This window comes from Embiotoca jacksoni, unplaced genomic scaffold (genome assembly GCF_022577435.1).
Source record: "Embiotoca jacksoni isolate LCO1_2020_lvr unplaced genomic scaffold, fEmbJac1.0.p SCAF_10, whole genome shotgun sequence".
Lineage (NCBI taxonomy): Eukaryota > Metazoa > Chordata > Actinopteri > Embiotocidae > Embiotoca > Embiotoca jacksoni.
In genome coordinates this window covers 17,080,954-17,216,547 of record NW_027185230.1, presented here as the reverse complement: position 1 = coordinate 17,216,547, position 135,594 = coordinate 17,080,954, and the positions used below count along the sequence as shown (strand labels likewise).

The 135,594-nt window shown below is 41.8% G+C and overlaps 2 protein-coding genes across 8 annotated transcripts in view; one reads left to right on the top strand and one right to left on the bottom strand.

The window, feature by feature from the left end:
• The first annotated feature begins 39,253 nt into the window (after positions 1-39,253).
• ctif (CBP80/20-dependent translation initiation factor) lies at positions 39,254-91,693 on the top strand. 7 transcript variants are annotated; one of them, XM_069170792.1, is made up of 16 exons: positions 39,254-39,470; positions 40,056-40,169; positions 42,458-42,499; positions 49,617-49,854; positions 50,313-50,384; positions 51,908-52,030; positions 52,383-52,456; positions 54,188-54,292; positions 54,506-54,584; positions 68,106-68,182; positions 73,114-73,194; positions 78,076-78,688; positions 79,721-80,020; positions 82,685-82,840; positions 87,234-87,287; positions 88,558-91,693. In XM_069170792.1, the coding sequence occupies exons 3-16, from the start codon at positions 42,495-42,497 to the stop codon at positions 88,777-88,779; spliced, it is 2,199 nt and encodes a 732-aa protein (XP_069026893.1). In that variant the 5' UTR covers positions 39,254-39,470; positions 40,056-40,169; positions 42,458-42,494; the 3' UTR covers positions 88,780-91,693. The 7 variants fall into 7 exon arrangements, with proteins under 7 accessions (XP_069026893.1, XP_069026903.1, XP_069026932.1 ...); XM_069170802.1 differs by lacking the exon at positions 40,056-40,169; XM_069170821.1 differs by lacking the exons at positions 39,254-39,470; positions 40,056-40,169 and adding an exon at positions 40,178-40,618.
• A 34,473-nt stretch (positions 91,694-126,166) lies between these two features.
• smad7 (SMAD family member 7) overlaps positions 126,167-135,594 on the bottom strand; it is a 17,853-nt gene continuing 8,425 nt past the window's right edge. The window contains exon 4 of the mRNA XM_069170770.1: positions 126,167-127,076. Coding sequence (XP_069026871.1) covers positions 126,538-127,076 — 539 coding nt within the window. The 3' untranslated portion in view covers positions 126,167-126,537. The remainder of the gene's footprint in view (positions 127,077-135,594) is intronic.

The window sequence follows — 135,594 nt, the reverse complement described above, 5'->3', positions numbered from 1 at the left end:
CCACCTGTGCTTAGGGGAGGGGAGTGACACACACTAACACTCACAGGCCAACCCTAAAAACCTGCTTGCGAGCCTTGGACTGGGTGCTATGAGAATAGACAGAGCTGAGCCTCGGGGCTAAGACTCGAGGACAGAGAGGATGGAGGGCTGAAGGACTCCTGGTAGGCCTGACCAGGTCCTGGAGCTTTGGAGCCAGCTGGGGCAAAGGCCAAGCCCAGAGCAAGGGTCAGAAAAGTGAAGCAGTCAGACTGGAGGTGGTAATAATAAAACAGCCAAGCTGAGGCTGATGTGCAGCTGGACGACTGAGCTGAGGTTTCAAACAGGGTGAAGAGTGGTTGCAGCATATTGCAGGGTTGAAGCAGTGGGCGGGTCTTTGTCTGAGCCAAACAGGAGCTCGAGGGGTTCATATCAGGTATCAAATAAAGACATATCATGGGAGAAATGAGGGGAGTTGAAAGGTTTTGTGATAAGAGAGTCAGTGGCAGTATCTGAGTGTGTTTGGGTGTGTGCTTCAGTGTACCAGCTCGTACCTGGCAGGAAGTAGGAACCATTGTGCTGCTCTGAAGCCCGTAATGCGGCATAATGGGAATGTAACAAAAGGGTGTAATCAGGGATGTAAATGCTGCTGAAAGTGTATCATTGCACATGATACAGGAGCAAAAGACATCACAGTGCCTCATGATTCTCAAACAACATCCAGAGAAAGGGTGTGATTTTGTGACGTTAAGGCAATGAAGCAATATATAGTGGAATGAAAAACACTTTAAAATTGTCATTTTGAAATTTTACTTTGAAAATTCATGCTTTAGCAAAACAAGAACTTTTTCAAACAATCTATAATTTATATTTTTATAACAATCTCATCAGATGAAGTTACAAATCTGCAGCTTTATGGAGCTTCATAGTGAGTTTCAGCTCATTGTTCAGCTGTCTGGCTCACAGCTTTACTGTTTTGGTTCCCTCTCACTGTTGTCATTGTTTCCAGCTGTAGCAGGCAGATGTTTTCCATGAGAAAATTGTAAAACTTACTGTGCTCTACCTTTTCAGCACTAAATAGGAGACAGACACAGTAAGCAACTAGCTGACCAACACTGTGGAGCATTTAGGAGCTTAAGAGTCAGGTTCTTCTCTCAGTAATTAGTAGAGACCGAGATGAAGATAAAAGATAATGATAATGTTGCTGCGCCACCGCCGGATGTGTAAATTAGAAACTGTTTGCTGACATGTTTGTCATTAAACCATAAAAAGTGTGATGATTTGTAAGTGGTGCGTTTACAAATTATTTCTGCTGTCGCTAAACAAACGATCTGGAGATAAATGAATATTAAATTCACTGTTGTCGCCCAATTATCATTATTAAGAGTCCTGGAGAGTCGGTGCTGTCACCAGAATACATCGTGTGGAAGGCAGGAAAGCATATTGGACAGGTTGTTAATTCATCATCGTGAACATCGGCAGAACATCTCTCACGTACAATCATCAGTCATTTAGGCCCTGATCCGTCGGTTTCTTAACCGGGAGGATGTCTTACAGGGTCACGATATGATCAACATATTAAAACAGAACCAGACTAAAGGCGCTTTCAGAGAGCGAACAGTTGCCACCTACATTATTTTCAGGGTATGCATAGCAACAGAGGTGCCACTAAGGTGAGAAGGAGAGAACACAGACGGTTCTGTGCCACTGACGTCTAAGTTCACGATGGTTCAACTCTTTTATGATGCCATGAGGGCTCGCTGCGTGACCATGGCAACCACAGTTTCAGAGACCAAACGGTAACGGGAGCTGATTTTGCAGGTATTTACGTTACCTGAATGAAAAACATCTTTACACGAGCAACTACAGCTAGAATCCAAAGCCTGAACAATAACTAACATTTATAATACTTAATAGCTCAACTTTTCATACTATCATATTGATAAACATCTCCCCTATTTTAGGATACTGTTCAGTTGTGTAATCTGCGCTCTGCTATCACCAGCACAGCTCAAAGCTCATTTCAGTATGCTAACATGTTCACAGTGACAATGCTAATTTTCTGATGTTCACCATGGGAACAGTGATCAACATGCTGATATTTACTATTTAGTAATGTCAGTAACACCTGCAGTAGAAAACTCAAAGATAAACAAAAATATAAAGTACAAATGACATTTTGCAGCCCGCAAAAACTCACAGAATTTGTGCCAAATTAGAGGAAATTCCCTCGAGGCGTCCCCGAGATATCACGTGAAGAAGAATGAGATAAACTACCTCGGGCATTTTTATGCATAAAAATGTTGGCCGCCACTGTCATAAACTTCGTGAGCTGTATGTTGGAGGATAGCCACACAATCATGGGGAGAAAATTACGACTTCCTGCAGTAAGAAACAGGTGCAAGATCACACATTTGTTTCCGTAATTGCAATTCAATGAGTTGTGAAGGTGCTTATGCTTTCTATCCAAGATGTTGCACAAACACAGGAGGGCAAGCCGTTTTTGCAGGTACTCAAAACATTGACTTTATTGTAACCGTTTAGTTTCAGGAAGTTTAATTGCAAGTTTCCAAAGCAATGAGTGGCCAGATTCGGGTTTGAACCAGCTACATTTAGGCCTGAGCACATACCAGTGAGAGTTAGGATTACAATAGCTGAGCCCTCTTTTCTGGTTTTGCCTTTTGCAGGATCTTAGAGCACAGCATTCATTTCCAAACGTCCACACCCAGCAGAGGTTTGATCATTTTATGTCCTGTCCTGTGCACTGTCTTGTCCTGGAATTTGCTTTCCTTTGTGGCTTAAAAAAAATGGCTTGAGCAGATTTGCTCAGTAAGAATATTGCTTGAACAGAGTCACACACAGCTACAATAAGGCAGAGAGGGAAGTGTAACACAGGCAGCATTTTTCAGTCTATGCAGCTGAAGTTTGTAGTTTTTTCAGTTGAAACCTGAACAGTCCATGAAAAAGACGCTGTTAAAACAAACGTTCAGTTCTCACCTCTGAGAACTCTCATTCTCTCTCTTGAGATTTCAAACCATAAACACACACTCCAAAACTGAGATTATCTTAATGAAATATACTTTCATTATGAACAGGCTGAAAGGGCAAAGCCTCCTTGAGTGCAACGGAGTAAAAATGTATTGTAGAATCAGTGGACAGTGGTTTTTTAGATGAGTTTCAATTGCATACAAAGTGAGCGGTATAATAAGATTACACCTGAATTCTCTCTCTGCTCAAGTTGCACCCATATCAGTGAACACAAAAACATGTGTAACTGTGTGGCTGATGTTGATCAAGCAATGTAACTTGGAATAAGTACTTATGAAAGTTATTGCTTCTACGTGCTCTGTGTGCAAAACAGTCTCTGACCTTTTAATTGCACCTCGTATTCAGCACATAAATGCTGAAGGTAGCGTCGATCTTTTCATCGAACTCTTGGTGAGAATCCGAACAAGTAAAAAGGGGAATTTCTAAAGCCAATTTTTAAAGAGTGATTAAACCACAGTCATACAGTCTTCCTTAGATGTCAACTGTACAGTCACTATTTTTTATAATGCATTTTTTGGGGGGAGGCTGATTGGCAGCTTCTACTTTGAGCTATTATTAATGCATATAGATATATACTTTATATTATTATAGCATTATATTTTTACATTAAGAACCCAAAATAATAATCTGTTCGAGCTCTATAAAGGCCCACACAAATACATTCAAAGAAACAAACATACAAACAGAAACCAAAATCTTAAGCTTCTCTTAGCTGCTACGAGGGGTGGTTTCACATTCATTAGCATAAATCCGTTGGCAAGGTTTAGCGCCCTGTTAATTACTGGGGCTTCTGCGAAACTTAAGCAGGAGGAGACACATCAAGGGCAGCGCAGCAGAGCAATAGAAGACTTCTGAGAATTTAGATTTTCTCGCCAAATAAAAAGTGAATAATCTTCTACAAATTCTGTTTTTCTATAAATAAGTCTTGTCTATGGCATGTATAAGTATCACCTCCAAAGCTCCAACACGGATTCAAATCAGGACTTTTAATTATGTCTATGTGATTCTGCTAACCTGCTGTGTTTTATGGACATGACGTTGGGGGTACAAGACTTCCCCTTTTGAACACAACAAAGACAAAGGCTTACAGTGCACAAAACAACAACTCGAAGTTACACCCACAGGCTGCTGTTGCTTTCATGCTGCCACCTGTGGAGTGGGTGTCACCATCCCATCCACCAAATCTGTCAGATAGACCTGTTTCTGCTTACAGGCCATGTTCTGGGTGATGGAATCTGTTTCATGAAAAGCATTTGCTGTGTTGTGAGTTTTGTTTTTTAATTTATTTACTTTATACTGTAGGCTCCTTTCTCCCCACGCTATTAAAAGAAACGTAAATTAAGTTATATGCACAATCTGTGGCGATGATTAAGTGCAGTGCTAAGTTAGAGTCATTATCATCTAAAGGGCAGAACAATGACAAAGAAACATGTTATACTCTTAATGTGTTAAACAGAAGAAGATAGATGAATTGTGTAAATGTCTTTCTCTAGTTCTTTGAATAAAGTTATCTCCTTCTCTTGAATTTAAATAATAAGTTAAAAGTTTAAATCAGACACAGTCTTTTTAAGAAAATTCAGCAGAGCTGTGCAGAGATCAGCTGGAAGTCCTAACAGTATGAATGCAGTCCTGAATATGTCACTGAGGCTGAAATTGTGTTGTTTTATTGATAAAGACTCTGAATTACTTTGGAAAATATTAAAACGTGTAACACCAACTAAAAACCATCAAATCAGCTGAGACATACTGATTACCACAAGAACAACAAAAAAAAATGACCAATTTAAACCCAAAAAATGATTTCCCCATGCGATGACAAAGGTCTCTCCTCTAGTATGTGTTCGTTGTCCTTCGTTCTTCTGTCTGTTACATGACAAACATTCAGCATCCTCTTGCTGTAAAGAAACAAAAAAATTGGTCCATCAAGCAAACTAGAGGCAGGAACACGGGTTAGAGGTGTGTAGGTGTGTGGAGGAGGCGTCGGTTTGCAACAACATCACCAACATTTTCGGCAGGACTCTCCGCTTCCAAAGGTGCAAACATATATGACCTGACGCCTGAAATACAAACATCTACCACCTCTTTGTCCTCCCCCACCTCCGCTCTGGGTTCCTATCATTGTTTAGTCCCTCTCTGGGTTATGGTTGGGCCTACGTAACAGTAAGCCCCACTGTAAGTAGCCTACTTGTCATTCTTTGCCCTAAAAATAGAAATATTGTTTGGCGTCACTTTCAATCAGTCTATACTTATATTGACTTAATATCAGGTTTAATTCTGTCAGTCAGGTTTTTAAAAAGTTCCTATAATCCTGTTAACAGCCTAATCAGAGGTTGGTGTGGTAGCTGCAGTACCAAGAACCCGTTAAGAAATTAAAATAAATAATCCTTCGAAAGCCAGCGATTGAAAGGTGCTGGTTGAAAGGGAGCTTCACAGGGAGGTATCGCTCAGAAACTGGCTCAAGTGATGTCACTTGAGTCGGCGTGTGTTGTGTCTGAAGTTTTAAAATAAAAACAAAAAAAGACAAATCTGGTGTTTTATATTAGAAAGCCAGACCTCGATAGTCTGAGTCGCCTTGACTCTGCTGGAGGCCAGAGACTCGAGGCTATTAACATAACACCTGAATCTCCAACTGATCTGTCAGCGGTCCAGTTGCATTGTGGGTAATGTACTCGTCAGGTTTTGACAAGGAAGAAGAATGCATGCAATAAAAACCTGTGTTTTCTGTAGCATTAATTTTTTTCCCTTTTATTTGCGTTTGTTGGACTTTTAGGTGGAAATCGTGCGTAACGTGGCTCAACAAGGATGCGGCCCTAAAGATGACAGAGAAGGTAAGAAACTTCCATTTTTCTTTGTAATAGAAAAAACTGCTGTGGTGCTGGTGTCTTAAAATGGTTTCCACTGTTTGAATCGTGAGGCCTTGTGCCTTCAAATGATGAATGATTTGTCAAATTTGATTCCCAGTGGATCGATGCCATTTAAGATAGAGCAGCAGAAGCTTCGCTGGGGGCGGGGAACGCTAAGAGCTGAAACTGTCCATTGTGACACTGACAATGTTGAGTCAGTTCGATACTAAATCAGCGGATTAATCTTCTAAAGGTCTGACAAATGCAAGGTAGTGTTTATAACATTGTGCAAGATGTTTTTAATTTTGATGGACCGACTGCTCTGCTCCTCACGATGTGTGTTATTAAAGTCAGAAATAGCCGGTGTATATGCTTCATGGATGATCACAAATTGTGTTCAAGTCTAACCCATCAGCGTCTCTTGAATATTTACATTGGGAGGATAAAAGAAGAGCAGCTGAATTTTTGTTCTGTGAGATTTGCATATAGTCTTAAACTTGTGGGTATGAGACGAGTGTAAGCTCATGACTTCACTGTTGCTCCCATGTACTGACCTCAGACCAGTGTTTACAACACGAGCTAGTCTTAACTGAGCTCTGTTAGCATGAGCTGCTGATGCTGTTTGAAAGCAATACTCTAACAGAAGTCAAGTTTTAAAAAGTGCGGCTTTGGATGTTTTACCTCACCTAGATTTCTCACTGTAGCTCAAATGGAGTCATGAGGAGTGCGATTACCTTCCCGAACAGAGTTTCCACTGAACAATATAAAATACATTATGAATAAACATCAAAGTTCCTGTACTGCACTTCTCAACGTGCTTGCTCATACAAAACTAAAATAGAAAATAGTCAGAAAATGACAGAAAATAATTCTTTAATTGATCAATAACGTGTGTCGTGCGTGGTCTTTTCAATCATTCAGATACCCTCGGTTGACAGCCCTTGTCATGTGCTTAGTCCCAACAATCAAATGCTCACTTATGAATGTAAACACACAATAAACAGACACACCTAAAGGTGTGTTAGTGTTCGTGACAAGAAGGAATTAGCTGAGGCATATAGGTTGGTGTGGGGGCCAACACACAACTATTCATCAGCCAAAAGAAGACAACCTTCCCATGAATGCAGTTATAAAAAGGCCACTATTACCATCGTGAAACCAGTTTAACATGCTTTACCAAACCAGAAATGGGGACGAGGCCAAGATTACCTGAAAGAAAGAGGTGAAGACACAGACTGGGAACGGCGAAGATGAGAGATGAGACTCAAGAGCTCAAACAGTCTTAACAGAGCTTATTATGACCTGATTTATTTGAGCCAACGGAAAGTTGCCGAATATTTTCTTCATCTTTGTATTAAAAGATAAAAAAAAAAAAAAAAATCATAAATAGAGAATAAGTGTTAATGAATAAATCCTCCACATGCTGCGTGCCTCCTTAAAACTTAGCTGTGCTTTCTTTGGCAATGTGTTCTCCGCTCAATAGCACGTCTCAAACCTTTGAATTTCAAGTATTCACATTCCCTGACCTCGAGGGAGATTAGCTACAATTGAGGGGGATGCTCTCACTCAGGGTGCTCACTATGTGTTTGAGCAAATTTCATCTGGAACCTGTTCCTGAATGTATCTGCTGTTTGCTGTCAACCTCCCAGTGGCCGTGGACATCATGGAAATTACAGAGTGCTTTACTACCCGCACAGGTCGTCTGCAAAACCATGTTTGCATCCTGTATGAGAAGTATCAGGAAGAAATAACAGCCAGACAAAAACGAGTCCATCACATTGGTCCTTCAGAAATTCTTCTTCGTCATCTTGCAGCCCAGCGACTGAAAGGGGTTGGCCTTCGCTATATCTTTGGTACAGATTATCATCTGTCCTAAAAAACAAACAAACCTGAGAGTACTCTGGCAGCCGTGCACACAGTAATTACACATATCAGACATACAGACGTACTGCATCTCACCACAAAACAGGTCAATGTTCCCTGCAGGTTTATTTCAGTAAGGAAGGTGTTTAGTTACAGAAAAATTTGGATTCATCCTCATCTCAGTTTAGGAATGTCTTTATTTAAAGTAGCTGGACACGGGTCAAACAAACAGTCTACAGCTGAGTGGTGCTATAGCAACATGTTAACATGCATTTAGCAGTTAGTTGTTTGTGTTACTCTTCCTCCATTCGTTTATGTGTGAGGCTGATGGGAATATGATGATGAACTTTATTGATGAACTTAAATTTGGACCTCACAATGGTGTCAGATGAAAAATGAAAAGGAATCACCAAAGTAATTGAAATTCATCCTGAGCGAGGCATGAACATCTGCACCAAACTGCATGGTAATCCAAACAATAGCTTTTGTAACACTTTAACCAAACCAGCGATATCAGCCTCACGGTGGCTACATGGAAAGTCAGGGGATCTCAACAGTCATTTGGATGTTTCATCTGGGAACCATGAATGTCAAATATCACGGCAATCCATCCAAAAGTTGTTGAGATATTTCCATGTGGACCAAACTGGTGGACTGCCTAACAAACATGAAACCGGGCCGCTAGCACGGTGTGGCTAAAAATACATAAAAAAAATTTATCAAATGTGTTTAATCACCTGCAAAAAGTCCCTGAATGCCTCAAAGTACCATCAGCAGATTTTTGCCAAAGTTCCTTTCTGCCAGCTTAATATTTTCAATTTTGGTATTTTTAGATTTCTTTTTCTGCTTGTTTAAATGATCAAACGTGAACGACAAAGGAGACGAGAGGAAGAAGAGCTCATGTGAACCAGTCTTGCAGCTGTAGGGGTGTAACGCTGCTGCTGCTTTTGTGAGAACTGTCGGCACTGCCCATCTCTCACCCCCCCTCCCCCCACCTCCTCCATCCATCCCGCCTCCCGCCTCCACCCGTCTTTGACCGTATCCCTTCCTACCTCTCCCTCCCCCTCTTTCTCCGTCTCTCCATCCCCTCCCTCTCTTCCAGCCGGCCCCACCACAAAGCCCCACCCACAGCATGAGAGGACGGGGAGTAGGAATATGATCTAACTGCACTCCCGGAGATATTACCTCAGCAGCCACCCCCACCCCTTACACACACATGCGCACGCAAACACAAACTCCCACCTTCCCCTCTGTCATACCCATACCCATCCACCTCCACCTCCACCCCAACACCCCCTCCCCCACCCCCTCACAGCGCTTCCTCCCCTCGCTCCCCCTGATCTCCTCCTCATCCTCCACTCCCTACAACGCTGCTGCCAGGCCGAAATGTTTTTCTTAGCCCCTCCTACACAGTTTTCACACAGATTCCCTCTCCCTCAACATACAGCAACATCCCACACACCCTGGGCCCAGCTGACCCACTGAGAGAGGAGGTGGGAGAGCTTCGGTTGGGCAATAACGGCATCGCTGAGGGACAGGCACTGTGACTATTTTGCTAACAAAGGCGACAGCAGAAAATGCGATCAAGAGTCCACGTTTGAGAGCTTTACTTTCAATGATTTAAAAAATAAAATAAAAAAAAATGTCAAAATGTCTTTTCCAGGTTTTGGTCCTTCAGCTGGCCCATATTTTTGCCCTGCTTATTGCATGCTGATGTTTGTAGCTCTCTCGTTTAAGAACATGATGATGTGGGGTTGACAGGATGTGGTATAGGATTCATTCCTCTCCACACACAGAGGCAGCTTTAAAGGTTAGGGTGTCTGTTATCAGCAGGTCTACCTGCCATCAGTCTGTTGTGGTTTTCTCAGCAGGGCCCTTAAACAGAAACAGCATCCATCTGTGGCTCTCAGCAGATTCGCTCCCCTGGTGTCGAATCTCCTGAACAACTCCTGAGAATGACAATGAGAGAGAAAGTTGAGTCACAACTCTGCTCTCTTCCTTTTGTCTCATAAAATGATCAGGTTAGTGAGTATTTAGGAGTCTCACAAACCTCGCAACGTTTTTAACCTCAGTTCAGTTTTTTTTAGTCAAATGTAGGTTAACACAAGGTCAACGGTACAATCAAATGTGTGGAACAGTTAAAAAAAAAAAAAAAAGAAGTCAGTTCAGCCGTAAGAGCACTATTCATATTAAACACTGAATAAAGATGAGAATGAAATCTGCCATGATATGCATTTATGAAAAAGTGGAAGTGTATGTAAAATCAAAAGTGGCGAGTGTATGGAAGAGTATTGCTCAGCGGCAGTCGTGGTTGACCTGACCGGAGAGCAGACAGACACTATTAGAGGCTAGCTGGTGAACATGTGGAGCATTTAGCAGCTAAAGAGGCAGATATTTACTTCAGCAGTAACAAAGAGGACCAAAAAAATGGAGTTTAAACAGAGTGAATGTTGAACATTTGCCAGGTGACCAGAAACATCTCCCTAAATTGAATAATAAAGTGGCTCTGGAATCCAGTTATTACAGGTTTAAGCAAAGCGGGGCTTTGAGCTAAACACTAATGTGCTCCCAGTCACGATGTTTTGCTGGTAGTGTTACTTATGAAGGTTACCATCTTAGTTTTGCATTTTAGCATGCTAACATTTGCTAATTAGCAATTGTTTTGTTAAAAAAAAGAGAAGTGACAACGAAATGAAACAACCTCTTTAGGATTGTTTTGTCTTTTCTTCTCAAATTAAATGCCGTAAACAGCATCTTAAAATATCAGATATCACATAAAGAATCACATTAAGTTCTCTTTTTTTTTTCCAACTCTCAAAAGCGTGCAGCAATGTTGAAGTGTAATGAAATTAAAACATATTGTTGAATACTTTTCATATTATTGCAGCATGCTGGTTCATTATAGGTCAGATTCCAACTCATGGCTGTCTAATTAAACCGCTGCCCCCAAACCCAAGCCAAGAATGGCCACATTAAAAATGTTTTATTTATACTAAAAATGTGAATGTTTTGCTCTCCAAACGAAGGCGCATGGTGATGACCTCCAGTCCTCAGAGCAGCCAATTTGGGCAGATGATTTTATCAATAATTTTTTTAACTAGACATTATAAAGGCTATTTATGAATTTTCTGCATTTCACAAAGCTGTCTCTCATATTGTCTGGAATATTGAAATTTTTCCAAACATTTTTGGTAGTTATGATTGGTTGTTCCAATATAGCCACACATTCTTTTCTTCAGCTAAAATACTCTAAATGTATATGTTAGACCAACTTTAGGTCACAAAGGAATGAAGCAAAAACAGAGAAACCAAGACAGGAAGTGAAAGACAGATACAGCGCTCCCTAATGATAACTTGTTTACTGTTTTCCACATTGAGTCAGTCACACAATATAAAAGTATATTCAGTGAACGATAATAATCCCCCTCGTCTATCAATATCCACATAATCATTATGGCCAGCGGAGAGGAGAGGGCGCTGGTCAGTGGAGGATTGTGGGTTTTGCAGTTCAGAACAGCCAAAATAGCAAAGCCTATGGTGGGGCATGTGACTACAGCGACCGGCGAAGCTCGAGAGTGTCCTGGCAGAGTCGATGAAACCACACGCTGACACAAATGACTGGCCTTGATGCCTTTCATCTCAACAGGGAATCAGAGGCCCTTGTCAGAAACAAGCAGGCAGTTACAGGCCACAAAAGCACAAGTTATGGGTGTCAAGCCGCGCGAGCAAGAGGGAAAAACACACACTGCTGAAAGGACAGGAAATGTTGTATTTAAACATCTTCATGGAAGTTTGATTGAGGAAGATACTCGACTTTTATTGGCCAATCTTACGGGAGTGCTTTTATTTTTACTGTTATTCGATATGCTGAGAAGGAAAGTTAGTTTGTGTCTCGCTTAGAGTTAAACAAGAAGATTAATGCCACTCTTGCGAAACCTGAAGTTGCTTAAAGTATTAAAAACAAAAGTACTCAATGCAGAAAAATCAGCCTCTTGAGTGTCACACATAAAACTATATATTTGTATACAGCACTGAGGCTTTAATGTTTATTTAGAACTACTATTGTGATTGATGCTAACTAACTACTTTATATACGATTTAATCTGCATCATATTCTACAATCTTATCATATGATCATACGCAAAATCCTAATCTGTAAAGTCACTGATAACTTTGTCAAATAATTGTTCAAATAAATGAATGCAAAGTAAAAGGGATATTTCTCTGAAATGTGGTGAGGTAAAAGAACAACATGAAGTTCAGTACTTGAGTAAATGTACTGTGTTACATCCGAGCGCTGCCAGCAAATCACTGACCCCGATCAAGAAATATTCCCGCTCTTATACCTCAAATAACTTGTAGCTTTTTCCTACTTAACACTTCACACTGCATACCTGCAGGTGTTTGTGCTTCTGTGCATGAACATGTGCTTTTGCATGTGCATGCTGCCTTGTGCTGGAGCCCCCTCACTGGGTGGTAACAGGGCTGAGGTAACAACACACGTTCCTTTTTTTTTTTTTTTGATAATATATATAGCTGGAAGTAAAAAGCTCTCATAACTGCTGTGGTTTTTAGTGTTGCCAGGTCAACCTGCCCACTCTACACTCAACAGCTCTGGGATGGGATGGGTTGAGCAGGGGAAGAGGTGAGAGAGGAGAAGTGGGAACGATAGAAAGAAATTTTGGGGAGCGAGAACGACGGCAGGCAGGTGGATCGAGGTAGAGTAGGATACTAAGAGGGAGGAAGGGTTGAGGGGAAGAGGAAAGGGCTGCGATAACGTAAGAGGAGAAATGAAAGGTTGAAAGACACGCTGGCAAAAAGAATAAAAGCAAAAGAGTCGACAGTTAATGCATTAGGGAGATAACAATGATGAAGATGAGACAGAGGATGATGAGGGCAGAGGTGAGCTGGGTGAGCAGCGGCATTTTTAGCTCCATATTGGCTCCTTTTGCTCTTTAACCCCGGCACTCCACCCTGCACTGTAACTGTCAGACGGTGCTGTCCCGGCATACCCTCCATCCACTCATTTTTACATGAGATAAAGTGTGTGCCTGTGTGCAATCGTTCGTGCATGTCGCTGCTTTGTGCGTGTGTGTGTGTTTGCGCTGCCCTGGCCTGCCAGCTGCCAGTGTGTAGCACTCAATCCAGCAAAGGCGAAGCCTAATTACAGACGCACGGCTACAGATTTAGCCGGCATGCTAACCATAACGGAGGAGGCAGCAGGGAGGGGATCGCTTGGAAAAGTCACGGCTGGACGGGAGCTTCACAAGAGCGGACCACAGGGACAAGGGAGGGGGGTACTCTATTTCAGGATCTGCTGCTCTCATTATTTATCATAGTAGAAGTCTCGGCAAGAAGAGGCAACCTACAATTGACTGCACGCATCGGCACAAATAGGCAGAAGCTGAGCAAATCCCCCGCCTCAAACACGCCCTCCCACCCGAGTCACGTATCCCGTCGTCTTAAAACTGCGTCCAAAGCGTCAAACAAAACGCGATGGTATTTCCCCCGTTCTTATTCACCAATATTGGCCCAACTTATAACGCACCCGTCTCCAACCATGTAACACCCAGAACGCACACTAGTCATTACAGGGATGGATTCCTCTCGCGTCTGGCATATACTAATCCACACAGAAAGTTTTCCAGGTTGTCAAGCCGAAACTCTGCATGCAAGTGTGTGTATGTGCTGGTGAGCATGTATACATGTGAATGACTGTGTGTGCGTGCGTGTAAATGTGTGTGTGTGTGTGTGTGTGTGTGTGTGTGTGTGTGTGTGTGTGTGTGTGTGTGTGTGTATGTATATGTGTGACGGACAGTTTGTGAGACCAGGGAGGGTTGGCAGTTAAACTCTGAGCTCACCCACGACTCTACCACTTCCACCCACAGTGTCCTCTATACAGCTGCTCTCACTGAGCCAAACTCACACTTCATCCTCATCCCTCTCTCTTTTTCTCTCTGTGTTTCTCTCCCTCTCTCCCTCTCTCCCTCCCTCATCCATCCATCCATCCAGCCATCCATCCATCCATCTCTTCTTTATTTACTCCCTTCTCTATATCTGATCTCTCCTCCTCCTTCTGTCTTTCTGTTTCTCAGTTCTTACCTTCTACCCACCTCTTTCACTGTGTTCATTTTTATGCAATCTCTTATGGCAAGGCTCGCACTTACTATTTCAAACTTTTGGACCTTGATGCAGCCTGTACCCATATAAGCTCTCAGCGTGGGAAACATTAATTCACATACGACGAAAGCATCCACTCCAAGGTCTACTTATCGCCACTTAAACTTGTCAGCTTTATTTGACCTGAAGGGTGAGCGCGGCCGCAAAACGGAGTTGAAAAGAGTGAAGGTTGGCTTCACCTCTAAAGAAAGAGGTGCACACATACTGTGTCTGTAAATGTATGGCCTCATTCACATTCAGAATCCACCATCTTAGTATAATTTGTTGAGGACGAGAACTCTTCACGAAATTCATATTTAGCGTCCACTTTTGTTTTAACACTGCTTGTGTTCATTCAGCTACTGTATAAATAATCCATCGGCCATTTGTATGAAAAGATGACTCAGTGATGAAAAAGAAAAAGTCATCCACAAGAACGGAGGATTTGACTCACACAACAACAGCTCAAACAAACGCAGTGTTTGTCCTCTGTTTATCAGGGATTAGTTATCACGATCAGTCTTTCATTGACAAAAAAAACAACAACCTTTGAGTTACATATATTTTTCTGAGACTCCCCCGAACTCGGCCTGCTGACGCACCTTCAGCACTTCCCCGTCATCTTTATAATAAATGTCCACAAAGAAGCGGCGGTCCTCCTGAGGCTGCCAAACAAAATTGACAAAATTGGCTCTTTTTTGGATATGGCAAGAACAATTGTGGTGATGGTGGTGGTAGCCAATTTTGTTGTGTGCCCTTAAAGCAATTTTCATCATTTAAAAATAGGCTGCGCTCCCCTTCAACCTGCACGGACAAGCACACACACACACACACACACACACAGAAATGCAGACACTGAGGCAGAGTTTAATGTTTACATGACGACTAATGGGTTTGTGCTTTGTACCCGGTGAACTGGAAAATTCGGTGTAATTATTAAACTGCATGAGGGTTTGGAACATCCAAAATGAGAATGGAAATGCCTTTTAGACTTTTTGCTGTTTTATGAAAATAAATACAAAATTGTATTCTCCATCAAATGTCAAAAGAAAAAAAAGGCTGTTTTGAGCAAGAAAGCAGTTCTGCAGTTTACATATTAACCGGCTGTCGCACCAAAGCATGTGATACGCAGCATACGGTCAGTGTCACGTTTTGTCCCGTTTAAGCGTGAAAAACCTTGTGGTTAGGTAAAGAAAAATAAACCCACTTGATTTGGATTAGGCACCATAACTCCTTGGTTAGGGAACCAAAGAAATCTATGTGGCTTCACACAGACTGTTACTCTGGTCTCCTGGATGAAAGTCCTGGGTTTGATCCATCCAACCTTCCCTCTCACACTTGAGCACTTTTGTACTTCCTCAAAATAAAACACTGACGAGGTCTCTTCAGTGTACTGATGGGTGTATTATTACTATCCATAAATTTGGCCACCAATGGGCAAATTAAATGTTTTGCTGATTTTTTTTGCAGGAAAAAGTAGAGAATAACACCTGTGCAACCAACACAAGTAAACTAAACGAGCCCTTCTTCAACTGTTGTGCATGGCTACTTGTGCATGTGCAAACGTTTTAGCACCCAGCTACCTGTAACATCTCTGAACTGCATCACTGTCCTGGCTTACTGGGACACTTCCTCATTATTTTTATTAATACCATAAATGCTGAATCTGCTGTGGCAAGTCAAAATGTTCGCGGTGAAAAAGGTCCGTACATACAGACATGCGATCACAGTTTGCGGCACGTAATCTTCATGCCACTGCAGAAATGCTTTTAAGTAAATTGTTCACCTCACGATTACCGCACACCACACGTCTTGCAGTAACTCAGAGAAATGAGTCCAGTGAGCTGCAAGGAGCAAAATATGAAAGTGGGTTGAACTGGTGCCCACAAAGACATGCACACACACATCTGCATTGCTTTGTCTCTGCACCCCACTGCAACGTATTGCTTTTAGTATGTGTATATACGATAAGTTGCAGATGATGAAGATAAGTCTTAACCCCAAACCTCACCTTAAAAAGCACTGCCTACCAGTGGTTTGAGCTCTCCCATGTCAATGGTGCAGAATGGGAAATCAGGAGTGGGTGGGTGTGTGACCTGATGACCTACCAACAACTCGCTCAGGGCCCAGCGGCACACCATCAACATCTCCCTGCACTCAGCTCAATCGATCGCCCTCATTTTCACATGTACAGAAAGAAAACCAACTGTTTTACAGTTGTGTTGCAAGACGTCTGTGAACTGGGGGAGGTGGAAAGGAAACTGCATCGCAGATGGTTGTTGTGTTTCTTGAACGCTCAACAGTTTACTCACCTTCTGGGCTTGTTATCAGTTTTACATGGTAGTTTTATGAGAGAGGACATGAACTTATGGCTTGTTAGAGTATATTGTATTTAACCTTATGGTTAACGTAATTGATGGCGTCTGAAAAGAACATTTCTGCATTTAGATTGTGCAGTATTTTCTCTCTTTACCTGGGGGGCTTCATGAGATAATTCAGTTTTAACAGATGATTTTTCTCGAGGTTTGTGTACGTTGCCCACACATGATCCAAATCGAACACTTCATGAAATCAAAGTTAGTTATGATAGTTTAGTTTTATGACTATTTCACAGGTCTAGGTCATCAGTAAGCATCATCAAACTTCTGGCACAACTTACTGATCTTTATTTTTATTGTATCTAAATGTGAGTTGAAATAGCAGAATAAATACAGTAAAAGTAATGATTGTGCTCTGACAAAGTAGAGCAAAGTAAAACCTCAACTGTGCATCAATGCTATGAAGCCCTCAGAGGTTGTAGCCACAGGATGTCTCTTTTACTGTTCAATGTCAGAAGGAACTGATTCGTCTCCCAGCATGCAACAGGTAAGAGGCAGGAACACACCATGGACAGGTTATTAGTCCAAAATGTTGGACTGAGATTCCCGAAGACGTCAGCCCACGATCACAGACGTCATGCCCTGACAGTCAGGTAGCTCAGCAGATGGCACTGGTATTTCACTCTTGCTAATCACAAAACTCGCACTCAGTGGGGGGGCTCAATGTTTACAGGGATCAACCAACAACCAGAGCAACAGAGTTCAAGAAGCTTCAGTGGTGTAAATTTGTCGCTGAGCGAGGCCTTTGACTGTATCTGGAACATGGAAACATTAAAAGCAAAGAAATTATTTCACCTAAGCTTGAATACTGCAGGTTATAACAGTCTGTTTGGACAATAACTAGGTCACACTGATATGTACACCCATAGGTGGTTGGGCACCGACATGTCACCTACGACTGATAGCGGACTCGTGACACTCAGCAGATGTCAAATTTTTCACCTCTTCTAAAACTCATGCTTAAGACAAAAAAATCCATTATAGTGTGAGTTTTGTCAAATATTAACCTACAAGGGAAAATGGCTTTGTCATTGAAATTGAAATTCATTTTAATTACCGTACAATTAATTTGTATGTAATTAGATTTAAAAAAATTAAAATGGTCAGAATCTGGATGTAGAGTGACAAAGTACCTGCGTTGATCTGCTAAATATAGTTATCATTTTGATATTAAAACCTGGTAATTTACTTAATTATGACTGTGTGAGACACATGTACATTTAATATTGTTAATCAAAAAAAGTGATTTCTTCCCCACACTGTTGAAAAAGCATGAACTGAACAATGACCTGGGAACGGCTTCAAACTTTGTAGAAGAAGTCTCCAAGTTAAATCAATACTTTCCCTACAGAAAGTGAGGTTAGAACTCGTTCATATCGGGTATCAGAATCTTGAATAACACACTGAGGAAGCGAGGAGGTGGCGAGGATCTTTTCATGACTGCGATCTCTTCTGATAATGTTGTTATATCAGGGAGCTGAACGGCACATGCGCGGAATTGCAGGAGATGAATGAGAGGTGAATCTGTTCTTTGATTTCCTGATACAGTACTTCTTTGGATCATTGTGCAAGATAAAAGAACAGAGTTACGTATTTTCGGAGTATCTCTGGTTTCAAGATATTTTTAACTGCACATTTGTTGAATTAGTTTTAGCTTTGGAAATATTCTCAGTTTGTCCTTTAGATCAAGTATCTGCAGTGAATATGAAAGTGTCCATGTAAATAGTCTCTGAGGCACTCAAAGGCTGAGAATTTTCTGGGAACTCATGAGAATCCCAATTATTTTTGGTGAGGCAGTCCCCCCCCCCTCCTCCCCCAAAAAAAGCAATCTTTTTTCAGTCGTGTCCCAACAAACATACTCTGTAACAAAGCCCTTTAGAGACTGTACAAATAATGACATATTCGTGTTAACCCTCGTGTTGTCCTTGGGTCAAAATGACCCGCAGCTGTGTTCAACCAAGTTCCATTTTATTTTCATATTTTTTTGGGATCATTGGTGACAAGGAGGCTGTGAGGGTTTCTTTAAAGAATGATGACCAATGAGCCCAAAAAATATAAAAAATATAGAAATAAAATAGAACTTGGTTAAACACAGCTGCGGGTCATTTTGACCCGAGGACAACACGAGGGTTAAGTGATACACATGAAGAGGAGTTTAAGGTGGATGGATCAGTCAGCAAAACAATTAAACCAAATTGTTATTAATGTCACTGTAGTGATGATTTATCCGCCCATGCATCCATACCCGCTTCATCCTGTATCCTGGGGAAATACGTCCACTGTCCAGGCAATCTACACAGTACCTTCAAAATAAAAGTATTAACAATAACTCAAATTAACTCACGTAATAATACAGTCAAACAAGCCATTTTCTTCCCACAAAAAAAAGCAACAAAATGAAAAAATAAAGGTTTGATTTTGAAACACTTCAAATATAACAAACAGCTCTACCAGTCACTAAAAATGCAAAGGTCCCCTAACCTCATCAGAGTGGTCATTTTCACTCAAACCACACTGGTTCCCTAAACCTGACGAAGTCCTTTTTGTGCCTATACCTAGCCAAACCTCAACCATAACACTGCCACGTCATAAAATGAATTTATTTTTCAGCAGTGAGCTGAGACAGACGATTGCCCCTTTTCTCAAACCACTGAAATAATACACCAGTATTGCTGCATACAAAATGGCTAATAACATCGCAAGGTCAGCACTTTAAAAAGATGTTCAGACTTACTTAACTCTTACTGTGCACTTTAAGGGAGTTCTACTTCAATAGAAAAATTTTCATTTTACTATACATTATTACTTAAAGATTTAGTAAATCAGTTACAGAAATGATCAATAGAATCGTTTATGTTCAGTTTTGCTCTTCAAATAAAATGTATCCATGGATAGAAATTACTGGAATCCCGGGAAAAGAGTGAGATGTTCCCAATAATTATTGATTTAACTGATTGGAAAACACTCAGCCCCATTTGGACCTGGAAATTAAGAGGAAAAAAGCAGAAGTGCGGGAACAAGAAAATGAGTTAGTGCTGCATTAGATCTGTGACTCCTGAAAAGTAAAACCCTTCGTAACGCACAAAGATGATGGTCGGAGCATAATGTGAGAGAAGCATTGGATGGCTGTCGTGTTTGTGCTTGTATAAGGAGAATGAAGAGGACAAAGGAAGGAAGGAAGGAAGGAAGGAAGGAAGGAAGAAGGGAGCATCATGGGAAAGGGCCGTGGCCCCATGTGCAGCAGAGGGTTCTTCTTTGTCTTGTGGTGTAATGTCGGGGCTGAATAATGAAGCAGCCATGAGAATACAAGTGAATGGGTAAACTGAGGTTGGCATGCACAACTGTTATAATATAGTCAATGTCATATTTACCATAGCAACGTAGGTTGCTCTGTTTACTGTTGCTATGCATGAATTATGGGGATGTATTAAGATTCAAAACACTGTGCTGAATGACAAGTGGTTGCATCTTCAGGACAGACACATCTTTCACAGTAGACGGGGTGGTGCATGTTTATTTACTACATTTACTAATTACTGTAGCTATGTGTAATTTTTAATTTCTTGTACTTCACTTGAGTATTTTCATTTCATGCTACATTACAGTTCTGCTGCGTTGCATCTCAGAGGGAAGTATTGCCCCTTGTACTTTATACTTTCGGCATCAACGACCTGAACACTCACCGCAGTGGAGGAGTCATCCTCAGCCGTGAGCGTCAAGGGTTTTGAAGGTCGTCATATCAATATAACTCAAAATTTGATTTGCTGTTTCAAAAAAAAATTCAGTGTCAAAGTGAACGAAGAACGCTCACCGTTGAGGAGTGAGCACGCTCCCGATGCAATAATTTATTAACAACAAGCAATGTGCTCAAAACATCACTGATGTTTCGGTGTTGATAAATGAATTGCAGTGTGCCTAGTTTACTTCCCGATCATTAATTAAATGGCTCAATGTCACACTCTGTGACCAGACTACTAAACCAGATGATTAGGTGGAAAGGCTTTTGAATTGTTACCCCTGTTATGTGTAATTAAATTTTAATTCATTTGTAGCTGACCCGAGTGCCTTTTAAATTTTATGGCTACGATTGGCTATGGCATCATGATGCGCTCCAACCTTTCTGTACATACATCTTAGCGGTGAACTCAAATCCTCTGTGCCGCCGGTCACTGGTCCTGTGTTGAGTGGTGCCAACAAGCCCTAATCAGCTTACTTCCTTGGGCATCAGTCTCTGGCCAACGGCACAAAAGGCCACGCTGGGACCACCAAGCTCTTTCCTGGGACTCTCACTACCCTATTAAATTTCACAAACACCAACACACACACAAACGCATGCTCACACACACACATACATACAACTAGATTTTGTATTTCTTTTTCTTTCTTTTTTTTGGATGGATTACCTCTTTGTCCAAGAATCGTAGAACGCGCCTTTAATTACATTTATTTTGAAGCAATTTCAACAACCTAATCGGATTAGTGATAAAAAAAATAAATAAATAAAAAAGTCTTTATATTCTGGCTGCTTTAGACCAACTTTGAAAAAAGACAAAAGCTGTGGAAGGTTATTGGCTGAGTCAAGAAATATAACTGAATTACTAAATTAAACTTGTTCACCTCCACACAGCTGGCTCATCGCTACAAGAAGCGGCCATGAATGTCTGATTGCCTGTTTCGGAAAGTTAGACACATTGTCCTCGGAGAAAAGATGTTTACATTTGACTGTGAGCAGTTTTTATTTTATTTTTGACCTTCTCATGAGCGTGATCCAGAGAAAAAGATTTTCCAATTTGAGGGATTTGGTGGTGGCTGTATCCAGGACCTAAAAAGACACAGAAACCCAGCGTTCATTATTCTCAGACGGCTCATAAGATTACTGGAACGTTTCGATGAACGAGAGGCCTCCTCACCTCCTCCTCTTTGTTGGTAATGAGACCACCAAGTGCGTCTTCGCCTCACCCGAACTTTAACAAGAGTTGTGACGAGATTATTGTTGCACAAACAATGAAAGAAAAAATGGGTGATTGCAGAGAAAAGGTCTGACAGGTACTGTAGGTTCGAAACCTGCACAAGCTGTCACAGCTTTCATCAGGAAGCTCAATAACCGCACCAGCAGGTTCTGATGTTTTCGTAAAACTAAGATTGTTCTTCTTCCTTTTGCGAGAAGATCAGTAGAAAACCCAGTGTGAGCTCAGCTATCTGTCGTGTTTTTGTAGATAGATGGAACAGGGCTAAAGTTTCTGGGTTAGTGTTGTGGGTGGGTGTTATCAGGCTGAGGTGGGCCTTTACACAGTCGCACACTGATGGCAAAGATGAGACGTGCACGTATACGATGACCTGTTTAGATTAGAAACGCTCTGGCTGCATTGGGACTTTATATGTAGGGAGACTTTTTCCTTTTTTCTTGATTCCAGTATTGCTTAATTTCCTACTTGTGCATTTGTGTTTTTGTATTTTTAGTGTTTATTTTTGACTTGTGTAGTTTGTGTATTTGTAATTCTGTTTTTTTTTTTTTTTACTGACCACTACATTAGTGCTCAATTTCTAGTTTTTGCATAACAGCAGTGGTGATGAAATTGTACAATAATTAACATTATGTTTGCTACTTTTCTGGAAGTACAGTTGAAATGTATTTAGATAAATAGATAGATAGATAGTTACTTTATTAATCCCCAAGGGGAAACTTTTTTACTACAGCAGCATTTATAGATACAGGAAATAAATAAAATAACAGTAAAAAATATTAAATATAAAAATGCACAGTATATACAATAAAATAAAATAGAATAGAATAGAATAATTAAATTAAAACTAACTGAACAATAGTGCAAAGTTTTTTTTTATATATATTTAAACAACCAAGAAAAACAGACAACAGGCAACGGTGTTATTTGGATCAAATTGTGCTCGTGACGTTCTCTAGTCATAAATGCTCCACAGAGAGTCTCCATCTTTCAAATGTCAAACACTACAAAAGGGAAACCACCCGTACGCCTAAAGATTACAAGCTGTCTCCACAAATGTGTCCAAAAATCTATTTTATTGCGAAAAGCAGCAGCATCACGGTAGAAGAAGAGACTTTAGAATTCAGCTCTGCAAAGAGTAATTGATTAAAAACGTCGAAATATGTTTGATGGCATTTCACTGGTTGCCATGGTTCATGAAACTGAGATTTAATCAAGGTTATTGCCATGGTGACACCAAAGCGTTCCCCCTTTGTGTCCAGGATGTGACTTCACAGCAGGCAGCTGATATGCGAGTGTGGATGTGAGTCTTCGTACAGGTGCAGCAGCCACTGCTCTCTCGCACTCTCACCCAGTTTCTCTTTTGCGGTTTCCATGTCCTCATCCCTCCACCCAATCATCCAACCCTTCCTCTTCCAAAAGCCCTTCCTGCCCGCCTGAGAAGCAGAGGCACGGCCTGGTGGCGTTGACCTCACCCTGAGACCCCCAGGAGACACTGTTCAATACTGTTTTCAGCTGTCTCACAGTCCAGCCAGTTATCCCTGCTCCGACTAAAATAGCATCGGCTACTCAGCCTCACATCCTCTGTCTGTTAGCACTCACACATGCCCCGACCACTGTCCCTGTCATTGTTTTATAGTGTGACGGGCTGTGGAGTGTTAACGGTATAGCACAGGCTTTATGACTATTCAGTAAAAGAGAGACACGTGATGGCTTTGACAATGATGCTCGTGATAATCGTTTTTTATTTTTTTATTTCCATGATCAAATTTAAGTCACGAGTAAAGAATGAGCAGTTAAACTGTTGAATTAAGACCTCAGATCTTTTAAGTACCAATGCTTTTATTTTACGTAACCGAAGCCGTATGAGAAGCTGACAGGGGAAACGTCTCTTTGGTTGAACTTGCAAGAGATTACGAGATAAAGGTGCTCGAAACAACTAGTTTAGTATTTACCGGTGTGATGTATTCATATTATTTTTCTGAAATCTAGTATCGGTCTGTATTTTCCTCTGAAATGTAGCAAAGTAGCTTAAAGTAGTGTAAGATGAGATTTATTTTTTGTGGGTGTTCTGTTTCTTAAAATCAGGAACTGCTTGATGGGGTCCACTGTAACTGGAGCGTTAATGTTGACTGGGTAGCGTGATGTAAGGTAATGAGGTCATGTATTGTCATGTGTTGTTGTTTTTGAGGACAGAAATTAAAAGAAGTAGTGTGACGGAGAAGAAGCTGTCCCCGGGCTTTTCTTAACCCAAAGCTCAAAAGTAAGTTGTCTCATAAAACAGTTCTATCTATTGTTAACGCTGCACAGTTACCACCATTACATGGCAAACAATGGAAATACTCGAGTAATGTCCAAGAACTGCACTTCATTACAGGATCTTAGAAAATGTACTTCTCTACAGTTTGGGGAATGATGCCAGTGGTGAAATGTGTGCAAATGTCTCACATGTTTAGCACTGACACAATTGAATGAGGTCACCTCTAAGTTCAGCTGCTCCATCGCCGCTGGACTGAGTTTGACATAAGCTGAGAGGAAGAGGATGATGTTATGAAGTGACAAGGGAACAGAACAGGGAGGAGTTGGCCAAAGAGGTGTGTTTGGACAAAATGATGCAATAAAGGGTCTGGAGCAAGATTTTTTGAGCTGTCATGATAGAACAACATCGCCCAAGGTTGGTCAGGTCGAGCTGGTACCCTCAATTAAACAAGAAAAAAGCTCTATGATTGGAAAATTATTCATCCTTCAGTCATTGACACACCTGATGTCCCTACAGGCAGCAGGAAATATTTGATATAATTATCCAAGAGAAAAACGAAAGGAGGAAGGCGATAAACTTCTTTGGCTAAGAGAAGTAAAGCCTACGCAGCCTTGTCAGGTGGTTTATAGGCACATGTTTGATTCGCAACCTTCATTTCAACTGATCATCTCGAGATGAGTATCCATTGCACATCTTGCTCCATGAGGCCGTTGTGTGGAAGCTACAGTACAGTTGTGAGAGTTAATTGTGCACAAGGGAGTAAAGTAGAGACAGTTTTCAGATCATTTCTCTTTTTTTTTTTCTGTAAAAATACTGAAATATTACAAGTTAAAGTCCTGCATTCAATCCTACGTAAATAAAAGGAAATCATTTTGATCCGCAATTTGTACTTAGAGTATCAAATTAAAAGTACTTGTTTTGCTCAGGTGGTTTTACTACATAATTAGTTTGCTAATGATACATCAATACATGAGCATCTTATTGTTATAGCTGGTCAAATAACTGTAAAGTTAGGTCGTTTAATCAAAATTATTGCTGGGCGGTTCAAGTGTATTTGGAGCAAATATTGCTATATTTACCTCTGAAATGTAGGATGAAATGTCTTCACAGGGCATCTAGACGTATCAATAGGTTGTTTTTTTACAGCAAACAAAACAAAACCGTAGAAGTTGGAAAGAACAAAGAGAGCAGCACAAGACAAAGAAAAAACACCACCTATGGAAACTTCATGAATGATCGTGTTAAGGTGTCCTTTCTCTTTTGTAAACAGAACCCTGTATTACACACATATGTTAAAGGTGAAAGATCATGTCAGGTCTGCTTTTATAAAAACAAATGAGCCCCATCTTGTTTTCACTTGTAATGGGGTGTGTCTGATTAATTAATGAACTTTTAATCAGACGGGAAATTATAAACATAATTTTGCTACAGTTTAGAAAGAGAAACTCCCTTTACAGTGACTGATTGGATGATTGGATGATTGACTGACGTACCGTCTCACACACCTCACATGGTGAGATATGGCAAACACACAACTCGACAGGCCTAATGAAAAATGCAGAAGGGAAATTTTGCTGCAGTTAGTGGCTCCCCTAAATCATTCACTGTGAGCCCCGCACCCTAAAACCCTCCTAAAATCAATTGAGCTAAAACTGTTTATGCATTCACTCCATATGCTCAGTGCCACACTGCGTTCTGCAATGCAAATAGGGGTGCTGGTAATGAAGCTTATACAGTCTGAAAAGGCCAATTACTCTAGTATATGGTGGCTGGGACAAGAGTGTGCTTGGGCTCCCTCCAGGCTAAAGACAGAACCTAGTAAACACCTCATCAGCTGATGAGACACACACACACACATACAGTCCTGTAGATCCTCATGACTATTGTGAAATACACAAAATCACACACTCCGATAAATGGCATGCGTACACTTATGCGTAGGCATGCATAAAAGCACATGTAGATGCTTGTATGTGAACAAAAATGTCAAAAATGCATCTGAGCGGTATAAAAAAGTGCACATGCATAGATCAGCATTGACATACTGTATTTTAATGACAAAAAAAATAATCCAACTATCTGCATATTCGTAATAGTAACCTTGCCAGTGGATGAGTTGGAGGAGAGAAAAGGGGAGAGGTGGAGAAAGACACGAGCTGAAGATCCCTTTTCTTTAAATCTTCTATTATTTTAAATGTTTGCAGTTCATTAGTCGCATGGCTGTCTGCAGATGAGGACTCGCTGCATCTTGTTTTATGCACAGTAAAAACATATTTTTGTTGCTTTTGTTTTCAATACACAACTCAGGACAAAAGAAAGTCTAGAGCTGAGAAAATTAAAGCTTAGCGGAGATGAGATGAGAACAAATGGAGGAGGTAGGAATAGGGGCAGACGGGAAAGGAGAAAACAGGAGCGACGTGCAGCGGGAGGCCACTCGTGTCACCAGTTGCAGAGGGTCATTGTGGGGGAGGTGAAAATTAAAGCACGCAGGCGGCGTCTTGCACCTCGGCCCGGGCTGAACCCCCCTCCCTCGCCCTCGCTGGTGTCGGCGGTATGTGTGTGTGCGTGTAGGACGGGTTGTGGGGGCAGTGATGGGTGAGGGAAGTCTCAGGGGCGCGGAAATGCACAGGTGAGTCACAGGTGTAGCCGCCGTCGTACACACTGCATATTTCAGGAGTATCATCACGGGGCGGAGGGCCAGCTGAGCGTGGGGCGCGCCACGTGCCTCCCTACTCGTCAGACAAATTATTCTGATGTCTCATTGTGTTGAGCAGGGAGGGAGGACTGGAAGAGGTGAGACCTGTTGGTTGTGTTGAGACACAAGTGAGCAAAAGAAATTAATGAAAAACATGTGAGTGCTTAACCCTACTGGTGGAGCTAGATCATGGACCAAGAGAACATTTGACCTCTTCTGAAAAGTGAAAGCATCATCAAAGTTGTTACAACTCAACCTGAGAGCCACTGAATCAAATTCATCTCTGAACCGGAAATACCGGTCCAAAAGTTTGTCACCAATCCATTCAGAGTTGTGATATTTTACTGGATAAGTTGAAAGTTTTTTTTGATGGACTCGTGGTCTTACATTAAAAGTCTGGAGGTCACAGTGTCATTAGGATTCCTCCCCATGAATGTCTATATAATGCCATGAGAATCCATCAGGTAGCTTTTAAGACAGTTGTTATTTTATTTACTATATTATCAACAAATTATCCAACATGAAAACCATAAAAGTCGTTTGTCGCTACCGTCTGAATACGACCGTAGGAGCGTAAAAACGACTTGGATAGGGTTACGGAGAGATTTCCGTTTGGGTAACGTTTTGGCCTATTTGGCGCCACCTCTGGCGATTAGCAATAATTGCAGCTGTGTTTTTTGGACTACACGGTGAAAAACATAGTTTTGTACATAATAACATACAATCAACTTGAAAAACTTGAAAAAACAAGTTTTTGCATGCAAACAGGTAGAACTGCAGCCCAAAAGCATGCTGATGTTTTTTGGATTACATACTGCTAGCTTAAAGGAATACATGCTTTAGTATAATGTCTATGCTATGTTTTATATATATATATAAATATATATAGGCTGTATATCATCTGGAAAAAAAATATGGTCTGTGAAATGTGTCCACAGCGATGTATGAAATGTGTATAAAGTTTTTATTTTTGGTATGCACTTTTGCTGCACAAGTAAAAATGATGTGATGCCACAGTGACATCCTTCCTGGAAAATGTGTTTTAGAGATAACTCCAGTACTTCATCAAAATGAGTCAGCAAATTGCTCAATCAGATTATCTAGAAGCTAATGTGTTCATGGAAATGTACTTGTTCACATCAAATAGGAAAAGCTGTGGCTGATTTATAGCTGAAATTATGTCAATGATGTGAGAAACTAGAAGTGTTACATGTTCATGTGCTGCAATTGTCACTGAGAAAGTTTCTCTCTGCACTCCGACTGTGTGTGTTTGTCTCCATGTGTGTGTGTTTGTTTCATTCACATCCTATCTTGACCTATGTGACTCAGCACTGGTTTATGCGGTCACATAATCGGGATGCCCCAGTACATGAACCGTAATCATCTTCCTTTCCAACTCTCAACATTAAAGACTGCTTGTTTTTTTCGACCATGTAATAATAGGGAAGTTCCAATTCATGCCTTACAACGGCTTGTAACTTTGTACAAATCACATGCCCATCAAAAAGCTGCCACTTCCCTGTTGGTGTTTATTATTTTTCAGTTTTCACCAAAATCGTAGGAATTTAAAAGAGGCGAAACGGAGCTCCAAAAGATTTTCCATAGATGTGAGTTGTTGTTGTTGATATCGAGAATAGGTGAAAGTGAGACGTAGCGAGAGGAAGAACGGGATGGAAGAAAGAAACAGATAGAAACAGAGACAGTGAAGGTCAGTGTCGTAGACAGAAGGAGTGACAGGAGACCAATCTCTGAGAAACTCTCCAAATAAAGCAGGAAATGCGAGGAGGGAGTAATCTCTGCCTCACCAGAGGAGAGGAGGAGAGAGGAGAGGAGGGTGGGGAGAGCTTGGACCTCACTGCACACACACACACACACACACACACACACACACACACACACACACACACACAGATGCACACAGATGCACACACACACACACACACACACACACACACACACACACACACACACACACACACACACAGATGCACACACACACAGATGCGTTTCCATGCAAACAACTTGGCCATGCCGGGCGGTTAGGTGGGAGGATGTAAGGGAGAGGGCTACACCCTTATGCGAAGCTTTGTTGTGTGACACATAGACAGCCCACCCTAGCATTCCCACCCCTATATTTGGCCTTGAATACAATTGCAGGTTTGAGAGTGACAAATCGGACCGGGGCAGGGAGGCAAACTCAGCTGAGGACAAGGGCAAAATTACACAAGTAGAAGGGGAAGCCGCTGCAGTGGAGGGGTTGTTTTGCAACAGTATTAAAGATAAGAATGATTTTGTGCTGCACAAAAGTGCAAACTCATTTGAAGACATTTGTAAAGCTTCCAAGACGGTCATGAATTTAACGTCCTTCATGTGTGGACGCTGTTATTAGGTGCAAATAAGAGAGTTTTTCTTGTCTGGAGTTTGATTGTTTTCTTTTGCTGTTTGTTCTTTTAACCTGCCTTCCCTGTATGCTGGGAAACAGACTGCAGTGACTCCAAAATATAAGTAACAAGAAATAAAAGGAAGAAGGACGCAGATCAAATTAAGTTTATTTAATGCATTTTCGTAGTTTTCAAAATAAAATATTTTAATCCTATAAATTCTGTTGTTCTTGAAAACCCGCCTACACAAAATTTCAGTTATGTATTTATTTGCTTATTATGAAAGACTTCCTTTGCTTCCATCCTCTATTCTCTACCTTAAAGTATCTCATCCTACTTCCATTTTTCAAAGATGAATTTGATTCTGAAATAAAGTTTCAGCAGCAAGGTCACACGTAGAGAGCAAAGTTTATAGACGTCACAGTGAGACAATGGGTGAGTTTTTCCATTTTTATTAAAAACAAAACTGTTCATGTTAAATACGATAGTTTATCTCCTATTGGGATACAAATGTGACCCTAAAGTGACGTTAAGAAAACACAAATGTAAAAAACAACATTGAAGGGGAAAAAAAAGTGTGTTTAAACTGAAGAATTTTCTGTGTAGCAGCCATGTCTGCCTGTGCAATGTTTTTTGTGTATTTTTCTGCCATTGTGTGACTTGTTTCATTAGTGTATGTACACATGTGTGTACTGTAAGTTTGTGCTTGTGCTGTATGACTGCGTTTGTAATTATGTGTGTATGTGTGTGCCTGTGTGTGTGCCTGTGTGTGTTTGTGATTCTGTGCCTGTGTGTGTTTGTGATTCTGTGCCTGTGTGTGTTTGTGATTCTGTGCCTGTATGTGTGTGTTAGGGTAATTACACAGTAGTGGACTGGTGGTGGGACAGTAAATCAACTGCAGAATGACTTGGATTGGGCCGCTCTGCCGGCAGCACTCCTCATCCTAACCGGTCATCAGGGAGGGATATACTCTTAGAATAAATACGGTGTGTCTGCAGTGTAAGGTTGTGTGTGTGTGTGTGTGTGTGTGTGTGTGTGTGTGTGTGTGTGTGTGTGTGTGTGTGTGTGTGTGTGTGTGTGTGTGTTGGGGCGTATGCATGCATGCATGTCTATATACATCTGTCCACACGTTGAATTTTCTCTATGTTTCTGTCCACATGCATGCACATGTTTTGTCAGTGCGAAGCGGTGTGTTCGTGTGTGCGCCACGCAGTATGTGTATATGTGCACAATGCAGTATGGGCGTGTCCGGGCACAAGTGCATTTGCACACGCACAAATGTTGGTGGTGTGTCAGCAGAGTTCCTCACCCAAACAGGTCATGAAAAAGGGACTCTTGACTGCTGCCTTTTTCACCACAGCAGCTACTCAGCCTGCAGCCGCACGGTTAGCTGCTATTAAAAACACTCTCCACAAACCCAGAGTCAAAGAAATATTTCAGTGCGTCACTCACAATCTAAAAGCATTTCTAAAATTTTATGAGATAGCCCTGCCAAAAGAAAAGGATTGGTTAGTTTTGGTTTTGGTTGTCCAGGTTTTGAGATACGTGTCCAGAAGTGGAAAATTGGTTCAGATCCGCCACTTAATTACTTAAAAGCAGCAATACCAAAGTAAATAATTATTACAAGTAAAAATTCTCCATTGGTTATTGTAAACTGTTAAAAAGTGGTTAAATATCATCAGCAAACTATATTTTCCTGTAAACCGCCCCCATCAGGCAATCGTGGCTCTGTTTTGGTTCGGGTATGTTTGGCTGCCAATGGCAAAGGCATTTTTTTGCGGATTTCACTGCTGACATGAACAACAGGCAATAGAAGATTTAAGGAAGTCCCTAACTGCTTATTTGATTCCACAAACTGTATAATATGATATCCATGGGCAGCTTGATGGCATAATAACGCCGTAAGATTCATTTCATAATAATGTGTCTTTACAAGAAGGTAGTTTTAATGAAACTACCTTTACAGTGTGTTAGATGTCATTTTTTTATGAATGCTGTTCGTACATTAAAAAGTTTGTGATCTTATCTAGACCTGATGACTGTTTGTATGTGTGTGTGTGTGTGTGTGTGTGTGTGTGTGTGTGTGTGTGTGTGTGTGTGTGTGTGTGTGTGTGTGTGTGTAATCGTGATGGTGTTGAAACTGCAACTTCTGCCAACACACAGAACGTGACTGACTACAAAAATCTGAAATTTGAAACGTGGACATGTTCCAACATGAATCACAACACACACACACACACACACACACACACACACACACACACACACACACACACACACACACACACACACACACACGCACACACGCACACACACAGACTGCCCAGATTATTGGAACCAACGATCATTGGCAATAATCACTCATCAGCTCGCTTGCACGTTGTGTCAGTGTATATGTCCCTCTTCTCTTACGACGCATGCATGTGAATCTTGGACGTACTTCGCTGTGTCTTTCCACATTGCGTGTCTTTCTGTACGGTTTGTTCATGATGAAAAGAAACCCTCTCCTCGTTTCTGCTGCACACACGACCCATAAAGCACCGAGCCTTACTGCATGGGGGTGGTTCGCCGGAGCCACTGCTACACACACACAACACAACTTTGTACTCTTGATCATGTCACATCTTTTAGCGGTGCAACCCCCAACTGCCCCTCACCAGCTTTTTGTTTTGAGCTTGGTTTTCTACTCACCATCAAAGACAAAGACAGAGACAGTGTTAATGTCAGAAACTACCAAAAATGAATGAAAGTCCAAAATTCTGAAGTTGTTCCTGAGAAAAGGACACACAACTCTGTGAAACTCAGAAAGTTTGACAGTTTATGTCTTTGGTCGCTGAGCCCAAAGGAGCCAGCTAACGGGGGCAATATGGACTCTTTACTTCATTAATAATCAAAGATTACAATGTTGGAAGGTAGCATTAGCTAAGCATTAGCTGATTTCAACTGTTAGGTATTGCTAATTTTAGTTAATAATCTCTTAATTATAACTTTAGTGAACTACTTCAACCAAGTATCCATTATGTTCAGCTAATCGAAGCATTTATTCACTCTTTGACCATTTTTATATTGATAATTTTTGCATTCCTTTTTGCTGTCTATTTCTGCTACTTACTTTTAATTTACTGTTACCTTTTCCACTAAAGCTTGTTTGAGCCCTTGGGTGTATTTCTTTAGTTTGATTATTTCAGCAATCAGTGCTGACTTTCAGTTTGAAGGATTTCAAGTTGTATTTTTGCACCACTGAAACAGAAATCACTGCACATACAGAAAGACTTTTAATCTCCTTGATACATATTAGATTTTTATTTGCCTTTTATAGAAAGCTTATGGGTCTCACACTGACGCACGGGCGGTTTTATAAATAACTCTGATTCCAGTAACCAAAGACATACAAATGAATACCATAGCAACTCTCTACTTAAAGAGCTCACCTGGATTACTCCAGTGTGCAAGTGAACTATCTGATGGCTGAGCTTAATCTATAACTTTTATTTTCTATTGTAAACAGAAAAAATTCTGTTCATAGTTTTCTATTTGTAGTATTAATGTGTCTGTCATGATCACATTGATGACAGATATTCAAATAAACACAAATACAGCAATTACTGTATTTTTTTTTAAGCTTTTCATTTAATTTTATTTTATCAAAATGAATAGATTCGTCTTCATCAATATCCACGTGCAAATTACAGTCTCCTGTCACATGTCCTATGTTACAGACATAAATTATTTTAGCATCTGTGAAAACTGATTGCAACTATGACACACACACACACACACACACAGTCAGAGGAAAGTGAGGAGTTTTAATTAAAAAAAAAAAAAAAAAAAAAAAAAAAAAAAAAGGTCCAGAGGAGCCCACAGTCGCTCAACCTTATGTGGGATGTAGTTTGGCTGGGCAAGAACACAACATAACCAGACTCACTCCTTTCATTTTCCCCCTTCCAGACAAGACACAAACAAGCATACACACACACACACACACACACACACACACACACACACACACACACACACAGATGTTGTGTGTCATAATTTTAACACCCTGCTCTGACCTGAAGGCAGCCCTTACCATCAGTGTGTGCACTGTACAGTTCAGACAAGGTCAGTCAGTGGGCTGAGATTTCGGCTTTAACACCCCTAGTTGGAGTCCTCCTGCTCAGCGCGCGCACACACACACACACACACACACACACACACACACACACACACACACACACACGAGGAAAGGAGTGAATGTCAAACAAAGTAGATATATCATGCAAAGAAATATAGAAGTTACTGTAAGACAAGATACGGTTGTTAGAAAGCTACTTTTTATCCAAACAGAGGACAACATACCAGAAATCATTCATATCCTGTACAAGAGAAAACAGACATTGTGACAGAGCTATTTATAAAGACTAGACATGGGAGAGAAGTTACTGCTGATAACTGTGAACATTTTTGGAAATCAAAAACGGACACATGAGGATTTTTAAATACAACTTGCTCCCCCAAAAGGAGGTCACATTCACATTTAAATTGGAGTATTGTAATCCATAGCTGTAAATGCAATCCCTCACCTTTTTTTGAACTTTCCTTTCTTCTTCATCTTCAACTGGATTCAATTACTCCAGCAGCACTTACTTATGTCCAGACAGTTTAATGCCACTACATAACCCATAAATGAGGAAGACTAGAATAGAATAAAGCATCAGCACATTGACACGGGGGAGATGGTATAATGAAGAAAAATCCCTGAAGACTGACGCAGATGAACAGTAATGCAGGAAACATGTCATCGGCATCAGTCACGAATATTCAGCCTAAAAAGTCTAAAAGCCTAAAACACATGACATAGTTTGGGTAGTGTCTGTTTTTGAGAAGTGGTTACACGAAAAGACAAATCTGGGATGTTCTTATGATTTAGCATTTACTTTTTTCTATGGAAACTGAGTCATGTCGACTTTGTGCATTAAACATTAGTTTTTTCTTATCCTCTTGAGCTTCACTGGGCGGAATGATGTTATGATGGAGCCTGTTATCACATTTATCTGCATTCATCAGCTTCTCCGTGCTCATCTTGAAACTTAGTTTAAGTCAAATATGTAGAAACAGGATTTTTCTGACATGCCAACTTGTTTGTATTATCTGTCATATTCAGCTTACAGAAGTGGGATGTGGAAACATATAAACTCCAGACTTTTTATTGAAGTTTGAGGGGAAGAGGGAGGAGATGAATTTTCACGATTTTTTAAATGGGTTCATGGAGCTTTTGTGGGTGAAAAAAACTTGTAAAAGTTTTTCACGTATTTATAGCTTTTAATATTTTCTATGTTTTAAAACATGTCAGGAGGGGACTTTTAAAATGTAAGTGTAAGATTAATTGCACTTTACTGTATATTGTACTCTGTTACAATCACATGGACTGCTTTTCAATACTTTCAATAAGTACCTTCAGTCATTACCTGCTGAACTGAACTGAAGACAAAACAAAACAACTTACAAATATGAATTATTTTTTCACAAAAAAAAAAAGACTAAGATAAATAAAACAACAATAAAGCAAGTGCATTTTAACCTGCTCCTAACTGGGATCATATTTTTGCTATTAAAAACAAAATCCTTTATAGATAATACAGATTATTATTTGACAAATTTTTAAATATATTGTCATAGAGTCCAACACAAAGACTATAAAATATTTTTATAGCATATTTCAATTCCCTTTTTGTCCACAACCAACTGTCAAACTATTTTTGAAGGTCAAAAGTATGTTTCTCCCTCCCTCCTTTCCACCACACTCCACCCAGCCCTGTATACCCTCCAGCACCTGCTATCATTATCACCCCCCAAACCCCGACGACTCCACCCTCCACCCTCCATCCCTACCTGTCACCCTCCCTCCAGCCCCCGCTGCTTGTCACCTCTCCCTCTGGTACCTGACACATCTCTCACCTCTCCTGCTCCCCTCTCCATCCTTTACCATGCCTTTGCTCCTTCGCTCTCTCTTACCACCCGTCCACCCTTTCTCTCTCTCTGCATATGTGTCCCCTCATTCTCTCAGCGTTGCCTCGTCTACCTTTCACTGTCCCTGCGGCTCTCGCTGATCCCCTCCCTCTCCGTCCCTCTCTACTTTCTGACACTCTATGTGTCGCTGGTGAACTTCCTTCTGTGTTCCATCTGCCCCTTTCCCACCTCTCCCACTCCCTTCCAGCAGACCCACCTACTCAACGGGTGCTCACCATACATGCAGGCAGGCACAAAACACGGCCCAGAGCTGTCAACGCGCTCCTCGGACAGTCCGCTCTACCACGGTTCAGCAGCAGGGGGAGTGTCAGGCAGCTGAGGGCAGGACAGAGGGGGGTGAGAGCTGAGCCGCCCGGCAGCCTCTGCTCCTGGAGGTGGAGGCCGAAGGACAAAACACACAGCAAATGAATTAAGTTGTTATTTTCTGACTTGAATGATCCCTTTTTTATTATTATTTTTAATCCAGTAAATTCACTCCTTCCTAAGTGCGCACACCTAAAAAATGACTTCCCCAAAATTTAATATTTATCTTGAAATACAATTAATTGATTAGCTGACTGGAATAAAATGAAGAAGTCATTTTGATTGTTATTCATTTAAATCTTTATTTAAGTAAAACGTCCTAAAATCAACTGCTTATCTGCTCTCATTACATTAAAATGAATATTTGGAGGTTTTGAATTACTGGTAGGACTAAACAATACCTGTAATCCAGGATATAGTGGCAGGTTTTTATTTGTCTGACATTTTTCGATTGAATAATGAATCACTTAATCAAGAAAATAACCAGCAGATAAATCAATAATTAAAATAAAAGCCCTTCATTCATGATTTATTTTTAATGGTAATTGTTCAGTGGTTTACTAACAAAAAGTCAGGATGACAGCACCAAATGTCATTTTTTTTCTCAGCTAGTTTTTCTTACTGTTTTGTTGAGTTTTTGTCAAGGCAGAGTGAGAATTCTAGATAAGGTACCAAAATGCGGCTATAATTAATAGACTTGAAAGAAAGTAGGGAACTTTCTAAATTATGTTCATGTATTGTATTTGCCACAGAACAGAGTAAATACCCAACTAACACAATATAATATAATCACCTTCAGAACACTTATCGGAGGAATATTGTGTTAGATTGTACATGTAGGTTACAGAAGATCTGTGACTTGGTGCACATTTTGATAGCACTGCTTGGCACACAACAGTCCTATGATCTGTCTACTGCCCCCACCTGCTGGTTAGAAAGCTATCATGTTTTTGTTACTCAACAAATTGAACCCAGGCCAATCTCTGTGTGCTTATTTGTCTGAGTGTTAATCTGTGTGCATTTGTGTGTGTGTGTGTGTGTGTGTGTGTGTGTGTGTGTGTGTGTGTGTGTGTGTGTGTGTGTGTGTGTGTGTGTGTATTTGTGTGTGTGTTTTGCACAAAGAGATGTTCAGTCACTTCCACCCACTTAGTTTCTCTCTATCTAGTTCACAGTGATCTTTCTCCCACACCTATCTCCTGCAGCCGTTCAACCCAACAATAAAAGAGCAAAACTGCAGAAGACCACTGCATCAGGGCCGCTGGCCTATTGAACTAAACATACTGACAAGCACAAATAATCAGCCGCCCTTTATGAAACCCGTACATACAGTAATAGCAGTCTGTTGGGCCAGTGTTGTTTATATCACACCATTGCTCTCCGAAGCTGCAGGAGGGGAGAGTCTGTGACCTTAAGATCTGTGGGGCTCTGTGCTGTCTAATTCCATGTTTATGGTTTTGCCTTTTATAACGCACACAGACGGAGCTGCCCAGGCCACAAGCACACGGAAATATCATCATGCGCCCTCTCTTCTGCTAATTGGTGCCTTGGTACCATCCCTCTGGTGGGGATTCAGCTTTGTGCAGGCCGACCTGAGGAGCGGTGCCAGCTTCAGATTTTGCCTCTTTCACTGTGAAACTTCTGTTTCACCATCAAACCAACTTTAAATTATACATTAACAACAAGGTTTACGGCAAATAAGGAGAAAACTGACGAAATAAACTTGGTAGAAAGTGACAAAGCACATTTATTCAAGTATGGTACTTCAGTAAAATAAAATAAAAATGTGCCACTTTATACAGCTACAGTTTTAATACTTTAAAATGATCCCCACCTTTGCAGTTTTACATTTTAAAGTGATGCATACAGGAATGCATCAAAAATTATAATCCAATCCTATTCTGCATGGAGATTATTTTAGTTTTAATGCTTTGTACGTTGAAATTAATTACAGTAAATGTTGTGTGGTCTTTTATTTATATTTCTATAATGTCATATTTCTACTTTTACTTAGATAAAAGAAAAACTTCTTCCACTATGTGCTTGTATGTAAATTTACAGATATACTGTTGCGAAATCTGTCAGAAATCATTATATTTGAACACATCAAACACATTTCTGACGAATGCAAACAAAAATTTACACAAGAGATTGATCTCCCCTCTGTGTTAATATTACACGAGTATAAATAACGCAAATTAATGGGTTGTTCAAGTATTGCCTGCCATGCTGACATTTTTAGAACAATTAAATTATATAGCAGTTCAACATTATGGTTCCCCTGGCAACGGAGCACGTCAGTTTGAATGTTCCCAACCTTTACAATTTAGCTGAAATCTGATGTTCAGTGGACTCATTGATTTAAAACAGATACAAAGATACAGAGCAAAATATTTTACTGTGCAACTAACACTTTTGCTCAGCTCACTAACAGTGAGTGCACGTCACAGGTTTAACTTTTCTTTTTTTTTTAACACCATACCAAAAGAAGAAAGCTACAGGTTAGTGCACTTGAGAAGAGACCATATAAATGGAGCCTCTGCACAGCAGCATGGGAGGGAAATGGAAGGCTTGAATAGCTTGCGGTGCTGCGGGTGATGGGAAGAGGACAACAAAGTAATTATGGGACGACTAAGGATAGACATAACTGGGCGAGTGAGTGGAAAGGAGAAGATGAAGGAGAAGGAGAAGAAAGGGGTGGGGGGTGACCTGCTGGAACCGCCATCACACCATGGTAGTTAATTAGCCTCTGACCGTGTCAGTCTGCAGCCATCTGGATCAGAAAGGGAACTTTTTCTCCTCGGCGGTCTGTCTACCTGTCCTATTTCACATTTACACATCTGCCTCTTAATTTCCAGTTTATTTAATAGATCCCTCCTATATTGCTTCTGAATCCATCGGTCTGTTTCATGCTAATATGCAGATGTGTCTGTCAGTCAAGCTGTTTGGACTCTATCTTCCAACTGTCTGCCATATTGACTGAAGACCCTGATGAATCCCTGTGGTAAAGCTACATATTCATAACATCCACACACATACACACATTTACAGACAGTGGAAACAGAGACCAGTGGAGCAGTCTGGTCCTCTAACTGCACTCTTCTCAATTTCCACAAGGGGTCATGATTACACTAGAAACACTCTTCAGCAGGTTTAAACTCATCTGTAGAGTGACCAGAGTCTGTGGGTTTGATTGCCCCCAATAAATATGAAAGTATACACATGCAAAGTGTAAATGAGAAGCTGGGATTTTACTTTTCAGAAAAGAATGAAAATGAAACTATTTCACACAGGGTAATAAATAATGATAAAATACGTTTTAATGTTTCCGTGTTCTTAGTAACCAACTACACACTTAAATGTTTATTGCTTAACTGATAACAACAAGTGGCCCTCTGCCAAGTTGGTCACACACCCATATCCTGCCTGTTGGACTGGATTCAAAACAATTACGACCACTCTAACCACAACCACCAGTTATTGATCAAAATTTACTTACAAAAGCTGATGCCAGTGGCTTCAGCCATGAGAACAATAAAAACCTAAATTTGCAACGTTAAATGTAAATAATAATTTATTTATTTTTTTTTTTTTTTTAACAAATAGACAGTAAAGTCTTCATGTGGGATTATCTGTCATGTTCAGCTGTTAAAGAAGCTCAATATGTCACAATGTCATCAAATGTCATAATTTACCATGTTGAAATAATATTTAAAAAAAAACGTGTGTTTTGCAGATAAATCTGAAATTGATTCTGCTAATGAAAATAAAATCAACTCACAAAAGTACGAGTGGTTGTGATCATTTTGTAAATGTACAGCTTTTAAACGCATCGAGATGTTTGGATCAACAAGACGTGTGTGTGTGTGTGTGTGTGTGTAGTCATTTCTTTTTATAATCTCATAATTAATTCTAAAAGAATAATATTATTATTTTACATTGTTATTATATTATATTGGCTGTTTGGGTTCATGGACTCACGGCACATAGATTCACGTGTTAAGCGGATGACAAAATCACTTTTGGTGAGTGTAACATCTTGGTTTGTTTGTATATAATATATATAGATATACAATGTACTGTATATACTGTGCATTTTATATTTTATACTGCTATTTTATTGCTTTTCTATTATTCTATTATTTTATTCTATTATTTCTATTATTATCTTATTGCTTCTGTGTGCTGCTGTAGCGAAGAAAAAAATTCCCCTTGGGGATTAATAAAGTAAATACCTACCTACCTACCTAATGAGGCAATAGCCGTGGTCTTCTCCCCTCTCCACCCCCCCCCCCCTACCCAAATGAACTCCATTTCCCACAATGCTCCGCTCCGCAGTGCACGTGTCAACGTTGCCAGCAGACCGGACCGAGCGTCACATTCCTGCATTCCCGTTTCTCCCTCCGTGTGGGACCGCGGAGTCACCACCAGACCTCTCTAATCCTCTTTCTAACCCCCCCCTTTTTTTTTTTTTTTTTTTTTTTAAATGTTTTTCTGGAGAAACACACCCATGACGGGGCGGATTTGATCTCCGGAGAGAGAGAGAGAGGGGTGATCCCCGGGTTCGCCAGGAATCAGACTCTCACTTCGGGTGAGGGATTTGTTTCATTTTTTTTTTTTTTTTTTTAAGCCGGGTGAAGGTGTCTCCTCGTCGGTTAACGTGTCGCTCCAACCGTCGTTAAAGCGCGTATTTAAAGACGTGCCGCCCGCCGCGTTTCGCTCGCCGGTTGTCTCCGTGCGCGACCTGCTAAATAAATGCTTCGACTTCCCTTCCGGCGGAACCTGTTGACGGACCGAGCGGGCTGAATGTGCTCATTTGCGGCCTGTTGTTGTTTCACTGGTGGACCGGAGAGCTAACGTTAGCTCGGTTACCCGCAAAGCTTTGCGTCACCATTGTTACCGGTGATACGCGACCACACACACACACACACGTGTTTGTGTGTTTGTGTTTGTGTGTCGGGGCGTGGACGCGCATCCAGATGTGGCTTTGTTACTTTAACGAGGATGTTTTGTGCTGCGGTCGTTTTTCAACGACGCTGTGAGCTCACGGATGCACACAGCACATGGGCGTGGCTATAAGTGCAAAAACAGAAAGAATAACGGGACTGTTATGGTCATCCTTTGATTTATTTATTTTTTTTTTTTTTACTTTGATCTCTGTAACTCATATTTGCAGGATAGGGAGGACTTCTGCCCTGGAAGAGGAGCTGAGCTAGCGTCAGATCAGCTGTTGACCCTCACAACAAAGAGTGGATCTGCTCCTTCTGACAGTACAGAGAAACACCGACAAGTCTGACATATTTTCTCTTTATTCTCTTCTGTTTGCATACTTTGTTTGTGAGCTAAACAGCGCGGGATGTAAAGATAGCCTAAAGAAAAAAAAGTCATTGCTGATCCGTTTGTTAGTCAACAAGCTGAGTATTCTGCTCTGTTGTTGTTGTTGTTGTTGTTGTTTTTAAAACTTGCACTCAAGTCCAGTTTGCTTGTAACATTCCTGAGATTGCTGCTGTTCAGAGGACTGATTGGATCAGAGTGACTTCAGTGAGGTGAAGGGATGTTTTCAGGCTCTCACAGGCCACAAAACAGACGTTTCTAACTCTAGTGTGACGGGATTCCTGAATGACAATCACAGTTCGATGACGTGTTCCTCTGAATAAGTTATATCTTTACTTTATCGATGCTCGCCCACGTCAATGTGGCGCCTCAGCTGGAGGCAAATGCAAATCCACGAGTTTAGTGGTAGGTCTGGTTCAACCTGTCTCTCGTTCACCTGATACATCATCAACAGACATTTCATTTAGTTGTGTGTCTGTTGTTTTGGTTAAAGTCTACTCGGCTTTTCTTTTTCCTTTTGTGCAGATTTTGTGAAAGTGGCACAGTCAGATATGTGTGGATCAATTAAGCATTATTTATTTGTGGTTTAGATGTCAATGAGCCAATCATGGCCCTACTTTGATATGGAGAATGGCATGTTTGTGATCATGTGCATATACTTGCAGGAAACTTTAGGGTATGTCACAATTATTGCACAATGACATGGTTGCAGCCATTTACACCATCGTCAGAATCGTCTCTATTTACTGTAATACTTATTTCACCATTACAGAGTTGTTTTTCTGGTGCTCGGTATCTATTAACATCATGGATTTAGTTGCAAAGACAAATATCACAACACCACTGTGGGCACATTTTGGTTTTCAGCAAAATGAGAAGAAGACAGCTTTGTCAAATTTGCAGCAAAAAGATGGCGGTCAAAGGTGGTATTTATAAGTTTTAATGTTCAATGCCAATAAAAAAAAAAGCTGTTCTCCTTCATAGGGCATGTGTTTATGATTAAACTATAATTAGGGTTATACAATAATAGTGGCTAAACATGAATAGAAAAATCACCAATTGCAGTTATTTGTATGACAATTAATCGTCATACCAACCTATATATACCATCTTATGGATGGTATATAAAACTTGAATACATATCAACCTAGGGTTGTCATGATTGTGACTGTCCTTGGTAGGTATGTATATATCTTATATGTCTTTACATCTCTTCCATCAACTGGCTCATTATAATTAATGCAGGATGAAGAAAATATCTGACACACTCCACAGCATATCTCAGAAATAGACCCTGCTGATTCTGCATACATGTTGTCAGTCAGCCAATATGAGATGTATACATCCTGGGTCTCATTCAGATTTACAATTGTTGCATCCTCATAGTTGAATTGTGGCATTTTGAGCACACTTTGAAATAAAATGTGATCTGAATAGATTGCTCTAAGAGTAACAGAGGAATAGTGAACTTGGCCAGAAACACAGCGTCATTCAGACCATCGAAGAAGAGTCAGTGCATCGTCATCATCGCCCCCATTTATCCGCTTGCCCCAGCACATGTGAGTGCTGCATCGATGTGATGAATGATTGTGGCCCGGCAGTGACAGGAAACGAGAGACTGAACCCAGTTCACCGGCAACAAATAAAGACACCCGGGTTCATTTGCAGCGCTCACCTCTGTGCCTCTTGTTAAAGGGAATACAAAGAAAGGAGGCCGTGTTTAGGGTTGTGACGCACACCCAGGTACATGCATGCAGTGTGTGAGCGTGGAGGAGGAGCGAGCGGAGCTGCATGGTATGGAGGGAGTGGGAGTAGCCTGCAGAAAACTGGAACACCCTGAGTCAGCCTGCGTTGCAGAGATCTAGCCTCATTTCAGTGGGAACCGCTGCTCATTACCTTGCCTATGTTGCACGGATGAGCGAGTGGGAAAAGAGAAAGTGAGGAGAGGGAGATTATACGGCTCATGATTCAGAAAAACATACAGCAGTTCTGTAAGACAGGAAGATATCAGGTGGTGGCCTGTAGCGGAGAATATCAGGCCTTTACCCTCGTATTGTGCTTTTGCATGTTACCTCCACAACTGTTTTTGCAACAGGTGATTTTGGCTTTTGTCACAGTCGTGGTCTTTCTACGGCTGACGTTACTAGTTTTGTCATCACCTCGCGTATTCAGACCGGATAATGGCCACAGCTCTGTTGCAGTCTAACCTTTGTTGCCTCTCTTTTCACTTTTGTCTCTGTTCAGCTTTGAGGTCTCTGCTACTGCTACCTACCCTCCATACATGTGGTGAGTGTTTTTCCATACCCTCATTTGTTTGTGAAGAGGGCTGCTGTTTGTGTGAAATGCATTGTGGGGCTACAGCATTGCACAGGCCCAATCCTCTCCCATTAGGTCACTCGGGAAGGGGACAATGAGTCTTTTGTTTTAAGTGTACACATGAATTCTTGGACCCCCCCCCCCATGTGGCATGTGTAGACTATCTTTCACTGATCTCTTCCTCTTATTCAGGTCACTCAGCTCACACACTGCACTTAGCAAATACATTGAGTCCCTACAGCTTCTTACAATACATAGACGGTGGATATCACAACAAAGTTGATTTGTAATTGTACCTATATAAACACTGAATCCTCCACAAATTTTGATAGTCGAGATTTTGTAAATACCATTTTATAGATTATTAACACCTGTTGCTCTGCTAGCTGAGATGTTTCTATGTCTAGCCTCTGTTTCATTGATGACATCTTGCAGTTGTCCTGCCTGAGTTTCTATATTTTCTCCATTTCCACTGTTCTATTGAGACATTAAAAGGGTTCATTAAGGAATTCTGATTGATCGGTGCCGGCTACATGCAGCTTGGTATTTTTCCGAAGCAGTGCAAGAAAGTGAATCTTAAAGGGGCTCGAGCAATGTAAAAGAAGCCACTATTTCATCCATTTAATTCCAACAGTTAAAAAAATATTTCTATGGAGGAAGAGAAGCTACTCAAATCTTGTCATGGAACTACGCTTTTCACCAATGGTGGACAAAATACTTAACCTTGAGAGGCAACTGGATTCGCAAGATCGTGCGAGAATCCATCATGTCAGGCTGAAAATTGTGTGTCCAAACACTGGTGGTTTGAAACGGTCAGAAACCTATGAGGACCTACTGTACCTTCAACTGCCTTGTTGTTATTGTCTTTTAAATGTAATGTCATTTTTTAAATGTAGTTCTGTTTCTCTGTAGAGGACTTTGAGTTGCATTGTGTCTGAATGGTTATATATGTATATATATATATATATATATATATATATATATATATATATAGATAGATAGATAGATAGATAGATAAAGAGATAAACCTGTCTTACTGGGAGCTGTAGGTGTGATTTAGCTGTGACGACAGCCAGAAGCTACTGTATATTTGAAAACAACCCCGACGGCTCCTAAAGAGGTCAGTGTAGATGCTGCGCTAGCACCAGTTATATCATATTTTTTAACCTTGTCTGCCAACACGCTAAACAACTATCCTCAGTCTTTGACTTGTTGTTGTGTTTCCACTTTGGCACTCTTCTACTATGTCACATTGTTCATTGAGCCCATGATAGACGGTGACAGACAGATGGTTTGGCCAATCACTTGCCAAGTATTTTTTGAAAGTGCCTGATCTTTTCCAAACAGTTTCCAAGTCCCACTTCTCGGACTGTTCTGTGTAACATACCAGAACAAGATTCGATATTCAAAGGCTTTACTGATCACACACTCATCCAGTATATGCGATGAAATGCAGGGTGACATATTCTTGAGGATGTGCTAAAAAATGTCTTGATATAATGATCGAAAATTCTGCAATTGTGGTTATACACGCACCAGCTGAAATTTGGAAAATCTTTGGAAATGCTCTGTTAGTTACATTTTTCATCCTGCTGACTTTCATACATCCCCATAAACACAGCAGCATACATTATAAACGTTGTATACATACTCTATTTAAACTCTTCCAGCTAAATCTAGACGCGTGGTTGCTCCATCTAACCTATTTGTAAACACATACATCTACGAAACCAAAATACTGTTTGTCTATACAGTATGATTTGACTCAGAGACACCATGTGGCTGTCTTGCGCTCAAGAATAGACTACTCCTAATTATATTTAAACCCAAGTGTGAGTTTGTTTAGCCAGCCATGGAGTAGTAGACCAGATTAGATGTATTACCAGCTCTAGCTGCATGGGGTGAGAACATTGACTTGGACTCCCACTGGGGTGACTGGGTTTCATGTTGTACTCTGTTTAGGTTGTAAGGATTATAGTTATTACTGTTTGGTTGTTGGGTAACTATATCAAAGGCTGCAAATCACTAATGGTTTAGGCTTATATTATAGTATTAAGAATATAATCTGTACATTCTCTTCATCAGTTGAGCTCTTTTCAGTGGTTTGAAATCTGTGAAGAAACTCCAGAAAGAGACTGAGGGAAGCACATGCTTAACAGATGTAAAAAAATAATTAATGAGCAAGTCTAAATTAAACATTGGATATGGCTATGACATGCTCTTACACTTGGTAAAAACAAGTATTTAAGGCTCCTCATTCAGTGGGCCCGGCAGTGGATAAATTCACTACGTCAGCAGGTCTTCTGAACTGTGCACTAAGTGCATTTTTCCATTCAAAAACATTAATGCAGACATCTCCTCCCCTATTGAAAAATCATAGATTGAGGTTTTTGAAAATTCTGAATCTCAACAGTAGAGTATACAAAGAAATAAAATATCTGGATAAAAGATGTCTCTTATGTCCATGCTTCATATTTGCCCATGGCACTTGTCTAAACTTCTTTTTGGCGTCTAAACTTGTTGATGTTTGCTGTTGCAACTTCTTAGCTACTCTACATAGTAGCTAAGAAGTCCAAAATATTACGAAACATTAAATTATGGGTCAGTCTATTCTCTGATTTCTGGTAGTTTATCCTATCATAGAGCACACTGGCATCTGTCGCTCACTCTGAAACAAAGAAACAGTGTGCAGTCCAGTGCCACGCTGTGTCTGTCCGGCCGGTTTAGTATCTTTCTGAGTGGTGAAGGGCTTTGGGTACCGTCTTCAGCATGGTGGATCTTCCTCTCCTGGCCTGTAGTGTCAATATGCACCCGAGTGCACAACGCTGGGCCACCTTTCAGTCCTTGGGTCACATCTTTGTTTTATTCAGCAGCTCAAATAATGTTAAGTTGCCAATTTATAAGGCACACGTATCTAAAACTAATGTGGTCTAACATAACAGCCTTGCCGTAAAGTGTACTTTCATGAAGGTACATTTTCCCTCATTTATATAAAAAAGGACGGACTAATTATTGGAAATACCAGTCAGGATAAAGCAATAAAAAGAGCCACATGTTGAATTAACACCTAAAAACAGAATTCTGTTTGGTGTTATGAAGATAAAAATTTACTGCAGGACTGCACTGTTTAATTGTACTTGTTTTATTTGTACCTAATAAACCGGAAACAGGCGCAGAATGAATTAATGAACTTACTAGTGCAACAGCTTGAACAACAACTCACTGGAACATGCATAAGTATGTTTGAACACTGCTCACGATAAAAATGAAATAATGAAGCCTGAAGTAGATATTTCAGAGGGGGTACGAGTACACTTTGATGTCCACATGAGCTGCATACTGATCGGCCAGTTCTTAAGCCACGGCACCGCCTTGAAGCTAGACGTGTGGCCAGCACAGGATGGCAGGCTGCTCTTTGTTGGAACAGCTGGTAGAAGTGAGGGGGGAGACAGGAAGGAGGAGGGGAGGAGTCGGGGCTTTGCGGGACAGGGAACTGAGACATAGTTTGAGAAGAGGAAGGACACAGTGGGACAGACAGAAACCGGAGTGGAGAAAGGAGAAGGGGGCGTGTCGCACTGTGATGACTTGTGTTGCTGCAGGATAACTGATTCTTGAATCCACAGACAACATGCATGGAAATTACAATAACGCAAAATCCACTGCAACAAATTCCTTGAAAAGACTTTTGCCTTTGACTGACACACTTTCTATCTTTCTCTCTCTGGCTTACAGCTTGTTTAAGCTTTTGGTTTTCACGTGTTCCAGAGCGGCAACAATTAGTCAATAATCAAATAGTCCATCAACAGAAAGTAACCTGCAACTATTTTGATAATTGATTAATCATTTAAATAGTTTCTTTAAGCTAAAAAGCTAAATAGTCATCCACTTTTAGATTGGGAATATTTGCCTGTTTACTTTGTTTTCTTTGACATTAAACTAAACCTGTAGGTTTTGGAATGATTACTGGATTCACTTATTGCACCTACACTCTCAGACTTGCAATGGGAAGCCTAAAAAATAATCAATGCAACAGAGCCAGACACAATTTCATGTTTTTTCCATGCACTCTTCTTCTTTGTCAAAGCGTAGTACCTACATTAACTGGACTGTAAATAGTCTGTTCAGAGATTGGGGTCTCTTTTTGGACTGCAACACTGAGAGATAATTGCTACCATGTTAAAATGGAAGAAGATTTTCTGAATCACTTCCCTCATCATTTGCATCAATGTCTTGCAATATGAGAGCGTACATAAGCGTATTTACTGGGAAGATGAGACTTGTGTTTGGTAAATCTGAGAAGCCTTGCGATGCTATTTGTGTTCCTGACCTTGCAGAGTCAGTGTCTTCGTCCAGTCAAAGATCGGAGCGGCCACCGGCCTGCAGTCCTTTCTTTGTGTTTGCTTTTCTTGTGTACGGCTGGTAAAGAAGCCTTTCCTTTGTCTGGGTCAGATGAAATCCTCGCTCTAATCTCCTCCCAGCCTCCTCCTCTCTCCTGCACCCTGCGGGGATGATGGTTGTTCGGCTTCTTGACTCTCACATGAGCAAATGTGTGCCACCCCGGAATATCAAGCTGATGTTGTTTTAGGACAGAAAACCTGCTTCACCTCCACCAGAAGAGTATCGACCTTACCTCACTATGGAAGCCAAGTAAAGGTAGCCACCAGACAACCTAACAGATTACTGCAGGTCTGGAGTGATGTGTTGTGAAACACTGCAGGACTGAGTGGACTTTTATTCCCATCTCACAGACAAGAGGCCGGTTCTCTACCGAGCCGGTGTTTACTTTGGATACAGAGGCGGATGTCGTTTACACAGGCCTGGCGATTTGTCCTGCACACGGAGCACATGAAGGCTCTGCAACAGACTAAAATAGAATAAAGTGTTGATACCAAGACAAAATGACGGAGAACTTGATGCGAGTTGTGTTAACGGAAGGCTCAATAACTATTGGCAGCTGTTTCCCTTCAGGCAATAAATCTATACTGTCAAGGGCAACAGTAGGACATCTGACCGTACTGCAGCGACTACCAATGTGCATCCACCAACCACCGTGTTACAAACATCCAAATTACCATTACTGAGTGCATCTCCAGTCATTCAAACTGTGTTGGTGTTAATGTGACTCAGCTCTATTAACTTCACAGTTGGAATGAATAAACTGAGACAAAAAAAATATTGGTCTTTTCATTTTTGAAATCCCCCCCCCAAAAAAATCCCTGTCTTAACACCTCACTGATGATGTGACAACTAAAGTTGAACATTATAAGCTTATTAAAAGCTGATTTATTGCATCAGATTATACATGAGCGTGTGAATAACTGGTAATGAGTCTATACAGTGTGGTTATAAAAAATGAGATGCTGCACAATATTAAAAAAAAAAATAGACTTCATGAAGCTACAAATGTTGCATGTTAATACCAGTGAATATTTCTTTATTTGCAAAGTGTTTCACTGTTTTGTCTGCTAGCTGTTCATTCTGGTTGTGACTGTTGGCTGAGGAACTGGAGAGTGACGTGACTCTGATGGTTGAGTGATATCTGTGTGTATTTGAGATGAAGTGGATCAGTCACAGCACCAAAACCTGTCCCACCTCAGCTCAAAAAAGACAGACATCTGTGTTTTGACATATCTGGTCTGCTGGAACTTGAAAAATAACACAGAAACAGGGCCAGTAGTAGCCAATCAAAGCCCCGGCATTAACGTATGGATGGATTATACTATCGACATGTATGGATTATAGTATTGACACTTTAAGCACATATTGACCTGCTACATAAAGTGAAGTGATTAAAGCATTAGTCCCAAATGTACACAAAGAAAAGCAGCAGTGAAGTGATGAGTAGAGAGATTACTAAGTGCTAAAATGACCTTGAGAAAGAGACTGATTCAGCTTCCCATCTCCTGTTCAACATGCATGCAGACCTGTGGCTGAACATCAGGTCTGATCTTCCAGTAGAACATTTCCTCATTCATACTTTACAACAACAGTTGTGAATAAAAACATTTGTGGTATTGCTGTTGCTTAATATGTAGTTTAATGATCATATGTTGTTTATGTTCTGTAGAAAAAGTTCACAGTCTCGGTTTTGTTTTTACTTTGTTGTGGTGTTGTTTGTTAAGATACTACTATAAACTACAGAAGTCACTGCGATCAAACTTGCATAAAAAAATACAAAACCGACTACAGTGTGTTTGGGATATACTCCTCTCCATTACCCTGGCAGTAGATAGCCCTACCTGCTAAACCAAAACAAAGGCTTTAGACCTTGTGTAGCCAACTTGTTGACTGTAAATGCACAGGGCTCCCCAGCGAGTCCCCAGGGCTCAGCAGTTACCATTCTGCGTGCTGCAGCCATAAATCCTCTTTGCATGGCCGGTGATCAAGCCATGATGTAAAGGAGCTTAGGAGCAATAGACAGGCAGGCAGGACGCTGCTTCCCTGTTGGCCGGGTGTCAGGTGATCACACACAGCACTGACAGGAGAGAGAGACAGCAAGGTAGAAGTAGGAAAACAAACATGGACATGGAGAGGCGTGCGAGCGGGAGCACCCGAGGATGTTCGGGTAGAGATGACTTTGAGGTTCTTCAAAAGATGGATTGGATGTAATCAGAGTTAAAACAACAACCTGGACCTCCTGCACTGCAGGACAATCCTACTGTTGGGACACTTTGTTGTTGTGCACACAAGATGTTTGCTGACAGCAGGGAGGTGACTGCATGTGCCTTATTTGAATGTTGAGAAAGTTGAGGGGGACCAAGGTGAGAGGTGCATTTTGTTATTCCTGCTTAGGGCTGCAACTAATGATTGTTTTCATCATCAGAATATCTGGCAATGCGGCTATGTACTTTAAAAGACTTAACATTTTGTCTGTATTGGACTGTTAATTGTTTAATTGATTAGTTTGTAAATGGTCTAATCTATCCACGCCTCTGTTTCACTTCATTCTTCTCTGACACACATCGCTGTCTCCTGTTGAAGGTCTCATTGTAAACAAATGCGATCTAATCACAGCTGATGAATCCTCTAACATGTTGAATTTTTAGCTCACTCCTCTCTCTGTATCTCCATCTTCCTCCCGGCGCAGGTCACTTTCCTCCCTCCCTCCCCTTCCTCCTCCCCCCCCTCCCGTCACCGTGCCGGTTGCCATGGAGAGCTCCTCTGTGGCGTCTGCATCGTCTGAGGCTGGGAGCACACGTTCACAGGAGATAGAGGAGCTGGAGCGCTTCATCGACAGCTACGTGCTGGAGTACCAAGTGCAGGGACTTCTGGGAGACAAGGCAGATGGAGAATTGGACTTGGACAATGGTGGCAAGGTGCCACAGGTCAGAGCTTTTTTTTTTATTTACATGACTGGCATTCTTTCATTAGTCCCATATCTGTTAGCAGCAGTGGTTGTGTGAAGTGCGGGTCCTGCTGGTGTCTCTGGTTCGTGTCTGGAAGGTCACGGCCTGCATCGCAGAAGCTACCGTTATGGTATATATACACAGAGAAAGGTGACGGGGCATTCACCAGCACTGCAGGTGGACATGCAGCCATCCGGTTTACTGTACGAGTACCTCAACACACACTCGTGCTGCTGTGAGTTAGTCTGCCCGCTGTCCATTCAGAAAATATTGCAGAGGCTTTAAGATGAAGTCAAAGACGACATATTGAGTCACTTATAAGAGTTATAAAAGAAAAAGAAATGTGTCTCTATGCTGTTATTGTCATTTTTACTTCTGTGTTTTTAAAGAAACAGAAATTATACCACAGCATCTTCTCCATTCATTTTTCTCTGCAGTGGACGGATGACTTGAACGACAAGAAAGATGGAAGCTGGACGTCATCACGAGGAAGAGGCTCATCTAAGCCAGTAAGTGTGCTTTTGTGTGTCAGGATTCTGCCTTGTGTATCTTAATAAGTGGATATCGCTCAAAAATCTTCCATACCGTTACCAATCTCTTCATATACCAATACTGGTTCCTGACTGAGACTTTTTTCTACACCAATTTAAAAAAAAAATCAGTTTAAGTGTAGTGGCTCATTGAAGCTGCTGAGATTTCTGTATAAATGTAGGAAAAGTGTTTTAGTTTTGATTTAGCCTTGGTATTAAAATTTGCTATACAATTACAAAGCTTTTTTTAAAAAAAAAAAAAAAAAAACTAGATAGTATCGAGTCCAAACAATAACACGAGTGACTGATGGGGAATTCATTTGTTTAAACTTTAACTTGTGTGTCATTCCTAAGTGAAGACTTAATGAATATGAGCTTTTTTAGTTTTTCATCTGAAACAATCTGACACATTTACTGCAACGTTTGATGACATGACTGATCTAAGAAACTCTTTAACTATATCAGAAAACAATCATCTTAAATTAGATGTTTTTTCATGTTAGTCTGTGTATGTAAATATACCGTATAATAATTATTATTATGGCTTAAAAACCTTCAGAACTAAACTGTTTTTGTGCCCGCTCAGATTTCTTTTCTGACTCTTTTCTTCCATTGTTTTCCTTTAAATGAGCTCCACCATCTTTACCTTCTCCGTGTTTCTTTTTTCAATCTGCACTATTGAATCCTGGAAATTTAAAAACTCCTTTTACTAAAAATCTGTCAGCACACGTAGGAGTACTTAAACTTGCAACCTGCAATCACAGCAGTTGCACAACATGTCATTATGCTGCGGGAATCTAGATTAAAAACGCTGGAATTTGTACAGTAAAGCTGTTAAATCGGAAGAAAACAAGATTACTTGGATGTTTAAAACAACACTAATAACTGACTAAAACCCTGTCTTCTGTATGTACTCTGATGTAGCCACTTACTTTATTTTTTATTGTTTGTCAGATGTATCATGATGCAGCACGTGTCAAATAACGTCATATGCAACATCATCTGATCTGATTCATATGACCCTTTGAAAGCAGCTGCAGTGTGGCCGCCAGCATCAGCATGTTGGGCTTGTTTGTGTTAATGAGTGTCTGCTGGTCTGCAAAGTAGCAAATATAAAGGTTTTACCCTCGACTGCAGCCTTGATTCTTCCTCCACCTTGGTGTTAAGTGTTTTCTTCTTCTGTGCTCAGCTGGTCACTGAAGCAACACGATGATTAAAGCATGCGGTTTGCTTTCCCTCTGTTCTGTATGTTCAAGTTAGTCTCCATCAGCTGTTCAAGTGCATGATTCGAAGAGAGGGATAACACCCACCTTAAGCGATTCACAGCTCATCTACTTGTTTGTGGTTGCCGCAGACAAAGTATATTTTTAATGGCTAACATGGGATACAGGGCAAGAGCCAGGGACTGAATAATTCTCAACGAATTCTGTTACATTTAATTTCATAATAAATATGAATTCCCAATCCTTTTTTTTCTTTCTTCCCCTCTCTTAACTCCACAGGACGAGTGGGAGCACAGCAGTAACGGCAGTACAGGTTCTAGGCCCAGTTCGGGGTCCAGACCTGGATCCGGCTCACGCTCCGGCAGCACGGGCCGAAACAACCAGTTTAAAGCTCCTGCCAAGGTACAGAAACATCTATCTGTTTGTTTGTTTGTTTGTTTGTTTGTTTGTTTCCTTCCTGTCTTCTGTGTCTCTTAGTGCAACGTTCCCTCAGGGACAGAAAGAGAGAAAAATAATGCTACAAACCAAATCTTTACCTTGTTTGAAAATTAAAAGGCGACTACAAAAATCTTTTCATAAGGAGCAACACTCAGGCTGTGAAAACAGTTGTATGATGAGTTCTGTATTTGGAGCTCAGACCATTCAATTATGTCTCTCACAACTCAATTGTGATTGTTTGGTGAGAAGTGTTGTTGTTTTTTTTGTCACGCTGAAAATATGCTTTTATTTTTGTTTTTTCTGCTGTGCCGTCTAGAACGGGAACAGAGATGGCTCCCTCGACATCCTGGGGACAGACATATGGGCAGCTAACACAATGGACTCACTCGGGTAGGTGCCTTACTGTTTTACAGACCTACTGTAACATGTACTGTCGCCTGGGTCTGAATTCCCGCCATAGCTTGTGGAGGGTCATATGACAAACGTAGGCACACAGTCTCACAGCTTCAGACCGGTGCTCTCTTCGTAATAGCCCATAATTTAGTTTGGTTGCTCTTCTCACTGCTTCAACTTCTCCAAACCTGACTTTGCCTGTCAGAAGTTACAGTTTATAATTTAGGGGTGTTTTATTGCCTCCATTTGTGATTAGTTTTTAGTCCAAGACGATATTCCCCAACTTTTATCATCAGGACATAGAAGACTGAAGACATGTTTTGTTGTTCGCCAAAGAAATAGATATTCAAATATAATGAAATGTACTAAGGGAAATATAAACAAATACAGAAAAAAAAAAAAAAAAACAGTAGCAAGTTGGTTCAGCAGTCATTCTGAACTCGCTGTCGATGAAAGTATTTCTGTTTAGTGTTCAGTCGTATTTATATTACATCTCACCACTGGAGACTCGACTGCCTATTCTGAGAACGTTTAGCCTCGGTGCTTGAAATCTTGTTCCTCTTATGCAACCGAGTCCTCTGTGTAAATCTGCTTCTGTGAGTCTGAATGATTTCTCAAACAAAAGCTCGACCTGAAACCGAAGAGTAGGAAAAAAAAAAACATGTGAAAGAGAGGAAACATCTGAGACATTAATCATTTACAGCGGAGGGAGGACTGGTTGCCATGGTAACATCTGCACAGCAGTTTCACCAACCTGAGTTCCGGCCACGTTGGCACATCTGAGCACACAGTGGATGATGCAGCCGGGTCAGTAGGATGATGTCAGCAGTTCTCCCTCACACAGGCAGACATGGACTATATTTAATGCTATAAATATAAATTGACGCTTATCACTTTAATCTAGAGGAATTTCTGGCCTCCTGGTGTGGTTAAAAATGGAAGAACTCAATCATTTGTCAAACTTTTGTTCACCTCCTACTCCTTACGTTTTGGAGAAAATACCTTTTTAGTATTGGAGATAGACCAATAAATCGTTAAGTTCATGTATTGGCACAAAGTAGCTTATTGCAAAAAAAACCAAAGTCTGATTGACTGCATGTGAAGCAGATGACGCTCACAGAAATGTCAAATGAGGTTTGAGATCATTTAGAAAGAGTCACTTTTGCTCAGTTTCCACCAGAGAGCACTGACAAATGTATTTTTATTTTAACAGTGAAGTGTCCCAGTTGTTTATCTTCAAAGTAAAAAGACGACAAATCTAAGGGATCTGTCTCAAGATTATTTATGTAAAAAAATATTACTGTTAATATCAGTATTCGCTTATGAAAGTCAATATTCACTGGGCTATATTTTGTATGCAGTTTTTTGTTGCAGGTAATAGTGACGCCTCACCACTTTGTAGTCTGTAGTATTACCGTTACACATTAGTCAGCCCTTCTTTCTGCCAGTATTTCTGGGAATATAAACCCATCTACAAACAGAGGATCCAAACTGAATATGTAAACTAAGTCAGAGTAGCTCAAGCGTCACAATTTGTGCAAATAAATCTGAGCTCTGATGTAACACAAGATGACGGACGTGTTTTGCAACTACCTTTTAAGCAACGTTTCCTTGCTGTGTTCACGTTAAACTCAATTAATCCAAATGAAGACATGGAAAAAGGGATTTGTATTAAATGTAGTCGTGGTCTTATATTCTTTCACACCTTTACGTTCTTCCCTTGTGTAGAGGTGCAGGTTGGGACGTGCAGCCAGAGAAGCTGGACTTCAGCCATTTCCACAGAAAACACCTCAGAGGAACGCCAAAGCACCTGCCTCACATTGACAGAGAAGGGTGAGATATATTTCTACATATATATATATATATACATCTACAGTATTTGGTTCTGGTGGTGCTGCACTGTTCAGTCTCACTTTGGTTTCCATAACTCCATATTATCTAAATGATGTGCACATACTTGTGCTCTGTCACTCGTTGAGTCCACTTGTGTCCCTGGTGATGACAATTTATCGACTCTCCCTCTCGTTCATATTTCCTGTCCTTCAGCATGAACAAAAACAAGTTTGAAGAAGATGATGGCATCGACATGAACGACATCGAGAGGTTCCTACCTCATCTGCGCTCTGTGAGTCACTCATTTGTCTCTTCTTGTAAAACTAAGTGCACCTATTTAGGTTATTTTTCTCACTTTCACATGCAAACATGTCTTACTACGCATTTTTTCACTACACTACCAACTTAATGGAGTTTCACAAAACAGTTCTTAAAGCACCTGTGCAGGTTTGACAGTGAACAGCAGACTGAAAGCCTCACTAGGAAATAGTTTATGATCCTTTAGTTGTTAGAGAGTGACCCCTGGCGGCATAATGGAAACATAACATGTGCACAGACCAGTACAGTGATGCTGGAGTCAGGTCTTCATTAATATCACTGCATTATTAAACATTATTGAAAAAAAGAACCTAAAGCAGGCATCAGCTGCCTTAGAGGGAAATTATAGTCATGGTCATTTTTTTATTTTAGGTAACAAATGGAGCACCAGATCCATCTGCTACAAATGAGACTGTTTGAATATAAATGAACCTTTGGTGACACCTACTGGTCAGAAGCTGAAGTGAGCTGTAACTTATATGGCAAGTATATGAAATGAAAGTACCTCCCCCTAGTGGTTAAATGTATGCATAACATTTAAAGACCAAACTAGTAATGTCCACAGAGAAGTGATGGGTTGTTGGTTTCTGACGCAGTAGCTGTTTCCTCACATGTCCATGAGTGCACTGAAATATATTAATGGTAATTGTCTCCATACTGAAGGCCCTCCAAACATAAATCAAGTCCACAAATTACAAAATCCTTTTTTCTTTTTGTAAACAAATATATTTTTTAGTTTAACTGAAGTTGACATGAGGCTGTTTGCTTTCCATTACCGTGTTTCCTGGCTCAGCTTCAACAGAAATACGGTAAATCAAGGAGCAAATTTTGTACTACATATAAGGCAACTTGGGCAAATATCCCCCTGTTAAGTGAGACTAAAAGACTGGCTGAAGTATTGTAGGTACAGAGTGTTTATCCAGTGAGGATCTGTCCTTTCGGTACATGTATCCTGCAGTCTAAAAGGCTTGTACAACAACAGCTTCCTAATTTTATTATAGAGTATTTTTGAAAATGATGTGTCAGGCATCAGCAGAGTGAAATTAAGTTTGCAGCTGTGTGTACCATTGCAGGGTACAAGGTATTACACATTGTGTTTTCCAAGGTGATTTGTGATTCACTGGGGTGGCAGAGTTCACTGCAGGTCACCCATGTCACCCTCCTCTCTTCCTTCCCTGCCGTCTGAGCCAAGATGTCTTCCATCCTTCACTGTGTTTGAGCTACAAGGTCTTCCTCTTTCCTTCCCCTCTTGGCCTTTGAACTGAGCTGCGTTTCGCCTCTCGTAGCGTTTCAGCCAGGATCGGACTTGTTGAGCAACCAAGATGGCTTCCTCATTGTACAGTTCCCAAGCCAAGATCGCCATTTCCGTTCATTCAGTCGGGGCCAAAAGAACGACGGGGTCAACTGCGTTTGTCTGGTGTGCTTGGGATCGGGTACGTGTTGGCAGTGGGATGCAGTAAGGTCAGAGACACGGAGCTGGCGATTGAGTGCTGCGTTTTCTGTTGTTCTTTTTCGCTGACATTGCCTCAGCTGTTTCTGACCAACACCATCCGCACACAGTCTTCACGTTCGGACTGTGCTGAGTATCATTTATCTCAAAGCTTTGCCACGTGGATTCGTTCAGCTGAGATGGCGGACTGCTGATGCCCTGTCGATTCTCGGGCCGTGACGGTAGAGATTGAAAATAGCAACCTTTTTTCCCGCAGTCACGTCCAAGCCATTTTTAAGTTGCTGCTCTGCGTCGCCAATATTCTGATTTTTATACCCACGCCGTCTGAGAAAATGACCACACACGTAAAGTCAAGATAATGGCTGGGCTGTGATTTCAGATATATTTACATGAACAATGACCGTTCAGAGAGAAAGTTAGAAACCACAGAACTATTTCTTGTACTGGAAGTGCAGTGGGTCATCACCAGAAGTTATTTACTTTATTGTGGACTCTGAAGCTATTTTAACAGAGAAGATATCAGTGTTGGACTGGAACTCTATGGACAGACAGTACATGACTCAGATCACAGTATTAATCACATGGCTGTGTATCTGAGACAGTTTAGTTTTGACTGTAGCCTGTGAGGATCTCTCCTTTCTGCTGGCACTTATGTTGTAATGATGTTTGTCCTCTTTACTGTAACGAGAAGAGAAGAGAGGCAGAGGATTTGTATTTGTTGCTGTAGGAACGTGACTGTCTGTCATTTCTCTTTGGTTTATTCAAAGTACATTTACTCACATTTGCATGCTGCTTTGAGGTACTTGTACGATCATTGAATATTTCCATGTTACGTTGTTTATGCTTCTGTTCCACTAAAAGTAATTTTTCATAGATTAAGATTTTACTTAAAACTATTAGTGCTCCTAAAATACAACACATTAATAAGGATTTAAACCTGTGATTCACAACTATTTTGACTATATACAAACAAAGCAGTGAGTAGATTCAGACACCTTATATTTGTAGTTCCAGCAGATGAGCCCTTTCAACTTTCCAGATAATTTCATTTTAATATAAATATAATTCACCAACATAACACGTTTGAGGGTCAGAAACATAAAATTATTTTAATATTTCACAAAAAAAAACAGTATAATATTACCCAGATTAAACAAGGCAATATAAATCTGTTTTTTTCCCCCCTTTTTTCTTATCCCATGAATGATTTTACAACCCCTTGGCAAGAACTGCTAAATTACATAACCTCTGCACCTCAACCTGCGACAACAGATGTTATTATTACATCACAGAAAAAGTCATTTTAAACACAGGATTTAGTCTTTTTTTACATTGTTGTACGAGTCCTTTTATTTAAGAACAGGATCCGAGTACTACTCGCACAATTTTGGAGTGATCAGAGATTTAATTGTGCGTTGTGAATGTTTACTGTTTTGTAAGAAGATAGTACGTGTTTATAGTCAAAAGCGTTTATGCAGTCATAACGTAGAGTACCCAACATGCCTCTTTTCCAAAGTCATCACCTGCGGCTACTGTACGGCAGGACGACATCATCCAAAGTCCCCGTTTACGTTCCACACTTCCCGCCAACATTCATTTCCCCTTTTCCAGCAGCCAGAAAAAGACTTACAAACAGCCCCGGGACGTGGAAAACATCTCATTTGTGCTCGGTGAGAAAGGGTTTCCTCCTTTCTCTCCCAGATTCCGCTGCACCTCTGCTGGCCTCTCTGGAATGTCAACCTGCACACACAATAACGCTGCTTTCACATCCCATGTCAGGTTATAATGACAGAAGCATGCAGGGGTCAGAGAGGAAGTATTTGATCTGTGGAATCAGCCTACGTGCCGCATGGACACGGAAAACATTAACCACAAACACAAGGAATGCGCAGCTTTATACTTTTATTGAATAGAAATAATATGACTTATTATGTTCCTATGAATTGCTTTACACTAAACAATAACATAGAAATCCAAAAAGCCAGAAAGCCAATAAAACATGTACAGACATAATGACATTGAAAATACAATAGAATACATATATATATATATTTGAAAAAAGGTTATATTCTGATAACCGAAATTAGATTATGAACAATAATTTACCGATGTTTAAAGTCATATTGCAGTAAAGTGATAGCTTCCCCAGAAATAAAAAATAATTTAAGCCACAAGATTGTCTCCTGCAGAGACACTCCTCATAGATAAGGTAGATAAGGTTAAGTCGTTACTTTATAATGATATAAATTATTATTATATATATATATATATATATTATACTATTATAAATATAATAATAATACAAGATTTGACAAAATATCTGGGGGCTGCAATTTATGCAACTCATTATTAACTTATGGACATTTCTTTCACAATTAATTGATAAATAGTTTTGTCTGTTAAATGGGAAATTGTGGAAAATGTACATCAGGATTTCCTGAAGCCCAAAGTGACATCATCAAGCCTCTCAGTCCTCAAATCTTGAGCTTTGGCTTTGAAACTGTTTTTCTTTCTCTTTGTTCAGTCTCAACCTTCTCAAAGGTACAGAATCAAATGAAAGAGTTGTTTTCTCCTGGAGGTTGGCGATTTTTATACCCTCTTCAACATCCTCTCCTTCATGACACATATTGTAGCACTGACGCTCCACATCACATGCTCATCAACATGATCATGTCAGCATGATCCTCCATGTTGTGACAGAAAGTCGTGTTTGCGTTTGCGAGGGTGTTCTCAACACTTACTGTACCTTAAATATTGCCAGCAAATGTTTGCTTAACTCCAAATCAACAGCTTTTTGAGAGTTGGTGTTTAAGGTTTTGCTTCTTTTTTTTTTTTCCTTTTTTTTTTTTTTTTTAATGAAAAATACATCAAAATCATGTGACAAGAGTTTTACCAGTTAATGGTCCACACACGTCATTCTAATCCCATTTTCATTCAAGATTGCGTTTGATCATAACATGCATTAGTGTTTCTGTACAACTGTTTTGACTGTTGTGACCTGATGTCCTTTCCCGTGAGGAGACGTATCAGCTGCCAAGATCACGTTAGCTCAGTAGTATCAGGCGCCATGACAGTCAGCCTCAGGTTAGCTGGAGCTGAAAGCAATGTGATTACCAACGTTGGGTTTATTAAAGCAACAGTTCAGCTTTCGGGCAAATATGCTTATTTGCGAGTAATAGCTGCTGAATGTGAGAATGCAAATGTCCGGCACACACACACACACACACACACACACACACACACACACACACACACACACACACAAATTTAACGGACAGATGTGAGTAGTATCCATCTCTCAGGTAGGAAAGGCAGATGTGGATCTATTATTTAAAATATGGCCGATGCAAAACATGCATGCAATTTGGGCTGAAGCAGAATATGTATATATTCTGTACTTTTGTTTTCATGTGCCCACATTGAGCATATTTTATATTCAAAATGTCTCAGGAGTGTTTTCACTCTGTCAGTAATATAATTCATCATTTCTTCAATGGAGGGCACCAGGGAAGGAGCGGAGGGGCCGGGTGAGACCAAGGAGAGGAGGAGAAAGCGGCTAGTCACTGAGGAGACATCCGGTCTGTGAACAAAGCCGGTCCAACAGGGGAACAAAGCAGGAGTCTGGAGCTGAAATATTACAGACTGGTTGGCCCCTCTGTCTGGAAGTGTACGTGCTGTAGAGCAGGACTCGGGAAGGGACACTGGGGGCGGGGGATGTTTTTTGTTTTTTTTGGTGGTCTGTCTGTCATCTGTCAATTTGTCTAAGACCTGTATCCCACTCACAATAGCTCCTCACACATTTACTGTTCCTGTATGTTTCTGATCACCTTAAACTGTCTTTTCTAACATCTTTTTCCTCACCTCCTTTTGCTTCTTCCTATTTGCTGTTTCCTTTTTTCCTTCTCTCTTCTGACCACCGTCATTACGCTCCGCCGTCATCCCTCCTCGCCTCACGTCGTCCTTCACTCCTCCCCTCCATCCTTCAAATGTTGGTAGGCAGCAGAACAATATCCAGGGGTTCAGGGTGACCGGCGGCCCCCTCCCTGTGGCCACTTCCCTCTATTGTCCCCGGTCCTACTGCTGATTGGCTCCTACACTCCATTAACCGCACACATACTGGCTCAATCACCACTGTGCTCTACTCTGGGCTCCAGCAGCAGAGAAACACTGGAGACCTGAGTGCATGCATGAAAGCTGGATATCTCAGGAAATGTGTGAGCAGTTCCAGAGAACTATTCAGTACCAGTTCATCAGTGACCTGTTTCACACAGCTGAGCGGCAGCCAGAAATATGTAGCAAAAGAAAAGGGGGAATATTGAAATATGCTTTTGAAATAGAACAAGGTATATTTTAAAACAATACTGATGTGCTTGAGAATCGGTCTTGGTCACGGTAGCTACTTTCCACACTGGCCCAGAGGCTTTTCCCCCAGAACCAACAATGATGTAAGAAATAGGGGGCCAAAAATGCAAAAATACTCCCCAGAGTTTGTTTTGCGGTTTCGAGCTGTGATTGACAGATACCTTCGAATGCACTCATGTGGGTTTTGTTGCCTGAGCCAGCTCATTACTTGCGTTTTAACCGAATGAATCAAAGCACAGTACATACTAATAGTTATGTTAAACTTTGAATGCCGTACACAAATATTTTTCTCTATAAATAATGCTCCTGTTTCAGGTGAGCTGCCAGCTTCAGTGAAATCATTCCACTCTTTTATTTCCGCAACACGATCGTAAGACGTACATCTCCGTGTACCTTCGGTTTGGTTGCTTGATGAATAACACCTACTTTGTGTTTATTTGCACTGACGTACCTTCTCGTCCGCTGCTTAACTGGTGATGTCACAGTCGTACTGTAGAATCTCTTTTCATTTATGTCCAATTTGACCAAAATTAGCCAACTTGTTTTTTGTTATGATCCCTCAGGGGAAGTCTCCGGCCCGCTTTCACGTAACATTTGTTTCTTTGAGAACATCCTGGATAAACATCAACTATACTCCGTGTCTTACGAGGCACACATGAAGCACAAAAAATAAATTGTGTCGAGGCCAATGAGAGAAAAAGCTGGATGGACTCTGTGATGTCACACATCCATAAATGTACTGGAAACACAGAGTCAGACTGAGTTTCATAATGATTTGTTTTCCAAAACCACAAACTCTCAAAATACTCCAGCTATCAAATACACAAAGTAAAACTACACTTTCAAGTTAACTCTGAGTTGAACCCGAGAATAAGCAAACCTACTCGCAACTATTGTCTAGGGAAACAAAAACAGAGAAATTTGGAGTAGACTGACTGCAACTTGGAAAGATATCAGCTCAGTTTAGCTGACTTGGATTGCTGAATCTTTCTGTCTGTTGGAGTGCATCTTTGCAGAGATCAATGGCTGTAAATGTCATCTTTTAGTTATTACGCTGTTTTTCTTGGACCTTCAAGAGAGTAGAAATAGGGACCTGTAACGGGGACATCCGTACTGTTTTTAAAGAGAAACTTTAAAAATATGAAGCCCATCCTTTAATAATTGTATTATTATTACAAGGTAACCTCCAGTTTGTGCCAAAATTAATTTTCCATTTACTAGCCATAGACTTACAGTGATGAAGTCTCTGTAAGAAGCATTCGAAATGTCCTCAGAAGAATCAGCATCTTTACAAGCTGGTCTTCACAAATATAATATGAACCAAATCACAGGTTCACCCACTAAGCATCAGGTTGAGGCGAGGATATATGATTGAAGTCTTTGTTCATCATTCAGGGATGCCGAGAACTGAGCTGTATGCACGTGAAACCTGCTGCTGCAGCAGTGGTTATATTTCTATAGGGTGCTACAGGTTTTTTTTTCCCTCCGACACTTTGATCCCACAATGGCTCCATCTCCTCCTGTAGCTAGGCCACCGATCTCTTTGATGTACCTGTCTATCCGTCGTGGCCCTGGCCTCAGATCACGTATTAAATGAGACACGGATGTCAAGACCTCACATCTTTGCCTCTTATCACTGATCACCCGCTATACGTGACTGTGGCAGCTCTAAATCTCCTCTTTCTGTGCTGTTGGCAGGCATCAGCTCCAGACTAAGTTACATGAAAGGCCTAAAAAGAGAGATCATGAAACATGGAGCAAAACCTGTACTAGAGAGATTTTACAGAAAAACAATTTGAGAAATTCTGAATGTTAACATGATTTCTAACAGACCGAGAGCAGAATATCAATGATCGACATGCCACGGTCCCTTTCAAATGATGGAGCTCTTCCTGTTACTTAAAGGTCCCATACTGTATGAATTCAGATTTATCTTTTGAATATAAAGCAGGTCTAGGTTCTCTCCCGATACTGGTAAAATGGTCATGCAACATGTACTGAGCGATTTTCTTATACCCCTGGTACTGCTCATACATTTTTATATTTTTAAATTCAACACCGTGAGCTCAGAAGAAATTTAAAATTTATACTTTAAATATTTCGTCACTATTTGGCAGCAAATGAGGGAGTTTAACTTTAACGAACATTCGACGTTAACACTGAAATGCAAGTAATGGTGACAATCTTTGCTGGAAAATAGTTTTTGACCCTTTTAACAAAACACCTATTATTTTAACCATTTTAAGTCAAATCTATACAACTCAAGGTTTTTACAATCTCGCCCTGACCGAAGAAGACATTGCTTTAATTTGTCTTTTAAAACCATTATCGTTAATGTTACAGTCATATGTCGCTGGATTTAATGAAGTAAGGACATTTTATGTCTGTTCCAAAACTCCGAGCGAGCAAAACAGCCAAATCTAATTTCCTTATAGACACAGGAGGAAGCTCTATTTGTTCAGGTTTGGTATGCGGACAAAATGTCCAAATTATTTCAGCGTATGCATTTCTGCTCGCTGTCTGTATTTTGCATTGTTGCTATCTTGTATTTACAGTCTCTCTTGATGTCATTCTTGTCTCTCTCTCTCTCTCTCAACAACCTGTCCTGTAATGCCACCCCTGGGGCAGTTTTGAATTTATTGCTTTTGGCTGAGAACCTTTGCAACATAAATAAGCGGAGAAACAATGGACTGACTGAATGAGCATCATACCAGAACTGTTACACACTAGAAGGGACAGGAAAGCATGTACTTCACTTTCTATGCTATTGCAGAGAAAGTTCTATAATCGTTATTCTCCGTTTCTATTCTTCACATTTCCATCCCTGTTAGCTGGTCTCATTTCCTTACTTTCCTTCCTTGCTACTTATACCCTGCGCCGCACTAAAGCAGCGTCATTGTTATGAATGGATCAACAATGGTATCTGACCCAGGTCAGTGACCTTTACGGCAAATGCTTTGAAAAAAGAAAAGAAAAAGAAGTTCAAATCCTTTGAGATACGACCAGGGAAAGCTGAGGAATTCTCTTTTTAAGAGTATGGCAAACCCTTTAAAAGATCAAATCATGCCTTAATTTCAAGCTATAACGAGCTTTATTGTTGCTCTGAATGTACATGGCTGTTAGTGTAAAAAGGGTTAATGAGTTCATGTGAAAGGGACACATCCCCTCTGGTAGCCTCTCCCAGTGACCTGTGATTTTCCCTGGAGCTCTACAGGGTATGTCAACTTCCTCCCGAGTCCGACTCGCACACAAAACCACATGATAGAATGCAAAGACACACCTCAGTCAGGGTTGTAAAATGAACACCAATTAGTTTCTTGGTTGTCGGGTGAGCTGCAGGCTGTTGGCATGTTGTCTGACAACTGAGACTCGATGTTGTTCCTGAACCTGCACAACTGGAGGTTCCATTAGCACACTGTCTGCAAAACAGATGCACATTCTGCAGATGTATGTCCAGACAGACACACTGAGGGATGATCCTTTTCCGGCATTTAAATGCATGCGTTGTGTCGGTCCGCGGCTAAAAGACTCCTTTAAGATAGACTTTGTTTGAAACAAAAGGATTCATGCTTTAAAAAGAAGCGCTCTCTTCAAATTAGAAGACTCCGCTGCCTGCTCCATTATCAGCAGCTACCTGGAGGACATAAGAACCTGGATGAAAACCTATATGTTCATATTCAACTGTCATAAACCTGAAGTCCTCATCATCGGTCCTACATCCTTGAAGCAGCTCATGCAAAGCTTCCTGCTTATCCGTTGACAGCTCCCTTCATTTTTCTCTTGCGTTTTGATTCCGTCTTTTCCTTGAAACTTTACATGAATCACATTGTCAAAACTGTCTTTTTTTTTTCCATTTAAAAGCACCTGCCACACATCCATCCCTTTCCCCTCCGACAGCATTCATCTGCTCATTGAGCTCCTGAAGACTCGAAGGCTGCAACAATCTCCTGCTTGTCGATTACCAATCAAATACACGCGAGCAGACACCGACGGGAGATTACTTTGTAGCATGAGCAGGATAATTCTAGCGTTCACTTCGTGATTGTCGAGATGGAGGATAAAGTGATTTCTGCTGGGATAATTTCCTAACTATTTATAAAATCCTATCCTACTGCTGCCCCCCACCGCTGTATATAAAAACACACCCAAAGAGAGAGAGACTCGCGCCGTAAACTCAGGCTCAACAAATGCCATCAAACTTTAAATTAAAAAAATTTTAAAAAAAACACCTCATCTGTGACAAAGCAGATGGGAAGCATGTCTTTAACTGCCATGTTTGAGAGGAGGGATGTTGTTCACTCTGCACATCTAAGATCAAAGTCACTTCGGCTGGTGACAAATCTCGCCATCGATTGTCAGGCTGTGTATTTACCATCTGCTCGGTGCTTTGCTCTCAAATGACTGTTCGTAGTTGTGGTAGACTTGTATGCTGGCTTTTCCTGGCAGAGTTTGAACTGCACCTCATTTTTGTTTATTTATTAAAGGAGATCCGCACAGAATTTATTTTAATCGCTGTACTCGTCTTTGCATATTCCTGCTCTTTGAACCACGGCGTTTAATCTCAAAGCGCCACACACAGTTTTACCGGAACCTTCTTTTCCTACTCCTGTTGTTTTTTGTTTTTTTTACTGGCGGTTGGCAAACAGCTTTTAGATGCATTTCCGCCACCGTCCGGCAGCAGTAAACGATGGTCGAGTAAACTATTCCATTTTCTTATCGTTAAATGACTATTAGAAAATGTAAAAATCAGGACCAGTAACGACGACAGACAAACAAATGGAAACAAATCCACACACAAAATCTCTCTCTGCTTCTGTCAGCTCTCTGTCTCGTTCTCCCACTGACACAGCAAACCCCCCTCCTCCCCCTCTCCTTCCTCCTCTCCTCGCCATCCTTGTCACGTCCACAGGGCTCGCACTGCCTGCCTCGAGGCGAGAGGTCTCCTGGCTGGGGACCAGGACAGCTCATGCCTCTCTTTGATCTACCCAACACTGGCTGCTACCTGTAGCTAGCATATTAACACACACACACACACACACACACACACACACACACACACACACACACACACACACACACACTCAAAGGTCTCTCCCTTTCAGCCACAAAGAGACAATTCTACATCTCTCATTTCCTCCCTCACGGTTTCTGTCGGATGCATTGAAACGCTGCACATACACCACAGCTCTTTTTCTATTGTTTATTTACAACCGAAGTTTGACATCTTGTAACTTAATATGAACCAGCAAAGCAGAAATACGACAAGTTACAGGGTTTAAGAAGTATGTGGTGGGCATCGTTTCCTGTGTGTGTGTGTGTGTGTGTGTGTGTGTGTGTGTGTGTGTGTGTGTGTGTGTGTGCGTGTGCGTGCGCGTGTGTTCACTGTCATCTGGTTACCATTTGAAGGCAGAATTACAGCTAATGATATCCTGGAGGAAAACTACAGTAGCTAAACATGCAACAGTTCCTCTGTTTCTTTCTTTTTCTCTGTCTCCACCTACTTTTTTCAGACCTTAGCTAAAATGTTTAAGTCTAAGGAGAGAAAAAAGCAGAGGTTGCTAGATATCAATACTATGAATAGTCCGGGTTTGTATTTGAGAGGCAGAATTTACGTGTTTACTCACACTAATACACTTTCTGCCTCTCACATCTGCAGCAGAACGCAACCATCCCCCACTTAGCAGCCTCTCTCTGGAAGAGGTAGGTTAGAGCAGCAATGTCAAATATCAAGCTCTCTCTCAAACTCGTGAATACAGGCCATGTTTCTGGATGTGTGAATGCACAGTGTGTTTGTGTGAAAGAGCAATTCTACTTGCAGTAAATACAAATATTTTTTACACAAAACTGCGATGTTGCTGCGAAGGTGCGTTGTACAGTCTGTATGTGCATACGGTCCTTGAGGATTTGTGAAAGACTGCCTCCAGCCGTTACAGTAGAGCAGGTCACTAACATTTTCTCTGTTATTCTCTCCTTTTCTCTCTTGTATTTAACTGTAACCTCAAGTGGGAAAACATTCAGACTTTTTTCTATGGCTCGCAACTGCACAAAATCCACCACAAACTCTTGTAACTTCCATACCGATGGAAACCAAATATGCAAAACAAAACCCGCTGTCAAAACAGTGTAAAGGGCACTGCAGAGTAAAGAGGCAAGAGCAGCGGAGGGGTAAAAAGACTTGAATTATTCAAATCTCCAAATAATACTGCAAGTGTCCCCAAGATAATAATACTCCAATACAAAAGAGGACTTGACATTACATGGTCGCCATCAACGGATCATGAGACGAAATGTAATTGTCAGTCTTTTATCTAGAAAACAAAAAGACAAAAGACACATTTTGACAGAGTCGAGCAAACGTTGGATTGAGAGTTTGGGAACATTTGAAATGTCCTGATTTATGTGAGCCTGCAACTATCTGCACACACACGCACATACACATCTTTGATCAGTGACTTTGACTAATTGGCCATTGATGGAGCAGGTAGAGGCTCCCTGCGCTCACACCAACATCCACACCTCAGGCTGTGTATAATGTCTTGGACAATATGTTTGTGTGTTCTGCGTACATACGACCCCCTCTGTACACATCAGCAAATTGTCCTACGCTACCTGTAACCATGGTAACGGCACAGAGTGATGCTGAGCAAAGTGGGGTGGAAGGGCTGTTTGATTGACAGGGCTGATATTTAATAGATGATGGATGGTCGTACATCCTGCAGCCGCAGGTGCTCCGTCTGTGTGTTCAGGTGTCTTAAAGGTGCGCAGAGCCCGATACGCAATGACAGGTGTTATAAACAGAGGAAAATAGACTTTAAGCCTCAAAGTACGCTTCACTCGTGTCAGTGCGGTGTAGACAGCAGGACTTATTAACATGTTGTTCCGTCACACGCGCATTAGACAAACTCAAAAATGCGTCTTAAGCATTTTAATTCAAATTCTCCTCATCTCTTTATTTTCTGTGCAGTTTTAGTCACATCCTCTCGTCTTTCCTTGTTTTTGATCAATTTTCATGATGCTGTAAGGTATTTCATTTCAGCGTTTACATAAATAACCCAAACCTCCAAACAGTCGTATGTTGAATCACAAACTAAGGATGTGTGTGAAATCACTGACTAATCTGTAACATTGTTCTCCGCAAACAATCCAGCATTTCAAAATCTCACATCTCTTAGATGTGAGATTTACTATTGTGGGATTCTGTATCTCTCAGTGATGATACAAAATGATGATGATTCATAAGTGTCCAAAAACTCAGTGTACTGCTCATTGCTGATTTTTATAGGGAGCTGTGAATACAGTCAGTGAAGGAGGGAGGAATTTTAGCGACTAAGTCAGTCCACACCTACCAAATAATCAAAATTAGTAAGTTTTAAAGTTGTTGTTTTTTTTATGAGGATTTTCGTGATAATAGTTCAGTCATCCTCCGAAAGGGAAAATGTGTTTGACTTGAAAAGGTGTTCATACAGTCTTACAGATAACCAAAGGAATCTCTAAGGACAGTTCTAGTTGCAGATGTAAACATGCATTTAATGCGCAGGCGCACACACACATCAGGGTAAAAAGTAAAACAAGAATGTTTCAACGTTCATTTCCTTGTGTCCTCTGGATCTACTTTCCTCAGAGGGACATAAATCTGTGATCTTGACAGCAGCCGTCTCTGACTCCATGATTTGTCTGTAACAGGTCTTCCCACCCCTCCCTAATGAGGCCGAGATCGCACACACCAAAAAGCTCTTCCGACGCAAGAGGAACGACCGACGGTAATGACACACACACACACACACACACACACACACACACACACACACACACACACACACACACACACACACACACAGACCTACACACACACACACACACACACACACACACAGACCTACCTCAGTGAGAGGGAATTCTTTTCTATGTTGATGTCAGGCCCATAGCCTTCACATCTCTCCCCATCCAGCGCAATGTCAAGACAGGAATGCAGACTCCACACTTCACTGCAGACAGGAAAAAGAAAATCAGTGCGGAGACGTTGAAGGTTTTTTTCAAGTAGTCACTTGTGTTTGCCTGCAATATTTGAGCTATCTTTTTTTTTTTCCAGATAATGGATATACTTGTCGAGCTTTGCGACCTGTAACCTGGTATCTCGTCCCAATTCAGTCCAAACTAAATTTTGTATTGGCACCTCTGCTTCGATTGTAAATACTCTAAAATCCAATTTCACCCAAGTCTGACTTCATTGAAACCAGGTCCTTAAGAGAAGAAAAAAAAAAAATCTCTGGTTCCCTCGCTCCCTGCCCTGATGTCACTGGAAAACCGTTCTTCAGTTGCTAAGAGACAGGCAAAGAGAAAATATTTTGGTTGTATTTGTGGTTTAAAAAAAAAAAAAAAGGAAATTGTATCTAAACCAAATGGACAAAAGCACTTTCATCCTTGTTTTTAAGTACAGAGAATAATTACATCTGTCCAGAGCTGTTGTATTTATGTACGATGGGCGCAGCTCGGGTCTGGCAGAAAGAAAAGAACAAAAATATGAACTTGGACCAACAGCAGTTTGCTTGGGTTTCAGTCTATTTGTTTTGTGAACTGGAAATATTAACAAGAGACCATCCTGTTTTCTTGTGCACTCTGTCCAAAGCACGCTTTCTCAATATTTTACAGCTCGTATAGGAGGGCAGGTTTTGTCGTGTGTGTATTGTGAAATTCAGCAGCAGTTGAACTTATAGAGAGGAATCTGCCGCTAAGGATTATTATATTTTAATCATTTGTGACAAACTGAGACATGGCTGATTGTTATTTAACATAAAACAGGCTGATAGAAAACACTTGTGTCAGAGTTAGCTGCATCTGTAAAGCGTTGTCTCTCAGACCAAACTTCTTTCTTTTTTTTTGCAAACAATTGTTAAAACAACCTAAACATAAACCATACTTTAGAATTTTAAACTTGGAAATAGAGATCAAAATCTAATCGTAAGGTTCAATTATCCCTAATTACTGAGACGCTTTCAACCACAAGCAATGAGAAAGACAAGTTCATTACATAAAAAATGTAATCCTTCTGCTCTGTGACTTTTTGATGGTGGACATTGTGAATTTTGAACACTAAAAATGTCTCTACTTCTTATTTCCAAACCTTGTTTGCTGTTAAAGCTTTTGATATAGATGTCCCACCAGGCTGCAGCCCTGCACTAGCAGTGCATTAGCATTCATCTCCTATGTGGTAATGTTTTGGGATAACATTCAACCTCCTGAAGAGAAGCATCACACAAGCCGTCCAGATATATTTGTGCTGCAGCAGCGCTGAAAGCAGGATGAAGCCGAGGATGAAAAATATCAAAGGAGGGATGAGAGGTAGGATAAGAAGACTGGACAGACATGAAATGAGAATCGGTACGAGACTCCAGTATAAACAGACACAAACTGGACTGGAGGGAGAAAGATATGGCCAAATCATCCACCAGAGAGATCTCTGCTTTAAGGGGTTTCTGTGGGATTTATTTTACAACACAACAAAGACTGGGAGGACAGAAATGAGGCGATTGGAACACAGTGTCATCACATTTGGTAGTTAGTACAGTAGTTGGACGAGGACTGGGTGATATTATATCAGTATGAGACCACATATCATCCTGGATTTTGGACTTTGTAATATTGTGAAATAATACATTTTGTCTTTTCCTGGTTTTAAAAGCTGCATTGTTGTAGAATGATGTAATTGTCTGAAGTTACCCAAGCTGTGCTTTTATTTTGCCTTTGCCCACTTGGTTTTTATTTCCAAATTATTGCTTACTATTCAAAAATCTAATTATGTAAATATTTTGTAAATGCATGAATAGTCATCCCTGGACATCTTGTCCACATCAAATTTGCAAAAGGCACATTTGTTTAATGAGATGTTTCGGGAACAATTTTTACATTATTATAACCATAGCTGTGTAAAATTCTCAAAACAAATTGGAAAAGCTGGAGTTGATGATTAATTAAAAACATTCAAAAAGCTCAAAGACAACCATCCCTAAAGTAGTCTCGTGGGGAAAAGCTTCAACCGTTTCATCTGGGAAAAGTCACTCGGTTCGTTTTGATGCTCTCCACAATGGTTTTACATTCACTCAGCTTCGGTGGTACTCAAAACTTATAACGGTTGGGAAACCCTTGTGTATCGCCAGGATTTAGAAAAAAAATCCAACTATGATGTGACTGGATCTGAACGAGGATGCAACCTGCCAAAGTTAAAACCCGCCAAAGTCATTACTTCATAATATTGTGTATGAAGCTTAGCATGTGTGTTCATCAAATACATTAGCTGCATATGTTTGTCTATCAAACATGCTAATCCTCTCGTGTCGATACTGCGCTGGGTTCATGTTCCCTGACTGAACACAAGCAGTAGCCCAAAGGCAATAAATATTCCCCGTAATGAGAGACCGTAAACAGATAATGTTAAACTTTATTGTGTGCGATGTATCAACACAGCTGCGTGAAGAAAAGAAAAAGCCAAAAGTAGACTTGCTGGAAGCAGATGATGAAATATACATAAGAGAACATAAATATTGATCATTTGACCATGTAAGAAGCCACGAGGGTTGCACTGAACAAAGCACAAGAAAGAGAAACAGAGTGGGACTGTGAGATTGAGTAAAGGAAAAGTGTGGGCTGGCTGCGGCAGGAAGGAAAAGAAATGGGAGGCAGTGCATGTGTTTCTACTTTAGTAGGCACGTCAAGCAGGGCTGAAATTAGTTGTGATTTACTGGAATGTGCTGCTTACTGCTTTCTGCTTCAAAACAGAGACGGAGGAAAGAAGGAGCATATCAGCTCCTTTATACTGTTTGGTCTTTTTTTTCTTTTTTTAAAAGAACATGCTAATTACTGAGGAGCTTTTACAAACGTAGCCTTTATTTTGTGTCGCTCGCAAAGCGCGCACTTTGTCTGCAACATCGTTTTAATTGTCGATTTTTGACAGAGAAGACTGAGGCCGGCTGCTTGATTGATCGTCGTGTTTCCACGTTATTGTAATAAGATGAACGGGTAACTGTCTTTCGAGCTGCTGAGCTGAGAGCTGAAATGTTGATTTAATTCATAAAACAGCTTTTTGTGGCACTAAATGTCGCCACAATGAGCACCAACTCCACCGTCTGATTAAAACGATGTCGTCTGTGTGCGTCTGCATTTATGCACTCAAGGAGGTAACGGCAGCAGACGGATGCATGAACCTCTGAGCAGACGCACGACTAAAACACGCACAAACACACACACACACACACACACACACACACACACACACACACAAAGACACAAGCTCATTCTTTGTCAGATTTATGAATCTGCACAGACGCCCGGTTCTGTTTTCTTAATCTCAATCACAGTGGAACCGGCTGCACGTGCACACGCCTTATTCCTGCTCCAACAGTTCATCATAAATGGACGTGGATCGCTTGCTTTCACATCAATACTTGCACACACTCCACAGCTCATTAGAACCATCAAGTTAATTGTGTCGCATTGGCGATGTTCTTCAACATCACCGCAGCAGCTGTCATTACACGGAGCTGTTGTTATGCTTTGCGCCTATCTCATTATTTCTCAGCGTCTACCTTTAGACCATCACCGCGGTGATATCCCAGCAGTCATTATTTAACATCAGACAGACTTTTAAAGATTAATCCATAGCAGTCGTTTTGAAACCGACTTTACAAAGTGTTTCACAATTTATGATAGAAGGAAAAGATCTTTACAGGGAAATAGAGTCTGAAATGAGAAGCAGGATCAAATGCATCAGCCATAAATAATGATGTTAAATTAATTTAATCAATGTGCTTGAAATGTAGTGCCCTACAGACTTAAGAAATAATAACACAATGAACTGGAAAACAAAGAAACTTTCACCGTCTTTTAAATCACTGCCTTATTAAATTACTGCACAGTCTTCTTTATAGAGTCGTAGATCTGCGTTGTTTCTTCTGACCCCAGGTCTGCGTCTCTTCTCTGCACCCGCCGTGAACCGCCTGCTTTTCTGCTCACAATTTCTGGCCACAATGATTCAAGTTATGGAGTGCAATCAATAAAAGTTCTGCATCTATGTATGTATGCACACGCACATATACCGTATGTTTTTCTGACTTTCTGATATTTGAATCTCAAGACTCGGTAATGCAAATGTTCAGTCAGGCAGTCGAAACCTGTCTCCCCGGAGTCCATTAAGCCGGTGTGTTGTGTTGCGTATGAAGCTTCGGCCACGTTATTGACCGTCTGGCCTGCAGGCTTCTCTTCCCCTGGGCCGATCGATTCTCCAGTCTGGGTCAGCCAACGCTTCCATGAATTTTCCATGCGCATACATGTACATAGCAACAGCAGTTATCGATGATCATCAGTATCCTGCCTCCTCCCATGATTATATCTGCCAATTAATTTCACCTTTTTCAGTGACCATGCCATTCTCCTGTACCTCCTGTAGTTCTGTGCATGTTGTTTCATGTGACATAGTTATCAACCTCTAGTTTTTTTGTTTGTTTGTTTGTTTTCCTCTTTGCTTATTTGCTCCCTCCCCCTCTATAATTTCCTGCCTTTTCTTTTACGCCAAAAAAAAAAATCTCCCGCCGTTTTCTACAAATTGTTGTGCTACTTTTACTCCACCCCGCATCTTCCCTTCATCTCTCTGCCCTCCCGATCACCTGCACTGTGGCACGCCCTCCTCTCCTGCTTGTAGAGCGTTTGATCAGTTCCTCCGAGACCAGTTAACCATTCTTCTGCCCACTGGCCCAGGGGGAAAGCGGCAAGTCTCAGCCAGGTCAGTGACAACATAACCAAAATGGGACCTTGACACATTGTTGACCATCGGGAAAATGCATTTGATTTTTTTTCTACTCAACAAAATATCCAAAAGTCAGCTGTTGATTGGTACTTCTTTTTTTTTTTTTCCCCAATTAAATACTCAAGTAGCTTAAAATAAGAATGATTTAAGAAGGTGGGACCCTGCCAAGCAACATCAAATACTACTTTAAACTTGATTAATACCTTGAAATTAACAGACTGATCATCCCAGCCAAAAAAAAGAAGTAATTTCTCTTGTGATTAGATGCTTGATCATGTCAGAGTCTGCTCTGTTTCTAAGTCCAAAGGTATTGTGAGATGGAATTTCATCAGTGGCCTCATCATTTATCCTTAACGCAAACATCTCCCTGGCAGTAATGTGGCTGATGGATGGTCAATCTGAGCAACACTCAAGCTACAGCGGAGCTCAGTCATTAAATATGATTAACATTTTATTACTGTCTCGCTTTCACCTCTCCACATCACCAGCAGGTCAGAAGAACAGCTTATTAGAACTGAGCCTTAAACTAACAGCCACTGTAGACATCCAATGAATCATCGGATCGGCATGTGCGTGTGTGTCTCCGTGTCTCTGAGCAGTCAACGGCTTAGCCAAAGATTAAGGAATCTCAACCTTTAGAAGTCAAATTAAATGAGATCTCGCCACTTCTGTCAGTCAACGTTGAAGTTATAATCCGTCAGACTTCAGTCCTGGTTGATTTGGCAACACCTGTGGTTACCGTGGTAACAGCAACAGTAGTTCAGTACGACTGCAAACGCTGTTTGAGCATCTGCTCTGTTAAAAAATACAGCAGAGGAGCTACGCATGGTTTTTGTTTGCAGTGCAATTAAAGAAACTTGTTTTAATAAAGGAGTCGGCCAAAAATAACTTAAATTATTTTCCACGGCACCAGAACAGAGAACAGTAAAGTTAGTCACTCTGCCCAATATTATCCACTGATTAAATTTTTTTTTTGATGATCGTAGTTAGTTTAAAACTTAATTTCCTTCGACTCCGTCACAATTAAAGCCACCCTGTGTTTTGCCAGTGAAACGCAGCAGGAGGAAAAGGCCAGTTTACTTTAGCTATCAATGACATAAATGTACATATGGTGGTTTCTTTTGAAATAAACAATTTGAATTTAGTGAAGGAATAATGGACATATATTTTTTTCCCTGAAGGGCTATTGCTGGAATAAAAATTACCTGAAGTTTCAGTATTAATGATAAAAGAGAGCAACTAGTAAAAATATTATAACATTAATGAACAGCTTCTGTGTCTTGTAATTGTTTGGTGTTAAAAGAAAAAAAAAAAAAAATCAGAGCCTGGAGGATGCTCGTGGACAAGAGCGTCTGACAAGATGCATGCTGTGATTAAATATTTGTCGGGCCAACGCAGATCTGTTTGAGACAGAATATTTATAAATTGATGGAGGCAGGCTGTTCGGTGGAGGAGAGTTGGAGGATGAACTGTCTCTCATCCTCCCCAGGAGAGTGGAGCTGAGGGGCCGGGTGAGACATAAACCACACCAAGACACACAAAAAAGGACTGTAAATACATTTGGACAGATACACTTTCTCTTTCTCTGTTTCTACACAAACACACACTCTGATGGTTTCTAATTTTAAAAGAATAGCAAGGACTTCAACTAATAATTACTTTCCAAAATAATCTGAATATTTAATCAACTGATTAATAATTTAGCCCAACACTTGTCAAAGAATTGAGAAAATATTTTTATCATAAGTTTTAAGAGCTCATCTTCAAGCGTCTTCTTTTGCACAGCCAACGCTACAAACCCCCCCCAAAGATATTCAGTTTACAGAAAATGACCGAAAAGATTGTGTTTGTTTTATTAATTAACGAAGCTACATACCAATATAAAGTCTGCAGGAACAGAGCGTCATTCTTACACAGGACAGATGCAGGATTTCCTTCTGTTTTTTCAAACCAAACTCCAGGAAACAATTTTAATTTCAATATCCAGGTTCGTGGTGGAATCATCAAATGTTTTCTGTCGTCAAACCACGTTCAAAAGATATTGTTATCATTTACTTGTAAGGCAAAAGGATGTTTTAGAATTGACATCCATCAACAGTTTGTAGATGATAAAAACAATTAAAAGATAGATTCCATAAAACCTAATGATGTAAAATATATAGAATATATTTATCCTTTTATAAATATCCAAAATTATTTAACGCACAAAGAACATTTCCAAGGTTGTTTTCATATTAATCTAGTTAGGGTGGAATGAGTATTTTTACAAAAGAGGATTGAAACTGAACATTTGAGTATGATGGCGCCACAGCTCTCTTTTACAAGGTACAATAGTCGCTGTGTTTTTGTTCTGCAGCCTCAAAAATGTCAATCATTTTAAATTGTTCATTCATATTTCATATTTTGGTCTAAAAATCAACCTACTGAAGGTTTGCTAAATCAAAAAGAAAAAAATAACTGAAAGGAAAATATTTTGTGAAAAATGAAGAAAACTTCATCGCAGTTTTGGCCTTCATGACCTCGTAAAACTTGTAGGAAAGTTGCCTTTCTGAACTCATTAATCCAGCCTCCCACAAGGCTGACACAGCCTGATGGGGTCACAGATTCTGCTTTTGTCTACTTTTTTTTGTGTGTGTTTTCTGTTTATTAAAGAAACCTTGTCCATAGTTTACAAAAATGTTTAGCTGCAAGGAGCTGCAGTGCAGTTGGTTCTGTCTTAACTTCTGAGGACTCCCACTTTATTCTATTCAGTCCCTCCAGGATTCCTGTGATAATATTCATGCTGCACATTACAGAAATGTTTTATTTCTAATATTTTTTATGTATTTATTGAGGTCAAAGAACCATGGGGCTGAAGAAAATTTAAATGTAAAAAGTGATATAGCTTTACAAAACTGCCAATCTGTGACTAATATGGGAAAAAAAAAGTGTGAATCTTCTGGTAAAATAAGAGATTTTAGATGCTGTTGACTTCATTTTAATTGAACTACATGCTTCATGCATAAAAACAAAGTGCAGTCATTTACACCTTAAAGTGTTTGGAAAATGAATATAACCCACAGTAATCTGTAATCGCTTCCTTTGATAATAAACCTTTAATTAGATCATTTTAATAAGACCATCACATTTCCCGCAAACCCCGTCACTTCAGTTTTTTCTGTTTGTTTCGGTTCCCCTGCTGCACAGAGTTTGTTTTGGTGACGAGAGGAGAGGAACAGAACCTTGCTGATTGTAGACGAAGAGTTATTTTTGTTATTAAAGCGAGTTTTGTTTGGAAAGACTTACTTTATGCAGTAATACTTGAAGCAGAGCGCGAAAAATTGCATGAATTTTCCAAAATTGCAAGCTCCTGCAAATATTGCTAGAGAAAAGCATGATTTCCCATCTACTGCTTTATCTACGTATGCTGCAAGTAATGCTAATGTCTGTCATGATTTCTTGCTCTGACTGCTTCATACTTGGGGTGGAACGGTTCACAAAATTTACGGTTTGGTTCATATCACGGTTTTGTGGTCAGAGGAGGACGGCCTCAATTTAAACAGGCTTTTTATGTACTTTGCAAGAAATTGTTTAACTTTTTGTTGAGAAATTCTGGCTAGAAGCATAAGGAACATAAACATTCTTCATTATCACATCTAAATGAATAAACAGGTTTTCTAATTAGTGCAAACAAAAAATCCGTCTTTGGTATTTTTGAATAATAAATGCCCAAATAGTTAGGTAACTAGTTTCAGTAGCCCTGGAGGTCCATCCATCTGCAGTAAGAACTATGAAGGATGTGTTGAACAATTCGTTGACAGTTTCTTGTCGTTCATAAAGCTCTGAATAAAGAATGTTGGATTTTCTTTTACTTGAATCATTGTATGTCTGTGCTCACATGCACACAGATGGTACGTCTTATACACCAAATCCACTTCAGCTTGTTCAGGCCTGAGTGTTGCTGCATCTTCTGCTAAGTGGTTCAAAATTACACACATTAGTACCATAATTAATTCAATTCAGACAGAAGTGTTGTAGTTTGCTATTGATTTCAAGGACTGGATTTTCTGATGGTAAATCTTGTTCATTGTGGTTTCTTTAGTGGCATAACAAGTTATCGATGTATCAACATGCACCATAATCTTATGGGGGCCAGTATTTACAGCCCAGAACAGTCTTTTGAGGTGTCTTCTTTTTTTTCTTTTGTTACTGCATTTGTCTGGGACCATGTCCAAAAAGTATTGAAGTCATGGAAAAAGAAGAGATGCTTCCAAGGATCTTCAGTCTCTGGGCAGGTAGACCGACATGAAGGAAGTTTGTAATTAACTTCAATGAAGCAGATGTGGCAGCTGAAACATGCCGACTGCTTGAGTTTCAATTACGTTACGGTTCAAGTGACCGATCTTAAATTAAATTAAATTAATTAGGCATTTCTACACGTCATGCAAAACTCTTAAAATGTGTAGAGTTGAGTGAATGTGATCAAAGGTGTGCTAGCTGCTGCTAGTTGAGTTTGTGCTAGTTCACAGGCTGAGGCAGATAATAGGTTGCCTCCTCGGTGCCAGGGTGATTAATCCCCTGGACCATATGTCAGCGGCTTGTCAAGCCCAGAGCCAGTGCAGCAAAAGGACACTGCGATGCAGGACAGCAGCACACAGACACACGGTGCATCCACATGTAAGCAAGCACCGGGCTTCTGATGTTCTAGTTCGTGGTTCAGTAGATGATATGATTGTATGTGGTTGTCATGTGTCACGGTGACACTTACAGGACAGTATTTGGTGGCTCTCTGTGAGAAGATGAGAAAGGAGCAGAGAAGGTACACGCCAGCTGCTGCTTCATCGCGATGACGCTAACTGAAACCTACTCTCATTCCAGGAGACAGCAGCGGCCTCAGGGAGGCGGAGGAGGAGGAGGCGGCGGAGGAGGTGTTGGCGGAGGAGGCAAGAACCAGCCACAGCAGATCCTGCAACAGTCACCGCAGCAGCAGAGGGATCAAACCCAACAACACTCTCCCAACCAGCAGCAGCAGAATTTAACAGAACTGGGAGACAACAGAAACAACAGTGCCAGTCGGCCACCTCGCCAGTACCAAGGAGGACATGGGCAGCGCCAAGGAGGACCCCCACACCACGGATACAGCCAGAACCGGCGTTGGCACCACAGTCAGAAAGGTCAAGGTCATGGACAGACAAACACTGCGAGTGATAAAGGAATACCCCCGAAAACAACCAAAGACAAAGAGACTGAGAATGTAAAACTGGGTGACGAGCAGATCAGACCACTTCAAGACTGCAGCAGTAAGAGTCCCAATGAATCACCCAGATCTGACTCAGCACCCAGTTCAAATGCTTTCCCACATCCGGTAGGTAATAAGGAATCTCCCAGCCCGCCGCGAGGCGGAGAGGCAAGAGAGGGCCAGTCGGAGCTGCCCAAAATCAGCCTGCTTCAGTCGTCAAAGGAGAGACTGAGGAGGAGACTAAAGGACAAGGTACCGGAAAGCTGCTTAGTGCCTGTCAGTCAGTATTAAGGCAACCAGGACTGAAGCATATGTGTACACACATGCACACACACCACCTTTTGGTTTTATAATTACCTCCATTATGCTCACAAACACACACGTACACCGTCATTAAAACACCGACACTTTTTCTCACACCGCCCTTCTTGAATCATTTGTCTCCGCACTTATTTAGCATTCAGGCCAACACACTCAGACTGGCAGGGAGGGGAGCACATGTTCTCACTAAGGAGGTGAAGTAACTAAAGCGGCATTAGCTTAACAGTTTTTGATGTGTTCCACTGTGCACTAAACTGATGAGTTGGCCAACTGCTCTCAGCGTCGTCCTTCTCCAGCTAGCTCATTTACCACCGGGGCGGGATTGATTTGACAGCACAGGACTCCCCAACAGGCAGCAAGGCAGGAATTAATAAACATATCCTCAGTGATGCCAGAGAATCAATGGATCCAGTCTCAGAGCCAGCTTTTTCCTTGACAGCGGTGCTCTGACTAATGTGTTTAATCTCTGTATCATCATTTCTTCGTAGTAAAGGGCTTTCGCTTCAACCTTCCAGATATGCGTTCCTACTGAATTCACGTAAATTTGGACGCCGTGTTACATGATGTGCTTTCTCTGTTCCACCGTCGTTTTTTTCTCAAGCATATCAAAGGTTACGTGTCACGAAACACTGATCGGGATTCCTGTCGTGTGCTATCGGCGTAAACAGGAAGCGCAGTGAGCGTCATTTGTTGCGCTTTGTTCAAGTATTAGCAAACGCATATCGGTGTCTTTAACGTCCTTCCACTCTAAAACTTCATCCTCTTCGAACTAGAGCAACTATTGCCTTCTTTATCAACTTTATCATCAGGCCTAATTGACGTGCTTCATCACATCAGCTGACGTCGGTTATTTCTCCTCGGAAACACCTACTTTGTCGTGAAACCTGCTGCGTGTTAAAACTGAACGTTGTATCGTCACCGGTCATTTTCCACTCACGTGCTTCATCCCGTCTGTGGCTGCAGGAAGAGGCCCACGTGCAGCACTCGGGCTCGGGCTCACAGAACATGGACCGGCTGGTGGACCTCCTCAACAGCATGAGGAGCAACAGCAGCGGGGTGGAGCAGCAGCTGGCCTCCTTCATGGAGGAGGCGCAGTGCTCGGCGCGGTCCGAGGAGACGCTGGCTCAGGTGGTCAGCACCATCTACTCCAAGGCCGTGTCGGACAGGAGCTTCGCCGCTACGGCCGCCAAGCTCTGCGACAAGATGGCGCTGTTCATGGTGGAGGGAACCAAGTTCAGGTCGCTGCTGCTCAACATGCTGCAGGTGAGAGTGACGTCGATGAAAGTGTGTCAACAACCCCGTTCAGCTTCCCACTTCACTCAGATCTTCGACATGCTGAAGTCTGAGTAGAAAATATTGACCAGCATTTCTTTAAATAAACACCAAAGTCCTGACTGACATAAATAAAATATAAAAATGACAAAACTTATATTTTAAGGGTTATTTTACACACAGACCCTGAACCTCTCCCTCCGGAGGAGGAAGGAGAGCAGAGTGAAGCTGCTGCACCGCAATGAGCTCAATGTCCTGAGTAGCAGGTGTCTGGGGACTCCACAGCAGCCTCCCTGTACGCTCACCTCAAAGCAGGTCGCAGAGAGCGTGTCGCTCAGGTGCAGGCGGTGGTGGGGAGTCGTCCTGTGGGGAACAAGGCTCAGACTCGAGGGTGTTTTTAACCGCACCGGAGTCCCCCGGCCTCCACCGGGGCAGGTGTGGGGTAAAGATAGGGACTCGCACACCTCAGGAGACCTGTGGGTGGGGCCACAGGGGAAGTAACAGGGGGTGACATCTCTGCTGCACGGTTGCCAGATCATCTACATCAGACAAAAATGGACCAAAGAGTTGAATCATCGTGTTGAACTTTGTATTCTGAGTCGGGCACGAAATGACATCTTTTTCTTTCTCCCTCCAAAGTCTACTGCGTTACTTTATAAATCCCACCCTGTGTACCCAAAAGCCTAAAAATTCATTATTGTAAACAAGACTTCCACGTTACTTAGCAAACCAGTCCTTTTTTTATAGTGTATGTTTTGACAAAGTCCTCCGTGTCATTTCAGCAGTTTCATTCGAGCTTAGTTTTATGAGAACTTTTCATAAAGTGGAAGCCAACTGTGTGTGAGACGTTGTAAATGTCAGTGGGCAGAGTAGCTAATCTAAGCACCCAGGGGGAGAGAAACATGCCGCCCACCGCCCCAACCCCCTCCATCCCTTCACTTAACTGCACAGTTCCAGTCTTGCACCCATGATGAAAACATCCTCTCAGCCGTTACATATTTCACTGCCCTCCCTCCCCTCCCCTCCTTTCCCCTCTCCTCTCCTCCTCCTCGCCCCTCATGAGCTCTCTATTCCCGTGCTCCCCCGTCTTATCGCCTCCCCTCACCCAGATCGACACGGGCCAATACCTCGCTACTTCTCCCTGCATGGTTCCCCCTTCTCCTTCGCTAACCACGCTCCTCCCTCTCAGCCTTTGCTCCTTTGCTCCTTCGCTCTTTCGCTCCGTCCTCGGGAGCCAGACAACCCCGCCAGATCGGCAGACGGTTCGAGAAGTAGGCAAACAAGGCACACACCATGCTGTCAGATGACATTCAAGGTTTAAATGTTAGCCCACCTGCTGCCGCGTCGTGCCTCCCTCTCTTCCCTTCCTTCACTCCCACTCCTGCTCTCCTTCCTCCCTCGGCTGATGCTCTTTTTGACTAGACTCCTGCACTTTCCTTTTCTTTCCTCCCTCGTTGCTTTTGTGCTTTTCCATTTAAACACCTCTTTCTTTAGATGTTGAGATCTTGATCCCAGCCCCGGCGGCAGTGAATCCTCCCTTGATCCCTTAACCCCCTTCTCCACTTGTTATTCCCTCCCCTTTTATCACAGCCATGTGGTCCCTTCTCTCCTGCTATTTCTCACTTTAATTTCCAGTTCCCAGCCAGCGCGGACCCCCTCCTCATCTTTGACATTTTGGCTTTTTGTGCTTTAAAACATTTTAAGTGGGCTCATGAAGGCCTTCATTAATGATGTTGCTTCCAGACCCCTGGATCTCAATATGGGAGCAATTAGTGTGTGACTGCTGCGCTTAATAAAATGGAGGCATCGCAGTTTGTTGTTGCTTTACATACAGACATATACAGTCGCCAGTCTTTTATCTGTGAAAGATGCTTTTATTTACACACCTGAGAAGAGCCGGGGGGGGGGGGGGCTTTTTATTTTTTTGCTGCTGTTTTGACACTTTTGCATCATTTTATTTTCTTAAATAATTGTTTGTTGGCTTGTTTTTCAAGTGTCAATGTCCTTGGAGGTGTAAGGTTTATGGATTTATTGTTGGGCCCGTTCAAATCTGCAAATTATGTGTTTTGTCTGTGTACAATCGGGCGTTCAGTGTAGTCTGGGAGAACATATTAGCCGCTCATGTTTCCAGAGGACTTCAGTCCCAATAGGCAGTGAAAAATATGAGAAGAACAGCGAGTTGCTCTGACGGTTAATAAAGTTTCAGTTTAACCTGCCGAATAACACCTTTACAAGTGCACATTAAGCATTAACCCATATTAACCCAAACACTTTTACAGCGCCGACACTGTTCACTACCCCCACTTTCAAACTAAATTAACATACTCTCCTCTACTCCTGGCAGATAAAAGAAATTCATGAATTTGTTTAATGTGTTTTTCAACTGCTTTTTGGCTTCAAGTACTTTAAGGCGCAAGGTTAATATGTGTGCCACCTACAAAAGCTCCCATTAGAGAGATAGCAAAGATGTTAATGATGATTAATGGTTCTGCCAGGAAGAATAGTTTACCACCATTGCTTGTGAATTTCAGAAACACTTTTAAACATCCACCTACCGACTGCCTACTTCCAACTTGTACCGCACATTTATATAAGCTGGATAGACATTTATTTACCAAACTAAATATGCATCTCTTTCTTTTTCTACGTCCACAGAGGGACTTTTCCCGTCGTGAGGATCTCCAGCAGTCAGATGTAGAGCGGTGGTTGGGCTTCATCACCTTCCTGTGTGAGGTGTTTGGTACCATGGTGAGCAGCTCCGGAGAGCCGTTCAGGGTGCTGGTGTTTCCCATCTACACCTGCTTACGAGAGGTGTGTATCCACATCCACACAGTGTTTAGCAATGAGTTTGTCAACAGCGGATCGATCAAGTCTATCCACTAATTCCAGGAAGAGGAAAAGCTCTGTGTGTGTCTCTTGTTTGTTCAGTCTGATACGCTCACCGAGCCTGAGCTTCCTGTCTGTGGTCCGACCTCGTCTAGACTCGAGACGCCGCACTGGGGTTTGGTTAGTGGTGTAAACAGGCAGGACTCCCATCAGTTCCTGGAAAAAGTGTGACCCCAGGTTCAGTTCTCATCAGCTGGTCAGACTCTCACACCCCCCCACACACACACACACACTCACACTCCCTCGGTCACCATGGAAACCATGTAGGGTAGCCTCAGCAGACGCACCGCAATACAGAAGTGGTTAATGACAATTGGAACATTCGAAGGAGAAGCAAGTAGGGGGAGGGAAGTGAGAGGAAGCGCAGGAGACTGTGGTCAGGTTGACAGTTAACGGAGAGGAAGTTCACTCACAGCATGCAGGTAGAGGAGAAAACAAAGGAGAGAGAGGGCATCGCAGAATGGTTTTGAATACGTAGTCGGGCCGAGAGGAAGAAATGATGGCAGGTGTAGAGGCACGTGCCAGCTTGTTTTATCACCCGCGTCCACACCTCCGCCGGTCTGACACTCAGCACACATCCGGCGTCTCGTTAACAAACACAACAATCACACACAGCCGATGCCGTCCACACCCTGTCTGAGGGCATGCCCAGGGCATTATCTCAGCTCGTTAAAAGGCTCGGCAGCATGACCGAGGGCGTGGAGTAACCGATCAGAAACAAACACACACACACACACCTCCATATTCAAGCCTCAGCAGTGTCATATGCCTGTGAACAATGTCAGAATATTTACAGGACTTTCTGTGTGTGTAGTTGCGAGCTCATGTGCTTGTTTGGATGGTCTCTTATTTCTTTCCCGGAGCCATTGTTCGTCACTTTCATCCGTCTGCCGTGTTGACTCTCCTGTTCCAACTTGTGCATGTCAAATTCCAGCTACGAGCAATGTGCCATGATGTGTGCACAGCTCCGTGTGTGTGTGCGTGTGTGTGTGTGTGTGTGTGTGTGTGCGCGCGTGTGTGCGTGTGTTTGCATATCTAAACTTATGTGCCTGCGTGTGTGTGCGTTTTAGCGCGGCTGTCTTCTGTAGATGTAGCCTGCAGAACAGGATTAGGTGTGTTAGTGAGCGTGTCTGGGTCTAAATGACAGCTGTATGTATTGACAGAGCAAGTTAATGAGCGGTGATCTCATCCATTCATGCCCGACAGCCTTTTAGAGTCTCAATCCTCCGATGGTAGAACTGTCTCACTCAACCCAGTAATTATTTAAAATGTCCCGATCCACACAGATAATCCTCAACTAAGTTTGCATTGAACATTTTCCCTCACACAGTGTTGGCAACTCGGGAGCAGCACAATAAGATGTAACTCTGCATAATAGCACATTTTTAGCCGTCAGCGTCCCATTTACAAATCAACATCTGCAAAGCAATTTGGAGTCCTGTTTGTGACCCCGATCCTGTACTTGTACCAGGTAGTTGACAGCGGCTTTGTCAGTTCAGAAAATGATGCTATGAGAGTGAACCAGAACTTGTGGGTCAGACCGTAGATTCATAACAATGAGCTGAAACTCACTATAAAACTCCATAAAGTTTACATGAGCTGCAGATTCGTGACAATTGAAACTCTTCCAAATTGCTCTCACATTGTCATTTCATTATTATTATTATAAGAATATTGATTGGAGGCAAATAATGCACTTAGATTAAATAGATTGCGTATTTATTAGCTCTGTGCACATTGAAGAAGCACTTTAATATGAAATGTCATTATTCCATTTTTTTAAGCTGATAAAAAAACAATAGTTGCTTTTGTTTTTTATTGGTCGGTGCTGTTGCTACATACAATAGGTTGTGAGTTGTGTCTAAATTTAGAGCCAATCGGCATTTTATTATTCCTTTACGAAAAAGAACAAACAAACGCGTCGCTCTGTAAGCGGAGCCGTCCGGCCTAAAAGTCCCGGACAATCTGAGGGCAGGTGGCGGGCAACTTGAATGAACAGATAACATGATCTTTTATTGAAGCGAATGACTTGCATGTGACCCACGGAGGCCGTCATCAGGATATTGGTTTGCAGTTGCACACAGCAGAAGGCATGCACACACTACACTGTGTCTGTTGGTGACATCAGGAGCTATTTATAAGCTGAACTTGGTTTCCTTCTCTGAAAGTCAGTATATGGGCCCCTCACAGTCAAAATGTATTTCAGATTTTTTTTTTTAAAGGCCTTTTTGTTTGGCAGTTAGTGAAGTGCAGCACTGATGCAACAGAAAATACAGTAATATTATGTAATGTAACTACGGGAAGAGCTGTTGCTGAAACCGGACCTGTTGTTGCTATGCAACTACTAGAAACAGGGTTAAAGTTGAATTTTAACTTTGATTACTCTGTCATTAGTAACCTGATGAAACATGTTTTCCTCTCACGACTGCTTCATCCTTTGTTTAGTTATTCGTGTTTGAGTAGTAAACTGAACAACAGATTATCATCAGAAGATACAAATGAACGAGGATGTTTCTCGTTGAATTCACTGAGTCACTCGAGGTGTTGTTGTCACGTTGGAAGCGTTTCCTCCGCTCGTAGCGCCGAGCGGATCACAGCTGTCCCAGTTCTCGTTGCTTTTTATGTTTCCGATCAAACGTCTTTTGAATGGAAATCCTGTAAATGGAAATCACTCAGAATCCCGAGGTTTCCCTGTGAAGCGAGTTTTGCTTCTTGATGATGCAACGAACCAGACTTCTGACTATTTTCAGCCTCTGCAGGAGAAGACGTTGTGACAAGCAGTCTCACAGAAACGTATCTTTTCAGCAGCTGTTGCTTTTTCGACTTAAAAAAAAAAAAACCACAGGTAATGTGTGTAATGTTGTAGCGGCGAACGCATCGGAGCAAAGACGAAAGAGGAGAAAAAGCTGCTGCGATGGATCGGAGAGCTGATGATAGATGAATATAGATTAGACCACTTTTAATGTATCGAGCCAAACTTCACCCTCGGCTCCCCGGAGAACTCATTATGAGCCAATCCTGCCTGTCACACAGTTCTCCTTCTCTGGAAGCGACGGGACTTGAGTTCCCACATCAAACAGCCACACTGTCACCACACCCGTCTGAGCATACTGAGGAGCTGACGTCTGTGCAACTGCTGGACCTGAATGATAGGTGGAATACCATCAGACTTACAGGGTGGAAATAAGAGGCCGGCTTCATACTGAATGTGGATCGCAGCGTCAGATGGTGTTTTTTTTTTTTACTGGAGCACTTTCTGAAAGCATGAATTTACGCCTACTTTAGTTTTTCTACTCTCCAAAAATATGAAGAAGAAAAATACTCTCGCTATTATTCAGTTTAAACCTGCAATAAATGATTGTTTCGGTCAAGCTGCGGGCAGCAGAAGCCATCTGTAAACACAACATTGATGTATTTCTTTATATTGGCGCAGAGTTGAGCTTCAGATCCAGGTGATAATTCTCTGTAGGTTCACAAGTACAAGTCTATTATTATAATGTCATACACTGATATAAAAACTATCAATATAAGACACATTGCAATCCCTAATCCTGCTAAACAAAGTGATTTCTGGTACAGGCGTAAGGTTTTTATTTATGCTTTATTTTCCTCATTTTCAAACACCCCCTCTCCCCGTCCTCCCCGTTACTTCCTTCCCTCCTTCAGGTTAATCAAAGCAGCACTTTGTAAACAGACTTGCGAAGACTAAAGACGCCTCAGAGCTCGAAAAAGACTATTTAAAACAATTCCTTCCTGCCGTAATCTGACACTAAATGCTCGGCATCTTGCGACGGGAGGCTCTCTGTTGTTCTTGCTCCCTTTATCGCCGTCCCTCTCCGCCTTGTTTCAAAGTGCCAGTTGTATGCCCATCTGTACATGGGGCCGGCAAGGGGGGAAGCCAGCGAGCGTGTTTACCAGCTTCACTGTTTGTCTTTGGCTACACGGCGTGTTTACAGTGTGTCTGTGCATTTATGTGTGTGTATGTACATTGGGCATAAAGCAAGCCTTGATGTGTGATGTTTGCTGGCTTGCCAGGCTGAAAGCCCGGTCTGTTGTCTTCCAAGATTTTAAATGTTAATGTAGTAAATATTTACTATCAGGATTAGGTCCTTTTTCTCTTTTCTTGTGAACTGATTAACGCACACAAACACTTGCATTTGCTTAATCTCCCCATGTGGTTTAAATCCAAATATACATACATTTATAAATCTTCTGGCCCCCTGGGTTTTTCTACATTTGGATTTCTCTTGTATTGTTATTTTGTGCAGCACATTACGTTCCTAATATAGTTATATAGTGTCTGTCTTGTCCTTTATAGCTGCTGGAGTCAACAGATGTAAAGGAAGACGCAGTCCTCTGTTGTTCCATGGAGGTATGGACCACACACACACACACACACACACACACACACACACACACACACACACACACACACACACACCTTTAAACCAAGTTTTAACCCCATAGACTGTATAAAGAAGTGGACGTTGCTTCTGGGTCTGAAAACTAAGGCCAATGCCGCAGTGCCTTAAACTGCAATACCACTGAGGGCCACCAGGGTTTACCTCCAAAAAGGCTCTGACTTCATAGACCACCATTGATCTTCTCTCATGAAATACAAAGTCAATAAAACAAATTTCCAGGAATCCTTTTATGGTGTCGTTCGCCAAAGTCCCTCCTTGTTCGTGCTCTTTGGTCCATCTGAAAATAATTCCATCATTAATTAGATACAGTACTTGAGTCTATAAATGAGGCTAGCAGCTGATTTGAGTTTTGTGTACGAACCAGGAGACCAATTAAATGCAGTAAAACACCAGAACAAAAGTATTTAATGAACAAATACTTAAAAAACAAATTGGGAAATATGAAAATAAATCTATCAAAACTCCAAAAGGCTGTTTTATTTTCATAAAGAGTTGTAATCACCAACATTAACTGTTTAAAACCATCATAGAAACATCTTTGATATGCCTTCCTGATGTCAGCCATTCTCCTGAGGGTTATGGATTAAAGAAAAAACAGTAATGCAGGTGAATTTACATAAAATTATAGATGAAAATCAGACTTGGGTCTTTGTACACGGGACAAAAACATTATTTAAAGAATGATTTCATTTTGTGTTGTTTTGTTTTTTTAACCTGGCGTGTTTCCCAGTGATTTGGCCACTGTCGCACAAAACGGCTCCAAATAGCTTTAAAAAAAAATGTGATTTTTACTCGAATCGTTTTAAACGTTCGTTTTCGAGACTGCCCGAAAGTAAACACGGGAATTAGCCATCTGGAACAGCCATCTTGCTAACTGCATTATAGACCTCCGTCAGGGGAAGAGTGAGCATGGTTAGCTATTAATGGGAAACGCACCAGGTTGAAACAAACTGGAATGATCCTTTAAGTTGCAGAAAAAAGGACAAACAAAGAGTTCCCAGATGCTCACAAACACAACCTTCACAGTCTTGATTACTTACTGGCAGACTCACACACACTCAGCTCTATGGCCAGAGGGTGTGTGAACCTCTGCTGTCTGACTGTATCCACAATAACAAGGTGCCAGACATTGTGTCTTGTACGACAGACACACACACACACACACACTTTCTCTGACCTCCTGCCTCCCTCCATCTATCCCCCTCTTCTGTCCTCCAGTTGCAGAGCGCCGGGCGTCTCCTGGAGGAGCAGCTCCCCGAGATGATGACAGAGCTCTTAGCAGCTGTGAGGGACAAGATGCTTTGTCCCACCGAGTCTCAGCTGACGCGCTCTCTGCTAATGGAGGTCATCGAGCTGCATGCACACCGCTGGAGCCCCCTGGAGGCCCTCACCACCCAATACTACAACCGTACCATCCAAAAGCTCACCACCACTGCCTAAGTGCCAGCTCCAGCAGGAGCAGAGGAGACAAGCCCCCTCCACCCCCTTCACCTCCCCCCCCTCTCCCAACGCCCGAGAATATAATCCCCCGTTTTAAATTATAATAACATCAAATAAGTTAGTAAATGCTTCACGTGGCGATTGAGCTTAACTGTAAATTCCACTGTAACTCCACTGCTGGTGACCAGCGCCACAAAAAGCACCCAGACGCCACCAGAGCAGGTAATCCTGAGCCGTCATGGCGACACTACATGCAGCCTGTTTGATACACAATTTAGGAAAAAAAAAAAAAAACACGATGGGAGATGTGGCCAGCGGGGGCGTGCTCGGCCACACAGAGTCTCGCCTGGCCGGGGCTGCTGAGGGAGGAAGGAGGGAACAGACAAGAGAGGGGGCCATGCAGGAGAGGAGGAGGAGGAGGAGGAGGAGGAGAGGGCAGCAGCCTGTCCCAGGGGAATAGAGAGCTCTGTACCCAAAGATGAATGGACTGGGGAGGGCGGGGGGGGGGGGGGGGGTCTGTGTCAGTCCCTTCATTGTGTTCATTTGCCAAACCACCCTTCCCTCTCTCTGTGTCTCCCCCCCACCCCCGCCCCCTTCTTCTGTCTCTGCGTTCGCCCCTGGGGTCTGTGTGGCTGATAAAAGAGGAGGAGGAGGAGGAGGAGGAGGAGGCAGTAGACACGGTGCTGTCTGTCTGGTCCGTCTGCCCCGCCAGGGCCAAGGGACCGGGTCAAAGGGCCTCGCCTCCCCGCCTTTGTCTCCCCAACCCCCCCCCCTCCCCCTCCCTCCCTCCCTCCCTCTGCTGCACCACCACCCCCCCCACCCCGCAGCAGGAAGCCTTTTTGAGGGGATGAGACAGCGGGCCTGCTGGGCCGGGCTGGGCTGAGGATAAGGATCAGGCTGGCTGGAGTAGGGTGGCAGATGGCTGCTTGAGCCCCTGTGAGACGACACACTCCTCACACACCCCACTAGCACCCCCCACCCCCACCCCGAGCTCAGGCCGGTGTCACCAATAGAAGCAGTAGACATATTGCAGTGGTGGGGGGGGGCATTAGAAAATTAAAGCAGACACTGCTGTCTGATAATTGTTTTTTTTGTCTTGCAGGGGAATGTCTCTTCTCCTCTGTTAAGCCGTGCATGTCCATGCTTTGTTAACCACATTGTTGATATTATTATTATTATTATATATTTTTTTAATCATTTCTTGTTTTTATTGTTGACGTTTCATTTGGAAGTCTTGTTTTTTTTGTGTTTTTTTTATGGTAAGCTGTATGTGTGAGATATTCTAGTGGTAGGCCTTATTGCACAGGTTTGATTTGTTTTGCACTGTTTTGAGGCGATTTGCTTTAAAAATTCAACACAAAAAAAAAAAAAAGCAAAAAGTTTGAATTTGAATCAGTGCTTGAGGATTAATGTTAAATCTCAGTAGGAGGAGAAATGGGTTGAGCGTAGCGGGGGATTTTAAGATGTTTTAATGGACTAGTGGCCTTGTCAATTATCCATTTTTATAGGAGCTCTCATATTTCGGGGGCCTGTGGCAACGGAGCGCACGTAGAGGACTAAACGGTTGGACTTAATCACTCACGTTGTTCTTTTGTGGAAGAAAAAAAAAAAAAAGAAGTGATGTGACTGAAAAAAAAAAAAAAAAAAAAAAAAAAAGCATGGCACACAGAGAAAACGTTCTCCTACTCAAGCCATTCTTTGCGGTGGACATTTTGCAAGTGTTTGATATGAACTGTATTTGAACTTGCTTTGTTTTTGAGACAAATTATTAACCTGTGTATCTGAAGACGACCGATGAAAAGAGAAACATCTTACTGTTTGACCTCATATTAGCTACGTGACCCGTATTCCAGCTAACGTGTGTACTATGATATTGACGTACCAAGCCAATCATGTACCATTTGTGAATGGGCTCTATATATAATCTGCATACAGTATATTTACAAGTATTTAAAAAAAAAAAAAAAACACTGAACTAGAGGGGAATAGTGCAACAGAGATGTTACACATAGGAAGACCGTGGTTGTGGCCAGACGTTGGCCCGCCCATCCATTTCTATCAGGAACTTAGCTCTTTGTTTGGGAGTAGTCACACACATAACATGCATACATACATGCACATACGCACACGCATACATGTACTTAGTTTCCCACTGAATCTCAGCGGGCGGTTTTAAGTGTTTTTATATTATTTTCTGTGTCTTGCATCAAGAATTAAGATCCTGTGTGGTAGAAACACACCCCAGAAGAGTAGCTAGATGAGATGGGTGATTTTTGAAAGTGCAGCCTCATCGTCTGTATGTGTGTCTGCTTCAGAAGTAATTCGTTTTATTGTTGTTGGTTGTTTTTTTTTTTGTCTTTTTGTTGTCCTTACTTTGTTTCTAGGTTTCTATTTAAATTATATTTAGCTGATTTATATATGAATAACTTTTTTTTTTTTTTTTTTTTCCTTCTGGTGGGTTTCCAAGACATCTTGAAACAGTGATACCTAGCTTGCTGGCAAGTGTGTAAGTGTGGTATTACCGTGTTTGACTTTGTGAAAAGAAAAAAAAAAAAAGAAAGAAAAAGCCCATCGATCAGTGTCCATTATGCAAAGAGCGGCCCGCGCTCACAGCAGATCGGGGCAGGTGGGGATGCCCCCCTCGTCTGTGACCCTGGAGCCTCCCCACCCCGCGTGCCCTTAGACCCCTCTGCTCGGGTCACATGACTCACTCGACGATTGAATGAGATGCACCTTCATTTGCATATTCTCATGAATATTGAAAAAAGAAAGAAAAGAAGGCGCCGCTCGGTGCGCAGACGACGAGTTCTAGATTGGCAATAGTGGGTCATCTGTGAGTTCTTGTTTGTTTTGTTTTTCTAAGCAACTGAAAAATAAACTTAACAGGAAAAGAAAAAAAAAAAAAGAGAACGAACTATTGGTGTGTGTTTTCTGTCACATGGAAGTCGTCACAAAGGCACTCGAGTCACGACAAAAGACAAAAGACACGCACACGGTTTCCTCCGCCGCTCACAGACAGACTGCGTAACTAATGGTGACACCACAGTGGGTCATTATACAAACAATCCATGCGTGTGCACGCTGCAGCTCCTCATTTGCATGCCGTCGCCTTTACACGGTCACACATTAAGCACACCACACGTCAGGATTCGAACGGCAGCGCGTACACGGTTTGACCGTAGATTTGCCTTCGGTTACCCCGACGCATGCCCGGGGCTCCCCGTCTGAGGGCGTCCCGACGGGGGCGCTCGGCGCCGGGGGCGCCACCCCCGTCCTCCCCCGACAGAACGTCCTTCAGCTCTCAGTCCACATCGATCAACGTAATGGCACGACGTTTGAATATTCAAATGCGTTTGACGGCGTGAAAGACTGCAGTTTGCCATCGACACCACGAGGAGCTGCGTTTTGTTGCGTCCTTGAACTGATGGATTCATGACATCGGTTTCATTTCACACGTAATCACAAACTCTCTCATTTAACACAATCCAACCAGAGAGAGATCTGCAGGTGCAGAACGGCCGATCCGGCAAACCTTATTTCTACACCAGAGAAGATTAGAGGGGGAGGAAAGAGTACGTGGGAGGAAATGGAGACAGTTAATGTAAGAGGGAGTGGAAGGGAGGGAATGTATGCATAGACCATATATATATACTATATATATATATATATGGAAATGGCTGAATCTGGGCAACATATAGGAGCCTGTTGGGAAATGCAAGTGGTGGAGGAAACGCAGAGCCAGCCCCGGCTGACAATTAGCATCACTGTTAATTCAGCTCAGCGCAGGAGAACAGGCACGTTGGCCCGAAGGTATACAGGCTGTTTACACACGTAAGATACTGCAGCTGTGTCTGTTAATTCAGAATCAAATCACATTACAGCGAGATGGTCGTCTGTCTGCGAGTAAAGTGACGCAATGAAGGACACGGCGAGCGTCACTGTAAGTGATGCGGATCCATTCGTGCTGTTTTCAAAAGGAAGTCTTTGGAAAAGTGGAGTTATCAATCGAAAAGAGCCCATTGATGGAATTAATTAGCCACTATAAACAAAAAGGTCAAATATTTACTCATTATAAAAGTATAGCCGGCCTGACATGTTGCTTGTCTTTGTTATTCATGTTTTTTTCCATTCTCTATTCAATTATTCAATTCTGATTTGATGTTTCTCATCAAATTGCATCTTTTGGACGTGCAGTCTTCCCTGAACTGTTTATATAATAAGGCTTTGACTTTTGTTGTTTTGTTTTTTTAAAGCAGATTCTTTTTAAAAAAAAATTTTACGCTCATTTTGTGATGGCCATTTTTTTTTTTTTTTTTTTTTTTTTTTTTTTTTTTTTTACATTTTCATAGGCTAAACAATTGATCATGTCATTGGGAAAATAATTGGCAGATTAATGGATTGTGTAAACTCATTAGTCACAGTCCTAGAACGGACTGCAGATCGTGCAGGCCTCAGGGCGCCATATCATGACTTGAGCTTCGCCGGCTTTCTGTGCTGGCACTGATGGATGAATGGATCTGTGTGTGTGTGTGTGTGTGTGTGTGTGTGTGTGTGTGTGTGTGTGTGTGACTCACACCAGTGCCGTCCATTGTTTGAGCCAGACAAAAGCAGGCTGCATCTCTGCTGGCCTTGATGACGAACCAAAGACGAGGAGGGAGGACACTCACATCAGGATAACAGCTCACACACTCAGACACTCTCCCACAAACTTAACCAACAGGAGTGCAGCAGATCCTGAGCTGGAGTGTCTTCTTGTGGATGTGTCTCCTACTCTTCGGTTGTCTGATGGCTCACACACTGTACTTTTTAGACCTCCATTGTTCTGTGCGTGCCCTCCCGACTGCACACTGTGCTTGTTTCTGTGTTTGATGAGCACAGAAGCAAACCAGAGGAAAACGCCGCAGAATGTTTTCTGTTTGGTCCGAGGGGTACAGAGGCCAGATATTGTGTAAAACAAAGTGGAGTTAAAACACACAGAAGCATCCCCAGATGTGTGCTTTGCTGTGGGAGAAATCAATAACTGTGGGCTACGAAGTGGTTTTAGCTCACCCTCTTGACCTTTCCATCTCAGCAGCAGCTACTGCGCTGTAGTTTATTCTCCTCCCCAAAAAACAGATTCCATCTCCACTATATTTGGATTCAGACATTTTAGTTGGCCCTCATGCAGAGATTCTGGAGTCTAATGTAAATCTCTGGACAATATCTTATTTATTATTACTTCATGGCTGCTTCCATATTAAATCTGTCACATCGGGTTTTATACCTTTACATTTTGCTATATACTCTGTATGAATACAACTTGATTTTCATGATTTCAAAAAAATGAACAGTTAAAAATCGAATCTCGAGCTGCTGTTGTTGCTAAAATACAATTTAGAAAAAGAAAACAGTTTTGACCATAAAGTCTAGTAGATGCCACATTTATTAAAGGAAAATTATGTTGTGTCTGTGTGTAATTGTGTTTTAATTCTAATGTGTTGTTTGCTATTACTTTTCTGACCATTAGAGACTAACAGGGCAAGCAGAGGGTGACATAATGTGTAAAAAAAATAATCAGGGAAGACTCGGTATGATCTAAAGGAAGGGAAAAAAAGTCATGACTGGAAAAAAACTACAAATATCGTAAAAGTTCAATACAGCAGCATTCACTTTTTCTTTTTTTTTATCACATTTTGGACAACATGCTATAGTATGACGTTTTAATCACATTTTGGACTTCGGCGTTCAAAGTTCTCCTTTGAATATTTGCTACTACCACCAAAATCTGCAGGGTTCGGGTTAGGGGTTAGAGACTGTTTTTCACATTTCGGATGAAACGCTACAGTATGACTTTTTTTTATGATCATATTTCGCACGACATGCTATACAGGTCTAGACTGTGAGACGACAACACTGATAACTGCACTATTGTGTTGCCTGCCATAACTTGAACGGAAGTAATACTTATACCATGTCGTCAGAAATATGATAAAAAAAAAGTCATACTATAGCATGTCGTCCAAAATATGATAAAAAAAAAATAAAAAAAAGTCACACTATAGCATGTCGTCAAAACTATGATAAAAAAAGTCATACTATAGCATGTGGTGCGAAATATGATATAAAAAAAAAAAAGTCATACTATAGCATGTGGTGCGAAATATGATAAAAAAAAAAGTCATACTATAGCATGTCGTCAAAAATATGATTAAAAAAAAAGTCATACTATAGCATGTCGTCCAAAATATGATAAAAAAAAAAGTCATACTATAGCATGTCGTCAAAAATATGATAAAAAAAAGTCATACTATAGCATGTGGTGCGAAATATGATAAAAAAAAAAAAAGTCATACTATAGCATGTCGTCAAAAATATGATAAAAAAAAGTCATACTATAGCATGTCGTCCAAAATATGATAAAAAAAAAAGTCATACTATAGCATGTCGTCAAAAATATGATAAAAAAAAGTCATACTATAGCATGTGGTGCGAAATATGATAAAAAAAAAAAAAGTCATACTATAGCATGTCGTCAAAAATATGATAAAAAAAAGTCATACTATAGCATGTCGTCCAAAATATGATAAAAAAAAAAGTCATACTATAGCATGTCGTCAAAAATATGATAAAAAAAAGTCATACTATAGCATGTGGTGCGAAATATGATAAAAAAAAAAAAAGTCATACTATAGCATGTCGTCAAAAATATGATAAAAAAAAGTCATACTATAGCATGTGGTGCGAAATATGATAAAAAAAAAAAGTCATACTGTAGCATGTCGTCCAAAATATGATTAAAAAAAAAAGTCACACTATAGCATGTCGTCCAAAATATGATAAAAAAAAAGTAATGATGTTATTATTGCCTCTTTAATTAAGATGTTACCTGTTCAGGTATCTGTTACTGACTGCCTGTAAAACGAGTCCTATGTCCGGCTGCCGTGCTGCTTTCTCTGCTTATTTGGTGACATAACCGTTCTCCTTCTGTTCCCGTCTGCTGACCAACCAACAACCCGACTCATGGTGCCGGTTACCCAGCTAAGAAGGGAGCATGGGTGCAGCAAAGTTTACACTTGGGAAGGGGGAGTCACACAATTAGGTATTCCTTAACAAAGGGAAATAAATTGAAAGTAAACAGCAAATAACGTGAAACAGAACCTTGGACGGTTTTCATAAAAGATGGAAGTTGATAAAAACGTTATTTACCATTCTGTAACAGTCATTTGTAGTTCAAAAAGAGGGACGTCGTGATTTGAGGAGAGATTTGCTGCAGAAACGTGAAGTGTGTTGTTCAGGAGCTCGGGTGCTCTTGCAGTGGCCCGGCTGAAAAGCGCGCTGCAGTCGGCTACTCTCACTCCGTCGCTGCCAAAGTCCACAGACGGATCTTCGTACAGGGAAAGGAGGGAAGGAAGAAGGTGAGGTAGAAGGGGAAGTTTGGAGTTAACTTCCAACACTGAAGCTGAACAAGAAAGAGATCAGTGGGGCGGAGAAAATAAATGGACGGGAATCATTAGATCATTCTCTCTTTATCTCTCTTACAAGGTTCATCTCAGCTCAATGCTGCAATTTATGAGCAGTGGTGTGTGTGTGTGTGTGTGTGTGTGTGTGTGTGTGTGTGTGTGCATGAGTATGTGTCATTTCCTAGCCTGACCAGACCAGCCACCCAGAAGTGTCTTTCTTTGTGGCTGACAAGCCGGCGTGAGCAAAGCTTCCGCTGTGAGCTGCACTCAGTGACCGACCGCTGAAGCAGAAATCAACACACAAACACACACACGCACACACGCACACACACACACACACACACACACACACGCACACACACACACACACACACACACTGCAGCCGTTGGAGGTCGATGGAAGTGTCCGCAGACAAGCAGTGGGAAGTAACACCTGATGTCTTTGTTGCCAAGCTCCCGCCTAGCGACTGTCAATGTGGCAACCTGCTGCGACAAGCACGACCCTGTTGCTAGGCAACCCAAACTTCTGTGACAGATAGTGGGGAAAGTTCTGCAAGAGAGAAAGAGAGAGAAAGAGAGAGAGAGAGCAAAACTGTAAGAAAAGGACAGCAGTACGGAGTAAGCAAAAAAAAATAAAATAAAATGGAATAAAAAATTTTTTTTTTTAAATCACTTAAGACGAACATGAAGGTCTGTGGACAGTTTATAAAGAGAGACGTTGAAGCACAGCGACGGCAAGAACTGACATTTCAACCCGAGTGTCTTCATCAAAACTGCTGCAGCTGTCCGCCTTCTCTTACTTTTAAAGACCTACTCCCCTACGGGCCAGCAGTGCTTTGATTTGTGAGGCAGCATGCTGTGCAAGGCGTGTTCCTAGTATACCGTGTGTGTAAACACACACATAAAAGAGCTCAGCTCACGGCCAGGGGATCACATGGTGCTCTCGTACAAGGTACCGCTCACGCAGACTCTCCCTCAGCCTTGTCTGGCACTAATTACATACACATGTTAAGACCTATGTTATATATAGAGTCCAATTTCACAAATATGCCTAAAAGGACTGAACAATCTGTTCAACAGCATCTCTTGTGTCAGTTAGACCTTCAATTCTTAAAAAGAACATATTCCCAAAAATGGGGGAAAATGGACTAACCAAAAACACAATCCCAAATACAGACACACAAAGTGAACACACCTCTCCCACACAAACACCCCAATCCTGAACCTAACGTTCAACAAACGATTATTGATTGTTTGAAGATGATGTCATTGGGAATGTCAACTTTTTCCACTTCCATTATTCAGTCAACTGAAATTACAACATATTAACTTATCATTCAATAAAAAATGAACATCGATGGCCTCTGAAATCTCTAAAAAAAAAAAAAAACACACGTCACAAGTGGTGAACTCCGATTTTAACACAGCACTGCTTTCATGTGAAGTTCAGTTCATTCGGAAGATGGTTACAGTCAAGTCGCTCTTTTCTCAATACTTATCGCAACGTGCCGAGATGCTTTTAGCCTTTTCTTCTCCAAGATCTTTTTTTTTTTTGACCGCGACGTGAGCACGAGCACGACACACAGGACAGAAACAGGTCCCAGGATTTACTTTGAGAAAATATAATGTCTGAACCACTTCGCTCAGCCAGTTGTCATGGTGATAAGGAGGCTTGTTTGCACATAGAAATTAAACCACACCTGTTATAATAACATATGGCTTGATTAAAGAAAGGACATGTGTCAACATTTGAATGTGCTGTTGGCCTGAAGTGACAAATCAAGAGCCGTGTTTGCACTTACGTACAATATACATGTCGTGGGAAGTATGAAGATAAATCACTGAGATTTCAGGAGCTGAACAAGTCAGTAAACCTGATGTGCCTAATAATGGGTCAGTATGATTCAGGAGGGGAGGCAGTGGCAACCTAAATATAGGTGTTAGAGTCCAAACTCGTTCAGTTTTGCCAGTGTGTGAATATTTGAGTTGTGTGAGTCAGAGTGAATTTGGCTGGTGAGTGTCATACACCCACAAGATTTCTGTAGACTCTTTCTAAATGATGCTGGCGTGTCAGGATGTTCTACTTTTTTCTTTCTTTTTTTGGGTGAGTGGTCAACTCAGCAAAAGTTGAATCACGGCAGTCGAGTCAAACGTACGCAGCCCACACGCAGCCTACATATCTACAAAGACACCCCCCCCCCCCCCCCCTTAGATACCGGAGTGAATATCGGTAATATGTTGGGCACAAAACACGCTTGCAACAGCTGGGATTTGGATTTTATCATTAATGCCAGCCTCAATGCAAATTGATCAGTTCTGAAAATGGATAGATGGAACTTTTGCTTGAAACAAAACACCATTTAGTGAGATGTAATATTTATTGTTTTATTTCTGAAATTACTTCACGGTTACAATAACGCCGTAATGATTAGAGGTGATGATTTTTGAATATTCAAAGAGTTATTCAAATATGAAAAAAAGTTCAATAGTTCCAACCAGATATTGAAAAGTGTTTTTGTTTGAATTGTCCATCCTTAATGACAGTTGCACGGCAAAATTGTGGGACTATTTTGTGATAAAAGAAAAAGAAAATAGAAAAAAGAATAATGTTTCTGGATAAATGCTCCTACAACTTAAATACAAACTATCTTAACTACAGAGATATTCACGCAGTAAACCTGGTTACGGTAACAGCAGGCTATACTGTTGTGGCACGGTCTTAAAAAAAACTATCACAGCACTGATACAGATAAACGCACAAACTCTCACTGCCACTTTCACCTGCATCAATAATCCAACCTGCAATGAGTCCGTCACCTGATCAGACTGTGAATGGAAGTGCTGCAGCCAACAGAAAGACAACAGACCGCATAACAACACCGAGCAGAGAGCTCCGTTCATGAACTAATTAAGAGTATTGTTGCCAGTGTTTTCACCATCACACTTTTGGTTTACTCGTTCTCGCTGAGCTTTGAAGTTTGCTAACAAACGAACAGTTAAAAGTGAATTAATAAACACAAAACAATTGGCCAGTGAGCACCTTCATTATTTTTGTCCGTTTTTATTCCAGTAGGTTAATTGCTCTGAAGTCTTTTTCTCTTACAATAGATCCAAATCTGAATGAAATGTTCTCCTTGTTTTTTTCCCCCTTCATCTTCTCTCTGTCTTAGCATGACTGTTTCTATTTTAGTTGGACAATAGCACACCACATAGAAAACACAAATGGCACACATGAATACAAGGTGCTTCTTTAGACATGTAGTCTGGTTCCCTAGTAACCAAAGTTGGTGCAGCGAGAGAGCAGCTGTCTGCTGTTTTATTAGCAGTCGTCTCTCTGACTGACTGAGACTGTGTCCACACTGCTGCGAATAAATCTGGACACGCAGCCCTTTCACAAAAAACGGACTATTTAACATTATAATGTTGTTTTTGCGTTCAAAGACAAAATAATGTGAACATAACTGATATGCCATCATCATGTGTTTTTTTTTTTTCTTCCAGCGGACTCAGCTGACATTTTGATCCTCTCGGTTCGTGTCCCGCCGTGAGAGCACATGACAAAAAAAAACACCCTGATGCCTTTTGGGAAACTCCGACAACACCGGCTGTCCAAAATCTGAGCGACTCCATCTGACTGGCTCTGTTTCACGTCCTCCCACACACACACACACACACACACACACACACACACACACACACACACACACACACACACACACACACACACACACACACACACACACACACACGTCCTACGCACTGTCCCCGGAGCCCGGCGGGCTGTCGCTCACCTGTCACACACACTCTCTACAGAAGAGGGTCACGGACACAAACACAGGTCCAGAAAGTGGTACTAGTCATGTGATTCCCAGAGCGCTCTCAGCTGAGGAGGGCAGCAGGCCTGTCGACAGCCATCTCTGCTCCACTGTTCAGTCTGACGGAGAGAAATGAAACGGTTTTATGTCTCTCTTGATACTCAGGCAGAGCAGACAGTTCATCATAATGTCTCGCTTTTTATTATGATGTTTTCAGCACAAGGGCACTTGGCGACAGCAGTTAAGAGAGGTTATAATTTTTTTCCCTAAAAAATATTTCATTTTCATAGAGTTCAGCTCAAGAAAGCATGTTTTCAACAAGGAAAAAATCTTGCTTCATTGTCAACCTGGCAGAGGGATTTTTATTCTGAAACGGGCGTTAAAATGTGATTTGTAGCGCAGCGTTGAATTTCTATTACAGCATCTTTATGACTCCCTGAGGTAACAATGTATATTACTGCTCCTTTATGACAATATTAGAATGTTTAATGAGATCAGATGTGATGCACACTCCGCATGGCCCAGTACTCTTCATCCAAGAGTCACACTTTCATTAAATGTATACCTTTTTTGACATTGAGCCATGACTGAAATGCCAATATAATATATATGATAATTACAATGTGTGGGCTGGAGCATCTCTCACCTATCTAAGGCAACTCATTATCCATCTCCCCGGGTTTCATATCTGTGCATCAGTATAATGTGTGTGTGTGTGTGTGTGTGTGTGTGTGTGTGTGTGTGTGTGTGTGTGTGTGTGTGTGTGTGTGTGGGAACAAATGTGTGTATCATGCTGGTAAATGCTTTACTTAATGTAATCTGTATGAAATTCAGATGTAATGTTTCAGTTTGGCCTTTACCCTTCCCTGAAAGTATCTTCAGGAGATGAGTGGATGTTACAATCTGGTGTGTGTGTGTGTGTGTGTGTGTGTGTGTGTGTGTGTGTGTGTGTGTGTGTGTGTGTGTGTGTGTGTGTGTGTGTGTGTGTCAGAGCCTCCATGGCTGCACTTCAGACACGAGGCGCACAAACAAAGGGCCATTCATCGTCTCATTCAGGCGATCGCGAGGCCTCTCTTGGAGACACTGGGGCTGACACAGGGATTGGCGGCACCGGGCGCCACAATAGCGACATTATTTGGTGTCAGCACAACTACGCCACGCTTCTTGGAAGAATGACTCGAGGCTCCAGCTCCGAATGCTAAACACACACACACACACACACACACACACACACACACACACACACACACATAAAACGGTGTGCGTGCGTGTAGGATGTGTTTGTGAATCAGTGGTACAAACTCGCATAAACAAAGTAAGACATTGTGAAAGTGTTCGGCAGTCGTGATCGCGACGCCGGTTTCTCTTCTCTGGAGCGGTCCATGTTTAGAGGCATGTTGTCATGGTAACTTCATATTTCCCTTCCCACTCAAGGTGATCAGCCTGGTTCACACGTCTTTGCACAGCCTCGCGAACACTCCTTGTTGTCGCGTGGCGTGCCGGTGAAGACTCCTCAGCCGTTCGCAGCTTCGGTGTGTTTCCGGTGTGTTTCCTGCCAACGCGCTCACAGAACGCGGCGCCTGTCGGGTTTGTTTGGCCTCACACAACGGCGACAGTAAAAGCACCGATTTTAAAATAGCTGGAGTGACAATGAGGTGCACAAACATTTCAGACACGTTCAAGAACTCAGCCACGTAACCAGCCACTGCTCTGAGAAACTGTTATCGACTGTCGGCCATCTATCGATCGATTTAAAGTGTAAAAGCTCAACCTAATCACAAAAATGAGGAGTATCTCGACAAAAATCTGCTCTATTGACAAACCTTTTAGACAATCAGATAGACCTGATTGATTTTTTTAAACTGATTTGTGTATTATTGACAGTCATGGTGTGCTAGTTTATGGTGAGACATTATTGGACTTGATAGTGCATCATCATTCGTGCCTCTCCCAGACAGACTGATTAAGTTATTGATTGGTCACTGTCGAACATGACCATTGTGGCTGACTTGTCTTCTTATAATGGCTGACACCGCTGCTTTACATTGTGAATTAAGCACAAACCTTACACATGGGCACGTTAACGTATGGTGAGGTGGACGGGTGGTAAAAGTCGGCAAAAACAGAGGGACTGAAGAAGATTACATCACATTTCATTTAGCTGACACTTTTATCCAAAGCGACTTACAATAAGTGCATTTCAACCATGAGGGTATAAAACCCAGAACAACAGGAATCAAGAAAATACAATTTCTTCAAGAAAGCCAAACTACAAAGTGCTATCAGTAAGTGTCATTTTAAGTGCTACTAAAGTTCGACTGTTCAAGGTAAAGTCGGAAGAGGTGTGTTTTTAGTTTGCGGCGGAAGATGTACAGAGTTTCCGCTGTCCTGATGTCGAAAAATGTAGAGAAATACAAAAAGAATAGCAGACATTGGCAGGTCTGATTCAGAAATGCATTCCCGGTTGATCTCCATGAGCCTCGGTGAGCTTACAGGCATCCTTACGGTGCTTTAATCCCTCTCTTCCTCCTGTATGTATTTACTGTGTCGTCGAACTCGTGTGGGGAGTGACTGACTACCTGGCATGCAATTAAGCTCAAGTTTGTCTTAACACTCTGCTCAGAGCCAAGGAAAGCACCAAAGTGTCAGAATTAACATACAGGTGTAAAAACCTGTTTGGCCCGTTGTTATTACAGAGCCAAAGGTTTGGCTGATACATCCATGTTAACACACACATCTTACACAGCCAGCTATAACCAACACAGGTGAAGGTCTATTTGAGTGTGCAGTTAAAGACCTTTTAAAGTAAGCTTGCATCAACACTTTTGACTTAAATCAAAAAACAAGCACTTGAATACCAAATAGAAAAGCAAGTCAAAAAAGTGCCGCTATTTATTTTTTCTTTGAAAAGGAGCATAATGGTGGTTTCAGCCCATTAACTATAAAAATATATTTACTTTTAAATTGCTGCCCAACCACTTTCAAAAAGCATCTCTTTAAATTTCAGACTGATTTCCCACCTTTCAGCCACCTACGGGTTTGTATTTTGTTCAAGGTTTTGTGTTTTCTAAGAGATCATCCTTCAATTTGTGTAAAAGTTACAAAGTTTGGCTTTTGGGTGTGAGAACTCTTTGTGTAATTTGGCTTTTGATCAGTTGACCATCAAAAATGATTTTTATATCAATTCTATTAATTATTTATCTCAAAAACAGAAAGAGTTGTAATCTAAAAACCTGAAATATTTTTTGGAAGATGTGTGACAGAAATATAAAGTACACAGGTTTTGTGGTTGAAGGATTAAAACACACAACAGCGAAGGTTAAATCTGTCAAGTTTATCGAACGGACTTCAAATGAACTTCCTCAACATGATGCATTCAATTTATTTTCCTTTCAGACTCATCAGACTGCTAAACTTTTGGTAGGAACTTGTATCAAATACACACAAATGTAATCACGGAGAACAAAGACGGAGCAGAAGTATTTCCCACAGATGAGAATTTGGGGCGGTGGGGTCTGTCGGAGATGAGTTTAGAGATGCTGCTTTTTGGAGGTTAGGTTTCACGTAGTTATGAGGTTAAGGGGAGACCAGACGAGGAAGGAGGGGCGGAGGGGGGAGAAGATTGAATTCAGGAGCAAATTGTGCAACGTTAGATTTAGACGAGAGAACTTTTTGCCCTTAATGACAGAGACAGACGTGAAGGATGTCTTCGCTCAGTAAGTTGATACACACCTCTGTCTTCACCACTTTTTTCCACAAGCACATTCGTGTCTATCACCCTCATAAACACACACAGGCAGAACCAAAACACCGGCCGCACACATGCAGAAAGTCACGGAAGCACGATTAGCTTTGAGGTCTGTGCGTGTGCGCATGTTTGTGTGTGTTTGCGTCTGTCTCCTTGTGTTATCACCCTTCTTGCCTTGCGGCCTTCCTGTTGACAAGCAAAGCAAGAAGAGCAAAAAACACACCAAAAAAAAACTGTGAAGCACAATGTGAGAGACACGTTAGATGAACTGTTAACTTCCTCAACCCACCCCCATTCATCTCTCGGTCTCACACACACACACACACACACACACACACACACACACACACACACACACACACACACACACTCCCGCACTCTGCTCTTTGTCCCAGCTCCCTCTCCTATCTTCTTCTCTATTCTAGCCCTATGCTCCTCATCCTCCCCCCATCTCCCTGCCTCCCTCTATTCAGCCTCTTTCCTCCCAGTCACTGCCTTTGACCTCGGCAGCAGTATAAAAGCTAACCTTACACGTCACAGGAAGGTCACTTGCACACAGGGGGGGTCAAGGAGAGGTTGAATTCGTGGCCCTGGGGCGCCGCCTTGGTCCCAAAGGACTGTGGGCAATGTGACAAGGACTTGGTGGGCGGGGAAGGGGGGGTTCCCACTTGACCTCAGGGGGGTTGTAGATGTTCATCAGCACACAGCTGTATGCCTCCAATGGCTGAGCCTGTAAGAGTTTTATGTGGTCTCTATGCTGAATAAGATCTACAAGACCATCCAGTTCGTGAAAGAAATGTATATTTGTGTTTGGTTTAAGGCAAAAATGGCAAGAAATGGGAATGAGATTCGGATTGAGTAAAGTCCGATTTCCATTTAGACTGTTCAGTGTAATTCATACCATCTATAATCAAACACAAAATGGTAGCAGCTTGCTGACAGATGTTAAATATGATCGCTATATCTTCATATTTTAAAGCATGTTGTCATAACTGTTGGGTTTTTTTATTTTGCATTAAAAAAAAAATCATCCACACTTTTCTCTGTCTCTTCATTTTCCATTAAATGTGTGCTTTTGTGTATGTGTGTCCAGTGATTGTCTGCCTCCCAAAAACGGATCTGTCTTCTTCAGAGCAGGATGACAGGTCCCTCTGTGTCTCACAATACAAAGACAACCCCCTCACACACACACACACACACACACACACACACACACACACACACACACACACACACACACACACACACACACACGCACGCACACACACACGCAGTCACACTTACCATACAGCCAGATGGGCTTATGTCCCCCATCGCCAGACAAATTAAGTTTGGGCCCCCAGATTAATATTCAGGCAAAGCACTGGCTCTATATAATTGAATCATGGTGCCATGAGTGTACAACAGGGGCTACTTTAGATGCGGCTACCATGTGCGCACACACACACACACACACACACACACACACACACACACACACACACACACACACACACACACGCACACACACACACACCAACATCTCTTGGCTGCCAGCTGCGCTTGGTATCCTGTCTGCTGGTTGGGGACAAGTCATGAATACAGAATTCACTGAGGCACCACATATTGTTTTATGGCGGATTTTACCTTTAAGTCTCTGTTCCTCTGTACTGAAAGACTGTGTTACTACATGTTCCAAAAAACTATAGTGGAGAGACACGCACATCATTTCTTAGCTATTTTTTTATGTCACCTGACAAATGATTAAACCCATAATGTTAAATGTTTCTGCATCCAGTTGAATATTGTTTGGACACAATACACGCATATTAACTAAACTATAACATAAAACAACTGTCAATTTAAGCAAACATTTGAAGGAACTTAAAATACCTAATTAATTTGAACTGGTTCATCCATTCATTCAATTTATGCCATGTTTCTAGCCTATCTAATTATAAAACAAGGAATTACTTATGTGACTATCAATTACTTTTATATACTGCGGGCTAGTAAAGAAAAATTGTGGCATAATAAAATGTTATTGAGGGCCATTTTGTCTCATGGTTCTCCATCATGCTTTCATACTTTGAATGTTATAATTAAGACACGGATTTAATTGCATCCTCTGAGATTAAAAAGGTCATAAAAATCTTAACTCTAACTTGATGTTCATGTTATGTTTACACTAAAAGAAAAAAGAGACTACCAGCTAATATTAGATTTTGTTTAAAGTCAGTTAGTTTAGAGTCAGCCGAAGCCTTCTTCTGTATGAATAAAACTTATTTCTTGTTGTGTTGAGGCCTCAAATGTTCTCAGTCTTGATTGCTGCTGTTCATCTTTATTAGAAAAGGAACCAGCTGGCTGGAAGAACTCCAATTATATGACTCGCAGCTTCAGTTAATGTCCCCGCACTGATATTTGCAATGGTGCCTCCTGACATCAAAACCCCCCACGAACCTGTGATGGTTTATGCTCTTCACACATGCTGTATATAGTGAGCGTAACATATAGGTAAAAGAAATTAAATATTGAAGTTCCCCTGTGATGAGGATTTCCTTTTGATTAGGTATGCTTTTTGAATGAAAGTTTCCTTTTGTGTTTTTGTCTTATACTTTCCTTTCATTTTTCTTTTTAAAGATTCTCTGTAATATTCTTTGTGCTATAAAAACCATTTAAGCCTGAATTAAATTCATCATGACCTCCAGGAATAAGAAAATACATATTTTCAATTTGTAGAAACAACAATTGTTTGGTGTTCACTTCCTTCAAAAGACACTTTTTAAAAAAAAAAAAAAATTAACTGGGAAGATTAACTCAGCTTTTCAGTGAAAAGCTTTTTGGTCCTACAGGGAACAACCGGGTGCTTAGCAAGTTCAATATTGGATTTTACAGTACAGCATATACCTGTCACTGAAACCTTCATTTTTTTTAAAGGAAATGCCAGCAGAAAAATGTATAAGGGTTAAAAAAAAAAAAAAAAAAAATATCCCCCCAAAAAATGGAGACAGTAAACTCTTAGTGATGGAAAATAACACTTGAAATTATGATATTACCTGAAAATTATTGTTTATTTTTTAATTTAAATGCATTTATGTGTTTTTTATTTCCTGAACTGCAACTTCTGCCAAAATAAAATATTGATCCTAATAATAGAACAAGTGCTATCATTCTCAGCTAGGTGCTAGACAGCCAACTCATCTTTTACCCTCACACACTCACACACTCACACACACACACACTCACACACACACTCACACACACACGTCTCCTCTGCTTCCTGTTCACTCACAGGCTGTTGCCCTTACAAGTTTGGGTGTAGCGAGAGGAGGTGACATAGACACACACACACACACACACACACACACACACACACACACACACACACACACACACACACACACACTTCATTTCTCACCAGGCTTTTTTCTGTCGCTCCCACACCTCCTCCTCTTCCTCCTCCTCTTCCTCTCTCCTCTCCGTCTCTCACACTCTCCCTCACACTCAGGGTTCAGTTGTGGGTTATCTGGCACGGTCCATACATATTGGATTTCATGTAGGCCATCCAAATGATTTGTTTTCTTCGCCGTTAGAATATTTCATTTGGTTTTCGCATCATATAAAAGGCACACACCATAACATTTTATAACAATCATCATGCACATATATGACTGCAGCAAATTCCAGTTCTTGTCTCTTTCTTGCACGCAAACAGATCAAATGTGAAAGACCGAGCACGAGTGAAGTGCTGCCAAAGTGAGCAGAGAGGACGCCGAAGAGAAGTGAAGGTATCAATCGGAGCCGCTTTGGCGTGAAAACAATCTTTACTCCTACAACTCTTCCAACTCGATCTCAGCACCGTGAGACAGAGAGCTGTGGTGAGCAAAGAAGCTTCCACATCCAGCTTGCGGCGTGTGATTGAGGCCCTAATGCCGGTGAGGGTGAGTCTGTCCTGTGGTGGAGGGGTATCTGTCACCCACAGCTGTTTGTATGCTGTGTGAGAACCATCACTTTCACTTGATTAAATCCCCGCAGTCATCTTATCTGAAGGCAGCAGGACAGGTAAGTGCGCTCCACTGGCAACCGTTAATCTGAAGGATGTGCTGCACATTTTCAAAGAGCTGCCCCGATTACATACAACACTTCCTGTGGGGGTTGCCTTGGTTAACAGAACCAGGTTTCTCTGTTTCTTTGTGCGCTAAAATGGCCGCAAATCTTAGAATTCATTAAAATTGTAAAGGGGACACGAAGACAAAATATATAATTTTCTGGAGACGCACAAATTCAAATGGAAGCCAGATGGTGTATGAATCTGTCCCAGTACCCACACTTGCAATCATCAGCACTTCAGCGCATGTTCGCGCCACCACACAGTAGGAAAAAACGTCCCACACAGTGCACTCACCACACACCTCTGCTAATGCCGCATTCAAGCGACATTCAGATCTAGATGTATCCCACAATTTACCAGGTACTAGTGAGGCACACGAGTCCAGACAGAGGGGGGAAATATGTACAGGTTTTAGGAGAAAAATATCAACTGACATGAAGAAGATGGAAGTTTATGACGTGCTGGATTTAATGTCTGACATTGTACACTGTAAATGCTAAAATATTATTTTATCACAGATTTAGAGATATGCGTTCCTACTCCAAAGAGAGAAACAACAAGGTTTTAAAATAATATCACTTTATTCACTAGGCGTGTTTCAGTGTGCTCTGATAAACCCCCACATGCTTTGAGTCTTCACAGGAACTTGTGCATTGTGGGCAGTTACTGGAAATTCATCACGCAAGTAGGCAGTCGACTACTTACGAACAGTGTAAAATTTGCATGCTCAACAGTCTCCTGGTTTCTCATCATATTTGGGATACAAAGTTTACATGAAACATCAGAAACATGGTGATTCATATCCTGTATTCGAGGTGCGATCGAGAAACTGCTCTTGTACCAGAAATTTGAGCACACATAAAATTTTGAGTCAAATTTTAACCAAGCAGAGCTAAAAAAGGAAAATGGATTTTCATTGCTTAAATAAGCAACTGTTAAATTAAAAAGTGGTGACATGTCAACACTATGGTTCATTTCTGCTTCCCCCACAAAATATCCACTGCTTTAGGTTTATTTTCATGCCAGCTTCAATGTATTTAAATGGCGACCAGTTGATACTATTTTGCCACCATGACGGCTTGAAAACATCGTATGAACTGTAACTAACATGTATTTATACTGACCACAGCCACCAAGGTGCGCTGAACCCACAACACACACGAAAACAAACACACAGAGAAACACAAATTTACATCATCACCCCCGAGAAACTGAAGAGCAGTCCACGCCAGCGGCTCAATTTCCCATAAAAGGTCGTCCACAAACCCGTAAACTCAAACCTATAATCACAACAACAGTGCCACTAATGACATGGTTTGAAATGCCACACCTTTATTAACTCACGCCACAACATAACTAACCAGAGAAACAGAGGCCTTTGAACTGCGGCGCACTAGTCACCCGAACGCATCCAGCCATTCACCTCTGTAATCTACTGGACTCCTCCTGGCTCGATGAGAGTGTCAGCAGCAGGAAAAATTAGGCCAGATGTCCTGTCCACTTTCCCAGAATTCAATGCAACAACATGGAGGAAGTCCTTGTGAGAGACAAGCACAGGACGGTCAAAGGCAAAGCCAACGCAGCAGTAGATGTGATGCTGTCATGGCCACACAAACCACAAATGGTTAAATATCATTGAAGGGAGAAGACCTAAATATCACTGCAAGCCCCTGCAGTCATGTTTTTCAATGTCTGAACCACTTAGCGAATGAGAGAGAGACAGAGCGAGACAGAGAGAGAAAGAGCGAGAGAGAGTGACACACACCACATCTTTCCTACACTAATGCAGCAGGGAAAGTGGCAGTTCTGTTGAAAAGCACATGAAGCCCCGAGGCAGCTTTCTGGACCTTGGTAATCTTCTTCAAATCTCATGCCTAATGCTCACTCACACCCAAACAGCCATCTAAAAATGTTCCAAAAAAGGCAGACCAGCCGCCTGGATGACTGGACGGCCAGCTAATTGACTGGGTGAGTGAAATCAATGTTGTGAACTGGATGTGCTTTTCAGCTCCACTAACAGCCCACTGGTTCAGTAGGAGTTCAGCATGCCACAGTAAATGGTCTGGGGGATTTGTGTGTGAGTGTGGTTCAGCTGGCGGGACACCGAATCGCCGCTCTTACCATGGATTCACTCCAAAGGTTGCTTCACTGACTCGTGTCACCTAAAGGTGATAGAGTGCTTTAGAGACTTCAGAAAAAAAAAGAAAAGAGGGCAAATGGAGGAGTAAACCGAGCCTCGCTGCACCAGACGATTGCTCACGGCTTCAGTTTTCTGCGCTGTGATTATAGTCTGGAAACCCTGTTTGCATTAACGTCCACTCAGCTACTCTGAAGGGTGGACGAATCATGTTATGTGCTGGACCATCTCTTGGCTGAGTGCAGTGATATTCCTCTCTACTATTATATTCAGTGATGACCAGACAAGGTGCTGATAGGTACTTTTAAATTTGTTTTATTCTTTAAACTTAGCCAGTCTTGCTATTTCTCCTCGCTTCCAGCTTTTATGCTAAACATCATGGTTGCAGCTTCATAGTTAAGAAACCGAAATGAGAGTGGAAACCGTCTTCTTATCTAACCTGCTGCAAGACATTGAATAAGCATATTTAAAAAGGTCAAACTTTTCCTTTAAATAAGTGCAGCTGTTTCTAGTTTAAAAATTTGTTTAAATCTGCAGTGCGGAGCTTTTGTCTCCTTCTTCTTAAAACCTCAGATGCTACGAAATACTGAGATTTATCAGCTGGTGATGGCCTTAATCAGCATTGTGTGAGCTCCTTTGGCAAGAGCTTAAATGTAACCGACGTTTATTTACATGTAAAAGTCCAGCACTGTAGCTTTAAGGTTAATAGTCAAGCAACCAGTTATCTGCTGCAGCCTTCATATGATTGTTTCTGTGGAATTACTTCTTTCAGAAAGCTTTTAATGAGGAAGTAGCACACTGCATATCACTGCAGAGCTGCAGGGGAGCTCCAGTTAAAAAAAAAAATGCACCAATTAAGATTCCATACACTCAGGGCAGCTCGAGTGGTAAGTGGGCAAATTTGCTCATTCATGTGTATAATATAACTTCCCTATGGAGGATGCAACACAAGCCTCAGATGCAAAATTCCCACGCCTGCCGGGCAAGTACTAATCAGATCAACATACAAGCAGTTAAAAAGCTAAACCATCTGGAAATTCAGTGGAGCATAGTCCTTTTGGGCAGAAGTGGATTTTTTTTTTTTTTTTTTTACCTTCATACAATATGCATACATACACACAGACATTCACACAAACATCACACACAGACACACACCACTCAGGAAAGTTTTCTTTCTTTCTTTCAAGGCTACGTCCTCCTTATCCACACTAATACTTTTCCAAAATAGTGTTTTTAAAAGTGAAAACTATCCATCCACACTAACACACCTGAAAACGCATATCACACGACCACTCAGGTGACACTGCAGGTCACTGTGCTCTACGTAGAGCCGATGCTGCTGCTGGGCACGGTGTCGCAAATAATAGTTTGTCTTCTGCCTCCAACAGCAGCCTTATAAAATGCAGAATATAACTGCACAACTTAAGAGCTGGAACTTAAGGCTGATGCAGTTTATTTTCTACCGGGTCACATGGTGGAGCATGATGAATCAGGAAAGGACACAGCGTGACCGATAAAAACCCGCCAAGAGGCGACGTTCGTGTCATCATTTTATTTATTTTTTTTTAAAGTCTCCGTTTTTAGGCATTCAAAAGCGCCGGAGAAACGTCGACGCTTGATATAAACGCAACAGAAGTTACGAGTTTTAAAGCGAAAACCTAGTCAGTGTGGACGTAGTCGAAGATGCAACATTTAAATCAGTCCCCAGGAAAAGGGGATCTTTTACACTGTTTAAACTCCACACACTTTGAGGCATGCAGTTGCTTAGCAACACCAGAGCTGTGCCCCCCTCTCTGCTTTCCATTTTGGTTCTGTTTCTGCATATTCCAGCTTTGACTCAGACCTAAGTTAAGGATCTGAAATAATCCTGTAAATACACTTCCAAAGCATTAGAAAGTATTTAGCAAATAAACAATGTTAAATTAAATCATTTTTGGTTTTGATTTGCCACGCTTTCATTTTTGGTTCAATTGAAGAACATTTCCACCAGTTTGTTTGGATTGTAGACGGGCAGTTGTTTTTTTTAATTCACTCAAAATATGACTTCTCAGCATGCTAACATGTCGAGTGTAAATAAAGTTTCACAGCGTTACAGCAGTGGGAACAGAGAGAAATATTCAGCTTCAGAATCATATCATGTCTCTAACATCATATTTTGGCATCTGTTTAAATCATTAGAAAGATTCAGAATTTATCCATCGTGTGTTTTTTTTTTTTTTCTCCTTTGCTTTATAAAACATACACGAGCACAGAAAGAAGAAATTGTGTTTCAGCTGTGACGGATATCACTGCATGTTTTGATTTCTCGTGTGATGCGACTGTGGGGCTTAAAGAAACTGTATGTGAGAGTGTATGTTTGTGTGTCTTTTGTGTCTCCTGCTGTAATTACTACAATAACTTCTGCTGAGCATCACGGTCCCCATGGGTGTTGTGTTTGTGCAGGAGAGACTTGTGTGGGTGGGGGCTGAGATCGACGGGACTCTTGAGCCTCCTGCTTTATTCTGATATGCTTCTCTTTTTTTTTTCTCACCCCCCTGTGTGCAGGTTTCTACGTGTCCATCTATCCATCCAAGAGCACGTATTTCTTTTCTTTAGCTCTCCATCGTGGTCACAGGAATCAAAGAATCTCTGTCTGGTGTCTGGCCAAATATTTGATAAAGCTTCACATTGCCCAGATAGACCTTGGACCCATGGACAAATTCCTCTGCTAACAAAGGGGATTTCATTACATGAGCAGGATTTGCTCTGTCTGTGTGTGTGTGTGTGTGTGTGTGTGTGTGTGTGTGTGTGTGTGTGTGTGTGTGTGTGTGTGTGTGTGTGTGTGTGTGTGTGTTCGTACTGCTTAGAGTGAGGGACTGAATTAAGCCAAGAGTGGTCCAGTAGATTCATTGTATTCTCATCAGCGCTGCTCACTAATCTCACCACGTCTGCCTTGGAGAGGTCATTAGTCTCAGACGTTTGTTTACAACCCGCCGCCCTCGACACCCTCAATCTCACTAATCTCAGTATTTCTGTCACCTTTACAAACACACTTCGTCTACTCTTGCTTTTTTCTTCTCCTTCTCCATTCTTTCTTTCCATTGCCCAGAGGTACCATTGAAAGTGTTTGTATATGATTATGGATAGCTTTAATTATGAAAGCAGTGTCAAGTGTATATGGATCTTGTGTGTTTATAAAGGGAGGCCCCAAGATACCATAGTATCACAATTCTTAAAGTCACATTATTGCTATTTTAAACATTTAAACATGTGCTAAGTATTGCAACACCATATACAAATACACAATCATTTTTATATTTTTTTCAAATTCAGCTTATTTTCCGAAAAGGAAAACTCTTTCACACTCCTAAAAAAAAAACACAACTAGCTCTTTCAACTTCCAGTTGATGTTTCTCTACAGCATAATATGATAAAAAAAAAATATATAATAATAATAATAATAATGCTAATATAACAACACTGCAGGAAAAAAATATTCTTCAATGATTGGAAATCAACGACTACATTTTAAGTGATAACTGAAACTGTGAATTGTGAGTCTACGCCACGACATATTTCTCATCATCCAAAGAATCGTCATTTCAGTTGAACAAGACCACAAGATTTTCAGAAATGAACCCAAACTGCCGCGAAGTGGTCAGAAATGATGTCAAGAATTACAATCCTCCGTTACAAACTGCATTATGTGATGACACCATTAACAGCACTATTTTCACCTATTTGTCAAGTGAGATCGATTCACGTCAGTGAACCAACTCTTCTTGAAGAAACGGTCCAACAGCACTCAGCTTGTTTTCCTTTCACCAGGAGTTAGACGGGAAGATCAATATAAATTTCATCTCTGTGTCCAGTTCAGAAATAAGTCTCAGTCATGTTTAGCCGAGCTTTGCAGTTAAAGCAGTTAAAGGTGCTATCTTTCTTCTTTCCTACTCAAATGCTCTAGGCAGTTATTTGACTTAATTCTGATATAAAAATCCAAAATGGAGCTTCATGATGGAAAGTTTTCCTAAAATATATTCAAATATCCATCCAAAGCAGGTCTTGTTTCTTTTTTACATCACTCTGCTGTAAAACATTCCTTTGACTGCTTGGATTTTGCTTTATACGGTTGACCGGTGTATTTATCTTATTTTTCTTTCAAAAAATATATTATGTTTTCGTGCTTTTCTGTAATAGAGAGCTTGCAGTAAGTAAAAAAATATCAGAACGCTGGAATGAAAAGCATTTTCTCAGGCTCTTTGCAGAGGTAGACCTACACATCATCGAGCGTATAAAGCTTGTCAGCACACTTCTCTCTCCGTCTGTGATTGTTCTCAATAACCTCTGTTGCCCAGATGAACGATGGCAGGTACTGGATGAAAGCCAGCATCTGCTTCACTTCAGCTTACAGTCTTTCATTCAGTGCCATTCAATATCAGGCATCGCCGCACAAACCAAAGAGTGTTGTGTAATGGAGAGTGGAAAAAAAACCGTAAAAGATGAAAGAGGGGCTGGTTACACACGTATGATTAGCTCCATCAAGTGTGACTGAGGCAATTTAGAGTGAGGTGTTTGTCAATGCGCCGTTCAAAAGCAGATAAAGAAAAGCAACCAAGGCTGGCGACCAAACTTAAATACCTTTAAGGCACCGACCAAATTGCTTCGATACTCTCTATTACTGAAAAATGCCTTGTCATTCGGTACCAAATTTCAATCCCTACCATAACTTTTGTTACATTTGCGCATGAGTAAATCTCATCAGTGTCAGGGAGCCAAAGTTTTACCATGAGTAGCCTTTATTCTGGCCCACATAGATAAAAATCACTTGGTTTCAACTTTGGTAAATAAATCTTGACATCTTATTTTACTCTGAAACACATTATTGCCCACAGACCTGTCTGAGTTACCTGCACCGCGATATCTGGAGGCTTCTCTGTGCAGCCAGCAAGTTAATGTCTACCGATAGCAGCTGAGGCGTTTAGGGAACATCAGCAAATTATGGCGACTTAAAATAACCTGGGTGACACTCTCCCCCTCTAAACTGCATGACAACTAAAGATTTGTACTTTAATATGTCATTTATTTTTTTTTTATTGAAATGGATTTTATAGGATATATCTTTCATAGAATATATAGAAGATATAGAAAAAAGTATTGTTCAACAACCGGTGGAAGTCAAGGCATCGGTACCAGTTTAAAAACTTTTTGAAAGGCAACCTTTAACCACACATTTTTTTCAGGATCAGCTGGCTGATGTGGAACTTGAAGCTGCAATACAGCTAAAAAGAGGCACAATGTTCAATGAGATTCTAAGTAATAAAAATGATGTTATTCTCCTTATGATTTAAGATAGGAAACGTTGAGGGGGGAAACCTATTTACTCTACAGTTAACAAACCCTTATGTTCACCACATTATCTCTATCTACTGTCTGTGTGCCACAGCACAATAAATCAAACTGTCTAAGGACTTTTGTTTTTCTTTCGTTCTCTAGTATCTAATTTTTAACAAACAATCCCTTCCTGGTGTTTTTTCTTTTTTCTCCTTATCTTGATCTTCATTCTGCCAGAGTGTCTCTCAGCCTCAGCATGTTTGTTTGGAGAGTAAAACTCGCCCAGTGCGACATGGAAGTACGTCAACGTCGTTGGCTTGTTCTTAGAAAAGGGCAACAGGAAAAGACCACTCAGAGAGAGAGAGAGAGAGGTGGGGAGGTGGAGGACAGACAGTTCAAGTTGTGTTGGAGAGAAAGAAAATATACATGGAGCGAGGAAAGACTGAGATGTAATGCACAGTGCAAGAGTTATTACATCGTGAAGATTTTTGATATATTTGCTGCTTCTTCAGAAAAAAATATTGGACCAATAGTGTCCCAAATTATAGAAACACTGATGATACTGTAGATGTGCAGCTCCTTCTGATTTTATTTGCCCACGTTTTGAAATATATCCGTCTCTGCAGTTTCTGCCTCAGGCCCCGACGGCACAATCTCCACGTGTCCAGTTTCTAGTAGGGATGGGTATTTCAAGCAAAAATACTATTTGATATTCACTGGCAAATATTTGAACTGTCATTTCGAAGACTTCTCCGATGCGTGAATTTCTTACATTTCTCTGTTTTGTATAATTGTAAACTTAATATCTGTGCTTGTGAGACTTGATAAAAAAAAAAATACTTAGGGAAAGGATGCTTATCTTCTTTTTTTAATAGCTTTTATAATAAATCATTATTCAATTAATTGATAAATTACTGGGAAGATTGATTAATAAAATGATAAAGAAATTCTATTTTAGAGGGGGTAAAGGCCTTTAACCTTATTATTTCACTTGCAGTTCTGCAACTAAATCTACATCCTTGTTCACTCAAATATAATGGAAGCACTTTATTTCAAGAAAAACCTTTTTAACAAGTTTTTCCAAAAACTGTGTTCTTATTACTATGGATGATCTTCAGAAATCACTCACAGTTTTCTGAGGAACTGTTTTCACAGCAAAAAAGAAAAAGAAGTAGCGCCCTTGTTAAGTGTGAGGTCTGTGACTCATGTCAAGTCCGTAGTATCAAGGACATCATCTCTGGAAAGAGATGCTGCTTTTCAAATTTTGTAAATTGTAAACTGTCAACGCCGTGAATGCCACAAAAGAAAATCCATTTGAATCCATTGTGGCGTGTTGGAGGCTGAATGCTCACAGATTGGTGTTCATGCTTAGAAACCAGAGGTAAAGTCAGTGTTGTTGCTCCGAGGCCGACGTGGAGAAGAAGATGGCAAATGAGTCAATAGCAGAGGAGAAAGTGGATCTTCAATACGATCTCACTTGAAGTGTGTTAAATGATGAATAGACAGCAACTTCTCCGCTACCTGTATTCTTCTGGCTCTGAGTGATGAGCTAATTCAAGTAAAAGCAGAAGTTACAGCATTCATGCCGAGATATTCATTCTCTCTCTCTCTTTGTATCTTCTTCTCTTCATCTCTTCCTCCTGCTTGGATCAGCACCATTGCTTTGATCTAGCTTTTCACATAACAGGGCCCCAGGGTCTCCTGTACACGACAGTAGAAAGAGTCCAAACTTCAGTGTGTGTACACATACTTAAAAGTATGTGTTGAATATCTTCTTGCTCGTGTCAGACATTCACCAAATTTTCCCTCAGGGATTAATTCTTCGTGAGTTTTTGTTTTTTTCTTTCCTGAAATGCTCACTATCACTAGATGTTTATTAGGAGATGATATCACAGTCTATTAGTGGTACTGCTGGGGAGAACTGTTTTTTTTTCTTTCAGTTCAGTCTTGTGGATGCTTAATTTGCATGAAAGTGTGATCCTCGAAGCTGCCACTGCAGAAGGTGATAAATTGAACATCATTAACCGCTGAAGAGTTACCATGACGATGAGGCAGATTCGATAATGGTTGTTCAGCACTGTTGCCAATTTTCTTTCATTTGTTGAAACACATTTTATACATTTAATTATTTCCATTTTATTTGGACACAAAATATTCTCTGCAAAATAAGGGACCATATCAGGATTTAAAAGGTTGTTAAAGCCGGTGAATGTCCTAAACATTAGGTTCTGCAGCACTTATGTTGCTGTTCTAGTCTGGCTCCGCCCACCTATTAATCACAGCTTCAGCCTTCAGTGATTACAATCCGGAAACTCTGTTTCTTATGAAGGTTTGCAGCTCTAGTCTGAAGGGCGGACCAATTAGCAATGACAAGGGGATGAATGTCTGATATTATGTTAAGTGTTTATTTTGAAATGTATTTCTAACCATGGCGGTGATACAAACATTTGTAGCCATTCTCCTTGTGTCCGTATATCTACTTCATAAAATCCACAATGATTATTTCCTGACACGGCTTTGGACTTTGCTCGCATTTGCATTCTTTGTTGTTTGCAACTCGGTGAGTTACTGTACGTAACATACGGCATGTGTTCAAGGGTTTCGAAATTACCCCAAAGGTCTTCGCCCATTAGGATGCATCGACTTAAAACAATCCCCAGCAGACCTTCGTCACACCAATCTATCAGTCTGGTCCTAGTAACACCAGACTAGTGCTGTTCCACTATTTTGTCAGATGTTGTGGGTTTTTTTTCTGCTGTTGTAATTAACGTCCTCTTCCCCGTCTCGTCTGCGTCTCCCGCTCTTCCTCGCTCTCTCTGATCAGACAAGATGTTTTAAAGAGGAAGCCAGCAGGGTCACGGTCTGATCCAGAACGTGTGATAAAGATCAACCATTTCCTTTGCATCACATGCGAGTGCGTGTGTGTGTGTGTGTGTGTGTGTGTGTGTGTGTGTGTGTGTTTGTGTGTGTGTGTGTGTGTGTGTGTGTGTGTGTGTGTGTGTGTGTGTGTGTGTGTGTTTAAGAGAGACAAAATCATTTTTCTTGCACCCTACGACACATTGTAGAAGTACGTCAGTGCTGTGGTTGAGATGGAGGAGGTGATAAAACTCCAATCATTATAAGTACTCTAACTTGCTGGTTCCACATTTATACTCGCTGTAGTACAGAGATCTTGCATGTGTCAGATGTTTATAAATCCCTTACTATTTCTAAAAAAAAAAAAACATTCACAACTCTTGGGTCTCGGGATTGTGAAAATTTGTATTTTGCTTGTGTTAATGTATGTTTACTGATCTTGTATGTAATATCTTGTTCGTTTTATCCATTTAAAAACATGTGAAAAATAGAATTTTGCATTTTTCAACAGTTTTGTGGCGGTTAAGCTGCTAAACTAAACTAGCCGGCTGCTAATTGTAGTCTTTATTATTCAATAGACCTGAAAGTGGCATCCAACATCTCATCTAACTATTCACCAGAAAGTAATTAAACATGTTTCCTTTTCTTCTTCCCTAATGAAATGGCTAATGAGCAAAACATCTGATAGTTATTTTTCACATCTATATTATATATTCTTTTCTGTATAATCATTTACTTCATATTGTTTAATATTTTGCTGTATTTTAAAATAATGGCGGTTTAAGGTTCCTCCTTTTTATGCAAAAGCTTAAGATATATAAAACATTAATAGCTAATATATATTCCATTTATTTGGCATAAGATGGTGCTTTATTAAACAGAGGAACCATCTTTCATATCTTCATGGGTTGTCAATAGTCCAAAGCCCAGAGAGACATCTTTGATTTCAAAATGATGAACTGATTTTCAACATAATTTCAGATTATTTTCTTTTCCTTTGACTGTTTCAGCTTTCAGAGTTGAGTCAACGCAGCCACATGTTCACTTTAGGGTCTGCAATCAGAGACAAACAGCAAACAACAAAACGTTGAGAGTTACTGCAGGAGACTGGACACCTTAAGGGCCTGATTTGGGTTAAAGGGGGGGGGGGGGATTCTGTCCCAGCCAAAGTGTCTCCTGCAGGAGGTGGTGTGTCGGCGTGGAGGGATTCCCGTTCCTCTGAAGTCTGGCTGTGGGTATCTGGTTACTGCTGCAGGTCTGCTATGATTACCCTCCACTCAAATTCCACAGCCCTCATTTACTCCAATCCACACGGGAATCTTACAAAGTCAGCAAAACACACGGAACAAATACACACATAAACAACAGAGCGACCAACAAACCCAACAGATGTCCATTTTAAACCAACTTCTAACTCCAAACGTTCATCTCAAATCGCCACGTTTGCCACCTCTTCTTCAAATGTCCTCTTCCATTTCACCTAACTTTTTATCTATCCAAAAAATGCAACACACAACACAAAATGCAAGTGTAGAGAACGACTTGGACTGCGGGTGAGGTTTGTGTTGCCGCCGTGGTGCTAACCTGGTTGTAAAATGCCAGAAATGCTGTAATCCACATGGAGGCGTTTGTCACCTCACACCAAACTGTAAGGAGAGCAGCGGTAATGTGGTGGTTTAGCCCTCGACCTCGTCTGCTGCCCTCCCGACGGAAGGAATGCCTTCGCAGACGGCCGACGAGACGCCCAATCAGCTGCTGCACAGTTCTGCTGCGATACTGTATCAGGACTTTGTGTACTTTCACAGAGACCATTTATGACATCAGTGCTTGTGCTCATAAGTGCATGCTTGTGTGCGGATAAGATCGCAGTATATCTCCACTGCTATGCCTCCAGCCTCGCATTTCAGAGTCGTCTCGTCTCCACAGGCAGCTTCCTTCCTTTGAAAATGAATTTCCCATTGCTTTATTGAAGTCAGCTCTCTGTCAGTGACTCTGACATCGACATCGTTCTTCTGTGGAGTTTTTTTTTTTCTGGCCTCTGGGAGAAAGGCTCAATAGGACAGAGGACAGTGTAATTCATAATCAAGAGGCAAGCAAGGCGAAGCCTCTTCTCGGTTAACGTAATTGAAAAAGAAAAGGGAAAGGATATTGTCGTCATCGCCAGCTTGTCTCATGCTGATATTGCACCTATCAATCATTTTTCACAGGTTATGTTTCATGTGTTCACTGACATTTCTCTTGATTTATCATAGTAATAATACTACACAATACGACAGAGAAGGGGAATCTGAGAGGGGGATGCATGTGATGATTTAATGTGATGTGATGTGTGTGGGAGTGTACGGTATATAAATCGGCGGTATCCATGGATGAATGTGAACATGCAAACAATCATATTCTCACCAAAATAAAGCTCAAGACAGACCTTTAACTGGATCTTTGCACCCTACTGAGTATTTTATACTCAAAAGACAGATTTTGGGTGGAGCATCAATTCACGAAATATTTATTAAAGCAATTATTAATTCTGTTTCATCCATAACAGAGGATGCCAGCTTTTGAAAAAAAAAAAAAAAAAAAAAAACCCACAAAAAAACCTCTTTAAAACTGCTTTAAATGAATATAAAACAAATTTTTGATATGATTTGGGTTGTTTGCCTATTTGAGCTTTGGCAAACAGATGACTTTAGCACTTCAAACTTCAAAGTCAATATTGTGAAAGACTGAACGCTGCCAGAAAGATGCTGCAGCTGCTTAAATTAACAATGAAATTCGATGGATATTGTATGAGGTCTCTGCCGAGGGGGGATACAAGTGTTCAGGTGGTTGTTCACTCTGCTGTCCAGATCAAACAAGCTGATTTGTTTTGGGTTGATCAAATTTCATACTAATCTCTGTTCTTTTGTAAAGCAACCAACTGTTAACGGGTCTAAATGCACGGTGGTCATGGTGGTAAAGGAAGACCAGCACCACTTCTCCCTGAACCACATAATGCATGAAGTTCTACTTGGTCCATTAACATAACCGCTAACAGGCCGTGCAGTGGGAGAGACAGCTGCTATTTATTTATGTATTATGATGTCTCTTTGACTTGATGAATTTATGTTGTGTGATCAATTAATTCATAAATGCATTAAAAAAAAAAAAAAAAAAAAAAAAGCTGCGAAGAAAATGTGCCTTTTTTTTTTTCAAATATTTTTTTTATTATTCAGATCACATCGGGTCATTAACTCTGCTTACTGCCGCCGTAGTGAAGTGACTCCCGTCCTTTTCATTATCTCACTGCAACACTCAAATATTTTACTAATTAAAAGAGGCCTTCTTCCTGCAAAAACAAACTTGAAGTCTTCAAACATTCCTTCCAAAGCTCCTGAAAGCTGCTGCATCTGTGATTTTCTACGCTCTACATGCAAACATGTATGGTGGCACAGTTGAACGGAGGAGGATGAGCGTTGGCATCTGAACTGACAAATTCTAATTACAACTGCAAACAGCTCACGGAGAAGCAATCTCGGCTGTTCTGAACAACAGATCAATATTGGTTCTATATTCATCACAGGGAAAGTGTGTGCTCAAAACATTTTCTAATGACATTCAAGGAGCTGCAGTCCTGCTACACTACGTTTATTTTGATAACAGTACATTAAAGTCAATAAACTGACCACAATTTAGTTTTGACTGACCTTCTCTAAAGACTTTGGAAGAGGACACCTACACTGTGCGTGCATTTGTGCACATGCACTACGGCCGCTGACGATGTATGTTGTGTTTGTCTTCAAAATGTCTTTTGTAATTGACTGCAGTTAGAAAAAACATGACTGGAGGCCATGCGTGAGCAGATGAATGCCAGAAGTGACTGTCCCCTCCTTTAAACACCCCAACCGACACTTCCAGCCTGTAAACATGGCTAGACTGTCCCCACCCCACCACCTCCACAACCTCCCATCCAGAGCCCCAACCCCCGTCCTGCTGGGAGCAGGCAGTTGGACAGACTGTGTCTTATCTGTCCCCCAGGGAAGAGGAGGAGGGGGATGGGGTTAGCTTTGTGTCTACCAGCACAGGATTTCGTGTTGCATCCCCACATGTAAGCAGGTGTGCAGGAATACATGGACATACTGTATGAGCGCAGGCACGCGCGCACACACACACACACACACGCACGCACGCACGCACGCACGCACGCACGCACACACACACACACACACACACACACACACACACACACACACACACACACACACACACACACACACACACACACACACAGAAGGGTGCAAATAATACATGACAGACAGCACGCAAATGCAAGGACAAAGCATCCAGGATCTTTTGATCTATAAATATGGCATGCCACCATTAATACAGCTTTTAAGCAATTTCACAACAAATTACCAAAACAATCAAAAGGATGTTTACATCTGATGAGATTCTGATCAGCAAAAATAATTCCTAAGAAGAAAAGGTCAGGTCACGATCACACAAAGAGACGGCCGGTGCAACCCGCAGCCACCCCCCCCCCTCCCCCACGTACAGACCTCATAAACACTTTAATATATGATTCCACAGGATATTGGAAACATGCCTTTCGGGACTCTGATGCATGTTGACATGAATGCATCACATCATTTCTGCAGATCTGTCAGCTGCATATTCGTGCTGCAGAATTTTCCTTTCTAACCCGTCTCAAAGGTGTTCTACTGCTCTATCCTGGCCATAAAGGGATACACAAGGTCGTCGTCAACAACACCAACAACAACAACCCTCTCTGACATCAACCAGTCCGTCTGGCCATCCCTCTCTGACCCCCCCCCCTCCACACACACACACACACACACACACACACACACACACACACACACACACACACATCATTGATGTTTTTTATTTGATTTCTGGATAAACTCTCAAAAATGCTGCGTATGAAATTCTCAGGAAATCAGCAGTTCCACAAATATTCAAACCAGCTGGTCTGGCATCAATAATCATGTTGCCGAGATCGCATTTTTTCTTTTTTCTAATGTGAACGTTAAATGAACCCGCTGACTCACATCTGCCGGATTTTACACATTGTAAGTGTTCAGGTGGTGAATATAGATTACTGTGATATCATTATTTATTTAAGCTTATTCTGCACAACAGAACAAAACTAGTACATAACATGGATGTGACAACTATCTAGCAGATATCTCACAGGAACATCTGCACAGCCAACAAACGACCACAAACCACAGAGGGACAAAATGTGAAACTGAACAGCTGATAAAAGCAAACTTGTTCCTGTTGAAACTGTGTCTCATCAGTACAGCCTCCATACCACTACATAAACACACACGTTTCTGAGTACACAACGTTAAGCATCAGTAAAGCCAGCCGCAAAGACAAACACAGACAGAGACAGGATGTGTTGACTCACATGGCGGTCTGCTGCCAGCAGGAAGTGACGCTGTCTGGAAGTGTCCAGGTGATAGTCACGTCCCATTGCGCCTAATGTTAAAGGACCCTCACCTGAACGCTGCTGAAGCTTTTTGACGTGAGGCCTCGTAGCGGCGACGTCATTTCTCACAACCGTTAACAGTTTTAAAGCAGCATGGCCGCATCTCAGGGAGTGACATTTAAAAGCTCTAGTTTTATAAAAAGTTAAATCATAATCAATGGATGCCGACGTCACTAGTCATCGGCCTAATGCGCATGACCATAATAAGTGACGAAGTCACCGTTGTTCTGCGAATGACACACTTTCCTTTTTTTTTTTCAAATTAAAAGTGTTTCTTTCAAAAAAAAAAAAAAAAAAAAAAAGTCCTCAATTCAGCCCAACCATACATTGTGATCTGAGCCCCGTAGAAGGAAAACATCCACTTGGATTTAATAATGAACTGATAAGGTTTTCAGGGCCAAATGGTCTCTGTGATCTTACAAAACGATTTTTGTGGCCATTATTTCACAGAAATGAGAGGAGATCGTGACCATATTACACATCAATGTTGGACAATAAATCAGGGATACCAATATTGGGTGGTGATTTTATCGATATTACATTATGTCGGGTTGAAAATATCAGATAAAATCCACATTTTAGAATTTGTTGTTTCTTTGCGTCAACATCTTTACTTGAAGCACCATCTACAGTCAATCAGCTTTATTGACCAATTGTGTGAACACATACAAAGATTCCTTCAAAGCATTTACTGTTATATAAATCTGGTTGGCAGAGACTTATAAAATAAAGTGTTTTGCCTCAAAGCTGCAGCCACAAACTGCTTGCATCAGTAAAGTACGAGGACGCTGACTGGAGATGTCGATGAAAAGTGTAGTCGTTTTTAATAGAATTATTGAATCAGGGTCACACGTCTTCAGGAAGTCATGGGTCATGGATATATGAAAACACACACACACACACACACACACACACACACACACACACACACACACACACACAGCTCCGAGCCGCTTTGGTTGTATTAGCAGGGTTAGGGATTACTGCCAGGAACACATACATACAGGAATGCCGAGGAAAAGGGTCTCACTATTTAGAAACAGTTTTTGATACAACTGATTACGTCTTTGTCTATAACGTTTTCTGTCTAGATTTTATAATACACTTTAAAAAATACAGACGTTCATTTAGGTGTTGAGCAGAGCCGTAAATGAAATAAAAGGGAAACAATATGAATATTTATCCCGTGAACAAATGTTTCCTGAAGGAAACCTTTAACAGTCAACCCACAAACGTTGGCTGCTATATCGATCAATGTAGATTCATGTTTAATATCCTTAGTTTTATTTGCAATGCATGTCAGCTAATACCACACAAATAGTTTAGTATTGTGTCTTTTTTTGTGTTAGGTTGGCAGTCACTGAAATAGACAAGTGATATAATGGCAGTCTGAATGCCAGGCAATATCTATTTCAGATGATTCAGACGAGAGGATTCTTTTCAAATCTTTTATACGAGAGAGACGAATGAAAAAAACACGTGCACACGCTTCGTTTTCAGTTCTGCCTCCTCCAGCGAGTCGCTGTCACTAAACGTGTTGTTTTTGCCTCTCGTAGCCCCAATAAAATGCAGTGTTCCTTAACAGAGCGGGATTGGGGATTGTGTGTGTGTGTGGGGGGGGGGGGGGGGGGGGGTTGGCGTGGAAAGTGGGTCTTGTGAATGTAGGTCTTTGAGACAGTGTGTGTGGGTAAAGCAGGCTTACAGTAGTAATCCTCTTCACAGACACCCATCTGACCAGCAACGGGACGAGGCCCAGACACACACACGCGCGCACACACACACACACACACACACACACACACACACACAATGTGTTTGTCAGAAGGAAATCTATTTTGCCTTGTTTTTAGAATGACAATAGGTCATAAATAGGCCACAAGCTCTCACCACACACACCCAGTGCAATTCTCTGGTATCTAAGACGCCAAAGTGAAGTTGTAATTTTCCAATTCGTCTCCATTTCCTCAGTTGTGGAGCCCAAATCCTTTGTGCGATGGTTTGATAGGTCACAGTCCTTTCTTTCATCAGCTATTTAAATAAAGTGACTCCTCCAGGAAATCGGGCTCTATGTTGACTTTATTGGTTCCTGAAATTTGTCATTACTGCTTCCTGGCTGTGATGTCATCAGTCAGTTAATGACAGAGAGGAAGAGGGACATTCATCCCCAAATAACTCAGGAAAAACAGACAATTTTAAAAGGCGTAATGAGGCCGTAGGAACAGGGACGGTGAGTTACGGCTCTGTCACAGTCTGACTCAGTTTGTCTCGGAGGGAAATGCTTTTAAGATCCACAGCGTGACATCAAAGTCCCGCAGTAACACAAAGTTAAGTCCATGTTGACTTTAGTTATAATGAAGACAACATAAAACCAGGAGGGTTTTACAGGATCGACATGTGGAACCATTTAAATAATCTGATTTGAATTACCTACGAAAGAGAACATTGAAAAAACTGAGTGAAACCAAACACGACCCCACAGATGGACCGGACACGAAATGTTATTTGTATTTTTTTTTTTATTTTGGCATTTCTTTGTTTTGCATTTATATTAAGCAAAGTGCATCTTATTTTCTTTTTCTCATCAACACATTGCACAATACATAAATAATGATGCATATAAAACGTCTTCATATTTACAATTAATAATATATTTATATATATAACATAAAATACATTTTTTCGCTTCTCATTTAATTAAATCTTAGTCATTTATTAAACAAAGTCCGTCAGAATTTTATACTTTCTTCTTCTTTTAAATCCTTTTCTTTTTTTCATGTGTTTGAACCTCTGGAACAAAAAAGGAAAGTGGGTGTTAAGTCTGTTTGTGAGGGCGCAGAAGAGGTGAGGATGAAGAAGAGGAAGGCTGCTGCTATCGCGTGTTGAAGATGACTTCCAACCAGCACGGGCAGCTACTGATGAACTGTCTGGTGTAGCACTGTCCCCAGCCTTTCACAAAGCTTATCTGCACCGTGAAGCCCGTGCGAGGCTGCTGTGAGAACTCGTGGTCGTTGGGCCTCTGCAGGCTGCCGGCCTTGTCATAGTCAAAAGCTTTGATGGAGAATCCGGGAAACACCTTGTGCACCAGCAGCGTGCGCGAGTCCGGGTTGTCCAGTGTGGCCGACTTTATGAAGATGGGGTAGCAGCTGCGGTTGTAGACCCACACCCCGTCCGGCTCACGCGTCAGCTGGATGCCGTAGCCGATCTTGGCCCGCACCATCTGCACCAGTTGGGACTTGTTGTCGGAGCAGAGCTGGCCCAGGCAGAAGCCGTTCCCCTGAGGTAGATCATAGAAGATGTCCAGAGAGGGCTCCTGGACTGAGTAGAGGCGCCCGACGCGTGTCTTCTCCTCCCAGTATGCCACCACGCACCAATGGGCCCGCTCACCAGACTCCTGCAACGCCAGGGAATCTGAAGGAGAAACCAGACGGAGACGGTGATGGTTAGATTTGACGACAGGTTCACATTAAAACAGTAAAATATGTCAGTCAAGAAGTAAAGAAAAAGAGGAGGGTGGGAGGGGTGGTGGGGTGAGTGCGTGAGGGACTTGTGATCATTTTTACCAGACTACTTCTGAACAACTTAGTCCTTTCCCCTGTTTTGGGAAACGGAGACTTTGCTTTAGTCAAGAGCCAAAACTAAACCGTCATCCTCGATTTCTGCCACACAAGAAAAACCGTGTTGGAATTCCTGGACTTCAGACAAGAAAAGCAACTCAGAGACACTGGCAGGCAAGTATCCACACGCAGTACAATATTTATGTAGGCATTAAATGCTTATCTTCTGTCTGGCTCGCTGTATTTTTGTAGCGGCGTGGCCAACAATGTGCTGACGTCAACCGACCGTCCTGATCATCTCTCAGCAACAAGCTTCGCCCTGCTGAAGGGAAACGGTCTCCGAGCTCTTGTTTGACAAAGATGAGGCAGCAGTCAACTTCAACAGCGACAAGACCTTCGCAGAAACACATGAGCCATGTTTAGCTGAGGCAGGGCCGTTAACTCTCAAACCCTGGTGTCTGAATCGTTGACAAGCTCGGCCTCTCCAGTCTAAAGTTTCCCCTGAGCGTAAAAGAAGTGTAGCATTGGCCATGCTCCAGTTTCCAAACTGCCCCTCCTCCTCCTCCTCCTCCCTCTCTCGCCCCCCTTTAGAGTGCCTCCTGCACTGTCCCTCTTCCCCCTTCATATCTCTATTGCACAGAAATCTGGCTCCCAGCTACTCCCAGCCAGAAGAGTGGGAGCCAGTCAGGCGCAAGGGAAGTAGAGGGAGACAGAGCGAGCGCAAGAGGAAAGAAAGAGGGGGTGGGGTGGGGAGGAGAAGGAATGCTTTTCACATATTTGGACTGTTACTTTTTCAAACTTTGCTTCCTCTCATGACGTTTAAGTGTCTCCTGAGCTTTGAGGGTCATCACCTAATTGCTGCAACTCCTATTGCACGGTTCAGCCGTCTTTTCCACTTCCTTACTCACGTGTACAAAAATCCGGGCTTGATGAGACATTCAAAGGTTGCAAAAGCTTGGAAGGGGAATATATAGAGTACATGAGAGCCCCTTGTCAGAGCCCATTCAGCATCCATCCTTCCCATTTAACCCCCCCCACACCCCACACCTTCTTTCATCTGGCAGTAGCTGTGAATGTAACCGGTAATTTGGAAGGTCCCTTCTGAGACAAACTGCAATGTTAATGCAGCAGGATCTCTGCCGGCCCAGGCGGACTTACCCCGGCCTGTCATTAACCTTCATTAGATGCAGGGAGGTAAAAAAAAAAAAATAAGGACGAAAAAGACAACACTGGGATAAGAGAGACAGAAACCGAGGAGGAGAGGGAAGGGGCCAGAAAAAACTGAAAGCATGCCTTCCATAAAACAAGAGGGGCTGTGTTCTTTGAAGTTGGTCTGAGCCGAGCCTCGGGGAGTTTATCGTAAATCCGTCCTCATGGGGTGCCGGGGGAAACTAAGTACCCAGCTATCTACTTTGGACTCAATGGAGGGGGGGGGAAAGCATTTATCTTTGAGATAAGAGACAGAAAGTGTCTTTTGTGTCTCCGGCTGATGTCAGACAGTCTCCAACCCTGACCCAGCGTTGCTCTCTCCGCTCTGTTTTACATGTACATACAGGAACAGCCGAGATTAAAAAGGAGAAGGACGCGTTGGGCTTTCTTAACAGCTGACAGTGGGCCTGCTGGCGGAGCTCACCTGTGGGGCCCTGTGTGTGTTTGTTATTGCTGGGAGAGACAGGGCCTGGCGTCAGAGGTCATTAGAGCGGCTGCCTGTCTGAGCCTGTCATTGCAGCCTGAAAACACCCTGCTATTCAGGACTACACTAACTGCCCCGTTTCCCCTCCCTCGTCGCCTCTCAGAAACTCAGACTGGTGGTAAGTGAGAACCACAGAGGAGAGAAAAAAAAAGAGAGGGAGGGATAAAAGCAAAGAGTTGAAGATAGAAAAACAACAAGGGGATACATTATGGGCGACAGAAAACGGTCAGCTAGTAAAGAAGTGGAGTAGGAAGTATACAAATTACTCTCATATATTTAAGTTTAAATACTAGATTGTAAAAAATACTGCGTTACAAGTCTCATCGTGCCTGAGACAAGGGTGAAGTTGGTAATCAGAGGAGTTACTGTGACTTTCAGCCCGTCGCGTGAGTCAAACTACATTTCCCATGATGCAACGTGAGCCCCTTGTGCCACAGACTTCTGCTGTATTCTGTCCAGCTGAAATGACCCTCGCGGGTAAACAAACCCAAAATTTTTTCTGCTCAGTGTATCAGCAGGGAGAAAGCGAGACGCTCTTCCGTCTGTGGGGCGCCGCCTTGTGAAGAGTGTGTTCACAGCTTGTCCTGACAGCAGATGAGCTTACACCTCATGAGTAATGCCGCGTGCGCGCACGCACACACGCATATAAACACACATAATTTGAGTGGCCCCCGTATCAACATACCTTGTTACAAGTGCAAGGCTTCATTTAACTGAGTTTGAATTTTTAACGTGTCCTGTGTTTGCGTGTGTTTGCGTGTGTTTGCATGTGAGGCGTCTGCAGCTCGCGTTACAGTCTGACACTATTTCAGGTGCTTCGCCCATAGGTGCCTGTGCGGTGTCAGGCGGTGTCATCAGAGCATCTGTCCCGCTCCGGCCCCCCCTGAATGCTTACGGAGCTGTCTGTCTGTACATCTGTCCGTGGGCCCCCTGGACGTCTGCCTATGGAAGCATTAGCCTGTGTATCTGTCTGCCTCCCCACCTGCTCGTCTACACCGCGACCTTTCAGCCCTGCAGCCTGGTGTCGCGGGGCTTCTCCCCGCTGGAGATAAGCTGGCTCGCTGGCAGCCCGGGGCCATCTGTCGCCCCAGACCCTTTCTGTTGTCTGCTGCTGGTCTGTCTCATTCTGGGTTTGTCCCTTGGGGTCCACATGCAACCCCCCCCCCCCCCCCCATCCACAAAAAACACCAAAAAAAAGGACTTTCCCTGCTGGTTCACTACAAAGCAAAGCACTGACGAGAGCTAAATGGTAGATGGATCAAAGATGTACTGCTGGAAAATACTGGAGTGATAATGGATGATATTAACGATAACAGGCCCTTATTAAAATCAGTTTTTACAATGTAAGACATTACAAGAAGCATGTGGTACGAGCTAATGTGGCTATTAGCCATTAAAACAGCATATTGCTCCTGTGTTTGTTTGTTTGGTATTTAATGGATGATCAGCTTATGCTCTGCGTGGGGAGGGGGGGGGGGGGTGGTCTACTGCCACATACCAGAAAACTGTAAATATCTGTTATCAAATAAACCTCCTGTGCGATGCTAAATATTTAGCACAAGGAGAAATTTGGCAAACGGACAGGGTGTTAGCTCCCCTGTGGTTTTTAATGGTCCACGGGCTGGAAGAGTGGACGGACGCCACGCTAGCTGAGACAATTGGACTCGGCTGAAGGGAGGAGGGACGGCTGGGAGGAGGGGCGGGGTGGCAGACTGGGTACTTCTCTTAGGGCCAGAAACACAGTCTGGAAAGGTTAATCATTACCTCTGTCTGACTCCACACGCAAGTGTGCACACACACACACACACACACACACACACACACACAAACCAGGTAGCTACTATTTTTAGAAGTCACACAGAAACATGTTTACACCGCCATGCACGCCATTTTTTGAACCTCCAGCTCTGAGGCACAAGACTTTCAACATCGGTAAATAGTGAGGAGGCTCCTGAGAGCCGTCTCGCATCGATCCCTGAGAGCTCTGTGTGTGTGTTTGTCTCAACTCAGATGTGTAATGACCCTGTCGTCATCAGACACACACAGACAGACACACACACACACACACACACACACACAGCAGCTGAAGAGAGGAATGAGGAAGACATGAAGGAAACAGCTCGAGGGGGGGAGGAAGGGCTCTTCATGGTGCCTTATTTTCTAAGTCAACACCCCCTCTCGATGCCGGGGAAAGTCTATTCCAAAGGTCAAGGGTCAGCCTGGAGGCATTCCTTTTGTTCTCTCTGCCGTGCCGTATATGTTCAACCCCGTGTGTTTTTCCTCTTCAGTGAAAGCTCTGCATGTCCTTCTCTTTGTTCAAAGAAATATTTAGTCGCACTGATTTTATTATTTTTGTTAACTGTCGACAAATTAAGACTCCTCAGCAGGCTGTCGAGGGCTGATTGTCGTCTGTTCGGTTCAATTTCTTTCTGCGGAAAGAAACTTAATGACAGGCGAAAGCCTCAGAGAGAAAAAGGTCAGCTGTTCTGTTACGTTGTTGGCGTGAAGAGAGGATTGTCCTGGTGGCATGTCAACATCACAGCCTTGTTGGTTTAAGCCACAGATTGTACACAGTCTGTTTGTTGTTGGGTTTTTTTGAAAGGTAATGACTCTGCCTGGGATTGGTTATTGGTTGTGCAGCAGAGCATGCAACCAGTAATAAAAATGTCATTAACTTAGCCTAATTATGTTATTTATTAAGTGTGTTGCTGTTTTTTTTCATTAAGAGACTGAGGTGGCATTGCTTTCCTATAACAACGTAGGACTCAGAGGATGGTCAGTGAAAAAAAGTCCTATTAAGATCAAATCCAGTTAATTTGGAGATTCAGGTGTACACAACGCCAGCCAATAGCCTCAAGCAGAGATGAGCAGCGGACGACAGAAAGTCTGCTAAGCTCACTTCTTTTAAATCCACACCCCAAGGATTTTTGACACATACTCTTCAACGCCGACCAAAGCTGAGCGCAGCGCCCCCTGGAGCCACCTTAGGCTTTAGACTACTGTTTTACATATGCAGGTGTACTCCCAAAGATCTGTAAATAAAGTGCTGGTCCCCTTTAAGATAAGTCACGAACGAGCAAACAGTTCTTCGTCTATCGGGCAGTGAATCTATTTTAAAAGTGTCGGTGGGCCTAATTTGCTATTAAAGAACATCGTTTGAGAAACTACAGCTACAGTACGACGAGGAAATGACATCTTTTTCAGCACCGCCAGGCAGATAAACTAGACGGATGGTGGTGGGTTTAGTCGCTTACAGAGAGGAAGTGCCGCTTTAAGGGTGGCAGGTTAAGTAAGATGTAAAGTCCTTCCCCCCCTATTTCAGGAAACCTAAATAAGCCCTGATGGCAGGAAACCCACAGAGGGGAGTGGCACAGTTTCGCTATCTTCAGAATCTGTCTGCTCGCAGAAACACAGATAGAGAGAATGAGTCGCAGACACGCCATCTCTAACATGAACCATCCGGCCACGACCGGGAGGAGATAAGGAGGAGAAATGTTTTCCTAATGCCTCCATCTACGGTATAATTTTCTCTGAGTGGATGTTTCTGCCATAATTACATGATCCAGATGTCTTGATGTCACTCAGGCATGGTGTTTGCCTCGGTCTCAGATAAAAACACAGGAACGTTTTATAATTGATTGGGCAGCATCTTCCATCTGGATCCACATTTGAACTAAATTACAGCTAAACACTTATTTTTCACTGAAGGACATTTTGTTCCCCTGTAACACCTCCTTCCTACTCCTGCTGAGTTATTATTCCAACACTTCATCATGCTGACCCTCACACACACACACAACCACTCCCTGCAGCCCAGATTTCCCAGGGTGACAGGACAAATAAACACTAGCTAGTTGGATCCAGGGTGCCAGGCAGGCTGTAATGATGTCATCAGCTCAGTTTTGCGAGCACACAAGTCAGATTACCCGCAGGATCTGTATCTCAGAGCCCTTAACACACACACACACACACACACACACACACACACACACACACACACACACACACACACACACACCCAGACGGTGCTACAGACAAACGGACAAACAGAACAATCACCCACATTGTTGTGGCACAAAAACACCGTGGGAACTAAATAATACAGACATCGCAAACAGGGAAGCAGACAACCAGCAGAGCCAGTTGTATGTGGTCTGAGCTTTTTGTTATTAATGATTATGTATCTCTGCTTCAGTGTGTGTGTGTGTGTGTGTGTGTGTGTGTGTGTGTGTGTGTGTGTGTGTGTGTGTGCCAGCGCTGCAGTCTGTGACAGAGATGTGGCACCTGACAGAGCTGTCTGTCACTCAGATAAAAAGAGAGTGAGACACACACACACACACACACACACACACACACACACACACACACACTGCATGCACCCCTCCACTGTGAGAACACAAAAGACAAACTGACTACATGAATGAGCAGTCAGGAGGGTGGAGACAGCAGCACTGTGTGGCATACTGGAAATGTGACACACACACACACACACACACACACACACACACACACACACACACACACACACACACACATACACACACACACACACACAGTCACACAGGTTTACAGGCATGTGTCTCCACTTATTTCCATTTCCGTTTTTTATCCTGCTAGCAGGGGGACTCTCTCCCTCCCTTCCTCTCTCCCCTTCACACATTCTGCCTCTCTCGTTCATATCTTCATGCATTGAGGTAATGTCAAAATCCACTTCCACAGAGTGACTGCGAACCAAAACAATGTTCATCTTGTTCTGGGCTTCCCTCCAGCTCTGGCTGGCAGCCAAACCTGCATAGCCTTCCTTTCAATCAGCGGGCTATGCTAAGGTAATGTTTTCAACTGTAAATGCTACAAGACAGTTTAAAGCATCTGAAGCCGAAAAACAAAAAACCCATGCAGCTTCGGCACACTTTCCTCCTTCCTCCTCCTCTCTCTTTTTTTTTTTCCCCTCTCTCCATCCTCTGCTGTCTCCGTGTGCTGTGTTTTCGATTTGTGCAGCATAATGACACAGGGTGGGGAACAGAGGACGGCCAAAACCAAAATTAAGTCCCTTGCCAAGAGGCGGCTTGGCTGCAGCGCAAGGAGAGGAAGTGGGGAGTAATGAGAGATCCTGGCCCGGCACGGAGCGGCCCGGCTCTGCTCTGCTCTACTCGCTGGCTAACACGCAGCCTCCAAATTACAGAGAACAGAGCAGAGCTGCCGGCCATCTCTCCCTCCACCCAAAGCCGCCATCTTCTCTCCCTCTTCATTCCTTCCTCTTACTGTTCAAGCAAAGCAAAGGAAAATAAACAACAAAAAGGGAATCGAGCTAAACAGAAACTGGGTTCCTTTTGTCTGAAGTGTCTCTGTAGCGCGTCACCCGGCGGCTGTATATTTCTCTCTTTTCTAGAAGTAAAAGAAATGTTCGATTTCCATCTTTCTTGTTTTCCTTTCTCCCTTCTTTCTGCTCGGTGCACTCCAGTGTTTGTTTTCCGTCAAGATGAGGCCTCGGCGGCCTCCCTGTCCACTCGCCTTTTCCTCAAAGACATGAGGTCATATCCTGTGCAGCCCTTTTCCTCTCCCTGCTAACCCAAACAAGGCAGGAATGCCGAGGGAGACCAGGCAGACTGAGGGTGCTCTGTTTCTGAGCTGAGCTCTTAATTGTTGGAAGTTAAGTTTCCCAAAAAGAAAAAGAAAAAAAAAATCAAAGATAGTGTCTCAGGTATTAGATTGGCAATAGATATGCGATTTAAAACTCTGCTCCCTGAAGATACCTCGTAACAAAATCAAAGCACCACTCAGGCCTTTTCTCTCTGGGTTTGCACCAAAAATGGGCCGTTTCTTTGGGGCCCGTATGACAGCAGAACTAGTTTGATTTAATGAGCCGAGGTGCCAAGACTAAATTTAATCTCTGTCAGAGCCCCTGATGAAGGTTATACCTCCAGTCGATTCACCGGATGACTAATTGACTGACTGAAGGGCTGGCCGACTGTCTGTCGAGTGAGGTGACTGGCTGGTGGTATAAGAATACAACTCAGCCTAAATTTAACCTGCAGTGGGAGGAAGCGCCTGTGTGACAGTCGGCCGTGCGCCAGGGCTCGCACCAGGTCATTCTATCTGCCTGTGTGTGTGTGTGTGTGTGTGTGTGTGTGTGTGTGTGTGTGTGTGTGTGTGTGTGTGTGTGTATATGCATACATGTCACCACTGCCCGACCGGATCCTCTTACACACAGGCACTCCGGGTCAGTCCCCAATGGCACCAACAGGCATGCCGACACACACACACACACACACACACACACACACACACACACACACACACACACACACACACACACACACACACACACACACACACACACCGGTGCTACACATCCAAGAGTTTGGCACGCACAATGTAGCCGTGTATTGATCATCACTGTTAATAATTAGAATAACGTACAGAAAGCTGGCAGCAATCCTTTTATACGTTACTCAGATAGTTCCAGACTCAATTGAAAATTTGGCCAATTTTGTTCGGGACGTGGTTCTCGACTGGCTACTTATGTTTAAATTTGGCTTCTTTTATGATGGAGAAACGTGCAAATGAGTAAATTAAAAGTATTGTTTTCACCTCGAAACTCGCAGCAGCACTAACATGAGGAAATTGTGGAAAAGTGGTACCCAGCCCGACTACACACATCAACACATTGTCCTCCAGT

What these genes read in the sequence shown, in the direction of transcription:
- ctif (XM_069170802.1), top strand. An exon ending in CGCAAGAGGAACGACCGACG is followed by an intron (nt 68,183 to 73,113) that starts GTAATGACACAC and finishes TCCTGCTTGTAG; the next exon opens with AGCGTTTGATCAGTTCCTCC. An exon ending in GGAGGAGACTAAAGGACAAG is followed by an intron (nt 78,689 to 79,720) that starts GTACCGGAAAGC and finishes CTGTGGCTGCAG; the next exon opens with GAAGAGGCCCACGTGCAGCA.